We start from the raw sequence: 135,337 nt of genomic DNA, 5'->3' as shown, positions 1-135,337 counted from the left end.
TGGACAAAAAGAAAAAAAATCTTCAAAACAGATAGGCCCAAAATCCCACTAATGAAACTATCGAAGGCCGTAGAACGTGAGGTGAAATGAAAAGAGACTAGCCAAATATTCAATCAATGTGAAGAGCAGCCGATTTTTCCATTGCTTTTTTGTGAATATCGATGCAAAAGGTTTTAGAAAAATTGAAATTTTTGCAAAAAAAGCAAAAAACCTCCAAAGCGTCGCTAAAAAAAACGGAAAACAACAAATCTTGAACATTTTCAAAATGCACCAATGGAAATGTTTGAAAATGTTTAAGATGTGACACTAAAGTTAGAAAAAAATTCTTCGTAGTAGTACACTACGCTTCGATGGTGTAAACACGACTAAGAAAATCAATGTTTCAAATAAAAGAAAAAGACACCGATAAAACACGAAAGTATAATTACAGAAATATCTGGCTATAATTCAGGTATCTAAATTGACGGCAGTCTAAACATCAAAGACCATTTTATTAAGACCATTAGAAATAGTTGAAAAAAGAACAAAATTATCTTTCTAAAACCAGGAAGCTGACTGACATAAAAAGTTTACTGAAACTTAACAAAAGTTATTCAGCCTGTTTGCAAATACGGAATATTTCTATGATTTGTAACAAAAGAATAATTTTAACTTGAGAGACAGCAAATTTATATCCTCCCAATAAAAATTTACAGGCGAGTTTCGTGAAGTGCTTTCGAGAAGAAGAAATTACCTAATTGAATCATATTTGAGCTTCACGTGTATGAAATTTGTGAAGTCATGGCTAAAGATGTCAAAAAAAATGCAATTCGAATACAGCCGAGTAGTTTGAGAAGTTTGCGAGAAGTTTGAGAAATCGATTAAAAGTAAAAGCAACAAATAATTCAAACTCGGATTGGAAAGTAACACAACTGGAAGAATTTCCGATAAGAGACTGAGCACTTGGTCCAACTGAACATTTGAGTCACTGTTTTCAAAAATCTCTTCTCAAACTCTTCAAAGCACTTAAAAGCCCAGTTACCGGGAGCTGAATTCCACGTTAACATCAAAAACATAAAAATGATTTGAAAAAATTCATTATTCTTCGAAAGCATTTTACCCGAAAAAAAACTAACAGGAAATATCTGAAGATAAACAAAATAAACATAGCCATCAGACAACTAGACACAGAACCGACGCTGCACTTAGCAAACATCAGGGACAAAACGCCAAAAATTATCTTTTGAAAGATTTAAAAAAAAAACGAACTAAAATATTAACGCGTTTTGAAGAGAAAATTCAAGAGAATCGATCCACATTCTCGAGCATTCAAGCCGACAGGCCCCCGGGTTGACAAAAATGCTAGTCATACACTTTCCATACAATTCCATACGTACAAAACAATTGCATGAAAGGTCTATGACTAGTATTTTTTCGCATATGGAAATTGCATCACTCGCATTTTGTCATGTATGGTAATAGTAAAATTAGAACATTTTTGTATATGAAAATTTTAATTTTATGATTAGCATTTTTTAACAATTAGAAATCCAGTAAAATGGGGCAAAAACTACTTTAATTCCCCTCCCATACGACGAGCAGTCTCTGGACAGAGAAGAAAAACCAAAGAACATTTGTTTTCTCATAGTTAATTCTCCTCAAACGCTGAGAAAGCAGAGCAGTTCTTAATCTTATCCTAGGGGGACTCCATACCAAGAGGGACTGCCTCGGAAAAATTGAGAAAAAACCTGTTAACTAGCTGAGTAATACAAAACCAGAAACTGTCCACCAGAATTACACAACTATGCTAGTGACGCTTAAAGAAACGAAGCACTCGCTGCTGATAATGCGAAGAGCTCACTCTATAAAACTGGCAGTACTATGCAGCATAAAAGCCACCAAAAATGTATGCGCATCGATTGGAAAAAATTGAATTCTTGATATAAGACAACACTCACAAGCTCGCTGGAGTAAAAAAGCTCAATTAACTTATGAGCAAAAAAAAAAACTTTTTAAAAATATTTACAAATTTCACAGAAAAAAATATATCGCCTTAGGACTCTTTGAATTTCAAGAAAATTTCATGATTGACATTTGTAAAAGATAGCCAAACGACATTTGGAAAAAAGTAATGAATACAAAGAAAGAAAAAACCTGGCTTCTTTAAAAAAAAACTTTTCAACTTTCGAATTTTAAGAAAAAATGTATACCCTTAAAGATCTTTGAATTTCACAAACAATTAATGATAAGTGCATTTTTGACAAAGTTAACCTTTAGGCAAACTAATTTTTGACAAAATTAAGTGCTTTTTAACATTTCGAAATAAGAAGTTGATCACGTTGTTCGTGACCTTTACATTTTTGCTATTCGATAGTTGAGCTTGCCTTCCTTTTAACACAAATAGACCTAAACTTAAAAAAAATCAAAAGTAAAACAGCGGAAAATCAAACAAACAATCAAAGAACAAACGAAAAAACTTCCAAGACCTATATAACAGTACTCACTACGTTCATTTCTCTTCATAAAAGTAACTCATCTTGAGAAAACTAAGTTTTATGCAGTTTCGTTATCGGAGAGCGGAGTTTTTCTTTCTTTTAACTAATCAAGTTGTATTGAACTTCAAAATTAATCAAAAGTCAAACCCAAATGTGAGCGCTAGTCGAAATCAAAAGTCGAAACCAAATGTGAGCGTTAACAACTTCTCAGTTAACGTTCATCATAAACTAACAAGAAAATATACGAAAATCGTTCCAACGCCATATATCAGCAACCTTACTTAAAAAAGAAACAGAAACTAATGCATTTAACTATTTGATGAAAAAGCCGAAATCATATTGTAATTCGAGGCAAAGCTGACCTGCGTGAAGTCAAGCATAACATAGCCAACAAACGGAAAAGTTTCAATGCACTCAAGTAAACCGAAAAACATATATTGATTTTTTTAAAAACTTTTTGAATTCCGAAGAAAATTATGCATCACGTTGAAGCTTTCTAAATTGCATTTTTTTTTTCAAATCAACACTTTTTCCAGCGAAAAGTCAATTAGAGAAAACTGGATCAATAGATAAAATTTCGAATCAACACTTTTTCAAGGAAAAAGCCCAATTAGAGAAAACTGGATCAATAGACAAAATGAACTCTGGATAAATGCGTAAATGCTTTTCCTCCACTGGCAAATCTAATCCGATTTCGTACCTAAAAGTTATTTTTCGCACCTTTTCCGCTTTCGTAACTGGAGAGCGTAATTTTCCTTCTTTTTAGCAAATGCAATTGAATTGAACTTTAAAAAAGACCAAAGTCAAACCACAAACAGAAAAATCATCACGACCTACATAATGATTTTCACTACGTTCATTGACTCTTTAAAAACAGCAAATGGCAGCTTTAAAATGCAAGAAAAAAAAGGTTCAAAAAAAGTTTTTTCCTTTACAGAAATACGACCTACGCCCTTTACAGTTAGAGTATTTTCTTCACAACTGCTTTATAGTCCCTTGATGTCTAATAAAGCTGATTAAGAAGTATATGAAGCAAAAGCGCAAGTTTGCTGAGCACTAATTTATGCGACTCACGTTGGAAAAAAATATATCATATAACTCACGCGTTTGCTTTGAAACTGAATAAATTTAAAATTTTCCTCAAATCGCACTTTTGGGAAAAATTGGAATATTAAAACGATTCAATCAACCAATTGCGTCGGAAAAGGTAGAATATTAAAACAATTTAAGCAAGCTAATTGCGTCTATATGTTGATAAGGGGGTATGTGAAGATGCTAATTTTCCTCTCAATAGAACTCAAATAGGCTGAAAAACCTTGAAAACCCAAAATCTATGGAACCTTGCTATAAATATAACATAACGATTGAACATTGACACTAGTCTTATTCTAATTGCCCTGAATAGATTTTAAAAATTCTAATTGAACTCACAAAATACGTACCCAAATAAGACTTTAAATGGCAACTCAAATTTTCTTTCAGCTACAAGAAATAGACCTTAAAAAGCTCAGTTCGTTGAAGCATATTGGAATAAAGCAGGTGTTTGAATGTTTATTGGAATATTTTCAGCTCAGAGACTAGAGTACTAGCTAACAGAGAGAAGTTGAACTGATTTTCAGAAGACATTTTTACTCTAGACTATATTAAAGCAAATGGATCAAGATCCAACTGCTCGCCCAATAATCCTTGCTTCTGACATATGCCATATGCTCACTAATAATGCCCATATTATTTATGCATACTTTTTGAAGTCAATATTGAAATGAAAGTTAAAACATAGCTCCATACATCTCGCTTCAGCAGCAAACAAAACGTCGATTAATCTAAAACTTAGTAGGATATGCTACGAACTCGAAAACTTACACCCTCCTGAAACGCACAAAAGCTGTTTTTCTCGATGAAACTATCAATATAAGGGGACTAAGCCGATACAACAGTTGCCGAAACCATTTAAACCTTTACAGCAAGAACGTCAGAAAGAAAAGGGGGAAATTATACAAATTCAGAGGTCTCAAAATTAAAAAAAGAAATCAAAAGGGATTTCAATTCCAGTTAGACTTGTATCAACCAAAAAAATTGCATGATTTGGAAGGAAGCTGACAAAAATAAGCAGACAAACAAAGTCCGATAAATAATATTCTCCTCAAAAACCATTTTGTCAAAAAATCTGTCCCTGGCCAGTATCGAACCCATAAATTTTGTCATTTCAAGCTCAGATGATACCTCCAAATTAAATGAGCCAAACTGGTGCCGCAAGCTTGATACACTATTAAAGTAAACAGCGAAAATGGTTTAGTGATTTTATTAAGCAAGTTGTTAACACGAAAAATCTATTTTCCGATTTATTAATGCTAACTAATTGCAAGAGTGATAAATACAGCCAGTAACAGAGCAAAATATTAAAAGTTTCGACTAAAGCTATAAGCAAACTAAAAGCCAAAAATCAGAAAAAAAATCAAATAAAATTGTTATTTTTAATGTTTAATTTTCTTATTTTATAATGGAGGGTTTAAGATAGTGATTTAGATTTTTTCAAAAACTCTCGTTATAGTTCAATCGTCACACATTGCAAAGCGCAGCTCCGCAACACTTGAGATTCAGCACCAAAACAGCATTGCAACTAAGCAGACAGAAAATGAGACGGAAGCAATTAAGTCGAAGAAAATTTTTTTGAAAACTCGAAAAACACTATCTACAAAATTCTATTAACTTGCTAAGAAATATGCTAAGGAACACAATCACTGCCGTTATATACGCATTCAAAACCATTTACCGAGCGGCAACTAAGCCCACAATACTTGGTTATAGTTTAAACTGCTTAAATAAGAAAAATCGCTACTTTGAAGAAAAAGACGAATGCTTTGGAGTGTAGCCGACAACATTAAGCAGAACTTGCGAGAACATCACCAAACAGCTCTATTAAGAGAAATAAGAAAAAGTAGAAATAAGCCTCAAATTAGCAAAAACTCGGCTGCGTTTCGGATTCGAATCTGCGACCTAGCACATTTGAGTCTCACGCACTAACCACTCAGCTACGGATGCTTCAAATCCGCAAAAACTAGCCACCAATAACGCAACTACATATGCTAATAAATTGGCAATTCGATGCAGCAAAAGTAGCACCAAATAAAAAAAGACAATTTTGCATGCAATAAATTGGAAAGCATAAATTATGCATTTAGAGCATAAATTATGCATTTCGAAAAATTGCGAGATACATTAAGATGAAAAATTTCTGAAATCGAGCTATTTATCATTGTACTGCTGTTTGAAACAAATAACTTTTTTCGATTCATTTGATGAATTGAAAATGCATCAGCTGTGTTAACATTTTTACTAATCAATGTCACAGCACATATGATATCATATTGCTACCGCAGCCTACCGATTCAAAAGTGCCACCAAAAGTTGCCTTTTTATTTGCGAAGTAGGTAAAGTTCGTACTCATACATTTTCTTCGCAAGTGTAATGAGCAACTCGTAAAGTGAACACAAGAAACTGATACAACCACCTTAGTAACCATGCTAATAACCATACATCGGTGCACTAACAATGCAGCGGGTATAAAATATACTCATGACCAATTGACCATTCTGTGAACTAAGTTATCTGCAGGGAAAATTAAGAAAAAAATCCATTCAGGTGAAAAAAGCCCGATTGCAAAACCCTTGCTTATGACAACGGTATACATCAAAATCTCATAAAATTGAAAGGATAAGGAGCATTTTTTTCAATTTCGAATTTCCATAAAACAAAAAGATGTCGTTAAAGCACTTTGAAGTTTAAAGAACAGATACTCAACTGCACTTTTTCGAAAAAATTAACCCAACTTAAAAAACTGGATCTAACTAATAAATTTTATTCGCTGGGAAATCTGAAAATTAAATTCCACTTTCGAAAGCAGAAGTCGATCACGTTTATCATGATAATTATACTTTTGCTGTTATGTAGTGGAGTTTGCCTTCCTTTTAACAGAGGAAATGAACAACTTAAAAAAATAAAATTCAAACCGCGAAATATTAAATTTGAGCCTGAACAAAATTTAAAACTTTTCCTGAAAAAGAACCATCACGACCTATATAAAAGTCTGAACCTACATTCATCGACTGTAAAAAAACTATACGATGAAATAACCAGCACCCCCCCGCCCCGAAAAAAAACAGTAGCGCAGTGGATTTCCGAGTAGCATAAAGGAAACAAAAAATGCTTGAAAATTTTCCAAATTAAAAAATACATATCAAGTTAGAGCTCTTTGGATTGAAAGAACAATTTACGATTGACACTTTTTCATAACTAACCCAACTTAAGACAGCAAGAGCATTAGCTGAATCTTTTACTATTTTGCTGGGCAATCTAATATTGAGAATATTTTAGTGCCTATTTTGCTTTTGAAATTGGTGAGCGCAGTATGCTTAACTATTGGTAATTGAGTTTGAATTGAACTCAAGAAATGCATACAGACCTAAGTGCATTCATAAATGGCTGAATATCAAGGATTGCTGATCTTTAATTAGAGCATTTTAAGACTTTTTCGTGAAAAAAAACTCTGCGCAGAGGAGAGGCTGAGCTTCGCACCACCTGCGATACAAAACAAGAAAGCCGCTAAGTCAGAAAAGAAATCGAAAATTTCAAAAATACTAGTTCTATCAAAGCAACTATAATGTAGAAAAAAAAACTTTAAAAAAAACAATTCTATGATATGAAAACTAAGTCGACGAAACATGAGCATACAAATAATGAGCGTACAATATTTTTGTGAAAAGGAAAATTTACCGTTTGAAAAAAACAGGTCCAGTCAGATTCAAAACCAGGACCTTTTTCGTTTCAGGCGTAATCGTTACCTCCAGATCACAAAAATAGTCATATCTCAAAAACTACAAAGAATTGAGCAGTCATACTTGGAGGCAAGATTCGCAATCTTTGAGAGTAATCAGACAGGACCTAACTACAGGGTTGGGAATTTCAGATTTTTAAAAACTAATAATTTAAGTTTTCTGAAAAATTTTGAAAAATCACAAAAAAGTCACATCTCGAAAACTACAAAGAAATGAGCAGTGATATTTGAAGGCAAGATTCGCAATCTTTGAGAGTACTCCGACAGGACCTAACTACAGGGTTGGCAATTTCAGATTTCTAAAAACTAATAATAATTTAAGTTTTCTGAAAAATTTTGAAAAAATCACAAAAAACGTCATATCTCGAAAACTACAAAGAATTGAGCAGCCATACGAGGCAAGTTTCGCAATCTTTGAGAGTACTCTGACAGGACCTAACTACAGGGTTGGGAATTTCACATTTTTAAAAACTAATACTAATTTAAGTTTTCTGAAAAATTTTGAAAAAATCACAAAAAACGTCATATCTCGAAAACTACAAAGTATTGAGCAGTCATATTTGGCGGCAAGATTTGCAATCACTGAGAGTACTCTGACAGAACCTAACTACAGGGTTGGGATTTTCAGATTTTTAAAGAAAAAAATAATTCAAGTTTTCAGAAAATTTTTGAAAAAATAGCAAAAAAAGTCATATCTCGAAAACTACAAAGAAATGAGCAGTGATATTTGAAGGCAAGATTCGCAATCTTTGAGAGTACTCCGACAGGACCTAAATACAGGGTTGGCAATTTCAGATTTTTAAAAACTAATAATTTAAGTTTTCTGAAAAATTTTGAAAAAATCACAAAAAACGTCATATCTCGAAAACTACAAAGAATTGAGCAGTCATACTTGGAGGCAAGATTCGCAATCTTTGAGAGTACTCCGACAGGACCTAACTACAGGGTTGGGAATTTCAGATTTTTAGAAACTGATCAAAGTTTTCTGAAAAATTTTGAAAAGATCACAAAAAACGTCATATCTCGAAAACTACAAAGTATTGAGCAGTCATACGAAGCAAGTTTTGCAATCTTTGAGAGTACTCCGACAGGACCTAACTACAGGGTTGGGAATTTCAGATTTTTAAAAACTAATACTAATTTAAGTTTTCTGAAAAATTTTGAAAAAATCACAAAAAACGTCATATCTCGAAAACTACAAAGAATTGAGCAGTCATATTTGGCGGCAAGATTTGCAATCACTGAGAGTACTCTGACAGGACCTAACTACAGGGTTGGGAATTTCAGATTTTTAACGAAAAAAATAATTTAAGTTTTCTGAAAATTTTTGAAAAAATAGCAAAAAATGTCATATCTCGAAAACTACAAAGAAATGAGCAGTGATATTTGAAGGCAAGATTCGCAATCTTTGAGAGTACTCCGACAGGACCTAACTACAGGGTTGGCAATTTCAGATTTCTAAAAACTAATAATAATTTAAGTTTTCTGAAAAATTTTGAAAAAATCACAAAAAACGTCATATCTCGAAAACTACAAAGAATTGAGCAGCCATACGAGGCAAGTTTCGCAATCTTTGAGAGTACTCTGACAGGACCTAACTACAGGGTTGGGAATTTCCGATTTTTAAAAACTATTAATAATTTAAGTTTTCTGAAAAATTTTGAAAAGATCACAAAAAACGTCATATCTCGAAAACTACAAAGAATTGAGCAGTCATACGAGGCAAGTTTTGCAATCTTTGAGAGTACTCCGACAGGACCTAACTACAGGGTTGGGAATTTCAGATTTTTAAAAACTAATACTAATTTAAGTTTTCTGAAAAATTTTGAAAAAATCACAAAAAACGTCATATCTCGAAAACTACAAAGAATTGAGCAGTCATGTTTGGCGGCAAGATTTGCAATCACTGAGAGTACTCTGACAGGACCTAACTACAGGGTTGGGAATTTCAGATTTTTAAAGAAAAAAATAATTCAAGTTTTCTGAAAATTTTTGAAAAAATAGCAAAAAAAGTCATATCTCGAAAACTACAAAGAAATGAGCAGTGATATTTGAAGGCAAGATTCGCAATCTTTGAGAGTACTCCGACAGAACCTAACTACAGGGTTGGGAATTTCAGACTTTTAAAAACTAATACTAATTTAAGTTTTCTGAAAAATTTTGAAAAAATCACAAAAAACGTCATATCTCGAAAACTACAAAGAATTGAGCAGTCATGTTTGGCGGCAAGATTTGCAATCACTGAGAGTACTCTGACAGGACCTAACTACAGGGTTGAGAATTTCAGATTTTTAGAAACTGATCAAAGTTTTCTGAAAAATTTTGAAAAGATCACAAAAAACGTCATATCTCGAAAACTACAAAGAATTGAGCAGTCATACGAAGCAAGTTTTGCAATCTTTGAGAGTACTCCGACAGGACCTAACTACAGGGTTGGGAATTTCAGATTTTTAAAAACTAATACTAATTTAAGTTTTCTGAAAAATTTTGAAAAAATCACAAAAAACGTCATATCTCGAAAACTACAAAGAATTGAGCAGTCATATTTGGCGGCAAGATTTGCAATCACTGAGAGTACTCTGACAGGACCTAACTACAGGGTTGGGAATTTCAGATTTTTAACGAAAAAAATAATTTAAGTTTTCTGAAAATTTTTGAAAAAATAGCAAAAAATGTCATATCTCGAAAACTACAAAGAAATGAGCAGTGATATTTGAAGGCAAGATTCGCAATCTTTGAGAGTACTCCGACAGGACCTAACTACAGGGTTGGCAATTTCAGATTTCTAAAAACTAATAATAATTTAAGTTTTCTGAAAAATTTTGAAAAAATCACAAAAAACGTCATATCTCGAAAACTACAAAGAATTGAGCAGCCATACGAGGCAAGTTTCGCAATCTTTGAGAGTACTCTGACAGGACCTAACTACAGGGTTGGGAATTTCCGATTTTTAAAAACTATTAATAATTTAAGTTTTCTGAAAAATTTTGAAAAGATCACAAAAAACGTCATATCTCGAAAACTACAAAGAATTGAGCAGTCATACGAGGCAAGTTTTGCAATCTTTGAGAGTACTCCGACAGGACCTAACTACAGGGTTGGGAATTTCAGATTTTTAAAAACTAATACTAATTTAAGTTTTCTGAAAAATTTTGAAAAAATCACAAAAAACGTCATATCTCGAAAACTACAAAGAATTGAGCAGTCATATTTGGCGGCAAGATTTGCAATCACTGAGAGTACTCTGACAGGACCTAACTACAGGGTTGGGAATTTCAGATTTTTAACGAAAAAAATAATTTAAGTTTTCTGAAAATTTTTGAAAAAATAGCAAAAAATGTCATATCTCGAAAACTACAAAGAAATGAGCAGTGATATTTGAAGGCAAGATTCGCAATCTTTGAGAGTACTCCGACAGGACCTAACTACAGGGTTGGCAATTTCAGATTTCTAAAAACTAATAATAATTTAAGTTTTCTGAAAAATTTTGAAAAAATCACAAAAAACGTCATATCTCGAAAACTACAAAGAATTGAGCAGCCATACGAGGCAAGTTTCGCAATCTTTGAGAGTACTCTGACAGGACCTAACTACAGGGTTGGGAATTTCCGATTTTTAAAAACTATTAATAATTTAAGTTTTCTGAAAAATTTTGAAAAGATCACAAAAAACGTCATATCTCGAAAACTACAAAGAATTGAGCAGTCATACGAGGCAAGTTTTGCAATCTTTGAGAGTACTCCGACAGGACCTAACTACAGGGTTGGGAATTTCCGATTTTTAAAAACTATTAATAATTTAAGTTTTCTGAAAAATTTTGAAAAAATCACAAAAAACGTCATATCTCGAAAACTACAAAGAATTGAGCAGTCATGTTTGGCGGCAAGATTTGCAATCACTGAGAGTACTCTGACAGGACCTAACTACAGGGTTGGGAATTTCAGATTTTTAAAGAAAAAAATAATTCAAGTTTTCTGAAAATTTTTGAAAAAATAGCAAAAAAAGTCATATCTCGAAAACTACAAAGAAATGAGCAGTGATATTTGAAGGCAAGATTCGCAATCTTTGAGAGTACTCCGACAGAACCTAACTACAGGGTTGGGAATTTCAGATTTTTAAAAACTAATACTAATTTAAGTTTTCTGAAAAATTTTGAAAAAATCACAAAAAACGTCATATCTCGAAAACTACAAAGAATTGAGCAGTCATATTTGGCGGCAAGATTTGCAATCACTGAGAGTACTCTGACAGGACCTAACTACAGGGTTGGGAATTTCAGATTTTTAACGAAAAAAATAATTTAAGTTTTCTGAAAATTTTTGAAAAAATAGCAAAAAATGTCATATCTCGAAAACTACAAAGAAATGAGCAGTGATATTTGAAGGCAAGATTCGCAATCTTTGAGAGTACTCCGACAGGACCTAACTACAGGGTTGGCAATTTCAGATTTCTAAAAACTAATAATAATTTAAGTTTTCTGAAAAATTTTGAAAAAATCACAAAAAACGTCATATCTCGAAAACTACAAAGAATTGAGCAGCCATACGAGGCAAGTTTCGCAATCTTTGAGAGTACTCTGACAGGACCTAACTACAGGGTTGGGAATTTCCGATTTTTAAAAACTATTAATAATTTAAGTTTTCTGAAAAATTTTGAAAAGATCACAAAAAACGTCATATCTCGAAAACTACAAAGAATTGAGCAGTCATACGAGGCAAGTTTTGCAATCTTTGAGAGTACTCCGACAGGACCTAACTACAGGGTTGGGAATTTCAGATTTTTAAAAACTAATACTAATTTAAGTTTTCTGAAAAATTTTGAAAAAATCACAAAAAACGTCATATCTCGAAAACTACAAAGAATTGAGCAGTCATGTTTGGCGGCAAGATTTGCAATCACTGAGAGTACTCTGACAGGACCTAACTACAGGGTTGGGAATTTCAGATTTTTAAAGAAAAAAATAATTCAAGTTTTCTGAAAATTTTTGAAAAAATAGCAAAAAAAGTCATATCTCGAAAACTACAAAGAAATGAGCAGTGATATTTGAAGGCAAGATTCGCAATCTTTGAGAGTACTCCGACAGAACCTAACTACAGGGTTGGGAATTTCAGATTTTTAAAAACTGGTCATAATTTAAGTTTTCAGAAAAATTTTGAAAAATCACAAAAAACGTCATATCTCGAAAACTACAAAGAATTGAGCAGTCATATTTGGAGGCAAGTTTCGCAATCTTTGAGATTACTCTGACAGGATCCAACTACAGAGTTGGGAATTTCAGATTTTGCGAAAAAAAATTAATATAAGTTTCCAGAAAATTTTTTGAAAAAATCACAAAAAACGTCATATCTCGAAAACTACAAGGATTTGAACAGTCGTATTTGGAGGCAAGATTTGTAACTCCTTAGAGTACTCCGACAGCACCCAACTACAGGGTTGGGAACTTCAAGTTTTGTAAATTATTTTGTTATTTGAAATTTCTGAAAAATTTTGAAAAATTCTCAAAAATCGTCTTATCTCGTTAACTAAAATGATTCGGGCCTTCAAAATTGGAGGCCAAATTCGCAACCCCTAATTCGATATTGGGCTGCTTAACTTAAACTCGGTAAAATAACCACTAAAATTAAATTGGAAAATCAAAAAAAAAAATCTTAACCATTGCAATATACGATATAGCTTAAACATGCAAAAATAATACGTTGAAAAAGCTTAAGCATGGCGAGATAGTGAAGCCCGCATTTAAATATATAATAGATTCAGAACTGAACCTAAATTTTTAATTAAAACCAATCTCTGCCTAAAGTTATTTACGGGAAAAAAGAATAGTACTCGATTGCAATACCCTTGCTATCGCAAGGGTAGTAAAAGACCTATGAAAATGAAAACGACTTTGTTCTTACACTTAAAAATATTTAAAATAAAAAATACTGGAAAACCAGAAAAACAGCGCTTTGAAATAATTAGTGTTGCTAAAAAAAACACTTAATCGAAAAAGTTTAGAATTTTATATTTAAAAAAATGAAAATTTCACATAAGCTCCTAAAATTAGCAAACAGTAACTATAGAAACTGATCTTTAAGACAACTTCAAGTGCAAACGTCAAAACAAAATTTGGTTGTGAAATTTTCCCGTGAAAACAACGCTCATTAACTTAAATTTACATGTATAAGCTGAACTACAGTTAGATTACGGTCGAGCTGCTGAAAGTTTCTATGACTTTTCACACCTGCAAAAATGCACACAAAAGCAAGAAAAAGGGCTACCTCCCACTCAAAACCAGGCTCGAAACATCAAGAGTCAGAAAAACCGTTTGTATAATCCCGTTTGTATTCCATGATTTTTCGCAGACCAGAGAGCTAGGGAAATCAACGTACTAGATAGCATTTTAAAGAATTCAATTGTGAATACATGGAAGACAGTTTAAATGGATTTTTGCGCCACCAGATTTTTTATTCGTCCTCTTTATATCACAAAATATTTTCTGACATATTTTGTTTAGATTTTTTATCCAGATTTTTTATTCGTCCTCTCTATGTCACAAAATATTTTCTGACCGATTTTATTTATTTAACGCTACTTGATTAGCGGCTTACACTAACTAACGTGTACATGTTTCGGGAAAATTATCTGGAGGCAAGAAATACTGTTCAATTTCTTCTACTTTAAGCGGCTGAAAAAATACACTTGGAGCCAGTAGCAGAACAAATTAGAAGCCATAGAAACGGTCCAATTAAACTGTCTAAAAAGTCACATTGTAAACTATCAGTTGACCGTTTTTGTTGTTCTTACAACGCAGGTTTCTTCCTGGCAAGTCTGGGTATAGCAATTGCATTTTCTGGTCTACTGCATTCAATCAATTTTTATATCGATTTTTTAAAAACTTTTGAAGAGCAGTCTCGCGTTAAGTAATTGTATTACTTTTAAGTTGTCCACTTCGGAGCTTTTCTCAAACTTAAGCATAAAAATCGATTCCTGAATAGTTAGCTGAGCAGGTCCAGTATTGTAATAGTAGCAACCTCGGGATTCCAATCGACGACGCTGTCTGTCTTGTGAGCGTTAGAAAAAGTGACATTAACGTGATTTAACTCTTGTCATTTTTATGTCGACCGGAGCACATGAAGTCTGCAAGCAGAAAATCATACGTCAAAGTTGGTTGAATGTTATGTTCTCCATCGACTTTTTAGATGTTCTCAAAATGTTCCCAATATTACAGTGAAAAATTATTCGCACGGTTATGTGAATATAATCACCATATGCGTTCGTTCTGAGCATGCGAAAAAATGTACTATCTTCAGACTATACTTTGCTAATTAATAATGAACAAAACAAATAAAAACATATGCCTCACAGACACAGAGTGGAAAAACACATTCTCAGATAGCCGTTCCCCGTTCCAAATTCTGTTTAATCTCAGCTGTGTATTCGCCGTAGAAGCGTTCGATCTTCTTGTTGAACTTGGCGTTTCTCTCGTTAATGTAGTCCACGTCTCTGTCTTCTATGAAGGTCCTCCGTCTGCTGAACTTGGCTCTCTTCGCCACCTGTTTCTCCAAGTCCCCCACCATTCTTTCCACATTCGCCTCTGAGGGTTTGTGTGTTCCGTGGTACATGGAGTTCACGTTCTGCGATTCTTCTCCCACCTTAAAATTAAATCTCATCATCTCACAATTTTCACTTGATTTTAAAATTGTTTTGATTCGTACGAAAATGTGCATGTAATTGAGTTAAGGAAAATTTAGTTAAAATTAAGAAACATGATAAACAATTTTAAGATGGCCGGTATTTATACTATAGCTTTTCACTTTCTCTGCTGAGTTGACTCATTGATTAGAAAACTTTTCTTTCATGCATAAAATATTGAACACTAATTAGCCAGGCGAACAAGAGCGAATTAAAAGGTTCTATTTCAAATAAAACTAGAATCTTACTAAGTATTAACAGTTTCAAGATTCGAAATCGCCAACACAGCGAGATCAACTGAAAGTTTTAACAACAGCGTGACATCATTATAAACGAGTTTTCTTGAAAAAGCAACCTCATAAATTCCACTTCGTTGCTCAAAATCTCGACAAAGTTTGCCAAGCTCCTGTATTCAAATATTCACTACATTCCGCCGTTGTGAATGTTAATAGCAACTTCAGAAATCATCCATGATCCGCACAAACTATTCATAGAATTTTGTCATCTACTCACGTATTTCATTTGTATTTTCGAAAGGTCTCATTTAGAAAAACTTAATTCGAATAGCATTTTTAAAATTTTCAACGCTCACTTCTTCTTTTATGTGCAGTGTATTCGTTTTAATCTACAATTTTGCACCCTTCTTTTCTCATTTGCAAGTTTAACACAGAGGCGAATTTTAGCTTCGCAACGATTGCGATAGAAAATAAATGACGATAATTAAAAGCAAATGAATCGACTGAACAAAAATTTGCGAACAAATCCTGGAACTGAATTACCTGCAAACTAACTTTTATGTTAAGGCAGAAAAAAACGTAAAAATATCACCTGCGAACTCTCTGAACAAAAATAATTTTCAAAAAAAGTCTAGTGCCCGGTTATCGCAAGGGTAAAAACAGCATTTACGAACACTTAATTCAACTTCCAGATATTTTAAGACCATTTATCCACGAGGGAAAGGACCAACAAACGAGCTGTACAGCTCATCACGGAGAACCGCTGTTGTGCCCCAGCTTAAAAACTACATGCATTTTTCGGTTATTTTTCTGGGCTGGGTATTGTTGCCTCACCTCAAGGAACGAGCAAAAGTAAGTGGTCAAAGTAAAAATGACATTTTGAAAAGTAAGTGGCTGGCACCTCTTGTTTGTGTGCAGTGTACTCGCTCTGATCCACAGTCATCTGTCTGGTCAGTCTGTCGTACTGTCTGTAGGAGGCCTGTTCGAAGGAGGCGAACCCAGTGTCCGGATTCTTGCGCCTCTTGCGACTGTCCAGTCTGGCTGCCTCGTCCGCCTGCATCGACAGCAGCTTCACCCTGTCCCACTCTGTGCCCTCCACCAAACACTCCTGTAACATACATGCATTTTAAACTCCTTTCAATTTATATAAAAACATTAATCACAAGTCACATTAATCAATGGCAAGGTGATATTGCTATATTATTGTTCCCACCTATTTCAGAATGATAAACTATGGCAAGGGCGCATTTATATTACGTAAAATCAGGTACCTAAAAGCACGCTTGTAGTGCAGGAAGTGCTTTAACATAACGAAAGTCTTTCAGTCGTGATTAAAAATCCAAAAGGCTATTTCATCGCTAGATTTCGAGATATTTTTCAGACATATTTCTGCAGGGGATAGACCTTATCATAAAATTGTGATGGAGTAAATCACACAATTTCAGTTAGCATTTTAAATTTTATTGTAGATATTTAAGTCTATCATCAATTAAATCAGAGCTTAATTTCAATTGAACCATATTACCCCGGAAAAACTCTCATAATTTCGAAACAAAATTCGAAAACATATTTAGTAAGTTAACAGCGTTTTTGCTTCAATTACCGTGTTCATAACACTATGCTACTTGCGAAATAACCGTGTTCTTGCGTGTTCATAACACTATGCTTGCGTGTTCATAACACTATGCTACTTGCGAAATGGCGGATGATTGTTTTTGTTGTTCTGAACACAAGATTAAAACTGTACACAGCGGCGACACTGCCAATTTCAAGAAGGATGCACCAAGTAGCTCAAAGAGTAGAAAAAAGGAATAAAAAAGTACAGATAGACCCTGAAAAAATTCTACTATGTGCCGGAATCAACACTAGGACCTTGAAATCAAGATTCACTCGTCCACGCATCTGCGTCACTTGACAATCAACAAACACTAGCAACCAATAAAAAGTTTACAGCTGATGCTATTTAATTGTCAACAATATGCAGCAAAAGTGCCACAAAGGTATTCCTTTTTTGTGAGTTCGGATAGATAAATGCGGATTTGTAATATAACACTACGCTCGCTAGCTCACTTCTGTAAAAGCAGGCAAAGCTGATATTCGAGTCACTCAACAATCTGAAAATTGAAATTGAACAGAAAATCTTGCGAATAAGAAAATTACGAAAAGTTCAAATTGGACTCGAACAAAGGATAACTCACAATTGAACAACAAGAACGCTAAAAAAATGGTAACAAACAAATGGTAAAAGGGGAAACCAAGTGCGCTGAGTTTTGCTGACACAAAGAAACAAAAAAAAAACATGAAAAAGGATCATTCACTTTCGTAATATTTCAACGATTGGATTTAAGACTGGCTAGAAAATCTTACAAATGGTACATGAATGGATTTAAATTGAACGTAAGAAAAAATTAATTACCTAGTCGCTGGAACTTAACTAAAGCCAATAAAAATTGAGTATAGCTGAACATAAAATTAACCATTATTCATATAGATACAACACACAAAACCTAGCAACTGTCTTTGAACTTTCCAGTGACAGCGCGGCGGAGGTGTGCTTCGCAAATACAAGCGACAAAGCGCTGAAAAGTAGCCTTAAAAGAAAAAAAGCAAAAAAGAAGTGATAGAACTATTCATGAATACTGAAAAATAAATGCCCTCCACAGCCCTGGAGCTCCAAATCGATTGCTACGCACAACTACGGAACTACGCTTCAGTACCTAAACACTAGCCACTGATATAGCGGAAACTCGTGCTATTAAACTGCTAACACTATGCAACGAAAGTCCCACCAAAATCAGCCTTTTTATTTGCAACCCACTTGTATTGAAAACGAACAATTGAACATAGCCAACATAGTTGGAAAATATTCAATTAACGCAAAGAAACAGAGAAAAACTGATTTGTTTTTCGTAAACGCTTCCACTTTTGAACTTCAACGTAAAAGGTATATGGCCTTAAAGCTCTTTAAAATTCAACAACAAATTAAGATTTACACTTTTTTGATAAACTTAACTCAATTTGAGAAAACTGCATTGAAAGGTATGGTTTATATTCCGCTGTGAAATCTGGAAATTAAACATAGCCAATCGAAGATTGGAAAAGAGTAATGAACGCATGTAAACCTAAAAAACCACTGACTTTCTTGAAAAACCTCAACTCTCGAAATTCAAAAAAATAGATGCCTTATAAGCTCTTTGAATTTCAAGAAAAATTTATGATTGGTGCTTTTTTGATAACATAAACCAACTTGAGAAAACTGGATCAACAGTTAAAGTTTTTAATCCGCTGGGAAATCTTAAAAATAAATACCACTTTCGAAACTAGAAATCGTTCGCGTTTTTTGCGCCATTTCCGCGTTATCATTTGGAGAGTGCTATTTACGTCATTTTCAGCAGATAAATTTCAATTGAATTCAAAAAGTGCATTATACCTAAGTGCATTAATATTTTAAGACTTTTTCCTGAAAACAAAAACAAAGAAAAAAAATCAGCAAGACCTATATAAGAGTCTTCACTACGTTCATTACCCTTAAACATATGTGACCTTTACACTTTTGCTCTTCGATAGTGGAGTTTGCCTTCCTTTCGAACAAAGGAAATGCACTGAGCTGAACTTAAGAAATCAGAGGTCAAAATCAAGACCTTAACAATTAAAAAATGTTTTATATTTCAAACTCGACTATCAACATTTCAGTGATATGCCTGCTGAAACAACAAAATCTACTGGAACAACAAAACATATACGTTACTGTAATAGACAAAATACAAGTCGACACCTGATTATTCAATGCTCGTAAACGTTTACAACGACGCGTTAACTAATGGTCTTTTCATAGCTTACTTTGAAAGTGACGAGCTGGTTACGCAAATGGAACCTGATCTAAACTACATTTTATGATTGGATAAATTAGATATTTTACCAATGTAAAGTATTTAATATTAACCAATCATGATCCATCTAACTAACAATCCACTTATTTGTAAGTGCTGAAATTACTTGTAATTTCAGCACCAGAGAGATTTGAATTTAACTTAGAAATTAGTTGAACTCTCCCGAGTACTTCAGCAGCCGCAATAAACCAGTATACCCTAGATCTATTGAGCCTAGCAGAGACTAGTTAAACAACCTGAGACTAGATAGTATAAGAGTAAGATTAGGATCGGTATTAGACTAAGAAGTTGCACGAATCTATCCGGCCGAAAATAAGATAGCGTGACGAGCAGACGATGTACCCTATCCGAAATTACTCTATGAGTTATACCCATCGAACATAACTCATCTGGTGCGACCATAAGTCTCGAACAAGACCTTAATAGCTTAGCATTAACCAATAATAGATTAGAATTTAGACAAAACATTTACAAAATGTTATACGACAATAATTTAATCGAAATGTCTCTACGACTCAATAGATCAGAGCCAATATTCCGAACGATAACAGAACTACCCGGAATTGGAAGAAGACCTCGAACCAGAGACGACATACGACAAAGCAGAAACTTACCATATAGTTATATGATAGTTCGGCAAAAGCCAGAACAAACTTTTGTATTTAGAATACTACTAGCAATGAATTTAGATTTTCATTTGCAAACATAAAATTTTGAAGTCAATCTTCAAAATCATTTCAGGCGCTAAACAAAATTATTAATATACAATAACGATTGATAAAAAGATCTCAGATCGTTTTCCAAAATTCTGCAGTAATATACAAAACATGTTTGAAAAATATTTATTGAAAAATCAAAATAAAAATTAGTAGCATGACAATAAATGATTAGTAATTATAAATCATCCTGTTGTTCCAGCTTCATCGCCTAAACATAACAGCAATCATAAGCTCACTAATATCATAAAAATACTAAATCTATTCTTTACACAAATTTAAAACATTTTAAACTTAAATTCATTTAATTTTAAAATCAGATCATCAAGGCTTATCCTTGGATCTTAAATCATTTTCTATTTAATTAAATTTAAAACTTGATCATCAAGGCCTATCCTTGGATCAAAAAGAACAACTTTGTTCTCCCCCACCCACTAAACGAGTGTCTAACGACCTCAAACGTCGATTCACTATCCAACCCTTTCTAAAAACCCAGGACTAATAGAAATTTTTGAACAAAACTAATCATTCAAATTAGGATAAACAGTGAAGAACTTCGGTTATTCATCCTTCACTTGATCCCCCCTCTTACCAGACCCAGGATAAATCTTAGACTTAGTAAGTTTAAAATAGTATCTAACGAACTACTCGCGTTCTAATTATACCTGAACCCTGTGGATCGATTTACTATTCTCCAACCCTGAACACAATCACTACCCTTAAGTAAGATTAAGTAAGTTAACATCTTAGCTTATACTAGCCACGAGAAAGTATAAAACCATTCTTCGGAATCGATATACTTTTCTCCCCAACCCTGAACAAATAGACCCAGGTTAGGCTAACAAAAAAATCGTAAGGACTAACAGTTTAAGCAAATAGAAATCATTTAACAACCTTTTGCATCCGTCATCCTAAACCTTATGTCATTTAAAAACCTAGAAAATAAACAAACAATCGTTTTACACAATTGTGAAATAAATAACAAAAAATACGACCTTGTAATCACACCTCATACACAAACAGTTGGATACATTAGAACAAAACGACAAACATTAAAGAGAAAAATAATAACTAAACAAAGACAAATAACACGAAAAAGATTTTCAAAAAATCGAAACGCATTTTCAGAATCAGAAACCAACAGTTTAGACGAACTTTATAAACTAAAATAATCAATAGATAAAAATTGCCCAATTCACGATCAATTATATTTCTCTGACTCAGAAACAACTTCAAATTCATCAAAAAGAGGAAAAAGAAGAATAAAAAAGCAGTATAAACACAAACCAGTACATTTATACAATTGGAATCAACCAATTAGACACATTGATAATTACATATTAACAGTCATCGAACGAAAAAATGAGCTCAACGCACACCCCAGGTGAAGAAAGTCCAGATGATGATGATATTTTCCCCTTTATCGTAGATGCAACCACTGATAGAGGACAGCATATATTCTGCAAAAATTTACTCTTAAATTTGTTTGAACCCGGAATCAGTCCATGTAAAACAGAGTTCCCAGATGTAAAAATCAAAAGACAAATTATCGATCACTATCTAAAAGATATATGTAACCTAACACAACAATACGGAATCTACTCCATAGAATTCAGCTCACCAAACCAGAATCACAGTAAATATATAATTCAAACAGACGACCTTGATTTAGAATTCTCAAAAGTATTCTCAGAATATATAAAAAGCATCCAATATCATAACTCACAAAGAGCAAACTCCATATTCACCAATGAAGTTTTTGCGATAATATATAGTTATATCTCGATATTAGAAAACGAAATCCAGATACCAAATGTCTCACCGACAGAAACATCTAAACATATAAGAGTACGACATGAAATCACACTACTCTCTAGTTTTCTAAATATAATTAAAGAAAATTTCACGAAAGATGAAGTTTCACAACATACAAAACACGACTTACAAAAAATCTTGGCATGGTTCATAATAGATTATTTCACACATAATATTGATTTAATTTCACAAGCAAGAAAAAATTTTAGACCCCAAAACTCAAACGATGATACTGCCATCACAGAACAATCAGACTATGTTTGGGACCCCGAATGGTCTCATCCCGCATTCATAAACTTCCCACAATCAATCTCAAGTCAAGCAATAAGTACGATATCTTATGTAAGAGATTATGTACGAGTAATACCATTAACCATTGATGCAACACCATTAAACTATAATACATTTTTACCCGATATGCAAAATAATAGTTTAAACTCTACAGTCATACACAATGAAAACCTCAATGGAACTAGGAATCTTACTCAACAAGATATCCAGACACCATCACACTTCATAAATGAAGAAATCGTACACACAACAACTACACAACAAAGTATTTCACCAATACGTCCAAACTTAACAACACCAAGAAATACAAATTCTTCACAAACACAGGTAACATTACAATCAACCGTTAAACCTTCGGTTGCTCCAAAATATTCACACATGGATTACCAAACATACAGACCCATGACAATACCGCCAAAAACACGCAAAACGTTCACTAGAAACAACTTTGCAGACCATAATTATAATTACACACATCCATCAAAAACAAATTATCAACCACGAAAAAATTTTAGTAATTATACAAGATCTCGAAACTGGGATAACCCAATGGCACCACCTAATTCAGTAAATTTCCAAACAAATTTACATCCTCCACAGGATCGTAGTGAAAACTATCCATTTTTTCAACAAAATAAAAATAAAAAACAAACATCTTATCAAATGGATTACTTATCCTCAGATGATGATTTCTTACAACCAGATATATTTACACCCAATAATCAAGAATATCGTGGACAAGGAATACAGAAACCACATACATATCATAGAATTTTTTCTCCACAACCAATAGATACACAAATTCAACAACCAATTCAACAACAAAACCCAATTAATAAATCTTTTCAACCAATTCAGCAACAAAACCCAATGATTGCAAACTCATACCAACCAGCACAAATGCAAAATGAAATACCACTCCCATATTATCTTCAACAACACGAAATAACAAGAAATCAACTTTCAAATTTTTCTCAAATGCCAAATGCAGCAGAATCATTACAAATGACGATGAATCCATACCTTATGGGTGGATCATCAATAACATCAAATAAACCTTTAATGGTATTCACAGGAACAGACCCTGAATATTCTGTAGAAGACTATTTAAATGCAGTCACAGCAAATTTGATTTTAAATATAGGACCTGAACCAATTAATACGCCACTACATCAAAACTGGATACATCGACGCACAGCGTTAATACAAACAACTCTAGATGGCGCAGCCCAAAAATGGTTTTCAGTATTGCCTATAGAAATAAAATCAAATTGGAAAAGATTTACACAAGAATTTTCAAAAATGTTTGACTCCGAAAGAAACAAACAACAACAAAGAGTTTTATGTAATGAAATTCGCAGATTACCAAACGAAACCATCAAGCAATTAGCAGTACGAATCGAAACACTAGTTCGAAAAGCATATTCATTAAATACACATGACTATAAAAACACAAAGATGACAGAAATCTTAATGATGACCTTAACACCACAATTAAGGAAAATAGCAATAAAAAAGAGAGCATCCCATCCTTCGTCAATTCGAGAACCCGATTTAGATTTTCGAAAACTAGTAGACAAACTAGAACAAGCAGAAATCACAATGAAACTCGAAGAAACGGAAAATCTGAAATTACAATACGTTAACAGAATTGAAACAGCTTCCACAAATATAAACAATATACAGGAATCAGATACAGATCTCGTTGAAAAAATCACTGAAATACTCAATATTTACGAAAAACACCCAAACTTTAAAGGCAAACCATCTTTCAAAAAATGGTGTAATTATTGCCGACGATACGGACATAGTATTTCTGAATGTAGACAAAAACAGCAAGACAATCAAAATAAACCTCAAAAATATAAAGAACCAAATAAATCATTCTATCAATACATGAAAAAAGATCAAAATCTACCGAACAAAACAGTCTACAGCAACAACAGTTCAGAAAAACCACTCCCGAACAATACAAATTATACAAGAAATCAATCACCATATAACTCAAGTTATAGAGGAAGATCACCAGAACGAAGAAACACGCATAATTCATCACAAAATCACTACAATAGACCAAATAGTCGAAATAACTACTCCAGATCACATTCAAATACACAACGATTTGTTTCTAGATCTAATTCCCAATCAAGAAATAATTATTATCCAAACAATCAATCACGAAATTCATCATACAATAGGAATAGAAACTACTCAAATAATCGGAATAGAAGTTATTCAAACAACCGAAACCAGAATTACCCGAACAATCAATCAAGGAATAACTCATATAATAGATCGAACTATAACAGACCAAACAATAATTACCAAAACAGATCGCGAAATAATTCACAAAATCGACACTCAAGTTATAATAATCGTTATAAAAATTATTCCCAATCACCACACCGGAATAATAATAACTATAATAATTCTAATAATCGCCACAGAAGTAGTACACCTAAACATCAAAGACATATTAATCAAGTACAATCTAATCCAGAAACAACATCAGACCCTCCAGGTATTGATGACACAGTAACTGATACGTTACAACTCAACCAAATAAACTGTGGATCATCAGATTCAGAAAGCGATGCAGAAAACACTCTCTCCATCAACATGATAAAAGTCGAAAATGACTATGAACCTGTTATATATGAAGAACCTTTTTCATCACACATATATGAGAATCAATCAGAACTCCTTCACAATTATTATATTGAACCCGTCCATTCCACACCGACGACACAAAAAACTAATGAAATTAACACTACAAACCAACCCAATGAGAAAGAAAAAACAAAATGCTTGAATACAAATCACATCTATCAAAACATACAAAAAGAACAACCCAAAGAAAAAATTTGGACAATACCATTTCTTTTGGAAAGTCCAAAAAGCAAAGAATTTCAACCACCAGATCTTGAAATTGATTTTTTAATTGATTCAGGAGCAGAATCAAATATAATAAACATTCCCACATGGAATGAAATGAAAACCTTACACCCAAAGCTAACACCTCTTGAAACCTCCAGCAAACTAGCAACAGCACAAGGATCAACATTAATAAACTACGGAAAAATTCAATTATTTCTTCTCCCCACAAGAACAATGGAGCAAAACAAAATTTTAACCAAACCATTTAAATAAATATTCCATATCACTGATATTAAACATAATATCATTGGAATACCATTTATCTCTAAATATATACCAACAATCAACATCTTGAATAGTAAAATATTAATCAAAGATAAATATACAAAAACAAAAGACACATCTCTAACATTTTTTCAAAGATCAAAGACAACCACCATTTTTTTCAAAATTTTACCCAATATATAACCAACAAAGAAAACACTTGAAACCACTATCAGGACACATCTATAATTTTTCAATCAAACAAGTTCACCAATATGATAAAAAACAAAACAAACAAAAATTTTATATGTCAGATTTTGAATTCAAACCTATTCATAAGTTTTTCAAAATCACAATCTCATCAATAAAATATTTGAAAAACTCGAATTCAGATATTATTTCCTTACATGTATACAACAATACACCTTACCAAGTAACATTACCTTTAGGACTTTTAGGCTATTGCGAAACCAACGCTACAATATTACCAATACACGAAAAAGCATATCGTGTAAAAAATATACTCCAATTACTAGATATTTGCCAATCCACAATCCTTAATGAAGAATTATCTATAAATAATATAATAAGTAACGAAAACAGAAATACGGATTATTTCACAAAAACCCCATATTTCAAACCTACATTCAACATAAGTAACTACACAAAGAATCAACAGAAATTTTTAACAATGTTTAATTTCCAACATTCACAAATAACACAAGACGAATTTGAAAAACTAGCAAAACAGCTAATAAAATATTCATCAGTCTATGCAACATCCAAATTTGATGTTGGCAAAATCAGCTCATCACTACATCTCCCATTAAAACCAGACGCAGTTTTCAAAAAACAAAGAGCAAGTAAAGTACCAATTCACCTACACGATAAAGTGAACAGATTACTCGACATTTTAGAACAATACAACATTATATCACCAGTAAACAAAGAGGAACAACCAAAAGGCAACACATTTATCAACCCTGTTATCATTCTAGCCAAAGGAGAATCATTAAAAATTGTTCTCGATGCTAGATACCTCAACTCACTCATAGATGAATCAAAGTGTAATTGGCCCATTGAACCAATACAAGTTATTTTAACAAAAATAAACGGAAAATACTTTACCACCGCCGATATGAATAGTGCATATAATCAAATGCCATTAGATGAACAATCACGACGCTTAACACAATTTGTTATTGGAAATCAACAATACGAATTCAACCGCTTATTCTATGGAATATCCATAGGACCAGCAGCATTTTCAGCTTTTATGAGCAAAATTTTTCGACCACTAATACTCAAGAAAAACGCAATCACCTATTTAGACGATGTTTTTATGCAATCACAAACAAAAGAGGAAATGTTCAATGTTTTAGAACAATATCACCAAATACTACAGAACGAAAATCTGAAGGCCGCCCCCGATAAATCACACTTCTTTTTGACAAAAGTTAAATTCTTAGGGCATAATATAGAAAGAAAAACAATCACTCCATTGAAATCACGTATAGACGCTATTCAAAAACTCCAACCACCAACAAATAAAAAGAAAATCCAAGAATTCCTTGGAATGTTAAACTTTTTAAGCAAATATGTTTATAAAATGCAATTATATCTACGACCATTCTATAACATACTTAGACAACAAAATAATTTTGAATGGAATATAGAACATCAAGCACGATTTGAAGAAATTAAAAAACTTCTAACTGAACAAATTTCAAACACAATTCCAGATTCAAATCAACCATTTTATGCAATGTGCGATGCTTCGAACTTTGGCATCGGCGCAGCATTATTACAATCACATAATAGTACAAATAAAATGAACCTCATATCAGCAAATTCTCGATTATTCACTCAAGCAGAACTAAGACTCTCAACTCTAATGAGAGAATGTACAGCCATAATATATACACTAACAGAATATGAATTTCTGATACTTGGATCAAAACATCCCACAGTTCTATTCACAGACCATAAACCAATCATCTTTCTTTTTACACAAAAGTCTAATCCAATCCACCGAGTTTATAGATTTCAACTCATTTTAATGAAATTCCCAAACTTACATATAGTTTGGACCGCAGGAAAAAATCTTGCATTACCAGACACCTTAAGTCGAAATACGCCACCTGAATTACTTACACGAAAAACCACAGTTGAAATACCCAAAAACATAAAATTCTACCTTGCAGAAAATGAAACATCACCCCGATTGGAATGCAAATATGCAGTAAAAACTGACGTTGAACAATCACAAATAAATAATTTACAACATTTCCCACTTTATTTAGATTGTCAAAATAATCACTATGAAGTTGATCTACTTGGAACATCAACTTTTAAACCAATCCCATATTCACAATGGATAAAAAACAACACCCAACAAAAAAGAATAAAACAACACCCGCCTAAAAAAGACCATTTTCCACTAATTGAAAAAGAAAATCTGACTGATAAAATAAACTTATCAGGACCACAAACAAACGATTCAGAATACACAATAAATCAAGTTTTTGACCTCCATGACCCACTTGACACAATACCCTTATCTAAATTAGAAATCGAAAACATTTTTCTCCCCCCAACAGAAACAATTACAATTTCAACACTGAAACAATATCAAAACCTTGACCCAGTAATTCGACAATTGAAATCATGGCACAAATATAAAACTAAACCTATCAAAGCAGATTCAACTATTCTAGGAAACAAAACACTCCTCCGATATTTTCGAAAATTCAACAATACAACAATTAACGAAAACACAGACCTTCTAGAATACAAACTAAATGAATCTACAGCTCCCTGTCTCCCTTTAAGTATGATTCTTATAGCTTTTAATATTTCACATACACAAAATATTAAAGGACACTCTGGATCAGAAAAAACATATTCAAATTTTATACAAAACTTTTATTTCCCAAATGCACCAATTTGGATAAAAGTACTATGCAATGACTGTATAGTATGTCAACTAAATAAACCTTACCCAAATCAAAAACAAATAGCACAAAAACAAGATTTTAAAGGACAAAGTTTGTACTTTAATCATCGTATCTCATTTGATACCAAAGGACCAATTTCACCCTCATCCGAAGGAAACTCCTACATTATGGTAATTGTTGACGCATTTACACATTATGTAGCACTTAACCCAGTACCACATTGTAACGCTTATTACGCTTACACAACACTCTATGAACACTGGATAGCAAAATTCGGACTACCAGAAATTTTAGTTACAGACAACGGTACAGAATTCATAAATAATGAAATCATCACACTATGTCATTTATATAACATTAAACACAAACCACGTACATCTCACGCACCTTGGACAAACGGCTTAGTCGAAGGTATGAACCGTTCATTACAAGAATATCTCAGATGTATCATCAATGGAAATGATACAAGATATACCGAATGGTCAGCAGATGTAAAACTATTTCCCTTAGCATATAATTCACAAATCACGACAACTTTAGGAATGTCACCATATGAAATGATTTTTAACCAAAAGCCACGCAAACCAATAATGTTTACAGCAAACTCTCATAAAAACGCACAAGGTTATTGTCAACCAAATAAAGACTCAATTTGTTATAACCTACCATTACATACACACGATGAAGATCATTTTCATCACCCACAAATTCTTAAATTAGCCTCCGGTACACACACCGAAAGGATTTTAAACAGAGATAAAAAACACAATGAAATTTACCAAAAGGTAACAAAAAAGTTGTTACAAAGGCAAAATATTAATGAACAAATAAATTCACGCTTTACACCAGCCTCCGATTTAAAAATTGGAACATTTGTTTTAATACCCAATTTTAATACTCAAAAAGGAATTTCAAAAAAGTTACAACCCCTTCGTAAAGGACCATACCAAATAATTGCAAAACCCACTGATGTCACATATAAAATCACCGACTCAGATAAAAAAGAAATCGTTCAACACCGAAATAACCTATTACCTTATTATCCAAAAGAATACGCACTCCGCGAACTAACTCAATTATATTCTTTTACAGGTTTAAAAGTTATTCAAAATAACCCACATACGGACAACATAACAAAGGAACAAAATGATACTCACCTCGGAAATCAAAATACAAAATCAAACACCACAAAAAACAATACAAAAAATCTCGATCAAAATACATCTCAAAAAGAAAGAAAAAATAGAAAAATGACAGAACAAATAATACCCCAAAAACAAATCGACAAATCAGAACATAGAGAGTCTTCACGACTTAGAAATCAACCACGTAAAAATTATAAAGTATTCATCCCACAATCTAAAATATTAAAGAAAGTTGAATTTCAAAAACAACCTTAAATTCTACATTTAAAAATCTTTGCACCTCTGAAACATTTCACACTTTCATTTTTCAAGATAACATGCTGATAAACACGCAGCGATTCTAGTTCAAAATTAGCCAATAGGATTCATCCAATCCGTCACCTTCTATAACTTTAACACAAACCAACTAGACGAAAAATATTAAACTCCAGGCATATCTATAACTATAACTCTACGACCTCCAGGTCAAAAATAAGCAAACCACTCCAACTTGACAACTAAAATAAATATCACCATAATATCATAACCCTCCCTTATCTAATAAACCAAAGATCAACAATATTTCCCCAACTCAGCCCTCAAATACCCCCCAAACAAATATGTTAAATTAGCCTAAAGTAAAAGAACGACCATTTTATTTAGCCTAAAGTATAAAAATCTCAAAAATACCCCAGATCATTTGACAAATGAAAATAAAGACAAAGAAGACCTCCCGATCACCATAAAAATTGCCCCCAACAATTTTTTACAAAACTCAACCCACTTGTCAAAAAACTAATAAATAATCCGACCACACTTGAAAATTGCCCCAAACAACAAAAAATATTCGATCACGAAGCCATTTCTTAAATGCTCCTCTATCAAACAGTCACTAAAATTATCACAAACCTCAAACAATTTTTTACGATACTTGAAACTTTCATAATATTTCTTTTTGATATCCTTGAATCTTTTCTAATACTCTTAATCATTTTTTGTAATATTTTTTTAATTTTCTACACTATATTCGAACTATTTCTCCAACTTTCAAAAACCCTTGATTATATCCACAGGTACGATTTATAAAATTATCTAAATGATACGAACTATTTTCAGTAGAACTGATATTTTTCTACTATTTGTAATTTTCATAACATTTCTATCATCCCTCATTTTGACTATATGCAAATGTATAAAGAAAGCAATCATCACATTCGCTCTAGCAACAATCCTCCTAATTCTTTTCTTAGAAGAATACTTTAATAAACATTAACTTTTTCACTAAAAGAATAGACCAAAAAGCTATCAAAAATTGCTACCCAAAAGTCACCAAGTCAGTCTTCACCGACATCATCCCAAGATAACCCAACAACACCTTCAACTACCAATAATCCTAAAACATCTACACGAATTTCCTTTCAAGATAACCCATACACTTTTGAAGAACGACACGCTCGTTTATCAGAACCACTAGAACCAGTTCAACGACAAGCACCTCTAAGCGAACCAACATATAACTTATACCCAACACTACCACAAGAATTAAGTAGAATAAGAAATCCTAGTCAAAACCAAAATACAGTCGAAATAAATAGACAAATTATACATCCTCGACGGAACAGGAATTTTCTAACTCCCCGAGTTCATTTTGATATACCTCAATCCCCATCACAAAACACTCCAGAAAACCCCATTGGTATATTACCAGAAACCCCTACGCTTCTTTCACAACGTAGCACCTCAAGCCTACCATCAGATTACTTAGGTTCAACACCAACATCTGAACAAATACGTGAAAATCCCTTTAACCCCCCAAACCAGGCATCACGACTACCATATTGGACAACACATTCATTTACACAAGGTGAATTAAATTTAGTCAATGATCCAATAGATATTTCTACGGATACAACAACATCCTCATCACTACCAGAAACATTATCACTACCATCAACACCATCAATAAGCCAGATTTCACCACCACCTTTTAACTTAAATTTTCCAAATAATCTCGACGCCAGATATCGAGAACAATCATCAACAAATATCCCTTTAAGACTAGATTGGAATACATTTACAGCCCCTCCACCATTATTTGGACAACATCTAGAAAGTAATCGCCTCCACAACTGGGCACTTAATAGATTACAATACCGACAAGACATTCACGACGATATCCGTGATCACAATATCCAAATACTCCAACAAAACAGTTTACAATTAAAGTTTGAAATCACAGTTAAATTAAACAACATTACTCAACATCCCTACCCATTAAACCCACCAAACATAACAGCTCAATCACTACCACCACCATTTATAACCACTGAAGTAATATATAAATACGACAGATATACCAAAAAAACAATTGGTTACATCACATTTTATAACCCATACTCAGGATTATCATACACATGTATATTCTAAAATTATTAATTTTTCTCCAACTCCTTTTTCTAGTAATCTCAAATCAAAACATAAACCCTTCTCCCCGCACAGGACCCCAAGATTTATTAGTAACACATTACGATTGTGAAGAAAACGAACAAAAAACACTACACAAGTATGCAATAAATCAAGTATCACAGTGCGAAACAGAACCCCAAGCCATAGAAACTACAAATGTCATAGCAACACTTTATTCAAAAGCCCGAGCAACTACAGTTATAGGATATAAATTCACAGCAACATTTTCTGAAAAGAAAGTACATTGTTCACAAGTCTCAAACGGAAATAAAAACCGACTTGACCATGAATCATTCTACCAGAGTAATATAGAACGACTTTTACATCTCAATCCCGAAGATTGTAAAAACGAGTTACTCCGACTAAACATCACAAAAAATAAAAACACAGATAGAAATTTAGTATATTTCCAAGTTTTTTCAGATTCTGTACATCAAGCAGAACTTGAAAGATATCAAGGACATATAAAATTAGATGAAAAATACCCATACAACGGCGCACACGGACGATTAACCTATGACATGCACGATAAACACTGGATACCACACATTGGTATAAATGACCCATCAAACTGCAAAGCAGACACAAAAAATAAAGGATACCAAGAAATAATGTTTTTCGATTGGAAAATACAACTCGAAAAAATACAACTCACACGAGATTTATCAGACAACACAATGATTTATCAAGGAATTAGATTACCTTGTAAAAACGACCAAGGTTATTGCGACCCTACAACCAGAACACAAGCAACAATTGTTTGGTTCCCCGAAGACACATGTACAACATTTCAAGTAGCAAAAATACACGCTCGTATGATAAAATTTCACGAAAAATATTTTATACAATCAATACCATATGAACAAGTAAATCCATTACGAAAAACAAGTTCTAATTTTCGAAACATTCATAATATAGAAAATAAATTAACACGTTTTCAAATATATCAAGAAACAGAACTTGCATGTAAATACAGAAACCCACTTCACAAAACACAATACTCTGAAATATTAGTTGAATACGAAAATGGATTCGACATGACCACTGGAAAAATAAAAGTCGACCCATACGCCACAAGTCATCCCCTAAACGAAGGAACATCATATATACCAGTTAATTTTCAAAAGAATACAGGTCAACCTGGTGGACATTTAAGGCCCCAAGACGATCAAAGCACACGTTTACAAGAACTATCACTAATGAATAGTACATATTTTGGTAATATCCACTATGATATTCACTTAGAAACTAGACTACACGATTAGCCGAATTTTTCAAGAAATGTCACTCTCCGAATTAGAAACATTACACCAACTATGCGAATTAGAAAGAACACAAATATTACAATCACTTGCACTAGCAGTATTAAAAATACCCTACGCAGGATATTTACTATCAGGAAATAGATCAAATTTTTTAGACTATGAAGGAAACATCTTATGGTTTTATACTTTTACTAAAAAAGTATCACCACTATACGTTTTTGAAGATAAACGATGCTATAAAAGAATCCCTATCTTTTATAAGAATAAAGTACATTTCGTTGACACACTTTCACGAAGAACCTATTTCTGGGATACCGCAGTTCCATGTGGATCAGAAAATAGCCACAACGTAGTACAACTAAACCCTGATGAAGATAAATATTACCTTCTCACCCCATATCCCACATTAATGCAATCACTCAAAAAATTTTCACCAGAAAGCATTCGCGCTATCGCTCGAAACCCAAATATAGACGTACAATCAATAGGAATATACTCAAAATCAGATATTCAACATCACATTAGAACACAACAATTCCAGGAATTATTAACACAAATGGACACAATACAAAGACAATCAATTGACCAAAACTTACGCAAACTTGCCGAAACCGCAGGATTTGCAGACATCTATACGCAAGACTATAGCGGATATTTTAAAGACATTAAAGATTATATATATCTAAACGGTGAAAAATACCGTCCCCAAGATATATCACCTATCAATATTTTTAGCTTTGTTACACTCAAGAATGAAATTCTTGATTTTCTAGGATGGCCCTACTACATCTTAGAAAAACTAACTATTTTATACGCAATGTTTAACTTTATTGGATTTCTTTTTTCACTCTTAAAAGGAATCTATAACACATGTGCTATACACACACAAGTCAATAGACAAGCAAGTGTAGCACGCATACTATTTGCAGGATTTTTTGGAATATTTTCTACATCTATAAACAAAATTCTTTTAGACGCACAAATAAAAGAATATAACACAAAAATAGCAACAAGACAGAACACATACGACGAAGAACATAACAATGCAGACACAACACCAACAGCACCACAGTTACCACCCCTACCACATAACCATCCATTATCCCTAGTCCCACGTAATTTTCGAAATTTAGCCATAACACATAATAATTTTAGACCAACCATATCACAAAGTCCCATCCAACATATAATGCCACACCACTCACAAGATGAAAATACTTATGAACAAATTATAGAACAACCCCATACCACCGCTTTTCAGTCTCAAAATAATAATTTTTTTAGCCCACGATGAGCCGACAACTTGGATCCCTACACCGATCAAATTCCCACCCAACCAACCTCACCACTCCAATCCCAATAATACCACTTTTTGCTTTTCCGCCACCCGATTTCCCATCCAGTAATGTAACATCCGGCATGAATTCCGATACTAATTCACACATCTCAGTTTTATACTCCATCTCACAACTCAATAACCCGAATATTGAAACCCCCGATGAATTTGCCGACTCTGAACCATCTCCATCAAATAATTTTCACACCAATCCCTTAAATTTTTCCCAACCCCCTTTTCAACCCATACTACCAAATAACCCTGACCCAACCAATTCTACACCCTCTTATGCTTCCCAAGTCACTCCAACCTACTCCTCACTTCACTCAAACCAATCATCTCATTCTTCAGACACCCCCCGAATCTCCCCAGAACTAGATAATTTCATTACCCTACAACAACAATCCTATCACCTTGACACCCCAACCATAAACCAAATCTCATCCACAATAGATTCATCCAACCCTCCTACCCCTACACCCTCTTCAAATTATACTGATTCATTAGCACCATCATCCACAACTACTGTATCTTCACTCAGCACTAATAGAGCTTACCGCACTTTTAAAAGGAAGTTCCCCAACCATCCTTTCCCAGCGAAACCAGGAACAGCCCGTGAATATATCAACCATCCACAACACACTAACACAAAAGAATTTTTAGCTATCACCTTACCCTCATTTCCACAATACACCTTAAACACCCCTCATGACACTAACGAGACACGTAACTTTGTAGACGAATACGTTTTAATGCCTACCCTTCCTTGGACCTCATATTATCATTTTACAAATCCCCTTTGCTTACCTTTATCTAACACTCATATCGATATAGAACGAAATAAGGACATGCTATATCGACTCACTACACCAATAACACCTAGACAATTTACTTACATTGGATACAAAAAGTCACTAAAAACACACACTGCACCCCGAGCTAATGAATATACACTAGAATATTACAATCATAACATCATCAGAACTAACCAAGATCAATTCTTAGACGACGATCGCTTCGCTAACCCACAAATCACCGAGAAATTTTTCATTAAAACACCATATGTATTTACACTGAATATCTTCGATCGCAAGTTTGACCACATTATCTCAGAAGCACTAACAAACACGCAAGCCTACGAAAGTTTTAAAGAACGCTTCCAAATATTTTCACTAACCTTTCGTTTCCTTGCACCACATGAAAGAGATTTGCACTGCTCACACGATATTATGTTGCGCACTAAACAAACACACACATATACTTATTATCGTTTCATCCAAAATCACTTTGACCTACACACTCCCTCCAGACAACCACACCATCGTTTTCAATTCATCAATTCCAAATACACCTCACCATTCTTTCTTAACTTCACATATTGCAATAAAAGATACTAACCTTCATGGTATTCTTCGAAATTATGATCCCATAACCCAAATGTATATCTTTTGTCCCATCACCAAGACCTTCAACGCAGAAGAATCCCGACCCTTCCTCATCCCACACGAGTTTGTACAACCTATAGAAATCCCCATTTTAGAATTCATCCATAACACTAAATTCAACCACAAATTATATAATCTAATCCAAAACACACCTTATGAATTTGCAGTTGGCACTGAAGAACTAACCACCATTAAGGCACTTCAATTGCTTTGGCCACTGCTTCAAACTAAAAATATCATCCGCATATTAGCCAAACTACTAACAACTTCAGATCTCATCCACGACATTTTCCCCCACGGTTTCTTCCCCGACGACTAACTGGTAAGTATGAATTATACATATTACTAATTAATTCAAACATTAGAAACTCACCATTCTTTATCCATGTTTTCTTTAGAATTTTAGCCTTCATCCTAGATCATCTGAAAAATTCACAAAAGAAAAATAAAAAAAAAAAGCAAACTTCTTCAAAACTGTTTAAGACCCTATTAAATTTTTGCACCAACAATTAAATAAATATAATACCAATGCAGTAAATTAATTTATAGATTTTTCCCCCACCAGCAGTAAATCTAATAATGATGGAAATTTGTAACTTAATTTCCCCCAACAACTAGCAGTAAAATTAAAATCCTATGTAGTAAATTCATAAGAAGCAAAAGCAGTACTAACCTTTTGATATTTTCATTCACTCGCATAAAAATTCTATCCAAACTCGCACAGCTCGCCCACGAAGAATTGTTTAAAGTAATGAATTTCAGTTCCAAGCTTTCACACTCGATAACTCTAACACAAGATAACATGTTTCAAACTTTACTTTAACCCGGTTGGAAAGGAATTATATACTAAACAAAACTAACCAATGCAGCTTACTAAACACCACAACACATAGCATAACAGCATGACTAAGAAAAGGAAACCAACGGTACCCAAACCGGATTAACCCAGTTTAAAACTGGATAATTTATTCTTTTGAAGACTATTATAAAGTCTAAGAAAGAAATAATAAAACACAAAAAAGTCGAAAGACAAACCCATACCACAAACAATTTGATTTTTGAAAAAAGGACACAACCAACAAAACATAAGAAAAACCACAACAAACCCAACATAAAACGTTGTCACATAACAGGACCTCTCACAAAAACCGCATGCAATCATACTCCCACTCCTGGCCTAACCCACCAGGAAGGACGTCCTGAGCATGCTATAGCCGGCCTAACCCACCGTGCTACATCCACGCTTTGTGACCACACTCCTATTTTTAATAAGAGCTACTCAAGGGTGAGTAACTCTTCAAAATAACTGAACTAAAACAAAAAGCTTTTGTGAAAACAACTAACTAAAATCATAATTAAAAAATATTAAACTAATAAAAGTTTTATAAAATGTAAATTACATTATGCAATACATAGATCAGAATACAACACCAAGGACGAACATCCAAAGACAAAACGACCCTACTACACTCGAGAAAGAATGGCCAACTACAATCAATACGCCGCCCACAATCACAACTCAAAGGATTTAGAGTACGACTTGACTTCGCAGAAAAGGACTTCATTGAACTAGACCAATGACCACCTCGATGTTCAAGTATACGTACAGATCCGAGTAACCAGGCATCCCCTCCACGCACAATCTCCACGCCATTCCCAGACAAGGTCAAACACAAAGAAGTTCTCACCAATGAAACAGAAAAACCTGACATAGCCAACCATTCTGAAATCAGATTTGAGTTTGTTGCGAAAACCCAGTCGTTGTCTTGAGAAGACACAATGATTGAATCTGGGACTTCTCTAATAAGAAAACCCAGAAGAAATAAGATGTTCGCCAAATACCAACGTCCATCATCCATCTTTCGAATTGCAGAAAAACTATTCTAAAAAACTCTGTAAAACCCGGATGGGTGGAACCTGATCTAAACTACATTTTATGATTGGATAAATTAGATATTTTACCAATGTAAAGTATTTAATATTAACCAATCATGATCCATCTAACTAACAATCCACTTATTTGTAAGTGCTGAAATTACTTGTAATTTCAGCACCAGAGAGATTTGAATTTAACTTAGAAATTAGTTGAACTCTCCCGAGTACTTCAGCAGCCGCAATAAACCAGTATACCCTAGATCTATTGAGCCTAGCAGAGACTAGTTAAACAACCTGAGACTAGATAGTATAAGAGTAAGATTAGGATCGGTATTAGACTAAGAAGTTGCACGAATCTATCCGGCCGAAAATAAGATAGCGTGACGAGCAGACGGTGTACCCTATCCGAAATTACTCTATGAGTTATACCCATCGAACATAACTCACAAAAATCACGTGCTCAAAATACGGGCTTTTTTTCCTCCCATCCCCAATGCGTAGGTGGGGGGGTGGGGGGATTGGGGTGAAAGAAACAGAGCCGAAATATGTTGAAGGAAAGAAACAAAGTTGTTTAGAGATAAAGTCTAACACGTTATAAGACACTTGCTAACACGTTATAAGACAGGTTAAAAAGTATAAAACACAGCAAGATATACCCCCACCAATAATGAGAACCCACTCATTCTTCAATCTGGCCCAAAAAAATGCTGCTGCATATTTATGAACAGTGCAGTGCATTACTTCAACTACTTCGAAAAACTAGCAGTCATATGGAAAGTTGTGTTATGTGGTGTTGTTGTGTCACCTTTTTGCGCTCGTCCTCATAGAGGAGCCAGTCGTTCTTCTTCTGCAGTGCCTGCCAGTTGGCCGGCTGTCTCTTCACTCTGTCCTCCTCCACCACCGCCTCGTGATTCAACTTCCTCGCACTGTTCTTCATCATCTCCAACTGACGCAACTTGTCTCTGATCTCTAGAGAGGAATTGGGAACAGCCGCCACCTGAAATAACGAGCAATCTTAAATCAAATTGGCGGCTCTTTTCCTTTTCCCCCACCTCACATAAGAATCAACTTCAAGTTGTAACGAGGGGTTTTGCAATGTCAAGTATGCAGACCAAATATATTTGTCAGTCTATTTAGTAGTAAGCATGCAAAACTTTGTAAAAATCGGATAACATGAACGAAAAATTAATTGTCAAAAATTGCAGGTCGGGGAAAAAGTTAATTTGGCACTTCAAACATAAATGCCAAAGTTTGTACAAAACCTTTTTCTATGAGAATAAGGCTACCCGGATTAATTTCAAATTGATAGAAAATTGGTGGATTTTAGTAATTAAAGCAGTTGTTAAATTCTTCAGTTGGTCACAGTCACGCCGTTTTTTAGTTAAGCGAACATTTCAGCTGACCCTTTATTCTATATTACGGCGCTATTAATCTACTTAACTCTGAAAAACGTTGAGAATCGAGTTTCATTCGGAATTGTATTACCAGAAATGATATAGCCTGCATTGTTATCAAATACACTCAGTGAAAATTCGATATAAAAAGTGAAACCGAAGGGAAGGGAAGTGGCCAAGTGGGAGCAACCGCGACTGAGTGGATTAGGCACACGTTTCTCAACACGAGGGTCATGCGTTCGAACCCCACTTCGGTCACAGTTGGAGGTGTCCCAGTGTCATCCGCATCCTCAAGGTAGGACCGGACCGACTGTGGTGAAATGGATGAATCACCCTCCGCCACGGCTGATCCTGCATTGAGCAGGACGGGGGTTTAATTAAAAAAGGAAAGTACATTTAGCTTAAACTATCTACTGACCTTAGACGAAGTCTGTATCTCCTTCGCTTTCAGCTGGAAATAAGATTTCTTCGAAAATGAAGCTGAGCCCGATTGCCCTTTTAATTCTGTCTGTTGAGCATTAGAAACATTTTGCAAGCTGTGGGTTCCAGAGTTCTCACATGGTTCTTCTGTGATGTCATCATTATCACTTTGATCATCGTCGCTATCTTCATCTTCTTCTTTATCACTCATCGCTGTCGTGTTATCGTCTTCTTTTTTGCTCACATTTTGTTCAGCTAATGATGCTTCTACATTATCAATTTCTGATACATCATCACTCGATTGCACTGTAGATTGGGTGGTTGATTTTTGTTGTTCTGTGGATTCCTCGTTTTCTGACTCTGAGTCGCTTTCTTCATAGTCACACAGAGGCTCAAAGGGTTTTGGGAGGGAGAAAAAATCAGTCATTTTAAGTTATCATGTCATATTTGATGTCTGAAAAAGTAAACCTATGACAAATTATTTGCTAATTCTGAATAATATATTTATTTTACATGACACTCAAGGGTTTCTAAAAACCACACACTAACCTTCCTAAGTTATTGTCTGTGCTAGGCTCCGTAACACTTTTGTATGATGCGTTGCGAGTACTGTTTCAACGAAAAGAGATCTTTATGAACAATTTTTAAATAACTTTGAGCACGAACTTTTTCCGAACAAATATAAACAAATTAGATATAGCTCCCGTCGTATGATCTTCAGTGGCTGTTTTTCAACGTATTATTCATTAATGCATCAATAATTATTCAAATTTATCAAAAAGTACAAATTCGTGAAAACAGAAAATTAAATATCGGAAATTTCAGTAAATAAATATTAGCAAATACATTGACGGTTGGAAAAGGTGTTAATGAACTCGAGGAATAAGAAATTTCCAAACTTTCAAAATGAGCAAAAACGCCAATTTCCTTATATGCCTTCAAAGTGACCATAATAAATTAAAAGTCAAAACATTAAAATAAAAAATTACGCGTAGACAAATGTTAACAGTGTTTCTTTAAAAAAATCTTTAAGTAATAGCACTACACTTCGTTCATTAACACTTTAAAACGATAAATTTGAAACCACAACTAACTAAAAACTAACTTATCGCCAATAGCTACATGATTATAATGTCGGCAAAAACATCAATATCAGAATGGAATCTTATCCAAAGTGAGGTTATTCAGCTAATAAAGCATCATTTTTGCACACGGAATATGATCTTTGTAAATTCGTCGAAAGACATTTGCTTCTTTTGATAGTTATGTCTAGATGCGAACAATTATGGAGTAAGCACAGCCAATGTTCCGTTGGCAAAGTAATAATGAACTCAACAAAAAAAACGTTTAAAACGGCTGAGTTACCAATCAATTTCAAAATTTATAGCAAAAATGAAAAGAACGCATTTATTCGAACACAACTTGCTGCTTCAAACTATCCGGAAAAGCGGATTGAGCTTGAAATGTAAAACAGAGTGCAATTTAATTGTCAAAATTAGGCCTAAATCTCTACCAGAAAAACGATCACTTTCAACTTTTTCCAGTCAATCAGAAATTACGCAAAGAGTACTGGTTCAATGGCTGCAAAACTATTTCAACACTTTTGTAAAACAAGAGAAGTTTTATTTCGTTTTTACTATTTCCTGCAAAATCTGGTTATCATCGGAATGGGTCAAGTTATATATCATATTAAAGCCCTTTTAGTCATAATTCAAACGACATTAATAAATTTCGAATATTTTTTCTCAGTGTCGAGAAACATGTTTGAAATTTTTGATTTTTGGTCGAACTTCGAACTAATAAGGTCAGCGTGCAGGCTTACAATAGCTTATTTAAGCCCTGAAACCTTTGTTTTACTCGAGCAAAGTTAGTTTTTGGAGTATTTAGCACCATTTTGGTAATCTAAAAATCTGCAAAAAAAATCAGAACAAATTTTTCAAAATTTTTTTTCCTATTTGCCCATTTTACTATGACTCTCAAATATAGCCAACTTCTAATTCTTCGTTCAGATCCTTTTATCACACACAATTTTTTTAGTAGCATATAAATTGACCTTTCAAAAGGTATCAAAAGCCAAACGTCGAAATACCAATTTCAGCATGAACAACTTATCAGACTTTTTCCTTAAAAAAATAAGTGTCTTCACAATTCACTGACACAACACAAACTAAATAAAAAACACACTTCGTTCATTTATACTTTTAAAATGAAAATAAACATTGGATGATGAAGTAATTATGTAAATATATTATTTTCGATTTTAGGATATTTGACATTCAAAATTAGTTGAACACAACACAGACACAATTATATTATGATTTATTATACTTTTCACTTATAGAATGGTTTAGATATGGCTTTTTGGGTATATTGTAAAGCTGGTGTTGTCATGGACTTGAATTTGTGAACAAACTAAACTGTTGTTTGCATTCGTTTCGTTGTCTGCATTTCCAAGTGTGTTTCAGGTCACAATATTAGCAGCCTCTCTCACCCCACTCAAATAAGCACCAGTCACTGTCTGAGGGTATGCCCTGTTCGTACACTGAAACATAAGAGACGCTTGAGATACTTTTAAGGAACACAGATTTAGACGAAGGACGACTTCCGAATACCCTCAATATTACATCTCTTTTTGACATTCTAAAAATTCAGTCACCATTTCAAAATCCGGATCCTAAAGCTAACACTTCAAACAAGCCAGTTTTGAACTACCCAATTAATTTCAAAATGACATACTAAAATGCTGATTATTTGGCTTATAATGTTTAAAGCGGATACATGAATAGATAAATTTTACCTAAGATTACATTAATTTAATCTGAGTATGACATATGAAACTTGCGCTCGCTCGTTTTGCACAAACTACTCGAATAATTTTTGCATCAAGGTAATATTTCTTTAAATAACAAAAAATTCTCTCCATCGAGTAGTATGAGTCATACTAGCTGCATTAAGGGACACAGAAGGACTGACCTCTCCGGCGAAGAATATTCTGTCGTTAAGTGGCTGTGAGAGTCTGTCGTAGTCGACCCCAGAGGAGCCACACTTGACGAAGGAGTAAGACATGTTGATATGTTCAGTGGAGGCCCACCTGGACACAAACCAGTCCTCCGGGTAGGGCACACGCTAACGCAACACAAAACAGTTACAAAACTTGCTCTTCTTAAGTTATTTCATCCCCCCCCCCCGGCCTTACCCACTAGAAAGCATCGGCATCGATAAGAACTGGCCCGAAAAAATGTCATACAGAAAACTTTAAGCTAGGAAGCATTTTTAAAATCAAAATTCTAAGTCCCTCAAACGCACGTACAAGAAACCTTTTTTTGCCATCAAACGACAATATTGGACGAATGAGCCGAATAAATTAGGAGCCGAAACTTTTTACACTGAATTAAGTTTTAAAAATATAAAAGACTGAAAAACCAAATCTGAATTGTTAAATTTGCAACCAACATAACTAGTTATTTCGATAAAAAGAGGCATTTAAAATGCAGAAAAAAGTGATTTTGTAGATAACAGATAAAATGAAGTCTTGTTTCTCAAAAAAAGTCTGTTGTAAACGAAATTGCAGAGTTGCCCAAATGGCTCCAAAGATTTGGTTTAAAAATTTTATAAATCTGAAGTCTATACAATGCTTGCTAATCGAAACCGTAAACAGACATGGTAATGGTTTTTAATTTCACAGTTGAGGTCAATAACCTTATCTAAGTCTTCTAATGGAACCAAAAGAGTGCATGTCGGAAACTGGGATGAAATTTCATATATCCATCATTTAGCAATGAGGTTGCATTTCCCGGAGCAGAATTTCCATATAAAGAACTATATTATTCCAAGATGGGATTTTATTGCAGAAGTTAATCATTTTTAAAAGAAATTCAGCACTGGATAGGATATGTATTTCATAAGTAATTGTCGAGAACAACCGCCCCACCCCCCTCATGCAACACAAGTCAACTTCTTCATAGACCCCAACCACTATTCGAGCACCCAAAATTTTAGAAAAACGACGCTTTGATCACTATTTTCATATCGCAGAAAAATGCTGTTTGCATTAAATTACTCAAACTTCATATCAATGTTCAAGAAAAAATTTGGCTCAATTTCAACATGAATTTAATAAAAATCAACCCAAGTTGTGGAAACCCCTAATACTTTTGAACCCCCCGCAATGAAACTCTTTTTGTCCAAAAACGTATAACGCCCCCAACCAAATGATTTTGGACCTGGCTAATTAAGTACTGCAGAAGAGCAATTTCAATGTCCATTTTGTTTCTAGAAACTGTCATAACATTTGGATACAAACCTGTTCTGGAAATAGTTTCGTGAGAGAGTCATAAGCTTCAGTCACCACTTCTGAATCCCCCATTTGTGCTATCCTGTCCACTGACGAGCCTGTGACTACAGTCAGCAAAACCCCAAACTGCTCGCCCCCTCCTCCCCCCACTGCCTCGACGGACCCAACTGGTCCTACTCGTTCGTGATCTCCCAATCCACTAACTGGTGGAGATATTAATTCATGATTTTGTGCTGGAGATCCCTGAGTTTCTGCGAGGCTGGCTGTACTATTACGTGTGTCAGTCTGTTCACTAGTAGCCGGTGGGTTACCCGATTTGGCAAACTTTTTTTTACTGCTTCGCCTCTTCACAGAAGCCTAAATTCATATTTACAAAATTTTTAACTTCTATTTCTGACTAGAGTAAGTAACTGTTCCTTGAGTAGAACAAGAAAACAAACAAATTGAGAACAAGTCAAAACAAATCAACAAAAAAATAGGAAAAAAGTTTCAAAAACCGATACAAAATTATAAGGTATGTGAAAACTATTCAAGCAATGAAATTTTGAGATACTTCAAGTCATTTCATAGAACGAATCGGTTCATTGAAATTTCAGTTTTTTAAGCAGGCTATTCAATTAATGAAACCTTGCAATGCTTCAAGTTGTTTCATGGAACAAATTGCTTAGCGAAAATTTAAGTTTTTTGAAGTAAGCAGTGCTAGCGATGAAGTATGGAACCGCACTTCTTTCGATATGGAAGATATGGAACTCAAAGCGTTAAAGCGATGTCTCGCAACCACGGACTGTTATGTTCCTGCAACATGATTGATCCCGAGCAAGTAGCACACGACCCGAAAGATGGTGATCTATGCTTGGGCAGGGTGAAGCCACGGGAAACCATGGTGGAAGCCCGAAGCGGTTCTGACGTGCAAATCGATCGTCTGACCCCAGCATAGGGCGAAAGACTAATCGAACCATCTAGTAGCTGGTTTTCTCTAAAGTTTCCTTCAGGATACCAAACGCTTAAACAAGATTGAAAAATCTTCGCCGTGCAATTCCATCGGTTAAAGCGAATGATTAGAGGACTGGGGAAAATTTATCCTTCACCTATTCTCAAACTATAAATCGGTGAGACGTTCTTGTGACTTAATTGCACTTGAACTTAAAATGCGAGCTTTTTGTGGGCCGCTTTTGGTAAGCAGAACAGGCGATGTGGGATTAACCAAAAAAATTGGTTAAGGCGCCTAACTAGTTGCTCATGAGTCACCACAAAATGTGTTGATTGATATTGACAGCAGGACGGTGGTCATGTAAGTTGAAAGCCGCTAAGGAATGTGTATCAACTCACCTTCCGGATCAACAAGCCCTGAAAATTGATGGTAGCAGAGCTCGTGGCCTATACCTGACCATGAACATCAGATTCTGGCTTCGGCTGGATGCTTAGGACTGGTTTACAACTGGTCTTAAAGTATGTTCATATGTAGGAGGACGCATTGGTTGCGCAAAAGGGGTATAAGTGAGTATATGCTCGAAGCGGCCAATGGAGCAGATCTTGGTGGAAGTAGCAAGTACTCAAATGATAACTTTGAGGACTGAAGCGGGAAAAGTTTTCGCGTGAACAGCATTTGCACGTGAGTTAGTCGATTCTAACGGACAGGCTAAGGCCAAACTCTTGAATAGATTTTTTCAAAACTGAAAGAGCATCGGGTTAAAATTCCCGAACTTAATCTCTTAGCATTACGAAGCAAATCAATAATGACTAAACACCGCCGACGAAGATACACCAGAGTCGGTACCACTGGCTGCGAAGCGGGTGGCATGAGCCAGGAGAGCATGAACTACATTGTACAGAAATTTCCTAAGACCTGGAGTGCCTGAACCAAGAGACACGACAAGTTATGTATGTTCCTTGAGAAAACCTTGACCGGAAAATGCCAAAAAACCATACGTGAAGCATCCCTTCGATGTGGAACCTCCAAGCAAAAAGGTCTGAAGCCAGATCCATGCTAGCTCATAAGAAAAAGGCAGCAATCATTGACGTTAAAGTGGCATCAGACAGTGACGAGGAAGGCATGATGGCAGCGTATAGGAAATAGTGAGAAAAAAAAACAGAGAAGACCTCATGAAGGAAGAAATGACGAGTCTGTCAGGGAAAACTGAAGCGAGTGTGATTCCCATAGAAGTCAGCTTCAGAGGAATCGTCTTAACAAAAAATGCTGAGCTCATGACATCAGAGCTGAAACTCAGTATGTCAAACCTAGAGCTGTTGGTGTTGAAGACGTTAAACCTGACTAATGGAATACTAGGACAATTCAAAAGATCTACTGCCAGACTCCATGAAGCAAGACGAAAACGCCAGGACAAACCGGAAACGGCGCCTGGTTTTCGAATGAGACATGAAATAGAGGATCGACCAAACCCAACCGAACAACTTCCCTAAATCGATGTTCAAAACTTATGAAACTCAAAAACTCAGAAAATAGACTTTATCATAGAGTGTAAATATGATACTGATGTTGTATTTCATAAGGATCATCCGACTTAAAGAAGACGGCAGAACATTGAACACTATAGCATATGCAGACAATCTACTAGCGTCAGAAGGTCTACGCTCCCTACAGATAGTTCTCCAAGGAGTCGAGGACGGGGCAGAGAAGTTAGGACTCCCGATAACTGCTAAGAAGTCCAGACTCATTTGTTCGTCGAGTATGCCCAAAGAGAATATCAGTCGCAGAATAAAAGATCAGCTTGTGCCAAAAGTAGGAGTCATGAATCAGCTAGAATTTAAGGAAACAGTGCGCCGCTACCTAGGAGTGGATTTCAACTGACATGGTGTGAAGATTTGCAATACTTTCGGAAAAATGAAGAACACCAGGAAAAAGATCAGTAGTGCGCCGCTAAGGTCGCAGCAAAAAATTTATCTGTTAACTGCTTTTGTCCAACCGAAGATCTACCATCAGAGCACCTTTGCTAACTCGTGCATGAAGGCCCTACGTAAGATGGACATGCTTATCCGCTTCATTGTTAAGAATAGGACCACGCTCCCGAAGGATCTAGCGACAGCTATAACCCATGCTTATGTAAGAGATGGAGGTTCCGGCGTGAAGAGCATGTTAACCATGATACAAAAACTAAGGAAAAAGAGGAATGTTCAGTGTGGGACCCAGGCAGCGCAGAACATTGAAATCGTAGCCAAAAGAGATGAAGACGAATACTGGAGATCTAAGATGCAAAATACTGTAGATGGACAACATCTCAGCATCCAGACTAACAGTGCTAATACAGCCAGATGGATCATTAACTGGACTAAACTGATGTCCGGTGCAGACTACATTAGGGCCCTCAAAACATGATCTAAATCAATAATGACTAAACACCGCCGACGAAGATACACCATATTCGGTAGCACTGGCTGCGAAGCGGGTGGCATGAGCCAGTAGAGCATGAACTACATTGTACAGAAATTTCCTAAGAACTGGAGTGCCTGAACCAAGAGACACGACAAGTTATGTATGTTCCTTGAGAGAACCTTGACCGGAAAATGCCAAAAACCATACGTGAAGCATCTCTTCGATGTGGAACCTCCAAGCAAAAAGGTCTGAAGCCGGATCCATGCTAGCTCATAAGAAAACGGCAGCAATCATTGACGTTGAAGTGGCATCAGACAGTGACGAGGAAGGCATGATGGCAGCGTATAGGAAAAAGCGAGAAAAAAAACACAGAAGACCTCATGAAGGAAGTAATGACGAGTATGCCGGGGAAAACTGAAGCGAGTGTGATTCCCATAGTAGTCAGCTTCAGAGGAATCGTCTTAACAAAAAATGCTGAGCTCATGACATCAGAGCTTAAACTCAGCATGTCAAACCTAGAGCTGTTGAAGTTGAAGACGTTAAACCTGACTAATAGATTACTAGGACAATTCAAAAGATCTACTGCAAGACTCCATGAAGCAAGACGAAACCATCAGGACAAACCGGAAACGGCGCCTGGTGTTCGAGTAAGACATGAAAAAGAGGATCGACCAAACCCAACTGAACAACTTCCCTAAATCGATGTTCAAAACTTATGAAACTCAAAAACTCAGAAAACAGACTTTATCATAGATTGTAATTATAATACTGATGCTGTATTTCATAAGATTCATCTGAATTCAAAGTTAAAAAAAGAATAGCCGAATGCCTCGTAATCTAATAAGTGACGCGCATGAATGGATTAACGAGATTCCTACTGTCCCTATCTACCAACAGCGAAGCCACAGCTTTGGGAACCGGCAAAGCCTAATCAATGGGGAAAGAAGACCCTGTTCCATATCTGGAAGAAATCTAGACCTCGAAGAAGTCGGACAAGTACTGTCTAGCATTGAAGTTGAACCGAGTTCATACTGCTGTTCGAACAGTTGATTGATTTCAAAAAAAAAATCCAACATTTAAAAATAAGAATGTTAGAAAATTCTTTTAAAAAAATGTCATTGCCGTAACGACTCTTCACAAATGTCCTCTGTGGTATTTCTTAACCCTTGTGCCTATTGAGTACGAAAATATGCCATTAAAAAACTATAAAGAGAAGATAGATATAAAGATAAAATTGAAAACACGCAGCAATTTTCATAATTTTATGAAAAATTATTTTGACGACTGACCACAATCAATCTATTCTCTATTACGCTTGGAACCGATGAAAGCTAATTTGCCAACCTCAGAACACATCAATAATCATTTGTTGAAAAAAAAACTCGGATCTTTTCTTTGAACTTTTGTGATCAGATAAAATAATTATTTATTAATCATTATTGTTTCATTGTGGCTCCGAGTTTTTCAGAGTAAAATGAGTACCTCCTTCAGAGTAATAATAAGTTTAGAATCAGACAAAAACTAAAATATAAATAACTAAGGCGAAGCCAAGCTTCCCACCACTTGCGATACGAAGCAAAAAAGCCGCTACATCGATCAGTATCAAAAAAGTACATGTATCAAAATGAACAGAATGAGTTTCGAAAAACATATCAAAACAATAGAAAGTAAAACAAATAACAGACAAAAATTATGCAAGCGGAAACAAAGCTGAAAATACCTGAGCAGAAACCCTTAAGTCCACATTTTTAAAAAAAGACAAAAACTAAACAAAAAAATTTTGTTAAAGACCCATCATTTTCAACACAGGCAAACAAAAATTTTAGCTCATGAAACGACGCAATACGAGGCCAATAAACCGGTGTTACAATCAATCTCAAAAACATTTCGAAAACGACGGATATTTAAAATGCTAACATGCTCTCAATTTGTCTGTTGCAGTATTCAAAAAAAAACAAACATTGCCAGCTGACAAATGGAAAGAGTAATGAAAGCAAGGAAACAGGAAAAAATTAATTGTTTTTTTTTAAATCTCAACCTTCGAACTTCAAGTAAAAAATTAGATGTACCTTAAACTCATTGAACAACAAGAACAATTAATGATTGTTACAATTTTGATAAGAATAAAAATATTAATGGATTTAAAAATATTAATGGATTTAAAAACATAAACGACTTCTACGGGAATCAAACCTGTCCTCAAACATTCAAACTTTTAGGTTTTTTGTCATACACAATTTTTTCACTGACGCTTACAGAATGCAAATAGTAGTCACTGATAAATTGGAGTATACGTGCTTTTAGTACTCAAACTCCAAACATTTGGACAAAACTTGGACAAGTATTGTCGAGTCTTTTAGTTGAACCGAGTAAGAATTTTTGAAAATTAAAAAAAGTTATTGCCTAAACGCCTATTAAAAATTGGAGTAAAAATTGTTTTCTGTGATTCTTCTTAAATAAGAATTTTTGAAAATTAAAAAAAGTTATTGCCTAAACGCCTATTAAAAATTGTTCTCTGTGATTCTTCTTAAATATTGTGCCTCACGAGAATGAAAATATGCCAATGTTTATTTATATAGAAAATTTAGAATATATAGATAGATAAATAGAACTGAAAAAACGCAGCAATTTTCATATTTTTATGAAAATCATTTTCACGACTGACCACAGTCAATCTTTTCTCTATTACGCTTAGAAAACATTGAAAGCTAAATTGCCAATCTAAGAACACATAAAATCAATCTTTTGTTGAAAAAAAGGGAAAACACGGATCTTTTCTCCGAACTTTTGTGACCAGATAAAAAAGTAAAATCTTCATTATGATTGTTATATTGTGACTCAAAGTTTTTCAGAGTAATATGGGTAGTCCTTTAGAGTAAAAATCGTTTTAGAATGAGAAGAAAATGAAAAACAAAAAAAAACAACACTTGCAATACAAAGCAAAAAAGCCGCTATATCAAAAAAAAACATTCAAAAATGTCAAAAACAAGATGTATTAAAATGAACAATACAATTTCCGAAAAAACGTATCAATACAATAGCAGATTAAATAAACATCAGACGAAAACTATGCAAGCGGTAACAAAGCCAAAAATACCTGAGCAGAAACCCTTAAGGCCGCATTTTTTTTTAAAGACAAACTAAAAAAAGTTTTGTTAAAGCCCCAACCTTTTCAATAGACGCACACAAGATTTTTTAAGCTCATCAAACGACGGATATTTAAAATGCTAACATGCGCTCAAAATGTCTGTTGCAGTATTCACAAAAAAAACATTGCCAGGTGACAAATGGAAAGAGTAATGAAAGCAAGTAAACAGGAAAAACTTAATTGTTTTTTTTTGCAAAAAAACTAGATATATTTTAAGCTCTTTGAACATCTTAAACAATTTCTGATTGACGCAATTTTGAAAAGAATGAAAACATTACTGAATTTAGAAACAAAGACAATTTCTACGGGAATCGCACCTGTCCTCAAATTCAAATTTTTAGTTTTTTGTCCTTCACAATTTTTTCACTCACGCTTACAGAATGCAAAAAAAAAATCGTAAAAAAAATCGTGGAACCTTTTTCAACTTTCGAAGAAAACAACTTTAATTTCAAGTTTAAAACCTTGGAACTTCGAGAGTTTCATGATTATCACATTTTTGATTGAATGACAAGGATACGGGTCTACTCAAGGCAGTGAACTTAGTAACAAGAAAAACAAACAAAATGAAGGAGTTTTAGCGAGTAATTAAACGAACTCGGTGGTGTACGATTATCTGCTTCACAACTTGCGTGCCCTTAAATCGAACGAAAAAAGACTCACTGCTGAAATAGAGTGATTCAACACTTGCCAGTTGTTTTTTCAACTGAATGCCTTGCATCTGCTCTGTTTGCTCTATTGTCTCTCTTATTTGCCTAATATATTCATCGTCTGAAAAACCCGTCTTGTAGTCATTCACCATTTTTTTTATGTTATCCCATTTAAAGCAGACTCAAACAATAGCTCATTTTTTACTCCGCTGGAAATTCAGAAAATTAACGTTATTCATGATTTTCGCGACATCAAAATCAATTTTGAGTCACAACCTCTATGAGGAACGATACTTGGTTCTTTTAAACTTAAAAAAAGTCGACTTCGTAATATAACACTACGCTCGCTAGCTGGTTTGTGCAAGATCAAACACTCACTGGATTTAGGATGTAGAAAATGTTGAAAAGGCCTCTTTGTTCCTGAGACTGCGGCACGTGGCCAAAGTAGTCCTGGTTGGGCTTGATCTTCCGCTCCCAGAAGCGAGTGGGAAACCAGAGGGCTACCTTCTCCACCACCCCCGCCCCTAGTCTCCTGATAGACTTCCTTTTGTATGAGGGGAGGGGTGGGACGAAGTGGATTGAGTTTCGCTTCAGCACTGTCAGTGGAACTGCAACTATGACCTTGTCAGCTTCATAGACTGTTTCGTCCTCTGTTGTCACAATGACCTTGTCTGACAATGAGTAGTCTATCGAACGAACCTTAAAAAACACATGTCATCCATGTCTAGAACACTTCATGCGAGAAAAAAAGAACAGTCGACTTTTGAACGACAAGCTCATACAGTCGTAAGTCATCAATATCAAGAAAGATTTCAAAAACAATAAGAAAAATGGAACAAACTTTGGCGAATAAATTTGTCTAAATTGTCTTCAAGGTCTAGAAGAGATGATTTAACCGTTTTATTTGTTCATGTTTGTGTTATGAAACTGGTTAGAGGTGCCTATGACAAAGCGAGTTTTCGAGTTTTTTCTGCATAAATTTTTTTTATACATTATAATTCCATTTTTTACACTAAGGCGAAGCCGAGCTTTGCACCACTTGCGATATAAACTTGAAAGACTATGATTTAAATCAAGCGGAAAATATCCAAAAAAATCAAAAAAAATGTGGCTGTAAAGAAAATTTTGCAACAAAAGCCAAAAAAATCCGGATAATTGCCTTTACAGAGACCTTTCGGAATGCTAGAAAGAAACTAAATATTCAAAAAAAATTAGAACTAAGCCGACAAAAATAAGCAGAACGACAATAATCTAAATAAGCCGAAAATATTCTTTTCGCAAAAAAAAACAGGTCTCGACTGGAATCGATATCGACTGGACTACAGAAACTAAGCCGACAAAATTAAACAGACCGACGATAGGCCGAAAAAGGACAAAAATTCAAGTTTGCGAAAAAACAGGTACCGGCCGGATTCAAACCGCAACCCTTTGCGGTTTGAAGCAGTTGGGTTACCTCATGCACTGGGATGGTTGATTGAATTTGAACTTATACAAGTGCCGAAAAGTTTTGAAAAAACTTGAGTTACCAAGTTTCTCCTGCGTCTGCCTCGAATGATGTTAATTTCGAGAAAAAATATGCCGAGAAAAAAGGAAAAAAATAATCGCGACCTACATAAGAGTCTTAACTACGTTCATCGACTGGCATGGTCACGGATTCGATCATTTGATCCTTCGCGACACAACCCCGCTCTTTACCACCACACTACTGGACCCACAATTTCAGGAAAAATGACCTAATTCATAAAGCAAGCAATCAAATGATCAAGTGATTCTTTTAAACTAGTTGTTAACCCGAAAAAAATATATATTCCAGTTTGATAAGGTTTGCTAATCGCAAGCACTTGACAACCCTTACGGGTTCGTTAACCATCCGCTCTTGGCTCTTTTTCCTTTTCCCCCACCTGCAAATTTTTATATTTGAAGTTACTGTTCACTTTGTCCAATTGTCATGAAAATTGTCATGTAGACTAATTAGGCCATGGCAAACATATTTGGTCTCCATAACTAACCTTGTAAGACCGCTCGTTAGACAATAAAACTCATGTTTGAGTGAGGTGGGGGGAAAAGGAAAAAGAGCCCCGCTCTTTGTTACTGATGTATGTTTTGTTAATTAACCTAAACGAAATATAAATAACCACGAGAAATTACTCATTCTTCTATTTGTTAGATGAATTATGGGTTAATTAGTTTTGCTGTGATTTTTCTGAAAAAATTTGCAATTTAAATGTTGTCTGTTCCATTCAAACAAAGTTCCATTCAACAGCAGTCTGAAATAAAAAACTAACAGATGAAAATCATTTCGTAACTGATTTAAACACAAAAAAAAATTGGTTCAAGTTAAGACAGAAACCCATGCATGTAACTTTTATTGATCCTAAATACAGTCAAAGGGGGAATCCGTCGATCGCGAAGTATCGAAGGCGCGAAAATATTGTCAGCCAATCAAAACTCATCATTCGTAAATTCGAAGGAAGAAATAATCAATAAAATCAGTCCGTTTTTGCAGGGGCTTTGATTGGATGCGAATTTTAGCGCATTCAGTCTTTCCTGCATGTGAACAGCCCCGAAGTCAAAGTAGTCTGTGTTTTTGTTTCTACTCACTGCACATTTGGTGGTGATGTCCAGATCCCTGGCCAGTGCCTCCACAATGGGGTAGTATCCACTGGGAAGCGAGCAGTGTCCACCTGCGAACTGAGGAAACTGGTCATTCTGGTCCCAGTTCACAGCACAAACCTCATCCAGACGGGATCCACACGCGAACTCCAGATTGCCCGCGTGGAAATCCACCACACTCTTCTCAACCTACACCCATAAAAGAAAGCTTTACAGGTGCGCAATTGCCCCGACCCCCCCCCCCTCTCTGCCCTCCCATTCCTTGGGGAAACACTTAAAAAGGTGTACTTAAATCCGTATGCGTGGAAGCTGAGTGAGAACATTTTGTCTATTCGGTTTACGTAGGTGTTATGGAAGGGGATATACCCGGACGTTAATTAGGAAAGCTTCTTCTAATGGCCAGAGGAACGGTTCTTCAGCAGGGGTTTAATGCAAAAATATGTTAATACAGGTTCGTATAATTTTGTATTATGAGTTTCGACTACTAAAAAGATGTTTTTCAAAATATAAGTGTTATTTGTACGCTAGTAGACAAAAATCAAGGCAAATTCGTGTTTTTACCCTCTGAAATGCATATTTTCAATGTAAATTATGGACAAAATTAAATCGAACGTCAGCAAAACTTTTACATAGACCAAGATCAAGTGATCAGAGCTATCCTCTATGAACATACCGATATTTGGTTTTAACGTCTTCACTAAGCTTTGCATCGGACAGAATTCTTTCTAGAGTAAGCGGATATTGCGACGCGAAAAACTGAGTTAATTAGTGTGAAAAATTGATTACACTTGGCTGTATCTAACATTTTTACGCGGTTTGAGAACAATTGCAGGCGGGAAAGTCTTTTTAGACCTGGATTAAATTGGAAACTCTTTCAAAACCAATATTGATAATTTCATAAAGGGAAGCTGTGATAATTTGAAATTGGTCTATGCAAAAATTCCATTTCGCGTGATCCATTTCACATAAAGCTAATCATTACACACGCTAAGCTGCGCTTCGCAAACACGATAAAAAAGAAGAAATAAGCCTCGAATTAGTAAAAAAAATCGGCTACAACCCGTATTCGCTCTGCGACCTAGAGATTATGAGTCTCACTCACAAACCACTCAGCCACGGGCGCTAAAAAAAACACAAACTCAAGCCACAAAAAAAAGCAGAGAACAGATGCTACGAAATTGCCAATGCTACAACAGATCGTGATTATAGCAAAAGTGCCTCCAAATAAGTGAACATTTTTAATGAACACTTTTATTTGCGAGTTAGGTTAGAAAAAAAAGAAGTTCCATACTAATACACTTTGCTCACAAGCTGGCTAGTGTAATCAATTTCAAGTTGCTAAAAGTTTTGATTAAACTAAAAATTTTGTTTAGATAACATTTAACACAAAGGCGAAAATGAGCGTTGCATCACTTGCAATACAAACAAAGCGCAGCCTAAAAGGAGAAAAAGAAAGGAATTTAGTTTTTTTATTCAATGAGGAAAAACAGCCAAGAACCATAACTACCAGCATTAGATCATCGCCAACAGACAGTTGGAAAAGAGTCATGAACGCTAAGAAACAGGAAAAAAAACTGACTTGTTTCGAGAAAAACCTTCAACTTTCGAAATTCAAAAAAAAAAGTTGGCCTTAAAGCTCTTCTAATTTCAAGAACAATTTATGATCGACAAATTTTTTGATTAAAGTTACCCAATTTGAGAAAACTGGATCAAAAGGTAAGTTTTTGTTTCCACTGGGAAATCCTAAATTAAATTCAACTTAGGAAATTAGAAGTCGATCACGTTTTTCGTGACCTTCTTACTTTCGCTGTTCGATAGTTGAGTTTGCCTTCCTTTAAACAAATGAAATGAAGTAAACTTGAAAAGAAACCAAACTCAAGCCTCAAAAACAAAAATTATAGCGTGAACAAATTTTCCTGAATTTGAATTTCAAGAACAATTTATGATTGGCACATTTGCATTACAAAACATTGCATTACAAGATTGCGAATAGAAAAAAGGAATTCTAAAACTTTTCTTGGAATATGTCAAAAAACACTTCATTTAAAAAAAAGGTTCATTTTTCAAACAGCCTCAAAAACAGAGGGAAGCCTTTAAAGAGCGGCAAATAAGACATAATTTGGGTCGACTCCCATTAAGCTTTAAAAAAATTTGAGCTATGAAGTTCTGAATCTAAAATTTTACCACCCACTGAGTTAGGTTCGAGTTGGTTAACTCATAGAGTAATTTCGGATAGGGTACACCGTCTGCTCGTCACGCTATCTTATTTTCGGCCGGATAGATTCGTGCAACTTCTTAGTCTAATACCGATCCTAATCTTACTCTTATACTATCTAGTCTCAGGTTGTTTAACTAGTCTCTGCTAGGCTCAATAGATCTAGGGTATACTGGTTTATTGCGGCTGCTGAAGTGCTCGGTAGAGTCCAACTAATTTCTAAGTTAAATTCAAATCTCTCTGGTGCTGAAATTACAAGTAACTTCAGCACTTACAAATAAGTGGGTTGTTAGTTAGATGGATCGTGATTGGTTAATATTAAATACTTTACATTGGTAAAACATTTAATTTATCCAATCATAAAATATAGTTTAGATCAGGTTCCACCCATCCGGGTTTTACAGAGTTTTTTAGAATAGTTCTTCTGCAATTCGAAGGATGGATGATGGACGTTGGTGTTTGGCGAACATCTTATTTCTTCTGTTTCCTTTTTTGTTAAAGAAGTTCCAGGAAGCTGGAGTTAGAGACATAAGACGTTGTGTCTTCTAGTGACAACGACTAAGTCTTTGCAACAAACTCAAATCTGATTTCAGAATGGTTTGCTATGTCAGGTTTTTCTGTTCTGCGTGGAGAACTTCTTTTGTGTCTGATCTAATTTGGGAATGGCGTGGAGATTGTGCGTGGAGGGGATGCCTGGTTACTCGGATCTGTACGTATACTTGAACATCGAGGTGGTCATTGGTCTAGTTCAATGAAGTCCTTTTCTGCGAAGTCAAGTCGTACTCTAAATCCTTTGAGTTGTGATTGTGAGTGGCATATCGATTGTGGTTGGTCATTCTCTCTCGAGTGTAGTGGGGTCGTTTTGTCTTTGGATGTTCGTTCTTGGTGTTGTATTCTGATCTATGTATTGCATAATGTAATTTACATTTTATAAAACATTTATTAGTTTAATATTTTTTAGTTATGATTTTAGTTAGTTGTTTTCACAAAAGCTTTTTGTTTTAGTTCGGTTATTTTGAAGAGTTACTCACACTTGAGTAGCTCTTATTAAAAATAGAGGTGTGGTCACAAAGCGTGGATGTAGCGCGGTGGGTTAGGCCGGCTATAGAGCATGCTCAGGACGTCCTTCCTGGTGGGTTAGGCCAGGAGTGGGAGTATGATTTCATGCGGTTTTTGTGAGGGGTCCTGTTATGTGACAACGTTTTATGTTGGGTTTGTTGTGGTTTTTCTTATGTCTTGTTGGTTATGTCCTTTTTCCAAAAAGTAAATTGTTCGTGGTATGGGTTTGTCTTTCGACTTTTTTGTGTTTTATTATTTCTTTCTTAGACTTTATAATAGTCTTCAAAAGAATAAATTATCCAGTTTTAAACTGGGTTAATCCGGTTTGGGTACCGTTGGTTTCCTTTTCTTAGTCATGCTGTTATTCTATGATTTGTGGTATTTAGTAAGCTGCGTTGGTTAGTTTTGTTTAATATATGATTCCTTTCCAACCGGGTTAAAGGAAAGTTTGAAACATGTTATTATATGTTAGAGTTGTTGAGTGTGAAAACTTGAAACTGAAATTCATTATTTTAAACAATTCTTCGTGGGCGAGCTGTGCGAGTGTGGATAGAATTTCTGTGCGAATGAATGAAAATATCAAAAGGTTAGTACTGCATTTGCATTTTATTAATCTACTGCATAGAATTTGGAAATTTACTGCTAGTTATGGGGGAATTTTAAGTTACAAATTTTCATCATAATTAGATTTACTGCTTGTGGGGAAAATTTTAGAAATGAATTTACTGCATAGGTATTAAATTTATAAATTTATAAGTGTAAGAGATTAATAGAATTTTTGAAATCTGTTTGATGAAATTTGCGATTTTTATTTGTCTTTTGTGGTCTTTGTAGGTGATTGTCGGATGAAGGCTAAAAATCTAAAGAAAACATGGATAAAGAATGGTGAGTTTTTTAATATTTTAATTAGTTAGTAATATTTATTTAATTCATACTTACCTGTTAGTCGTCGGGGAAAAAACCGTGGGGGAAGATGTCGTGAATTAGTTCTGAAGTTGTTAGTAGTTTAGCTAAGATGCGGATGATATTTTTAGTCTGAAGCAGTGGCCAAAGCAATTGGAGTGCCTTGATAGTGGTTAGTTCTTCAGTGCCAACTGCAAACTCATAAGGTGTGTTTTGGATTAGATTATATAATTTGTGATTGAATTTAGTGTTGTGGATGAATTCTAAAATTGGGATTTCTATAGGTTGTACAAACTCGTGCGGGATAAGGAAGGGTCGGGATTCTTCGGCGTTGAAGGTCTTGGTGATGGGACAGAAGATGTACATTTGGGTTATGGGGTCATAATTACGAAGAATACCATGGAGGTTAGTGTCTTTAATACAATATGTGAAATTTAGGAAAAATGGTGAAGTGTATTTGGAATTAATGAAATGAAAACGATGGTGTGGTTGTCTAGAGGGTGTGTGTAGGTCAAAGTGATTTTGGATGAAGCGATAATAACTGTATGTGTGGGTTTGTTTAGTGCGCAACATAATATCGTGTGAGCAGTGTAAATCTCTTTCGTGTGGTGCAAGGAAATGAAAGGTTAGTGAAAATATTTGGAAGCGTTCTTTAAAACTTTCGTATGCTTGTGTGTCTGTTAGTGCTTCTGAAATAATGTGATCAAACTTTCGGTCGAAGATGTTTAGTGTAAATATATATGGTGTCTTGATGAAAAATTTCTCAGTAATTTGTGGATTAGCGAAGCGATCGTCGTCTAAGAATTGATCTTGGTTAGCTCTGATGATGTTGTGATCATAGTATTCGAGTGTATATTCGTTAGCTCTAGGTGCAGTGTGTGTTTTTAGTGATTTTTTATATCCAACGTAAGTAAATTGTCTAGCGGTTAGTGGTGTAGTGAGTCGATATAGCATGTCCGTATTTCGCTCTATATCGATGTGAGTGTTAGATAAAGGTAAGCAAAGAGGGTTAGTAAAATGATAATATGAGGTCCAAGAGAGAGTGGGCATTAAAACGTATTCATCTACAAAGTTGCGTGTTTCGTTAGTGTCGTGGGGGGTGTTTAAGGTGTATTGTGGAAATGAGGGTAAGGTGATGGCTAAAAATTCTTTTGTGTTAGTATGCTTGGGATGGTTGATGTATTCACGGGCTGTTCCTGGTTTTGCTGGGAAAGGATGGTTGGGGAACTTTCTTTTAAAAGTGCGGTAAGCTCTATTAGTGTTGAGTGAAGATTCAGTTGATGTGGATGATGGTGCTAATGATTCAGTATAATTTGAAGAGGGTGTAGGGGTAGGGGGGTTGGATGAATTTATTGTGGAGGAGATTTGGTTTATGGTTGGGGTATTAAGGTGGTAGGGTTGTTGTTGAAGGGTAATAAAATTATCTAGCTCTGGGGAGATTCGGGGGGTGTCTGGAGAATGAGATGATTGGTCAGAATGGTATGAGGAGTAGGTTGGGGTAACTTGGGAAGCATAAGAGGGTGTGGGAGTGATTTGGTCAGGGTTATTGGGTAATATGGGTTGAAAAGGGGGTTGAGAAAAATTAGAAGAATTATGAAAATTATTGGATGGGGATGGTTCTGAGTCGGCAAATTCATCGGGGGTTTCAATATTCGGGTTATTGAGTTGTGAGATGGAATATAAAACTGAGATGTGTGAATTAGTGTCGGAAGTCATGCCTGATGTTACATTACTAGATGGAAAATCGGGTGGCGGAAAAGCAAAAAGTGGTATTATTGGGATTGTAGATGTAAGATTGGTTGGGTGGGAATTTGATCGGTGTAGTGATCCAAGTTGGCGGCTCATCGTGGGCTAAAAAAATGATTATTTTGAGACTGAAAAGCGGTGGTATGGGGTTGTTCAATAATTTGTTCATAAGTATTATCATCTTGTGACTGGTGTGTCATTATATGTTGGATGGGACTTAATGATGTGGTGAGTCGAAAATTTGGATTATGTGTGATGGCTAAATTTCGAAAATTTCGTGGGACTAGGGATAGTGGATGGTTATTTGGTAGGACTGGTAATTGTGGTGCCGTTGGCGTTATGTCTACATTGTTATGTTCTTCGTCGTATGTATTTTGTCGTGTTGCTATTTTTGTGTTATATTCTTTTATTTGTGCGTCTAAAAGAATTTTGTTTATAGATGTAGAAAAGATTCCAAAAAATCCTGCAAAGAGTATGCGTGCTACGCTTGCTTGTCTGTTTACTTGTGTGTGTATAGCACATGTGTTGTAGATTCCTTTTAAAAGTGAGAAAAGAAATCCAATAAAGTTAAACATTGCGTATAAAATAGTCAATTTTTCTAAGATGTAGTAGGGCCATCCTAGAAAATCGAGGATCTCATTTTTGAGTGTAACAAAGCTAAAAATGTTAATTGGTGATATATCTTGGGGACGGTATTTTTCACCGTTTAGATATATATAATCTTTAATGTCTTTAAAATATCCGCTATAGTCTTGCGTGTAGATATCGGCAAATCCTGCGGTTTCTGCAAGTTTGCGTAAATTTTGGTCTATTGATTGTCTTTGTATAGTGTCCATTTGTGTTAATAATTCTTGGAATTGTTGTGTTCTAATGTGATGTTGAATATCTGATTTTGAATAGATTCCTATTGATTGTAAGTCTATATTTGGGTTTCGAGCAATAGCGCGAATGCTTTCTGGTGAGAATTTTTTGAGTGATTGCATTAATGTGGGATATGGAGTGAGAAGGTAATATTTATTTTCATCAGGGTTTAGTTGTACTACATTGTGGCTGTTTTCTGATCCACATGGGACTGCGGTATCCCAGAAATATGTTCTTCGTGAAAGTGTATCCACGAAATGTACTTTATTCTTATAAAAGATAGGGATTCTTTTATAACATCGTTTATCTTCAAAAACGTATAGTGGTGATACTTTTTTAGTACAAGTATAAAACCATAAGATGTTTCCTTCATAGTCTAAAAAATTTGATCTATTTCCAGATAATAAGTATCCTGCATAGGGTATTTTTAATACTGCTAGTGCAAGTGATTGTAATATTTGTGTTCGTTCTAATTCGCATAGGTGGTGTAGTGTTTCTAATTCGGAGAGTGACATTTCTTGAAAAATTCGGCTAATTGTATAATCTAGTTTCATATCTAAATGAATATCATAGTGGATATTACCGAAATATGTAGTATTCATTAGTGATAATTCTTGTAAGCGTGTGCTTCTGGTGTCATGGGGTTTTAGATGTCCACCAGGTTGTCCGTTGCTTTTTTCAAAATTAACTGGTATATAGGATGTTCCTTCGTTTAGAGGATGACCTGTGGCATATGGGTCGATTTTTACTTTTCCAGTGGTCATGTCGAATCCTTTTTCGTATTCAACTAATATTTCAGAATATTGTGTTCTGTGAAGTGGATTCCTGTATTTACATGCAAGTTCTGTTTCTTGATATATTTGGAAACGTGTCAATTTATTTTCTATATTGTCTATGTTTCTAAAATTAGAACTTAGTTTTCGTGATGGATGGACTTGTTCATATGGAATTGATTGTATAAAATATTTTTCGTGAAATTTTATCATACGAGCGTGTATTTTTGCTACTTGAAATGTTGTACATGTATCTTCGGGGAACCAAACAATTGTTGCTTGTGTTCTCGTTGTAGGGTCGCAATAACCTTGATCATTTTTACAAGGTAATCGGATTCCTTGATAGATCATTGTATTATCTGATAAATCTCGTGTTAGTTGTATTTTTTCGAGTTGTATTTTCCAATCAAAAAACATTATTTCTTGGTATCCTTTATTTTTTGTGTCTGCTTTGCAGTTTGATGGGTCATTAATACCAATGTGTGGTATCCAATGTTTATCGTGTAGGTCATAGGTTAATCGTCCGTGTGCGCCGTTATACGGGTATTTTTCGTCTAGTTTTATATGTCCTTGGTGTCTTTCAAGTTGTGATTGATGTACAGAGTCTGAAAAAACTTGAAAATTAACTAATTTTCTTTGGGAGTTTTTATTTTGTGTGATGTTTAGTCTAAGTAATTCATTTTTACAATCGTCGGGATTGAGATGTAAAAGACGTTCTATATTACTCTGATAGAATGATTCATGGTCAAGTCGGTTTTTGTTTCCGTTCGAGACTTGTGAACAATGTACTTTCTTTTCGGAAAATGTTGCTGTGAATTTATAACCTGTAACTGTTGTTGCTCGGGCTTTTGAATAGAGTGTTGCTATTACATCTGTGGTTTCTATAGCTTGTGGTTCTGTTTCACATTGTGATACTTGATTTATTGCATATTTATGTAGTGTTTTTTGTTCATTTTCTTCACAATCGTAATGTGTTACTAATAAATCTTGTGGTCCTGTACGAGGAGAAGGGTTTATGTTTTGATTTGAGATTACTAGAAAAAGGAGTTGGAGAAAAATTAATAATTTTAGAATATACATGTGTATGATAATCCTGAGTATGGATTATAAAATGTAATGTAGCCAATTGTGTTTTTGGTATATCTGTCGTATTTGTATATTACTTCAGTGGTTATAAACGGTGGTGGTAGTGATTGAGCTGTTATGTTAGGTGGATTTAATGGGTAGGGATGTTGGGTAATATTATTTAACTTAACTGTGATTTCAAACTTTAATTGTAAACTGTTTTGTTGGAGTATTTGAATATTGTGATCACGGATATCGTTGTGAATATCTTGGCGATATTGTAATCTATTAAGTGCCCAGTTATGAAGGCGGTTACTTTCTTGATGTTGTCCAAATAATGGTGGAGGTGCTGTAAATGTATTCCAATCTAGTCTTAAAGGAATATTTGTTGTTGATTGTTCTCGATATCTGGCGTCGAGATTATTTGGAAAATTTAAGTTAAAAGGTGGTGGTGAAATCTGGCTTATTGATGGTGTTGATGGTAGTGATAATGTTTCTGGTAGTGATGAGGATGTTGTTGTATCCGTAGAAATATCTATGGGGTCATTGACTAAATTTGGTTCACCTTGTGTAAATGAATGTGTAGTCCAATATGGGAATCGTGATGTTTGGTTTGTGGGGTTGAAAGGATTTTCACGTATTTGCTCAGATGTTGGTGTTGAACCTAAGTAATCTGATGGTAGGCTTGAGGTGCTACGTTGTGAAAGAAGCGTAGGGGTTTCTGGTAATATACCAATGGGGTTTTCTGGAGTGTTTTGTGATGGGGATTGAGGTATATCAAAATGAACTCGGGGAGTTTGAAAATTTCTGTTTCGTCGAGGATGTATAATTTGTCTATTTATTTCGACTGTATTTTGGTTTTGACTAGAATTTCTTATTCTACTTAGTTCTTGTGGTAGTGTTGGATATAGGTTATATGTTGGTTCGCTTAAAGGTGCTTGTCGTTGAACTGGTTCTAGTGGTTCTGATAAACGAGCATGTCGTTCTTCAAAGGTGTATGGATTGTCTTGAAAAGAAATTCGTGTAGATGTTTGAGGATTTTGAGTAGTTGAAGGTGGTGTTTGGTTATCTTGGGATGATGTCGGTGAAGACTGATTCTGTGACTGTTGGGTAGCAATTTTTGATGGATTTTTGAATTGTTACTTTAGTGGGAAGGTTTATGTTTATTATAATATTCTTCCAAAAAAAGAATTAGAAGGATTGTTGCTAGGGCAAATGTGAGGATTGCTTTCTTTATACATTTACATATTGTCAAAATGAGGGATGATAAGAATGCTATGAAAATTACAAACAATAAAAAAATATCGGTTCTACTGAAAATTGTTCGTATCATTTAGACAAGTTATATGACTCGTACCTGTGGATGTAATCAAGGGTTTTGGAAAGTTGGAGGAATAGTTCGAGTATAGTGTAGAAAATTAAAAAAATGTTACAAAAAATGATTAGGATTATTAGAAAAGATTCAAGTATATCAAAAAGAAATATTATAAAGGTTTCAAGTATTGTAAAAAAATGTTTAAGATTTATGAGTATTTGAGTAACTGATTGAGAGAAGAGCATTTAAGAAATGATCTCTTGGTCGAATATTTTTTGCTGTTTGAGGCGATTTTCTAGTGTGGTCGGATTATTTATTAGTTTTTTGACAAGTGGGTTGAGTTTTGTAAAAAATTGTTGGGGGCAATTTTCATGGTGACTGGGAGGTCGTCTTTTTCTTTATTTTTGTTTGTCAAATGATCCGGGGTATGGTGAGATTTTTATACTTTAGGCTAATTAAAATGTTCATTTTGTTACTTTAGGCTAAGTTAACAAATTTGCTTTGGGGGTATTCGTGGTCTGAGTTGGGGAAATATTGTTGATCTTTGGGTTATTAGATAAGGGAGGGGTACGGTATTATGGTGATATTTATTTTAGTTGTCAAGTTGGAGTGGTTTGCTTATTTTTGACCTGGAGGTCGTAAAGTTATAGTTATAGATGTGCCTGGAGTTCTATATTATTCGTCTAATTGGTCTTAGTTTGAGTTAGAGAAAGTGACGGATTGGATGAATCCTATTGGTTTATTTTGAACTAGAATTATTACGTACTTGTCAGCATGTTATTTTGAAAAATGTAAATGGAAAATGTTTCGGAGGTTTCAAGATTGTGAAGCAAATGTTAAAACTACTTTTGAAATTCCACTTTCTTTAAAATTTTAGATTGGGGGATGAATATTTTATAGTTTTTACGTGGTTGATTTCGGAGTCTTGTTGTTTTTCTATTTTCTGATTTGTCGATTTGTTCTTGGGGTATTATTTGTTCGGTCATTTTTCTATTTTTTCTTTGTTTTGGAGATTCTTTATGGTTTTGTGTATTGTTTTTGGTGGTGGTTGGTTTTGTGTTTTGATTTTCGGTGGGGTTATCATTTTGTTCTGTGTTTTTCAGATGTGGTTCATTTTGAATGATTTTTAATCCTGTGAAAGAATATAATTGAGTTAATTCGCGGAGTGCGTATTCTTTTGGGTAATAAGGTAATAGGTTGTTTCGATGTTGAACGATTTCTTTTTTGTTTGAGTCGGTAATTTTATATGTGACATCAGTGGGTTTTGCAATTATTTGGTATGGTCCTTTTCGAAGGGGTTGTAATTTTTTAGAAATTCCTTTTTGAGTATTAAAATTAGGTATTAAAACAAATGTTCCAATTTTTAATTCGGAGGCTGGTGTAAAACGTGAATTGATTTGTTCATTAATGTTTTGTCTTTGTAATAACTTTTTTGTTATTTTTTGATAAATTTCATTGTGTTTTTTATCTCTATTTAGAATCCATTCGGTGTGTGTACCGGAGGCTAGTTTAAGAATTTGTGGGTGATGAAAATGATCTTCATCGTGTGTATGTAAAGGTAGGTTATAACAAATTGAGTCTTTATTTGGTTGACAATAACCTTGTGCGTTTTTATGAGAATTTGCTGTAAACATTATTGGTTTGCGTGGCTTTTGGTTAAAAACCATTTCGTATGGTGACATTCCTAAAGTTGTCGTAATTTGTGAATTATATGCTAAGGGAAATAATTTTACATCTGCTGACCATTCGGTATATTTTGTATCATTTCCGTTGATGATACATCTAAGATATTCTTGTAATGAACGGTTCATACCTTCGACTAAGCCGTTTGTCCAAGGTGCATGAGGTGTACGTGGTTTGTGTTTAATGTTATATAAATGACATAGTGTGATAATTTCATTATTTATGAATTCTGTACCGTTGTCTGTAACTAAAATTTCTGGTAGTCCGAATTTTGCTATCCAGTGTTCATAGAGTGTTGTGTAAGCGTAATAAGCGTTACAATGTGGTACTGGGTTAATTGCTACATAATGTGTAAATGCGTCAACAATTACCATAATGTAGGAGTTTCCTTCTGATGAGGGTGAAATTGGTCCTTTAGTATCAAATGAGATACGATGATTAAAGTACAAACTTTGTCCTTTGAAATCTTGTTTTTGTGCTATTTGTTTTTGATTTGGGTAAGGTTTATTTAGTTGACATACTATACAGTCATTGCATAGTACTTTTATCCAAATTGGTGCATAAAAGTTTTGTATAAAATTTGAATATGTTTTTTCTGATCCAGAGTGTCCTTTAATATTTTGTGTATGTGAAATATTAAAAGCTATAAGAATCATACTTAAAGGGAGACATGGAACTGTAGATTCATTCAGGTTATACTCTAAAAGGTCTGTATTTTCGTTAATTGTTGTATTATTGAATTTTCGAAAATATCGGAGGAGTGTTTTATTTCCTAAAATAGTTGTATCTGCCTTGACGGGTTTAGTTTTATATTTGTGCCATGATTTTAGTTGTCTAATTATCGGGTCAAGATTTTGATATTGTTTCAGTGTTGAAATTGTAATTGTTTCTGTTGGAGGGAGAAAAATGTTTTCAATTTCGAATTTAGATAAGGGTATTGTATCAAGTGGGTCGTGAAGGTCAAAAACTTGATTTATTGTGTACTTTGAATCATTTGTTTGTGGTCCTGATAAATTTATTTTATCAGTTAAATCTTCTTTTTCAATTAGTGGAAAATGGTCTTTCTTAGGCAGGTGTTGTTTTGTTCGTTTTTGTTGGGTGTTATTTTTTATCCATTGAGAATATGGGATTGGTTTGAAAGTTGATGTTCCAAGTAAATCAACTTCATAATGATTATTTTGACAATCTAAATAAAGTGGGAAATGTTGTAAATTATTTATTTGTGATTGTTCAATATCAGTTTTTACTGCATATTTGCATTCCAATCGGGGTGATGTTTCGTTTTCTGCAAGGTAGAATTTTATGTTTTTGGGTATTTCAACTGTTGTTTTTCGTGTAAGTAATTCAGGTGGTGTATTTCGACTTAAGGTGTCTGGTAATGCAAGATTTTTTCCTGCAGTCCAAACTATATGTAAGTTTGGAAATTTCATTAGAATTAGTTGAAATCTGTAAACTCGGTGGTTTGGGTTAGATTTTTGTGTAAAGAGAAAGATGATTGGTTTATGGTCTGTGAATAGAACTGTTGGATGTTTTGATCCAAGTATCAGAAATTCATATTCTGTCAGTGTATATATTATGGCTGTACATTCTCTCATTAGAGTTGAGAGTCGTAGCTCTGCTTGAGTGAATAATCGAGAATTTGCTGATATGAGGTTCATTTTATTTGTACCATTATGTGATTGTAATAGTGCTGCACCGATGCCAAAGTTCGAAGCATCGCACATTGCATAAAATGGTTGATTTGAATCTGGAATTGTGTTTGAAATTTGTTCAGTTAAAAGTTTCTTTATTTCTTCAAATCGTGTTTGATGTTCTGTGTTCCATTCAAAATTATTTTGTTGTCTAAGGATGTTATAAAATGGTCGTAGATATAATTGCATTTTATAAACATATTTACTTAAAAAGTTTAACATTCCAAGAAATTCTTGGATTTTCTTTTTATTTGTTGGTGGTTGAAGTTTTTGAATAGCGTCAATGCGTGATTTCAATGGAGTGATTGTTTTTCTTTCTATATTATGTCCTAAGAATTTAACTCTTGTCAAAAAGAAGTGTGATTTATCGGGGGCGGCCTTCAGATTTTCGTTCTGAAGTATTTGGTGATATTTTTCTAAAACATTGAACATCTCGTCTTTTGTTTGTGATTGCATAAAAACATCGTCTAAATAGGTGATTGCGTTTTTCTTGAGTATTAGTGGTCTAAAAATTTTGCTCATAAAAGCTGAAAATGCTGCTGGTCCTATGGATATTCCATAGAATAAGCGGTTGAATTCATATTGTTGGTTTCCGATAACAAATTGTGTTAAACGTCGTGATTGTTCATCTAGTGGCATTTGATTGTATGCACTATTCATATCGGCGGTTGTAAAGTATTTGCCGTTTATTTTTGTTAAAATAACTTGTATTGGTTCAATGGGCCAATTACATTTTGATTCATCTATAAGTGAATTGAGGTATCTAGCATCGAGAACGATTTTTAATGATTCTCCTTTAGCTAGAATGATAACGGGGTTGATAAATGTGTTGCCTTTTGGTTGTTCTTCTTTGTTTACTGGTGATATAATGTTGTATTGTTCTAAAATGTCGAGTAATCTGTTCACTTTATCATGTAAGTGAATTGGTACTTTACTTGCTCTCTGTTTTTTGAAAACTGCGTCTGGTTTTAACGGGAGATGTAGTGATGAACTGATTTTTCCAACATCGAATTTTGATGTTGCATAGACTGATGAATATTTAATTAGCTGTTTGGCTAACTTTTCGAATTCGTCTTGTGTTATTTGTGAATGTTGGAAATTAAACATTGTTAAAATTTTTTGTTGGTCCTCTGTGTAGTTACTTATGTTGAATGTAGGTTTGAAATATGGAGTTTTTGTGAATTAATCCGTATTTCTGTTTTCGTTACTTATTATATTATTTATAGATAATTCTTCATTAAGAATTGTAGATTGGCAAATATCTAGTAATTGGAGTATATTATTTACGCGATAGGCTTTTTCGTATATTGGTGATATTGTAGCGTTGGTTTCACAATATCCTAAAAGTCCTAAAGGTAATGTTACTTGGTAAGGTGTGTTATTATAGACATGTAAGGAAATGATATCGGAATTCGAATTTTTCAAATATTTTATGGATGAGATTGTGATTTTGAAAAATTTGTGAATAGGTTTGAATTCAAATTCTGACATATAAAATTTTTGTTTGTTTTGTTCTTTATCATATTGGTGAACTTGTTTGATTGAAAAATTATAGATATTTCCTGATAGTGGTTTTAGGTGTTTTCTTTGTTGGTTAAATATCGGGTAGAATTTTGAAAAGAATGGTGGTTGTTTATTTAATCTTTGAAAAAATGTTAAGGATGTTTCTTTTGTTTTTGTATATTTATCTTTGATTAATATTTTACTATTTAGTATGTTAATTGTTGGTATATACTTCGAAATAAATGGTATTCCAATGATATTATATTTAATGTCAGTGATATGGAATATTTGTTTAAATGGCTTATTTAAAATTTTGCTTTGTTCCATTGTTCTGGTGGGGAGGAGAAATAATTGGATTTTTCCGTAGTTTATCAATGTTGATCCTTGTGCTGTTGCTAGTTTGCTGGAGGTTTCAAGAGGTGTTAGCTTTGGGTGTAAGGTTTTTATTTCATTCCATGTGGGGATGTTTATTATGTTTGATTCTGCTCCTGAATCAATTAAAAAATCTATTTCAAGGTCTGGTGGTTGAAATTCTTTATTTCTTGGGCTTTCTAAGAGAAATGGTATTGTCCAAATTTTTTCTTTGGGTTGTTCTTTTTGTATATTTTGATAAATGTGGTTTGTATTCAAGCATTTTGTTTTGATATTTTTATTGGTTTGATTTGTAGTGTTAATCTCATTTGTTTCTTGCGTCGTTGGTGTGGAATTTATGGGTGTAATGTAATAATTTTGAAGAAATTCTGATTGATTTTCATATATGTGTGATGAAAAAGGTTGTTCATATATGACAGATTCATAGTCATTTTCGACTTTTATCATATTGATAGAAAGAGTGTTTTCTGTATCACTTTCTGAATCTGATGATGTACAGTTTATTTGATTGAGTTGTAACGTATCAGTTACTGTGTCATCAATACCTGGAGGGTCTGATGTTTTTTCTGGATTAGATTGTACTTGATTAATATGTCTTTGATGTTTAGGTGTACTACTTCTGTGGCGATTATTAGAATTATTATAGTTATTATTATTCCGGTGTGGTGATTGGGAATAATTTCTATAACGATTATTATAACTTGAGTGTCGATTTTGTGAATTATTTCGCGATCTGTTTTGGTAATTATTGTTTGGTCTGTTATAGTTCGATCTATTATATGAGTTATTCCTTGATTGACTGTTCGGGTAATTCTGGTTTCGGTTGTTTGAATAACTTCTATTTCGATTATAGGAGTAGTTTCTATTCCTATTGTATGATGAATTTCGTGATTGGTTGTTTGGATAGTAGTTATTTCTTGATTGGGAATTAGATCTAGAAACAAATCGTTGTGTATTTGAATTTGATCTGGAGTAGTTATTTCGACTATTTGGTCTATTGTAGTGATTTTGTGATGAATTGTTCGTGTTTCTTCGTTCTGGTGATCTTCCTCTATAACTTGAGTTATATGGTGATTGATTTCTTGTATAATTTGTATTGTTCGGGAGTGGTTTTCCTGAACTGTTGTTGCTGTGGACTGTTTTGTTCGGTAGATTTTGATCTTTTTTCATGTATTGATAGAATGATTTATTTGGTTCTTTATATTTTTGAGGTTTATTTTGATTGTCTTGCTGTTTTTGTCTACATTCGGAAATACTATGTCCGTATCGTCGGCAATAATTACACCATTTTTTGAAAGATGGTTTGCCTTTGAAGTTTGGGTTCTTTTCATAAATATTGAGTATTTCAGTGATTTTTTCAACGAGGTCTGTCTCTGATTCCTGTATATTATTAATATTAGTGGGAGTCGTTTCAATTCTGTTAACGTATTGTAGTTTCAGATTTTCCGTTTCTTCTAGTTTCATCGTGATTTCTGCTTGTTCTAATTTGTCTACTAGTTTTCGAAAATCTAAATCGGGTTCTCGAATTGAAGAAGGATGGGATGCTCTCTTTTTTATTGCTATTTTCCTTAATTGTGGTGTTAAGGTCATCATTAAGATTTCTGTCATCTTTGTGTTTTTATAGTCATGTGTATTTAATGAATATGCTTTTCGAACTAGTGTTTCGATTCGTACTGCTATTTGCTTGATGGTTTCGTTTGGTAATCTGCGAATTTCATTACATAAAACTCTTTGTTGTTGTTTGTTTCTTTCGGAGTCAAACATTTTTGAAAATTCCTGTGTAAACCTTTTCCAGTTTGATTTTATTTCTAGAGGTAGTACTGAAAACCATTTTTGGGCTGCGCCATCTAAGGTTGTTTGTATTAACGCTGTGCGTCGATGTATCCAGTTTTGATGTAGTGGCGTATTAATTGGTTCAGGTCCAATATTTAAAATCAGGTTTGCTGTTAATGCATTTAAATAATCTTCTACAGAGTATTCAGGGTCTGTTCCTGTGAAAACCATTAAAGGTTTGTTTGATGTTATTGATGATCCACCCATAAGGTATGGATTCATTGTCATTTGTAATGATTCTGCTGCATTTGGCATTTGAGAAAAATTTGAAAGTTGGTTTCTTGTTATTTCATGTTGTTGGAGATAATATGGGAGTGGTATTTCATTTTGCATTTGTGATGCTTGATACGAGTGTGCAGTCATTGGATTTTGTTGTTGAATTGGTTGAAAAGATTGTGTATTAATTAGATTTTGTTGTTGAATTGGTTGTTGATGTTGTGCATCTATTGGTTGTGGAGAAAAATTTCTATGATTTGTACGTGTTCTCTGTATTCCTTGTCTACGATATTCTTGAGTATTTGGTGCAAATATATCTGGTTGTAAGAAATCATCATCTGAGGATAAATAATCCATTTGATAAGATGTCTGTTTTTTATTTCTATTTTGTTGAAAAAATGGGTAATTTTCACTGTGATCCTGTGGAGGATTTGTTTGGAAATTTATTGAATTAGGTTGGGTCATTGGGTTATCCCAATTTCGAGATCTTGTATATTGGTTAAAATTTCTTTGTGGTTGATTATATGTTTTTGATGGATGTGTATAATTATAATTATGGTCTGTAAAGTTGTTTCTAGTGAATGTTTTGCGTGTTTTTGATGGTATTGTCATGGGTCTGTATGTTTGGTAATCCATATGTGAATATTTAGGGGCAACCGAAGGTTTAACGGTTGATTGTAAGGTTACCTGTGTTTGTGAAGGATTTGTATTTCTTGGTGTTGTTAAATTTGGGCGTATTGGTGAAATACTTTGTTGTGTAGTTGTTGTGTGTACAATTTCTTCATTTATGAAGTGTGATGGTGTCTGGATATCTTGTTGAGTAAGATTCCTAGTTCCATTGAGGTTTTCATTGTGTATAACTGTAGAGTTTAAACTATTATTTTGTGTATCGGGCAAAAATGTATTATAGTTTAATGGTGTTGCATCAATGGTTAATGGTATTACTTTTACATAATCTCTTATGTAAGATATCGTACTTATTGCTTGACTTGAGATTGATTGTGGGAAGCTTATAAATGCGGGATGAGACCATTCGGGGTCCCAAACATAATCTGATTGTTCTGTGATAGCTGTATCATCGTTCGAGTTTTGGGGTCTAAAATTTTTTCTTGCTTGTGCAATTAAATCAATATTGTGTGTGAAATAATCTATTATAAACCATGCCAAAATTTTTTGTAGATCGTGTTTTGTATGTTGTGAAACGTCGTCTTTCGTGAAATTTTCTTTAATGATGTTTAAATAACTAGAGAGTAGTGTGATTTCATGTCGTACTCTTAAATGTTTAGATGTTTCTGTCGGTGAGACATTTGTTATAGGGATTTCGTTTTCTAATATCGAAATATAACTATATATTATTGCGAAAACTTCATTGGTGAATATGGAGTTTGCTCTTTGTGAGTTATGATATTGGATGCTTTTTATATATTCTGAAAAAACTTTTGAAAATTCTAAATCAAGATCGTCTGTTTGAATTGTATATTTTCTATTATTATGGTTTGGTGAGGTGAATTCTATGGAGTAGATTCCATACTGTTGTGTTATGTTGCATATATCTTTTAAGTAGTGGTCTATGATTTGTCTTTTGATTTTTACATCTGGGAACTCTGTTTTACATGGACTAATTCCGGGTTCAAATAGATTTACGAGTAAATTTTGACAAAATATGTGTTGTCCTCTATCAGTATCTGCGTCTACTATAAAAGGAAAGATTTCATCATCATCTGGACTTTCTTCACCTGGGGTGTGCGTTGAGCTCATTTTTTCGTTCGATGACTGTTAATATGTAATTATCAATGTGTCTAATTGGTTGATTCCAATTGTATAAATGTACTGGTTTGTGTTTATACTGCTTTTTTATTCTTCTTTTTCCTCTTTTTGATGAATTTGAAGTTGTTTCTGAGTCAGAGAAATATAATTGATCGTGAAGTGGGCAATTTTTATCTATTGATTCTTTTAGTTTGTAAAGTTCGTCTAAACTGTTGGTTTCTGATTCTGAAAATGCGTTTCGATTTTTTGAAAATCTTTTTCGTGTTATTTGTCTTTGTTTCGTTATTATTTTTCTTTTTAGTGTTTGTCGTTTTGTTCGAATGTATCCAACTGTTTGTGTATGAGGTGTGATTACAAGGTCGTATTTTTTGTTATCTATTTCACAATTGTGTAAAACGATTGTTTGTTTATTTCCTAGGTTTTTAAATGACATAAGGTTTAGAATGACGGATGCAAAAGGTTGTTAAATGGTTTCTATTTTCTTAAACTGTTAGTTCTTACGATTTTTTGGTTAGCTTAACCTGGGTCTGTTTGTTCAGGGTTGGAGAGAAAAGTATATCGATTCCGAAGAATGATTTTTTACTTTCTCGTGGCTAGTATAAGTTAAGGTGTTAACTTACTTAATCTTACTTAGGGGTAGTGATTGTGTTCAAGGGTTGGAGAATAGTAAATCGATCCACAAGGTTCAGGTATAATTAGAACGCGAGTAGTTCGTTAGATACTATTTTAAACTTACTAAGTCTAAGATTTATCCTGGGTCTGGTAAGAGGGGGGGTCAAGTGAAGGATGAATAACCGAAGTTCTTCACTGTTTATCCTAATTTGAATGATTAGTTTTGTTTAAAAATTTCTATTAGTCTTGGGTCTTTAGAAAGGGTTGGGTAGTGAATCGACGTTTGAGGTCGTTAGACACTAATTAAGTGGGTGGGGGAGAACAAAGTTGTTCTGTTTGATCCAAGGATAAGCCTTGATGATCAAATTTGAAATTTAATTAAGTAGAAAATGATTTAAGATCCAAGGATAAGCCTTGATGATCTGGTTTTAAAATTAAGTGAATTTAAGTTTTAATAAATTTTTAAATGTGTGTAAAGGAAAGATTTAGTGTTTTGATGATATTAGTGGGTTTATGATTGCTGTTATGTTTTAGATGATGGAGCTGGAACAACAGGATGATTTATGATTACTAACCATTTATTGTCATGCTACTAATTTTTATTTTTTATTTTTCAATAAATATTTTTCAAACATGTTTTGTATATTACTGCAGAGTTTTAGGGAAACGATCTTAGATCTTTTTATCAATCGTTATTGTATATTAATAATTTTGTTTAGCGCCTGAAATGATTTTGAAGATTAACTTCAAGGTTTTATGTTTGCAAATGAAAATCTAAATTCATTGCCAGTAGTATTCTAAATATAAAGGTTTGTTCTGGTTTTTGCCTAACTATCATATAGCTATATGGCAAATTTCTACTTTGTCGTATGTCGTCTCTGGTTCGAGGTCTTCTTCCAATTCCGGGTAGTTCTGTTATGGTTCGGAATATTGGCTCTGATCTATTGAGTCGTAGAGACATTTCGATTAAATTATTGTCGTATAACATTTTTTAAATGTTTTTGTCTAATTTCTAATCTATTTTGGTTAATTCTAAGCTATTAAGGTCTTGTTCGAGACTTATGGTCGCACCAGATGAGTTAGGTTCGAGTTGGTTAACTCATAGAGTAATTTCGGATAGGGTACACCGTCTGCTCGTCACGCTATCTTATTTTCGGCCGGATAGATTCGTGCAACTTCTTAGTCTAATACCGATCCTAATCTTACTCTTATACTATCTAGTCTCAGGTTGTTTAACTAGTCTCTGCTAGGCTCAATAGATCTAGGGTATACTGGTTTATTGCGGCTGCTGAAGTGCTCGGGAGAGTCCAACTAATTTCTAAGTTAAATTCAAATCTCTCTGGTGCTGAAATTACAAGTAACTTCAGCACTTACAAATAAGTGGGTTGTTAGTTAGATGGATCGTGATTGGTTAATATTAAATACTTTACATTGGTAAAACATTTAATTTATCCAATCATAAAATATAGTTTAGATCAGGTTCCACCACCCTCTTTACGAACCATTACAATGTTTTGCGAACCATAAAAAGCAAAACAAGCATTAGAACTTAAATTACTTCCAAAGTACGCAAAAACAGGTGACTTAACCGATGTAACTTAAGCCGAAACAAACTAGTCGAAAAAAAAAAGAAAATTAAATACATTGAAAGTCAGATTTGATAAAATTCCAAATTGCAGAAAAAATTTCAGTTATATTAAAACCCGTTTCAATCAAAATTAAAAAAAAAAACATTTTTTGAGAAGGAGTTCAATGGAAACCCGTACGGGATAACATAAATGCATTTGAAAAATAAAATGGAAATTGAGGCGACAGTAATCAAGATGAAAACAACTAATCCATAAAAAACTTTTTTTTTTCTATAAATTATTTGAAAAAAATAATTACTACCAAATAACGACTCGTTAGTTATAATTGAACTTTGAAGAAATTGAGCATGACAGCAAATGAAAATAAAAGCACGTATTTCTTAATTTCTAATACGATTTGTAAGAAAAGTTGTTTACAGGAAACAAAAGTGTAGTTCCCGATTACACGACACTTGATCTCGCAAATGTAAATACATGGGAATGCTTTAAATCAGAACTAATCAGAAGTTGTGAAACTCCCTGATAATTTTGATAGATGTCTATTTCTTGCTAAGAACTAAATTACGCCCTGCTAAATTACTACCCCCGTGATTTCAGTACTGTCCATCATGTACTGTACAGTTCAGTTTTAAAAGAATATTTGCATGAATCACCTTGTGATATGAAAAAGCATACTTTTTCACGAATTTCGTCTGTATTCACATTCATTAAACAACACGCGTTTTGTCAACGACTGTCGCAAACGACGAAAACACTATCAATGCTTATCAGTTTAATTTTCCTTTTCCTTTTCCTTTTCTTCTTCGTCTGTTCTTTATCTCTCCTTTATCTGTTTATTCAATCCTTTTGTTAGTCTACTTCATTAGTTGATTGATGAATACGACACACTTAACGAAAAGCGCTTTTATTTAGTTCTAAAATTCGGAGGAAACATTTAGTTGACATGGAAAACCTATTAGAATAAACGTGCTCACATCTGAAAAGGGCACTGTGTATTTCTCAGCTAGGTCATTGTGGATCTCCTGCAGCTTCTCTGAAACAACAAAGCGACCATCAAATCCAACATCAAACAGGCATAAAGGGTCATCTAAAAGTATTTAGGGAAGTTGAACTGGGGAAAGTTAAGCGGTCAAAAAGGTATTTATTATGTACGTGGCTCTTAAGGTGCCCAATCGGTCGAAAATCAGACCATTTGTCCTGTAGTTCATATCCGATTAATGACATGCGAGCAAAACGACATCTAGGACACCGGAAGCGATGGGTGAACAATACAAGATTCCACGTCAAAAAATAGATAGCAATTAGGCCTAAATGCAACTTCAGTTCAAATAAACTGCGCTCAACGGGAGAATCTTCACACTCCAGGGCAATTTCCAATCAATATGTGATCCTTTCATCACACAGACTAATGATCATAAAATGTGCTATAAAAAACATTGGATCGGGACGCACGAATATCTCATTAACGGATCAGGTGGCGCTTCAAACATTCTTGCCTTTGAGGTTGGGCCATAAAATCAATCAGGAACCTTGTCTTAATTTGAAAAAGTCTACTAGGACAATTAAAATTGGAAAAACTGGTCGCCAACAGTGATAGGGGAAATGAGCAAGCTAATGGATTCAGTTTCATTGATGTCATATTTTTCGATTTTCAGACTGAGCTCTTGAATAGCTCAAACGCTATGGCACTTGAGACAAGAAGCACAAACGTATTCACAAAAAACATGCGGATTTCTTTAAACCCCCCTTCGGGTTCCTAGTAACAAATATCCCCACTCTATAAAGAAATAAATCAGCGGTTAAGCATATGAGAATTTAATACCTAGTAACGAATCTCCTCTTTTTGCAAAAGGGAGGGATATAGTTAAAGAGATCCAAGAATGCCAGCCAAAAGATTGAATTTTGAAAGAACTTATCCAAAAATCAAAAACTGTAAACCTAAATTGAAGCACAATTCGATCAAGGGTATATTACAAATCAATAACAACAATTCAAAATAGAGACAAGACTGCTCGTATATCAGGGCAAAGCCCTGAATGTTCCGACTGCCCAGTAATCCATGACGAATAGTTTTTTGGTAAAAGAAAAATTGAAAAACTATGAATCTTGGACAACATCAAAGATCAAACGTGAAAGTTTGAATCGTAAAAAAAATAATAAGACCGATTAGCTAGCCTCAATTCAATTTGGAACGATTTCTTTAGGGGGATAATTCGCGACGCATTAGTCATTCGCTTACGCTTTCAAGATTATGGATTAAATCTTTAAAGCGCTCATAAAATAGTCCAGAGCATGCCCAAATTAGCCATTTTCAAACTTCCAAAATTTTGTAAAAAACGATGGGAGGGAAAATATCTATCTAAATTTGATTTCGAGGAGTTGATATCTTCAATGGGGCATAAAACTTTTTGTTAAAAACTATTATTTCGATCACCAAAAAATGACTGAATAAAAAAACCACACCGAGCATAAATATTCCGTTTTCTTCAAAAGTCCGAACAACAAACTGTTGTAACCACTCAACTATCTTAATCTATGCATAAATTTAGATTTAGTGAACAAAAAAAGTAACAAACAAAATCAAGTTTTTCCTTTGAAGGCATGAAACCTTTCGATCTCGCATATACAGGCACAATTTTTTGGTTTCCCTTTTTGCATGACTAAACTGAACCTGCAAAAAAATTAAATCTTATAGCAGCGGCAACCTTTCTTCAAATAAAGAAATTTGGAGTTTTCTAACAAAAAATCTTCTAACAAAAATCGTTTTCGAAGATAAAATGTAAAATCACATTGTATGTTTTGAAATATTGGCGAAATGATCAAAAAATTGAAACACAGATGCGAAGCGGTGCTTGGTATCACTTGCAATATAACGCAAAAATCGATGAATTGAAAAAAAATCAATTCCAGAAAAACAGTCGAAACACAACTACCAGCTTTAAATAAGCTTTTACAATTTACCGAGCGGCCACTAAGCCGACAATACATGGTATAAAATTTAACTTTTACACTGAACCCGAACTGAATTATTTTTCAAAACAATAGTCAATTTTTGACCCCCAAACAACACAAAATAAATTGACCCATTTCGGCCAAATCAAGCTTTTGAACGAACAAAAAAGAGAAAATATACAAAGTCATTAGTTTTTTTAAATTACAGTACTAAATCAACATCAACAAACTTTGTGTAATCAAAGATTTGAAAAAGCATAAGAGTATTGAATCATAAAACTAGCTAGAGGCACAGCGATGCACTACTTGCAAAGCATTACAAAAATAGAATTATAGCGACCTAACAGAAAAACTAGAAGAAAATCTTCAATCAAAACATTCTCAAGAAAAAGTGTCGAAAAAACTTGATTTACCAAACTTCTCCTGCGTTTGCCTCGAATGAAGTTAATTTCGAGAAAAAAACATGCCAAAAAAGATAATTATCAGCAATGAATTAGAATTGAGAATTATTAAATCGGTAACTAATCCGAAAAAATCTTTGCCAAAAATTGAGCTTAACAAATTTCCAAAACAAAAGTTTTCAAAAATCACATACCCTCAGCATATACACAATTGAAAATTTCTCATCAAAATTCAAACCACGCAATATGAGGCGACTAAGACGATACAAGATGAATTGAAACGTTCTGAGCCGAATGAAAAAACAAGGAAAACAAAAAGATTACAACCAACATGAACATTAACTTCGGATAAGACACTAGATTGAAACTCAGACAAGCTCAAACATCTGTTGAAAAAATATAGCTGTTGACGAATTGATTCGGTGATTTTATTAAGTTAGTCGATGATCTGAACAAAAACCTATGACCCCAATTTGATAGAGCTTGCAAATCGCAAGCGTAACTAAAATGTTATCAAGTTTTTAAAGACATTTGTACTTTTTGGAAGGCATAATTTACCTTCCCTTTGGCAACTTACCTTTTAAAAATTGAAAAAACTGAAACTTTAAAAGTTGAAAAAACTGAAACGTCCAACAGCAAAAAAAAACAAATATGAGCGTAAACAACAATCAAGAAATTATTCTGGAATGAAAAATGAACAAACACGCCACCTTAAGAAGTGTTTTCATTTCGTTCATTGACTTTTAATCATTATTGAGAATTAATGTGACGAGCAAATTATAGTGACAATTCAACTTTATTTCGTACCAAAAAAAGAAAATGTGTTGGTTCAATTAAATTACAAAAAATACAAGAAAAGTTCAAAATTTCTTTGTCAAATAGACAGCTGGAAAAGCTAGAATCAACTCACGGAAGTAAAAAAAAAAACGTCCGATTTTATTGAACATTTTTCATCGTCGGAATTTTAAAAAACATATCACATTGAAGTGCAAAAATCTGAGAATCAATCATTTGAGTTATAGATTGAAACTTTTACAACATAACTCACCCTTAGAGAAAATTGGTTCGATAGATTATTATTTTTTAATCCTCCGAGAATTCCAACTTTCGCATTTCCATAAAATAACCTTAACACTTTTGCTTTTCGATAGTAGAATCTGCCATCATTTTAGCAAAGAAAACGTACTGAACTTAAAAAATCAAAAGACAAACCGCGAAAAAAGTGAAATTGAGACTGAAAAATTTTAAGACTTGTTAAAAAACCATCATACAAAAATCCTCGCGACCTGAGAGGCTGAACAACGTTCGTCAACTCTTCAAAATTAAAAGCCATTCTAATCAAATTCACATTGACACCTAACAAAAAATAGCCAGTTTCTTAGCAAGTAGCACAGAACGTTCCCGACAGGTATTCGCGTCAAGCTTGGGTGTTAGAGCAACTGTGAAGAAAGCCGAACCATCAAAAAAATCAGGCTACAGAAATTAAGCCAACACAAATAAACAAACGGACGATAGTCCGAAAAGCACCAAGTTTGCAAAAAATACGTCCCGGCCGGATTCGAACCACAAGCCTTTGCAATCTCAAGCAGATGTGTTACCTCTAAGCCAGATGAGTCAGGTGGTTGATTAGATTTGAATTTTAAACACAGATGCGAAGCTTCACTTCGCAAAACCTAGCGAGAACACGACAAAAAGCAGCTTTAGAAAGTGCAATAAGAAAAAATAGAAAGCCTCGAATAAGCAAAAACTCGGCTAGGTCTAGATTCAATCTGCAACCTAATGCAATCAAGAGAATTTGAGTCTCACGCACTAACCACTGACAAACACTAATCAATAATAAATCAGCTACAAATGCGCATAAATTGTCAATGCTATTCAGCAAAAGTGGCTCCAAATACAAATAGACCCAATTTTGCAGGTAATAATTTGGAATATGACAAACTGAAGGCATCTACACAAACTTTTCATGTAACAAATCGCAAAGCATGCAGTCACCTTATGTATAAATTATGCGTTTCAAAATTGCGAGATGATTTCAGAAATTTTCAATATCTCGCAATTTCTGAAATCGACCTTTATTACTCTGATGTTGTTTGAAACAAATAGCTTTTTTCGGTTCATTTGATGAATTAAAAATACATCAACTGTGTTAATTTATTACTAATCGAAAGTCAAAGCACATGCTATCAAAAAGCTGTAAAGGTGCTCCGCAAGTGGCACCAATATTTACGGCTTAGGTTAGATAAAAACGGAAGGTTCTTAATATACTGAGCTGACGCTAGTTTGAAAACTGTTTCTCGCCAAGATAGCGCTAAATGAAGCATCCAAAACTGGTTTTCCTGAGTTTGTTGTCTTCAATAAGAAAAGAATTACTCGCTCGAAATTAGAACAAACCTCATAAATTCCAAACGTGTTTTTCTCGACAAAAAAAAATTTTTTGAAAATTTTTAAATAATCAATCACGGCTACAAGGCAAAAAATTGACTTCAATCTCATGATTATCACTCGATCCATGCCGATGATTTTTTGTGGAAATTTATTTTACTTGGAAAAAAAATGGACAACCGAAGTCTAAGTTGCTCCAGATTTTCAAAAGTCGTAACAATTAGCATTTATGCAAAAGAAATTTTTGCACTATCTTTGGTTCTCCGATGAGCAAAAAAGACTTATTTTGACTACTTTTAATTTTCTTAGTCCTTTCTTAAGAATTCAATGCAGAAACTATTTCAATTTAGAAGCTGATAAAAAAACCCAGTGGGTTGAGCTTGCATTCGATTTTGACGGTCAAACTACAAAAATTGAGAAAGTAAAGACAGCACAAGTAGTTCCAGTTCAAAAAGCACTGAATACTGCTGGCTTTACCGTATCAGTTCAGAACCGTCACGCAATAACAAATTACCTTTGGCTGTATGCGCCAGAGCGAGTCTTTCTTCTTATCATCCGCGGAAACAGCCCATATTTGTTCCCTCAAGATACATTCTTTTTCCATTTCCTAGAAGTCTTGAGAGTCTAATCTCATGCAGAAACCGAATTGCAGAAAATTTTTAGCCAATCAACAGATTTTAGACTCTGACTGAATTGTCACTTTTTTTTAAAAATCAGAATCTTACTACTAATTTCTGATTGTCTAATACAACTTTCTGCCATTTGGTCTTTCTGCCATCTGAAACTTTAACTTAAAATCATAATGTGCTAGGAAAAAAGTGAATGGAAAATAACTATAGAGCAAAAAAATAGTGGATAACTGGGGCCAAAAGACACTTGTCTGTGCGCTTACACCATTCAGTTTTTCCTCTGCTCAGTTATATATGCATATTTTATCTCTTTTCCTTACACTTCATTCCTGCGGAGAAAATATTTTCTTCTGCCATTGCGACTTTCTTTCCTTTTAAGGTAGCAAGAGAGACATAATTTTCTACTAGTTTTTTTCCTTCTTTTTTCCATTCATATATTTTCCCTTTCCATTCAGGCGTTTATAACATCCACTTCTTTTCTTTCGATGGCGGCGCCGTGCAAAAAGTTACAGCCTACCTACTTGTACCAGCGTGAACGAACTAGCATCTAACTGCAGTTACCTTCAGATCTCCATTGCTACAGGTACAGGATACAGATACCTCTCTTCTAAATCCAACCCTACCTCCCTCTCTAAGCCAACTCTTTCTATTGGCACACAAATGCAGTTCCAATTTCTTTCACGCACAAATTCAGGCAAAAAGGATAAAAACAGCAAAAAGCAGAAAACAGCAGGAAATTCATCACCATTTCCTACCGCCACCAACATGCACCCAATTTACAATAATCCTGCGCTTTTCCCGTTCTAACACAGACTTAGACTGAGAAAAAACTGCCACTTTCATTCTCAACACGACTACTATTATCAACAGAAATACCATTTTGTTGCAACCGCAAAAATATTCATTAAGAAAAAAAGACGCCAGCCTCAACTTCACAAGTTAGTTGAAAAACTGCTTAAATATTTCAACGGCACCAAAACAAAACAACCATATCGACTGAAACAAAATTTTTTTGCAACTGCAAAACTTTTATTGAAGAAGCAAAAGCAAAAAAGAGGAAGCGTTTTGGTAGCTTATAACTTAAGTTGTAAGAAGAGCAACTACGATAGAATAGAAATTGGAGTGAAAATCGACGGCGCTTTAAGGGGGAGCCACTTGCCGCCAACCGGTGCAGCGTACCATCATTAACAACCACAACTGCAATTTAGAGGGAAAGCAAAGAAAACGAAGTAACACATTCGACTAAACAAGAGTTCAAATCAACTAGTTACTATCAGAATTGTTATCTACTCCAAATATTCACAATTTACTAACCATTAAAGATAGCTTCATACCAGGAGACAGGTCAAAACCTGAACTTCGAAAACAAACAGGAAATAAGGAAGTGTCACGAGGAAAACAAAACATTTCAAAAAGCAACAGAAAACTTTTGAACTCTTCATTCAATTATAAAGTCAGAAGTAAACATTATTGTTAAGCTGCGACAGAACAGAAATTGGTTTAAAAATTTAGCAGTATAAAAAAATCGATAGCGCTACCCAAACAAAGAGATGGAATCCAATTTGCAGTCAGAATCCAGAAGTGACCAATCACAACCGAGTCCTGTGAGGAGTCCCTCTTCAGGGAGTGGATGGCCCCTGAAGAACATCACAAAGAGATTCGCATCTCGCAAAAACCACGAGCACAGCAGCGAAGAATCCACCAAGAGACAAGAACCAGTCTCTAATCAAAGCAAGACTTCGGTAGTCTTGAAGAAACACGGGGCCAGCAGACTGGGATCCAAATCATCATCGGGGAGGAAACACAGCGACACTGACGTTACTCCCAGGACCAGGTCAGTAGTTCCTTACTTTTTGATTACCTTCCACTTAAGGTCTTATTTCAGATTAATATTTTGTAATTGCTCCAAAATTTCGTAATCCGAAAAATATAAGGCAAAATGAATAAAATGGATAGTTTGAAATAGACTGTCTTGTTTTCTCTGACTACTTATTTTTTGTAGACTAAGTAGCCGAGAACAGGGCGGAACAAACGGAGGCAAAAGCGACAAAGTCATCAGCAAGAGCAGACTGACTTCGGCCAGCACAAAACTCTCATTCTGTTTCACTGCGCATTGTATCACCTCTGCAGTCGACTCCCCCTCTAGCACTATTCAATCTATAAAGGGGGGCAACAATAACCACTCCTATCCACACGACTACTGGCAAGAAACACCTGACGTGTTTGTTCACGATGAGGACATCGCCTCGTGGTACGAGCACTCTTCCGAACACGAGGACAGCAGTGTCCGAGGCGATAACCTCTCCCGGTCCCCGTACGAATGCCCCATCTGTTTCGAACAGTACCAGTTTGACTTCGAAGACCACGTGACTTCAACATCCGGAGCTCAAATGGGTGCTTCTGGTGGCACTACATTCCAGGAACAGCTGACGTCATTCCGAGACCATTTGCCCAGATTGATGCAATGCGGACATACACTGTGCTCCAAATGTCTGGGTAATTCAAATGAAAATTTCTAAAAAAAACTACCTTTTTTGACTTCCATTCAAAACAAATAAAGTTAGCCAGGCACACTTAAAGCAGAAAGAGACGTTATGTCAGGCTGAAAACTAGAAACTATTAATGAATTTTCTGTTTGCAGGTAAGTTAGGCGAAGACATGAGCGCCAAAGTGCTTGGTTTTGTCAAGTGTCCCATCTGTCGAGAGATGCACTACACAGAGCCAGTGGAATCCGGCATGCAAATGACTGTCCCTGATTTCGACACCAGTCGGGATCCAAATTCAGACGGGATCGCGGGGAACGAGGGGGGCGCTGGTGGCTCAGGTGGAGTTCAGACAGGGGCAAATCAGTTCGTGTTCCGAGTGAATTATGCCCTTCTGAGTGCAATTGAGCACAACTTGATGCATATTTCAGCTGAAGAACTCGCCCACCCACATATTGGTCAGTACCGACCTTTAGGCCATCTCCTCAAACATAGGAAAAACCCATGCAACTTCAGCACTTCGTTTTATCAACGAAACCATAGCACTAAATAGGTGTTAAGTTTAACCCTTTATTTTCTGATATCCAATCCAAGGAATAAATAATCTGTTCGCAAAATCTAAACTCATGTCATTTTGTTAGATCCCGAGATGGATATTGATGACAAACCACAGATGTCCAAAACTCTGGAGCGAGGAGCAAGACATCGCAAAACTTACAGCATGTACGAGCCAGTGGCCAACAAAATCAACACCTGCTCCACGGCCAAAGTTGGAGGGGCAGGCAACAAACGGGAGGCCACTCATGTCACATTCGAGGATATCCAGAAGATGCTGAGACCAGAGCTGATCATTTCTCAGCAGCATTTAAGTGCTATCAACATGACTTCGTCTCCTATGAGCAGCCGAGCTGATTCCGAACGCACAATCACTGCGGGAGACAATTGAGAAACAAACACGACCCACGAATATTCATCATAAAAGAAGACAAGGCAAGCGACAATAAAATATTGCTAAATAATTATCGATGGCATACTTTGAACAGTCTGACAAATATTCATACATTCGTGCTCAGTTTATTTTTAGTAGTATATTTTGATACTAAAAATTTTGTAATTATTTTTTGCATGATTGAAATAATACCAATACATATGTAAATGTTGCTTGATCATTATCATTAGAAATAGAAACTTTAAAAAATACTACCAGTGAGTAAATTCGAAGAAAACCTTACTGAAAGCGAGGAAGCTAAACGAGTATGAAAAACACCAAAAACTCTTGTTTTTATTGGAATGAAAAATTCGAAGGCTCAGTGTACTCATGTAAAAAGAAAACAAAAAGTCGGAGAAATGTAATTGAGTTTAAAAAACCGAACAAAACATCACATTTAATCTCATGAATTTCATGTGAAAGACGCTTTTTTCATAAAACTAACCAAATAGATAAAAAATGGTTCAAACAAAACGTATCATTTTTCATTCCACGGGGAAATCTAAAAACTAAAATCCACTCTCGAAAGTAGAAGTCATTCACGGTTTTTCGTTCCATTTGTATTTTCGTTAGCTCGGCAAACAAGCTTGAATTGAGCTGTGAGAAAACCGAAATCCTAGGTGATAAAAAATGCTATTCATACAATTCAGTGAGCATTTTTAACGCTATAAAAATTTAATAACAAGTATTTTTTCAAACTTCTTGTCTCGGACAAATAATATCAAAAAAAGATAGCAAAAACACGACCTAAAGAAGTGTCTTCAATTTATTCTTTGATAAAATTCACTCAATTTGATAACGGGATAAAAAACGAAATGGTAAAACTAAAAATCTGATATTTGCGAAAATATCAGCACTTGTTCTTTCGATTGAGCCTTTCATTTCAGATGGGGCAGAACTTTTACGCATGCTTAGAATTTTTATAAATGTTTTTTTTTCTAGTTCAAATTTAGGTTTCTACTAAAAAAATAGGCATATCTGCTTCTTCAGAGAAAATTCCAATTGCCAAGTCTTTCCGATTAAAAACTTAATCTCAGATTTGGAAGTTCAATTTTTGATGAAACCAATAAACTTCAAAAAAATCATAAAATGGTTTGTTGTCGATTTTTACAGTGCGTTTTACAGCAATTAGGGCGTAGTCCTGAAAAACTATACGAGAAAACCCAACCTCAAAAAGTTTTATTATACCTGATTTCTATTAAAGAGGAACTGGCCACCAATAACTTAGATAAAGAACAATGACATGCAGCAAAGATCAACAAAATATTAATATACGAAAGTGCCACTTTTATCAGTATTATATTTGCGACTTGGGTTGGAAAAAAATGGCTACCGTAATCAGACACTAAGCTTTGCTTGTGTAAAAAAAAAGTCAAACAAAATTGGTCGGAACAAGTTTTGATTTTTTCTTTTATGATAAGAACCAAACCATATAAGCATCTTCACTACATTACTTGACATTGCGAAAATATCAGCACTTGTTCTTTCGATTGAGCCTTTCATTTCAGATGGGGCAGAACTTTTACGCATGCTTAGAATTTTTATAAATGTTTTTTTTTTCTAGTTCAAATTTAGGTTTCTACTAAAAAAATAGGCATATCTGCTTCTTCAGAGAAAATTCCAATTGCCAAGTCTTTCCGATTAAAAACTTAATCTCAGATTTGGAAGTTCAATTTTTGATGAAACCAATAAACTTCAAAAAAATCATAAAATGGTTTGTTGTCGATTTTTACAGTGCGTTTTACAGCAATTAGGGCGTAGTCCTGAAAAACTATACGAGAAAACCCAACCTCAAATAGTTTTATTATACCTGATTTCTATTAAAGAGGAACTGGCCACCAATAACTTAGATAAAGAACAATGACATGCAGCAAAGATCAACAAAATATTAATATACGAAAGTGCCACTTTTATCAGCATTATATTTGCGACTTGGGTTGGAAAAAAATGGCTACCGTAATCAGACACTAAGCTTTGCTTGTGTAAAAAAAAAGTCAAACAAAATTGGTCGGAACAAGTTTTGATTTTTTCTTTTATGATAAGAACCAAACCATATAAGCATCTTCACTACATTACTTGACATTATCAGGTCGCGCTTTTATGTTATTTGTGGGTGGTAATAAATACAATAATTAAGATAACACTCTTATACAGGTTATCTTTGAGATTATAGCCACATATCCAGTGCGTTTTCTTAGCTATTGTCTTTGCTTAGCTGTTGTCTTAGCTTTCTATTGTCTTAGCTTAGCTACTGTCTTAGCTTTCTTAGCTACAACCCTTAGCTATTAATTTTTCGAAAGCTACGTTTTTTGCTGATGGAAAAACTTTAGTCATATAGCTTTCATGTTTAGACTATGTTTACCACAGAGATTTTAAACACAGAGACGATGCAGAGCTTCCCGTCAATTTCGATACAGTGCAAACGTAGCATCTGAAGCTAGTTTATAGAAAAAAAATATATTGACCAGAAAAACACAACAATCAGTATCAAATTAACTTTTAGTATTTAGCGAGAGGCCACTAAGCCAACAAAACGTGGGTAGACGCCCACTGGGTCGAAAACGTGCATTGAAGAATTAAATTTTAAATTTCTTCAACCTATCTTTGAAAAAGTGATAAACCGATATGCGCCAATCAAGAAAATAAACACTAGCAAGAAACCACAACCACCATGGTTCAACAACGCGTTAAAAATCTCAGAACAAAGAGGAACAAATCCCACACAAACTGAAAAAAAAACATTGAAAATAGTACTTTATTGAATACTTATACTAATTTGAGAAAGAAATTCGAACAAGCGGTCAAAATGAATGAACTAAAATTTTATTGGATAACTTTAAGAATTGAATTGATGACTCAAGTAATTACTTAATGAGCTAAATGGCAAATCTATATCTCGCTCTAAAGTGCCAATTCTTGAATCATGCCAAAAACTAAATGATAATCCAACTGAAGATGTTGCGACTAGATTTAATGATTTTTTTCACCAATATTGGTGAAAACCTGAAAACAGATATTCCAAATGTATCTCCACCTCCAGTACCTAAATTAAATTGGTCAATGTTTCTATACAGAACAACGCCATCAGAGATCGACGATATTATCTGTCAATTAGACGACAAATCAACATCTGGTGATGACTATATCAGCAATCAAATAGTGAAAGCATCTTAAAACGTTACTGCCCCATTTATATCGTTTCTAGTCAGCCTTACTTTTGAAAAAGGCATATTTCCCTCTGCTTTGCGTAAAGCAAAAATACTTCCTGTTCATAAAGATAATTCCAAATTAGATGAAAATATTTACCGGCCAATCTGTTTACTTATTGTATGGAGCAAGGTATACGAAAGAACAATGTATAACCGAATCTAGGCATACAAGGAAAAATTCGCTTTGTTGTATAGCAAGCAATTTGGGTTCAGATCAAAACATAGTACAATAGAAGCAGTTGTTGGGCTAACTGAAAAAAAATATATTACTGAAAAACTCGTTTAAGGAGGCTTAGTTTTTTTCCTTGATTTAAGGAAAGATTTTGATACTCTTGATCATGAAATACTTCGGATAAAACCTGATGCAAATGGCATTAGAGGCAATTGCTTAAAACGGTTTAGGTCCTACTTCAACGATCGTCAACAACGAATTGAAGTAAATGGTGTTTGTTCAGATTGGAAAAAAATAAAATGCGGCGTCCCACAAGGATCGATTTTAGGTCCGTTGCTTTTCCTTATATACATTAAGGATTTGCCGGTGACATGTAAAACAGCAGAAGTAATCTTATTTACAGATGACACCAACATAACTGTTATAGGCTGCCAGATTTTAAATATTGAAGATGATCTCGTCATCTTGACCATTGGTTTCATGGAAATAAGCTAATTATAAATTATGATAAGACAATACAAACGAACATAAAAAGTGCGTCCAATTCAAAATCCACCTTTAATTTCTCAAAGGTGATTAATAAACCTGCTTGTAAAAATCTAGGTTTATACAGTGACTCTGAACTATCATTTCGAAGTCACACCGATTCGGTGAAAATGGGACTCGAAAACAATGCGTGATTATATCGAAACTAAGACATTATGCGCCACGATGCCAATTGCTTGAAAACTATAGAAGTATTGTTTACCAACTACTCAAGTTCATACTTCGTGCTATCACAAAGTCTCTTTCTCGAAGTTTTTTAAACGATCTATTCTCCTTTGAAAAGAAAATAAGGGCCACGAGACTGTCAAAACAAAACTATTAGCAGAACCCATATGTAAGAAAAAAATCAATCGGTTTTCCGTTCGATATCGTGCTACCAAGCTTTTCAACCTCCTGTCAGCGCAAAAGTTGATGCCTGAGGAAAATTGAAAGATATTCGAAAACAGAATTAGAAACATTTTATCATACATTTAAAGCTGTGTTTTTAGTGCAAAATGAAGAGTTAATCGATTACATATTCAAATTATAAGAAGAAAAAATTTATTGAACCCGTGATTGCATGCTGACGGGGGTGTATTTTAGGGCTGAGGTTCTAACGCTAAAACTTGACCTTCCAGAAACTCTTAGTTTAGGAGATATGGACGATTTTTTTAAAAAAATCAAAAACTTAGAAAAAAATCTAATTCGATTACATTTTCAAATTATAAGTAGAAAAATTTATTGAACCCGTAATTGCATGCTAAAGGTATAAATTTTAAGTGTTGAGATTCTAACGCTAAAATTTCACCTTCCAGAAACTCTTAGTTTAGGAGATATTAAAAAAAAATTCAATAACTTAGAAAAAAAATCTAATTCGATTACATATTCAAATTATAAGAAGAAAAAATTTATTGAACCCGTGATTGCATGCTGACGGGGGTGTATTTTAGGGCTGAGGTTCTAACGCTAAAACTTGACCTTCCGAAAACTCTTAGTTTAGGAGATATGGATGAATTTACGAATTTTCAACAAATTCTAAAAACATTTTAAAAAATCTTTTCCAGATAGTGAAAGAAGCATGCATAGCTAGGGTAGGTTTTTGTGGGCCATATGGCCCCGTTGTCTATCCTCTCCGAGTCTCATTTTAATAATTACAAATAACGATGAATTGCTAAATTTATGTAATGATTGACCGGAGAAATTTATTCTTTCTGTAAAGAATTAAGTTTTACAAGATAACCGACCTGAATTATTTTTTCACTCAGACATTAGGTTGAAAAGGCAACCGCGTTACGTCTAGACAAAGTGGTACGGCGTCTGAATGTCTTTAAAGTTCAATAACAAAGCACTTTTAATTTCTTTCAAATTTTTACGAAGGGATGTTTACGGGAAAAAGTCTACTTCCCGATTATAAGACACTTGATCTCGCTAAAATTATGACTTTCTCTAGTTATTCTATGATGAAGCTTTTCATTTATGGAATTTATGATTTGGAAAGCTGCAGAGGATCAGAACTCGCAATAACATAGCCTCACAGAAAAAACATTGACCAGCTCCCTGTCGATTCAATAATATTATCCACAAAAAAAGGACAACTATACTAGATTTTCAGCTCATTACGGCGGAACGCTGTGGTGTCGCAGCGTTATAACAGTATATTTACCTCCAAGTGAGACTCTAGTGGCAGCCTTGTCTTTTCCACGCAGAACAGATGAGGACGAGGACGGAGACTGCAAATCGGCCACTCCCTCGTCCACCTCCCCTTCCCTTCTTCCTCCCCTTCTGCCGGTGGAGTTGCGAGAGTTCCTCGTGAATGTTGGCAACTTCAGACTCCCACCGCCTTCCTCTGATTTCCCAGATAGATTATTCTCTCGCTTCTTCTCAGACTTGATCTCATCTGAAGCAGCTTGATATTTTTGCTTTGACGAACAAAATTTGGGTAAATTCCCAGCATGATAGTTTCTGAATGTGATAAAATTTATCATGGCTTCAGCTAGTTTGTTAACATGAGGTTTGCATATTATCAGTATAAAATTTGGTTTTCGCAAATTTGTTATCAGCTTTGTTTCTTTGAACGAATGTACACGTCAGTCAATGGAAAAACTCTCTTTTGCCAGCTGTATCCAAACTTTTACGCACTTAGACACAACAAGAGACAACAACTAATGAACTTATAAAACTATTTATTTTATCAGAATGTCTTAAGTAAAAATATTATCAAAAGATTTGCTATCACAACATTTTCAATTAACATATGTGCAAGATTATGGTCAAGAAAACTATATCAAAACGAAGTGGTTGACAATTTTAAACTAAATTTGACGTCCTAACTTTACCGAAACTTAACTTGAAGAAGACAACTGAAAATTCGGCCATTTACCACAGAAGTCTTACTTTGAGTTGGGTTGAGTTGTTGGAACCAAACAGGAACCGCTTCCTTTCCCTTTCCGAACAGATAGGAAGAGGCGTCGTACTCCAAACCGGCAGTGTGGCTGTTATTCCACTTGGACACTCCCTCCAGCATACTGTTGAAGTGCATCTCTACTTTCCTGTCCATTGAGTGCGGAATCAGTTCTCCTCTCTCTGTGTACAGGTTGCAGTGGGCTCGAAGACGCTTCAGCTTCAAGTTCAGCTAAATATTTAAAAAATGAAACATAGTTGACCCAATTTCCTGAAACAGTTTTTGTCTCATCAAATAGACATAGCAACTTGTGAAAATAGTAGAATATAATTTCTCCAGACTCTCTATCGACATACCAAGTCTTCGGATCATAAAACTTATTTGTCGTTTCTTCAGATGATTAATCATGAAAACAACTTCGTTTCAGTCTTAACAACTTAATTACTTCACATAAAAACAATTCGATATGAAAGTGTGGTCTATTCAATGGACTAGTTTAAACATGAAGTGTCTACCATTGTTTCTGCACATACCTGATGACACATTAAGGACACTGGATTGTTCATTGGACCATGCACAAAACAGGCTCCTATGCCAACAGTGATCGCACTGTTGTCTTTAGACTTCGTCACCTCCGATTCCTCCAGGAGGTACTTCTCATCATCAGTGGCAGTATCATTGTTCGAACTCTCGTCCTCTTGTCGCATAACATCGGCGGAGGGAATGAGTTGTGAATCAAATAAAGCGGCAGTCACACTTGATAGTTGGTCAATATCTGAGTCAGTTCCTGAGGAGAATCCAGACGACGCTTCGCTCTGATCCCGCTCTCGAGGAGACGACACATCGTCTGCAGTTTTCCATAGCACCTTTTTTGGATTGTGGGAACTTGAAAACACATGGTCGCATATTCTGCCACCTGAAAACAAAGCTAGAACTTTCCAAAAAACAATAAATTATATCGCTCCGTTTTTTCTGAATTTTTTGCTAAATTATATCCGTCAGATATTAGTATCGAATAGAAGGAAATCATTTCTACCTATTTTGTCCGATGCTTCCAGGACTTGCACTCGGACTCCGAAGTTGTACAACTGACTGGCGGCTGCAAGTCCAGCTATTCCAGCACCAATCACCAACACTTTCACCTAAAACTCAAAGTGAATAAGGAAACGAAGGTGAAAGGTCCAGCCGAGGCGAAGTGGATTTATCAAGAGTTAACTGGTTCCAGGCTAAAGCAACAATTCTCTGATAAAGATGCGACAATTTAGCTTCGCACCACTTGCGATATGAAAAGCTAAGTGAAATAATATATGAAAAAAAAATGAAAATGACTATTTGAAAAACCTCAACATATTTCCTATTTTTCAACAAATTTCAGGTTTTCGAGACCACTCTATTGCAATCTATTCCCTATACTTTGAGCCTCAAAACATTGACAGCAGACAATTGGAAAAGAGTCAATGAACGCAATTGAACAGAAAAAAAACTGACTTTGCTTGAAAATTTTAATGACTTTTACTGAAAAAAAAAACGAAAGAAAATCATCGCGACCTATATAAGAGTCTGAACTACGTTCATCGACACTTAAACACAGGCGAAGAAAAACATTCGTTGAAAAACGGAAAAATTTTATTTCTTTCTCATAATTTCAAACATTAATATCTAAGGCTCCATTCAATGATTTCTGGAGTCCAAAAGAAAATGAGGAGAAAATATATATTTTAAAAATCGTAGATGAAAATTCACAACAAAATTGGGCCAAGCTTCTTAAAAATCAATTTTAAACGAAACCAATACAGGACTACATCTAGAGTTTTTTCATTTAAATTAAAAATTGCCGATATTCAAGTCAAAAGTTCCTGATAGCTGGCCGGAATCGAAACCAAGATCTTTGCCGTACAAAAGCATGTTCGTTACCTCTATGCTAAACGGACAAAAGCAGTAGCCGGTACTTGATAAGCTAATGAAAAAAACTAATGAGTTCTCTGAACTAAGATTTTAACGCTAATCGCAGGTTACAAAAAGGTGAAGCGGAGCTTCACAGCAGATGCGATACAAAGCAAGCTTAGCATTTAGAGTTCAAAAAATAAAAAAAATATGTGAAAAAATCTGCAACTTTTGTCTCGACTGGTGTTTAATTCAGGGAAATGAAGTCGTAAAACACAATTAACAGCGCTAAATAAGCATTTCGTTAAGTAATCTAGACACTACTTGAGTAGACAACCGAAAACCAAAAAAAAAACAATAGAAATTTGAGTTTCAAGTTTCAAATTCCCTAGCCCGTTTTTACACCCTATCTCTCCTTAAACACATGAAACTTTGTTTTTCCATTTCAAAAAGACATAAAATGAGGTATAAAACTCGTTATTACATAAGATAAAACAATTTAAGCCAAAAAAAGGATTATATAGAGAGTCAGATTTCGTAAATTTAAACGCAGACGAAGCTGCAACTTCGCAAAATTGAGCGAGAAAGCGGCAAAGATTCAGTGTTTAAAATGCGCAAAAAATCGAGTTTTAGAAGTATAATCTTTAAATGTAACAAACTCATAGTAACCATACTAACTTTGCACGTAAAAATTTAGAGAGTATTAAAGCAAATTACGTATATATGATGCATTTCAAGGAAAATTTCTGAAATGGGATTTTAATTATTATACTGTTGTTTAAAAAAATAGTTAATTTATTATTAATCAACTGTCAAATCCCATGTTATTAAAATGCTAATGAAGTCTTCTGATTGAAAAATGCCATCAAAATTTTGCAACTTAGGTTGGAAAAAAGTTGCATCGAACTATCACACTACGCTACACTCGTGTAAATATAGAGCGATAATAAAAACTGATTAAATTAGAAGAAAAATTCATGCTTGCAAATTAATCCAACAAAAAATCCGCCCCAAGTATCTTTTATATAGCCCTAAGAAAATTAAGTATAGTTAACAAAGTTTATTATATATTTAGACACAGAGGCAAACGCAAACACGATCAAAAATTTATTAATAAAAAAACAGCATTGTGACCTTCGCAATGCAGGCAGCTCGTTGCTTGTTGGCGAGACAGCATTGCCCAGTCCAAAAAAATGCAAAAATACGAGCAGGTAGGTCGTACTCAGAGTCAAAAGGAAAAACAACATTCTCCGCGTAGAATTGAACAGATCCTAAGTTGGTCCTTTTCCTCTTAACTAACTATTACGGAAAAATTTTATCAGTTGAGTTAGGACCGTCTTGGTTAACTCATAGAGTAATTTCGGATAGGGTACACCGTCTGCTCGTCACGCTATCTTATTTTCGGCCGGATAGATTCGTGCAACTTCTTAGTCTAATACCGATCCTAATCTTACTCTTATACTATCTAGTCTCAGGTTGTTTAACTAGTCTCTGCTAGGCTCAATAGATCTAGGGTATACTGGTTTATTGCGGCTGCTGAAGTGCTCGGGAGAGTCCAACTAATTTCTAAGTTAAATTCAAATCTCTCTGGTGCTGAAATTACAAGTAACTTCAGCACTTACAAATAAGTGGGTTGTTAGTTAGATGGATCATGATTGGTTAATATTAAATACTTTACATTGGTAAAATATCTAAATTATCCAATCATAAAATGTAGTTTAGATCAGGTTCCACCCATCCGGGTTTTACAGAGTTTTTTAGAATAGTTCTTCTGCAATTCGAAGGATGGATGATGGAAGTTGGTGTTTGGCGAACATCTTATTTCTTCTGTTTCCTTTTTGTTAAAGAAGTTCCAGGAAGCTGGAGTTAGAGACATAAGACGTTGTGTCTTCTAGTGACAACGACTTAGTCTTCGCAACAAACTCAAATCTGATTTCAGAATGGTTGGCTATGTCAGGTTTTTCTGTTCTGCGTGGAGAACTTCTTTTGTGTCTGGTCTAGTTTGGGAATGGCGTGGAGATTGTGCGTGGAGGGGATGCCTGGTTACTCGGATCTGTACGTATACTTGAACATCGAGGTGGTCATTGGTCTAGTTCAATGAAGTCCTTTTCTGCGAAGTCAAGTCGTACTCTAAATCCTTTGAGTTGTGATTGTGAGCGGCATATTGATTGTAGTTGGTCATTCTCTCTCGAGTGTGGTGGGGTCGTTTTGTCTTTTGATGTTCGTCCTTGGTGTTGTATTCTGATCTATGTATTGCATCATGTGATTTTACATTTTATAAAACTTTTATTAGTTTAATATTTTTTAATAATGATTTTAGTTAGTTGTTTTCACAAAAGCTTTTTGTTTTAGTTCGGTTATTTTGAAGAGTTACTCACACTTGAGTAGCTCTTATTAAAAATAGTGGTGTGGTCACAAAGCGTGGATGTAGCGCGGTGGGTTAGGCCGGCTATAGAGCATGCTCAGGACGTCCTTCCTGGTGGGTTAGGCCAGGAATGGGAGTATGATTTCATGCGGTTTTTTGTGAGGGGTCCTGTTATGTGACAACGTTTTATGTTGGGTTTGTTGTGGTTTTTCTTATGTCTTGTTGGTTATGTCCTTTTTCCAAAAATCAAATTGTTTGTGGTATGGGTTTGTCTTTCGACTTTTTTGTGTTTTATTATTTCTTTCTTAGACTTTATAATAGTCTTCAAAAGAATAAATTATCCAGTTTTAAACTGGGTTAATCCGGTTTGGGTACCGTTGGTTTCCTTTTCTTAGTCATGCTGTTATTCTATGATTTGTGGTATTTAGTAAGCTGCGTTGGTTAGTTTTGTTTAGTATATGATTCCTTTCCAACCGGGTTAAAGGAAAGTTTGAAACATGTTATTATATGTTAGAGTTGTTGAGTGTGAAAACTTGAAACTGAAATTCATTATTTTAAACAATTCTTCGTGGGCGAGCTGTGCGAGTGTGGATAGAATTTCTGTGCGATTGAATGAGAATATCAAAAGGTTAGTACTGCAATTGCATTTTATTAATTTACTGCATAGAATTTGGAAATTTACTGCTAGTTATGGGGGAATTTTAAGTTACAAATTTTCATCATAATTAAATTTACTGCTTGTGGGGAAAATTTTAGAAATGAATTTACTGCATTGGTATTAAATTTATAAATTTATAAGTGTAAGAGATTAATAGAATTGTTGAAGTCTGTTTGATGAAATTTGTGATCTTTATTTGTTTTTTGTGGTTTTTGTAGGTGATCGTCGGATGAAGGCTAAAAATCTAAGGAAAACATGGATAAAGTATGGTGAGTTTTTTAATATTTCAATTAGTTAGTTATATTCATTTAATTCATACTTACCTGTTAGTCGTCGGGGAAAAAACCGTGGGGGAAGATGTCGTGAATTAGTTCTGAAGTTGTTAGTAGTTTAGCTAAGATGCGGATGATATTTTTAGTCTGAAGCAGTGGCCAAAGCAATTGAAGTGCCTTAATAGTGGTTAGTTCTTCAGTGCCAACTGCAAACTCATAAGGTGTGTTTTGGATTAGATTATATAATTTGTGATTGAATTTAGTGTTGTGGATGAATTCTAAAATTGGGATTTCTATAGGTTGTACAAACTCGTGCGGGATAAGGAAGGGTCGGGATTCTTCGGCGTTGAAGGTCTTGGTGATGGGACAGAAGATGTACATTTGGGTTATGGGGTCATAATTACGAAGAATACCATGGAGGTTAGTGTCTTTAATACAATATGTGAAATTTAGGAAAAATGGTGAAGTGTATTTGGAATTAATGAATTGAAAACGATGGTGTGGTTGTCTAGAGGGTGTGTGTAGGTCAAAGTGATTTTGGATGAAGCGATAATAACTATATGTGTGGGTTTGTTTAGTGCGCAACATAATATCGTGTGAGCAGTGTAAATCTCTTTCGTGTGGTACAAGGAAATGAAAGGTTAGTGAAAATATTTGGAAGCGTTCTTTAAAACTTTCGTATGCTTGTGTGTCTGTTAGTGCTTCTGAAATAATGTGATCAAACTTTCGGTCGAAGATGTTTAGTGTAAATATATATGGTGTCTTGATGAAAAATTTCTCGGTAATTTGTGGATTAGCGAAGCGATCGTCGTCTAAGAATTGATCTTGGTTAGCTCTGATGATGTTGTGATCATAGTATTCGAGTGTATATTCGTTAGCTCTAGGTGCAGTGTGTGTTTTTAGTGATTTTTTATATCCAACGTAAGTAAATTGTCTAGCGGTTAGTGGTGTAGTGAGTCGATATAGCATGTCCGTATTTCGCTCTATATCGATGTGAGTGTTACATAATGGTAAGCAAAGAGGGTTAGTAAAATGATAATATGAGGTCCAAGAGAGAGTGGGCATTAAAACGTATTCATCTACGAAGTTGCGTGTTTCGTTAGTGTCGTGGGGGGTGTTTAAGGTGTATTGTGGGAATGAGGGTAAGGTGATGGCTAAAAATTCTTTTGTGTTAGTATGCTTGGGGTGGTTGATGTATTCACGGGCTGTTCCTGGTTTTGCTGGGAAAGGATGGTTGGGGAACTTTCTTTTAAAAGTGCGGTAAGCTCTATTAGTGTTGAGTGAAGATTCAGTTGATGTGGATGATGGTGCTAATGATTCAGTATAATTTGAAGAGGGTGTAGGGGTAGGGGGGTTGGATGAATTTATTGTGGAGGAGATTTGGTTTATGGTTGGGGTATTAAGGTGGTAGGGTTGTTGTTGAAGGGTAATAAAATTATCTAGCTCTGGGGAGATTCGGGGGGTGTCTGGAGAATGAGATGATTGGTCAGAATGGTATGAGGAGTAGGTTGGGGTAACTTGGGAAGCATAAGAGGGTGTGGGGGTGATTGGGTCAGGGTTATTGGATAATATGGGTTGAAAAGGGGGTTGAGAAAAATTAGAAGAGTTATGAAAATTATTGGATGGGGATGGTTCTGAGTCGGCAAATTCATCGGGGGTTTCAATATTCGGGTTATTGAGTTGTGAGATGGAATATAAAACTGAGATGTGTGAATTAGTATCGGAATTCATGCCTGATGTTACATTACTAGATGGAAAATCGGGTGGCGGAAAAGCAAAAAGTGGTATTATTGGGATTGGGGAGGTAAGGTTGGTTGGGTGGGAATTTGATCGGTGTAGTGATCCAAGTTGGCGGCTCATCGTGGGCTAAAAAAAATGATTATTTTGAGACTGAAAAGCGGTGGTATGGGGTTGTTCAATAATTTGTTCATAAGTATTATCATCTTGTGACTGGTGTGTCATTATATGTTGAATGGGACTTTGTGATGTGGTGAGTCGAAAATTTGGATTATGTGTGATGGCTAAATTTCGAAAATTTCGTGGGACTAGGGATAGTGGATGGTTATTTGGTAGGGGTGGTAATTGTGGTGCCGTTGGCGTTATGTCTACATTGTTATGTTCTTCGTCGTATGTATTTTGTCGTGTTGCTATTTTTGTGTTATATTCTTTTATTTGTGCGTCTAAAAGAATTTTGTTTATAGATGTAGAAAAGATTCCAAAAAATCCTGCAAAGAGTATGCGTGCTACGCTTGCTTGTCTGTTTACTTGTGTGTGTATAGCACATGTGTTGTAGATTCCTTTTAAAAGTGAGAAAAGAAATCCAATAAAGTTAAACATTGCGTATAAAATAGTCAATTTTTCTAAGATGTAGTAGGGCCATCCTAGAAAATCGAGGATCTCATTTTTGAGTGTAACAAAGCTAAAAATGTTAATTGGTGATATATCTTGGGGACGGTATTTTTCACCGTTTAGATATATATAATCTTTAATGTCTTTAAAATATCCGCTATAGTCTTGCGTGTAGATATCGGCAAATCCTGCGGTTTCTGCAAGTTTGCGTAAATTTTGGTCTATTGATTGTCTTTGTATAGTGTCCATTTGTGTTAATAATTCTTGGAATTGTTGTGTTCTAATGTGATGTTGAATATCTGATTTTGAATAGATTCCTATTGATTGTAAGTCTATATTTGGGTTTCGAGCAATAGCGCGAATGCTTTCTGGTGAAAATTTTTTGAGTGATTGCATTAATGTGGGATATGGAGTGAGAAGATAATATTTATTTTCATCAGGGTTTAGTTGTACTACATTGTGGCTGTTTTCTGATCCACATGGGACTGCGGTATCCCAGAAATAGGTTCTTCGTGAAAGTGTATCCACGAAATGTACTTTATTCTTATAAAAGATAGGGATTCTTTTATAACATCGTTTATCTTCAAAAACGTATAGTGGTGATACTTTTTTAGTACAAGTATAAAACCATAAGATGTTTCCTTCATAGTCTAAAAAATTTGATCTATTTCCAGATAATAAGTATCCTGCATAGGGTATTTTTAATACTGCTAGTGCAAGTGATTGTAATATTTGTGTTCGTTCTAATTCGCATAGGTGGTGTAGTGTTTCTAATTCGGAGAGTGACATTTCTTGAAAAATTCGGCTAATTGTATAATCTAGTTTCATATCTAAATGAATATCATAGTGGATATTACCGAAATATGTAGTATTCATTAGTGATAATTCTTGTAAGCGTGTGCTTCTGGTGTCATGGGGTTTTAGATGTCCACCAGGTTGTCCGTTGCTTTTTTCAAAATTAACTGGTATATAGGATGTTCCTTCGTTTAGAGGATGACCTGTGGCATATGGGTCGATTTTTACTTTTCCAGTGGTCATGTCGAATCCTTTTTCGTATTCAACTAATATTTCGGAGTATTGTGTTCTGTGAAGTGGATTCCTGTATTTACATGCAAGTTCTGTTTCTTGATATATTTGAAAACGTGTCAATTTATTTTCTATATTGTCTATGTTTCTAAAATTAGAACTTAGTTTTCGTGATGGATGGACTTGTTCATATGGAATTGATTGTATAAAATATTTTTCGTGAAATTTTATCATACGAGCGTGTATTTTTGCTACTTGAAATGTTGTACATGTATCTTCGGGGAACCAAACAATTGTTGCTTGTGTTCTCGTTGTAGGGTCGCAATAACCTTGATCATTTTTACAAGGTAATCGGATTCCTTGATAGATCATTGTATTATCTGATAAATCTCGTGTTAATTGTATTTTTTCGAGTTGTATTTTCCAATCGAAAAACATTATTTCTTGGTATCCTTTATTTTTTGTGTCTGCTTTGCAGTTTGATGGGTCATTTATACCAATGTGTGGTATCCAATGTTTATCGTGTAGGTCATAGGTTAATCGTCCGTGTGCGCCGTTATACGGGTATTTTTCGTCTAGTTTTATATGTCCTTGGTGTCTTTCAAGTTGTGATTGATGTACAGAGTCTGGAAAAACTTGAAAATTAACTAACTTTCTTTGGGAGTTTTTATTTCGTGTGATGTTTAGTCTAAGTAATTCATTTTTACAATCGTCGGGATTGAGATGTAAAAGACGTTCTATATTACTCTGATAGAATGATTCATGGTCAAGTCGGTTTTTGTTTCCGTTTGAGACTTGTGAACAATGTACTTTCTTTTCGGAAAATGTTGCTGTGAAATTATAACCTGTAACTGTTGTTGCTCGGGCTTTTGAATAGAGTGTTGCTATTACATCTGTGGTTTCTATAGCTTGTGGTTCTGTTTCACATTGTGATACTTGATTTATTGCATATTTATGTAGTGTTTTTTGTTCATTTTCTTCACAATCGTAATGTGTTACTAATAAATCTTGTGGTCCTGTACGAGGGGAAGGGTTTATGTTTTGATTTGAGATTACTAGAAAAAGGAGTTGGAGAAAAATTAATAATTTTAGAATATACATGTGTATGATAATCCTGAGTATGGATTATAAAATGTAATGTAGCCAATTGTGTTTTTGGTATATCTGTCGTATTTGTATATTACTTCAGTAGTTATAAACGGTGGTGGTAGTGATTGAGCTGTTATGTTAGGTGGATTTAATGGGTAGGGATGTTGGGTAATATTATTTAACTTAACTGTGATTTCAAACTTTAATTGTAAACTGTTTTGTTGGAGTATTTGAATATTGTGATCACGGATATCGTTGTGAATATCTTGGCGATATTGTAATCTATTAAGTGCCCAGTTATGAAGGCGGTTACTTTCTTGATGTTGTCCAAATAGTGGTGGAGGTGCTGTAAATGTATTCCAATCTAGTCTTAAAGGAATATTTATTGATGATTGTTCTCGATATCTGGCGTCGAGATTATTTGGAAAATTTAAGTTAAAGGGTGGTGGTGAAAACTGGCTTAATGATGGTGTTGATGGTAGTGATAATGTTTCTGGTAGTGATGAGGATGTTGTTGTATCCGTAGAAATATCTATGGGGTCATTGACTAAATTTGGTTCACCTTGTGTAAATGAATGTGTAGTCCAATATGGGAATCGTGATGTTTGGTTTGTGGGGTTGAAAGGATTTTCACGTATTTGCTCAGATGTTGGTGTTGAACCTAAGTAATCTGATGGTAGGCTTGAGGTGCTACGTTGTGAAAGAAGCGTAGGGGTTTCTGGTAATATACCAATGGGGTTTTCTGGAGTGCTTTGTGATGGGGATTGAGGTATATCAAAATGAACTCGGGGAGTTTGAAAATTTCTGTTTCGTCGAGGATGTATAATTTGTCTATTTATTTCGACTGTATTTTGGTTTTGACTAGAATTTTTTATTCTACTTAGTTCTTGTGGTAGTGTTGGATATAGGTTATATGTTGGTTCGCTTAAAGGTGCTTGTCGTTGAACTGGTTCTAGTGGTTCTGATAAACGAGCATGTCGTTCTTCAAAAGTGTATGGATTGTCTTGAAAAGAAATTCGTGTAGATGTTTGAGGATTTTGAGTAGTTGAAGGTGGTGTTTGGTTATCTTGGGATGATGTCGGTGAAGACTGATTCTGTGGCTGTTGGGTAGCAATTTTTGATGGTTTTTTGAATTATTACTTTAGTGAGAAATTTTGTGTTTATTATAATATTCTTCCAAAAAAAGAATTAGAAGGACTGTTGCTAGGGCAAATGTGAGGATTGCTTTCTTTATACATTTACAGATGGTCAAAATGAGGGATGATAAGAATGCTATGAAAATTACAAACAATAAAAAAATATCGGTTCTACTGAAAATTGTTCGTATCATTTAGACAAGTTGTATAAATCGTACCTGTGGATATAATCAAGGGTTTTGGAAAGTTGGAGGAATAGTTCGAGAATAGTGTAGAAAATTTAAAAAATGTTACAAAAAATGATTAGGATTATTAGAAAAGATTCAAGTATATCAAAAAGAAATATTATAAAGGTTTCAAGTATTGTAAAAAAATGTTTAAGATTTATGAGTATTTGAGTAACTGATTGAGAGAAGAGCATTTAAGAAATGATCTCTTGGTCGAATATTTTTTGCTGTTTGAGGCGATTTTCTAGTGTGGTCGGATTATTTATTAGTTTTTTGACAAGTGGGTTGAGTTCTGTAAAAAATTGTTGGGGGCAATTTTCATGGTGACTGGGAGGTCGTCTTTTTCTTTATTTTTGTTTGTCAAATGATCCGGGGTATGGTGAGATTTTTATACTTTAGGCTAATTAAAATGTTCATTTTGTTACTTTAGGCTAAGTTAACAAATTTGCTTTGGGGGTATTCGTGGTCTGAGTTGGGGAAATATTGTTGATCTTTGGGTTATTAGATAAGGGAGGGGTACGGTATTATGGTGATATTTATTTTAGTTGTCAAGTTGGAGTGGTTTGCTTATTTTTGACCTGGAGGTCGTAAAGTTATAGTTATAGATGTGCCTGGAGTTCTATATGATTCGTCTAATTGGTCTTAGTTTGAGTTAGAGAAAGTGACGGATTGGATGAATCCTATTGGTCTATTTTGAACTAGAATTATTGCGTACTTGTCAGCATGTTATTTTGAAAAATGTAAATGGAAAATGTTTCGGAGGTTTCAAGATTGTGAAGTATAATGTTAAAATTACTTTTGAAATTCCACTTTCTTTAAAATTTTAGATTGGGGGATGAATATTTTATAGTTTTTACGTGGTTGATTTCGGAGTCTTGTTGTTTTTCTATTTTCTGATTTGTCGATTTGTTCTTGGGGTATTATTTGTTCGGTCATTTTTCTATTTTTTCTTTGTTTTGGAGATTCTTTATGGTTTTGTGTATTGTTTTTGGTGGCGATTGGTTTTGTGTTTTGATTTTCGGTGGGGTTATCATTTTGTTCTGTGTTTTTCAGATGTGGTTCATTTTGAATGATTTTTAATCCTGTGAAAGAATATAATTGAGTTAATTCGCGGAGTGCGTATTCTTTTGGGTAATAAGGTAATAGGTTGTTTCGATGTTGAACGATTTCTTTTTTGTTTGAGTCGGTAATTTTATATGTGACATCAGTGGGTTTTGCAATTATTTGGTATGGTCCTTTTCGAAGGGGTTGTAATTTTTTAGAAATTCCTTTTTGAGTATTAAAATTAGGTATCAAAACAAATGTTCCAATTTTTAATTCGGAGGCTGGTGTAAAACGTGAATTGATTTGTTCATTAATGTTTTGTCTTTGTAATAACTTTTTTGTTATTTTTTGATAAATTTCATTGTGTTTTTTATCTCTATTTAGAATCCATTCGGTGTGTGTACCGGAGGCTAGTTTAAGAATTTGTGGGTGATGAAAATGATCTTCATCGTTTGTATGTAAAGGTAGGTTATAACAAATTGAGTCTTTATTTGGTTGACAATAACCTTGTGCGTTTTTATGAGAATTTGCTGTAAACATTATTGGTTTGCGTGGCTTTTGGTTAAAAACCATTTCGTATGGTGACATTCCTAAAGTTGTCGTAATTTGTGAATTATATGCTAAGGGAAATAATTTTACATCTGCTGACCATTCGGTATATTTTGTATCATTTCCGTTGATGATACATCTAAGATATTCTTGTAATGAACGGTTCATACCTTCGACTAAGCCGTTTGTCCAAGGTGCATGAGATGTACGTGGTTTGTGTTTAATGTTATATAAATGACATAGTGTGATAATTTCATTATTTATGAATTCTGTACCGTTGTCTGTAACTAAAATTTCTGGTAGTCCGAATTTTGCTATCCAGTGTTCATAGAGTGTTGTGTAAGCGTAATAAGCGTTACAATGTGGTACTGGGTTTAGTGCTACATAATGTGTAAATGCGTCAACAATTACCATAATGTAGGAGTTTCCTTCTGATAAATGTGTTCCCTTTTGGTTGTTCTTCTTTATTAACTGGTGATATAATGTTGTATTGTTCTAAAATATCGAGTAATCTGTTCACTTTATCATGTAAGTGAATTGGTACTTTACTTGCTCTCTGTTTTTTGAAAACTGCGTCTGGTTTTAACGGGAGATGTAGTGATGAACTGATTTTTCCAACATCGAATTTTGATGTTGCATAGACTGATGAATATTTAATTAGCTGTTTGGCTAATTTTTCGAATTCGTCTTGTGTTATTTGTGAATGTTGGAAATTAAACATTGTTAAAAATTTCTGTTGGTCCTCTGTGTAGTTACTTATGTTGAATGTAGGTTTGAAATATGGAGTTTTTGTGAAATAATCCGTATTTCTGTTTTCGTTACTTATTATATTATTTATAGATAATTCTTCATTAAGAATTGTAGATTGGCAAATATCTAGTAATTGGAGTATATTATTTACGCGATAGGCTTTTTCGTATATTGGTGATATTGTAGCGTTGGTTTTACAATATCCTAAAAGTCCTAAAGGTAATGTTACTTGGTAAGGTGTGTTATTATAGACATGTAAGGAAATGATATCGGAATTCGAATTTTTCAAATATTTTATGGATGAGATTGTGATTTTGAAAAATTTGTGAATAGGTTTGAATTCAAATTCTGACATATAAAATTTTTGTTTGTTTTGTTCTTTATCATATTGGTGAACTTGTTTGATTGAAAAATTATAGATATTTCCTGATAGTGGTTTTAGGTGTTTTCTTTGTTGGTTAAATATCGGGTAGAATTTTGAAAAGAATGGTGGTTGTTTATTTAATCTTTGAAAAAATGTTAAGGATGTTTCTTTTGTTTTTGTATATTTATCTTTGATTAATATTTTACTATTTAGTATGTTAATTGTTGGTATATACTTCGAAATAAATGGTATTCCAATGATATTATATTTAATGTCAGTGATATGGAATATTTGTTTAAATGGCTTATTTAAAATTTTGCTTTGTTCCATTGTTCTGGTGGGGAGGAGAAATAATTGGATTTTTCCGTAGTTTATCAATGTTGATCCTTGTGCTGTTGCTAACTTACTGGAGGTTTCAAGAGGTGTTAGCTTTGGGTGTAAAGTTTTTATTTCATTCCATGTGGGGATGTTTATTATGTTTGATTCTGCTCCTGAATCAATTAAAAAATCTATTTCAAGGTCTGGTGGTTGAAATTCTTTATTTCTTGGGCTTTCTAAGAGAAATGGTATTGTCCAAATTTTTTCTTTGGGTTGTTCTTTTTGTATATTTTGATAAATATGGTTTGTATTCAAGCATTTTGTTTTGGTATTTTTATTGGTTTGATCTGTAGTGTAAATCTCATTTGTTTCTTGCGTCGTTGGTGTGGAATTTATGGGTGTAGTGTAATAATTTTGAAGAAATTCTGATTGATTTTCATATATGTGTGATGAAAAGGGTTGTTCATATATGACAGATTCATAGTCATTTTCGACTTTTATCATATTGATAGAAAGAGTGTTTTCAGTATCACTTTCTGAATCTGATGATGTACAGTTTATTTGATTGAGTTGTAACGTATCAGTTACTGTGTCATCAATACCTGGAGGGTCTGATGTTGTTTCTGGGTTAGATTGTACTTGATTGATTTGTCTTTGATGTTTAGGTGTACTACTTCTGTGGCGATTATTAGAATTATTATAGTTATTATTATTCCGGTGTGGTGATTGGGAATAATTTCTATAACGATTATTATAACTTGAGTGTCGATTTTGTGAATTATTTCGCGATCTGTTTTGGTAATTTTTGTTTGGTCTGTTATAGTTCGATCTATTATATGAGTTATTCCTTGATTGACTGTTCGGGTAATTCTGGTTTCGGTTGTTTGAATAACTTCTATTTCGATTATAGGAGTAGTTTCTATTCCTATTGTATGATGAATTTCGTGATTGGTTGTTTGGATAGTAGTTATTTCTTGATTGGGAATTAGATCTAGAAACAAATCGTTGTGTATTTGAATTTGATCTGGAGTAGTTATTTCGACTATTTGGTCTATTGTAGTGATTTTGTGATGAATTGTTCGTGTTTCTTCGTTCTGGTGATCTTCCTCTATAACTTGAGTTATATGGTGATTGATTTCTTGTATAATTTGTGTTGTTCGGGAGTGGTTTTCCTGAACTGTTGTTGCTGTGGACTGTTTTGTTCGGTAGATTTTGATCTTTTTTCATGTATTGATAGAATGATTTATTTGGTTCTTTATATTTTTGAGGTTTATTTTGATTGTCTTGCTGTTTTTGTCTACATTCGGAAATACTATGTCCGTATCGTCGGCAATAATTACACCATTTTTTGAAAGATGGTTTGCCTTTAAAGTTTGGGTTCTTTTCATAAATATTGAGTATTTCAGTGATTTTTTCAACGAGGTCTGTCTCTGATTCCTGTATATTATTAATATTAGTGGGAGTCGTTTCAATTCTGTTAACGTATTGTAGTTTCAGATTTTCCGTTTCTTCTAGTTTCATCGTGATTTCTGCTTGTTCTAATTTGTCTACTAGTTTTCGAAAATCTAAATCGGGTTCTCGAATTGAAGAAGGATGGGATGCTCTCTTTTTTATTGCTATTTTCCTTAATTGTGGTGTTAAGGTCATCATTAAGATTTCTGTCATCTTTGTGTTTTTATAGTCATGTGTATTTAATGAATATGCTTTTCGAACTAGTGTTTCGATTCGTACTGCTATTTGCTTGATGGTTTCGTTTGGTAATCTGCGAATTTCATTACATAAAACTCTTTGTTGTTGTTTGTTTCTTTCGGAGTCAAACATTTTTGAAAATTCCTGTGTAAACCTTTTCCAGTTTGATTTTATTTCTAGAGGTAGTACTGAAAACCATTTTTGGGCTGCGCCATCTAAGGTTGTTTGTATTAACGCTGTGCGTCGATGTATCCAGTTTTGATGTAGTGGCGTATTAATGGGTTCAGGTCCAATATTTAAAATCAGGTTTGCTGTTACTGCATTTAAATAATCTTCTACAGAGTATTCAGGGTCTGTTCCTGTGAAAACCATTAAAGGTTTGTTTGATGTTATTGATGATCCACCCATAAGGTATGGATTCATTGTCATTTGTAATGATTCTGCTGCATTTGGCATTTGAGAAAAATTTGAAAGTTGGTTTCTTGTTATTTCATGTTGTTGGAGATAATATGGGAGTGGTATTTCATTTTGCATTTGTGATGCTTGATACGAGTGTGCAGTCATTGGATTTTGTTGTTGAATTGGTTGAAAAGATTGTGTATTAATTAAATTTTGTTGTTGAATTGGTTGTTGATGTTGTGCATCTATTGGTTGTGGAGAAAAATTTCTATGATTTGTACGTGTTCTCTGTATTCTTTGTCTACGATATTCTTGAGTATTTGGTGCAAATATATCTGGTTGTAAGAAATCATCATCTGAGGATAAATAATCCATTTGATAAGATGTCTGTTTTTTATTTTTATTTTGTTGAAAAAATGGGTAATTTTCACTGTGATCCTGTGGAGGATTTGTTTGGAAATTTATTGAATTAGGTTGGGTCATTGGGTTATCCCAATTTCGAGATCTTGTATATTGGTTAAAATTCCTTTGTGGTTGATTATATGTTTTTGATGGATGTGTATAATTATAATTATGGTCTGTAAAGTTGTTTCTAGTGAATGTTTTGCGTGTTTTTGATGGTATTGTCATGGGTCTGTATGTTTGGTAATCCATATGTGAATATTTAGGGGCAACCGAAGGTTTAACGGTTGATTGTAAGGTTACCTGTGTTTGTGAAGGATTTGTATTTCTTGGTGTTGTTAAATTTGGGCGTATTGGTGAAATACTTTGTTGTGTAGTTGTTGTGTGTACAATTTCTTCATTTATGAAGTGTGATGGTGTCTGGATATCTTGTTGAGTAAGATTCCTAGTTCCATTGAGGTTTTCATTGTGTATAACTGTAGAGTTTAAACTATTATTTTGTGTATCGGGCAAAAATGTATTATAGTTTAATGGTGTTGCATCAATGGTTAATGGTATTACTTTTACATAATCTCTTATGTAAGATATCGTACTTATTGCTTGACTTGAGATTGATTGTGGGAAGCTTATAAATGCTGGATGAGACCATTCGGGGTCCCAAACATAATCTGATTGTTCTGTGATAGCGGTATCATCGTTCGAGTTTTGGGGTCTAAAATTTTTTCTTGCTTGTGCAATTAAATCAATATTGTGTGTGAAATAATCTATTATGAACCATGCCAAAATTTTTTGTAGATCGTGTTTTGTATGTTGTGAAACGTCGTCTTTCGTGAAATTTTCTTTAATGATGTTTAAATAACTAGATAGTAGTGTGATTTCATGTCGTACTCTTAAATGTTTAGATGTTTCTGTCGGTGAGACATTTGTTATTGGGATTTCGTTTTCTAATATCGAAATATAACTATATATTATTGCGAAAACTTCATTGGTGAATATGGAGTTTGCTCTTTGTGAGTTTTGATATTGGATGCTTTTTATATATTCTGAAAAAACTTTTGAAAATTCTAAATCAAGATCGTCTGTTTGAATTGTATATTTTCTATTATTATGGTTTGGTGAGGTGAATTCTATGGAGTAGATTCCATACTGTTGTGTTATGTTGCATATATCTTTTAAGTAGTGGTCTATGATTTGTCTTTTGATTTTTACATCTGGGAACTCTGTTTTACATGGACTATTTCCGGGTTCAAATAAATTTACGAGTAAATTTTGACAAAATATGTGTTGTCCTCTATCAGTATCTGCGTCTACTATAAAAGGAAAGATTTCATCATCATCTGGAGTTTCTTCACCTGGAGTGTGCGTTGAGCTCATTTTTTCGTTCGATTACTGTTAATATGTAATTATTAATGTGTCGAATTGGTTGATTCCAATTGTATAAATGTACTGGTTTGTGTTTGTACTGCTTTTTTATTCTTCTTTTTCCTCTTTGTGATGAATTTGAAGTTGTTTCTGAGTCAGAGAAATATAATTGATCGTGAATTGGGCAATTTTTATCTATTGATTCTTTTAGTTTGTAAAGTTCGTCTAAACTGTTGGTTTCTGATTCTGAAAATGCGTTTCGATTTTTTGAAAATCTTTTTCGTGTTATTTGTCTTTGTTTCGTTATTATTTTTCTTTTTAGTGTTTGTCGTTTTGTTCGAATGTATCCAACTGTTTGTGTATGAGGTGTGATTACAAGGTCGTATTTTTTGTTATCTATTTCACAATTGTGTAAAACGATTGTTTGTTTATTTCCTAGGTTTTTAAATGACATAAGGTTTAGAATGACGGATGCAAAGGGTTGTTAAATGATTTCTATTTTCCTAAACTGTTAGTTCTTACGATTTTTTGGTTAGCTTAACCTGGGTCTATTTGTTCAGGGTTGGAGAGAAAAGTATATCGATTCCGAAGAATGATTTTTTACTTTCTCGTGGCTAGTATAAGTTAAGGTGTTAACTTACTTAATCTTACTTAGGGGTAGTGATTGTGTTCAAGGGTTGGAGAATAGTAAATCGATCCACAAGGTTCAGGTATAATTAGAACGCGAGTAGTTCGTTAGATACTATTTTAAACTTACTAAGTCTAAGATTTATCCTGGGTCTGGTAAGAGGGGGGGTCAAGTGAAGGATGAATAACCGAAATTCTTCACTGTTTATCCTAATTTGAATGATTAGTTTTGTTTAAAAATTTCTATTAGTCTTGGGTCTTTAGAAAGGGTTGGGTAGTGAATCGACGTTTGAGGTCGTTAGACACTAATTAAGTGGGTGGGGGAGAACAAAGTTGTTCTGTTTGATCCAAGGATAAGCCTTGATGATCAAATTTGAAATTTAATTAAGTAGAAAATGATTTAAGATCCAAGGATAAGCCTTGATGATCTGGTTTTAAAATTTAGTGAATTTAAATTTTAATAAATTTTTAAATGTGTGTAAAGGAAAGATTTAGTGTTTTGATGATATTAGTGGGTTTATGATTGCTGTTATGTTTTAGATGATGGAGCTGGAACAACAGGATGATTTATGATTACTAACCATTTATTGTCATGCTACTAATTTTTATTTTTATTTTTTTTTCAATAAATATTTTTCAAACATGTTTTGTATATTACTGCAGAGTTTTAGGAAAACGATCTTAGATCTTTTTATCAATCGTTATTGTATATTAATAATTTTGTTTAGCGCCTGAAATGATTTTGAACATTGACTTCAAAATTTTATGTTTGCAAATGAAAATCTAAATTCATTGCTAGTAGTATTCTAAATACAAAAGTTTGTGTTGGCTTTTGCCGAACTATCATATAACTATATGGTAAGTTTCTACTTTGTCGTATGTCGTCTCTGGTTCGAGGTCTTCTTCCAATTCCGGGTAGTTCTGTTATCGTTCGGAATATTGGCTCTGATCTATTGAGTCGTAGAGACATTTCGATTAAATTATTGTCGTATAACATTTTGTAAATGTTTTTGTCTAATTTCTAATCTATTTTGGTTAATTCTAAGCTATTAAGGTCTTGTTCGAGACTTATGGTCGCACCAGATGAGTTAGGACCGTCTTGGTTAACTCATAGAGTAATTTCGGATAGGGTACACCGTCTGCTCGTCACGCTATCTTATTTTCGGCCGGATAGATTCGTGCAACTTCTTAGTCTAATACCGATCCTAATCTTACTCTTATACTATCTAGTCTCAGGTTGTTTAACTAGTCTCTGCTAGGCTCAATAGATCTAGGGTATACTGGTTTATTGCGGCTGCTGAAGTGCTCGGGAGAGTCCAACTAATTTCTAAGTTAAATTCAAATCTCTCTGGTGCTGAAATTACAAGTAACTTCAGCACTTACAAATAAGTGGGTTGTTAGTTAGATGGATCATGATTGGTTAATATTAAATACTTTACATTGGTAAAATATCTAAATTATCCAATCATAAAATGTAGTTTAGATCAGGTTCCACAGTGTAGAAACTTACTTTTGTGGCATAGGGTGGCAGGAGAGGTCTCTCGCATATCTGTCTGCGCAACACTCCATTATTGATTGTGCCTTTGCGAGTGAGGAAGTCTATTATCCGCTCCAGTTCTTGAAGACATCGAACCCTGAGTAGACCACGTACAAACAGTTTCGGACCACAGAGCTCTGGCGTTACGAACTCCTGAAACCATTGCAGTCCAATAATTTAATTCGAACTTCTCAGAATTAAAAACACCAATCAAAACTCAGCCTACCATTGGGTTTAGATTCCAGATGGCAATCACGAGATTCCTTAGCCCCAAGTACATAGACTGCTTACTAAATCAAAACAACATTGAACAGCTCGGATATAAAGATTACCTTTCAATGAAAATCAATACTAACCCATTTTTAACTTCAGCGAATTCGGGGAATTCCAAAATTTCGTCTGCTTCCATAATATCTGGTCGAACACTAAGTGCCTTCCCAGCTTCATATGGTTGATAGAAAGGGTGGAGAAATGAATTCAGTCCAGGAACTGTAAAATTAAATGCTTTTTAAGCGATCACGCCACTCGTGTTGTGGTAATACTTGTCAGATCTTCGATTTAAAAAAAACACTTTCCGCAATAGATTTAAACCGACCGACAATCATCAGTTTTGAAAGCTTATAATTTGAGGTCTTGGTTTCAGCCACCCGCAATCTACCTTCTTCGAAATTAATTCCCTAGAGTCGACAACGGCGGTAAAATGTACTAAATAAGGGCCTTTTTATTTGATTATACCTGTCACAAAACAGCTCCTAATCGCAGTTCCAATACGGCTTTTCGGGATTATATATGAAAATACTGGATTTGGAGCCCCTCGAGCTCTGCGACAACGCTTCATACTTCGAAAAGGAACACTTCGCTAGCAGCTTGTATTAAACATGATTTTTGTTACCTGACAGAACAACGTCCCCGTTTGTATACAGCGGCCGATTAGCATCGTGGCGTTTCTTCTCTGAAAAAGAAAAGATTTCATAAATTTCAAATTCAAAGCATGAAAAATTCATAAATTGGACCCGATTATTAAAGCGACTCACTTAATTTGGAAGGCGATTTGTGATACTTAATTGGTCGGTAATTTGTGGAGCTCGGAGAAATTCCGACCGATTCTGGGAAGTAAGCTCCCAAAAATGGAGCAGCAGGTGAGTCACGAAGAAGACACGGAATCGACAGTTGGTTCAACCATGAGAACTCTAACGCCTTCGCCACGCACTGCAACAAACAATAAAACTGTCAAATTTACAAAATTAATGAGCAATTATGGTAAACTGAACAACATACTTTGCACTGTGGCACAGAGCAGGGTGAACACTTCTTAAGGTTTGAAAGGACCTAAAATATATCATTGTCAAGTCAATTCGAAAAGAAAGAGAGAAGTTTAAAATAGCATCAGGCTTTCATCTCACTCTATTTTTATTTCCTTGAACATTTGAGCACTTGAAAGACCTAATGAAAGATTCTGTAACTTTTAGGTCTTTCGGGACACATCTCCATTTTTTGCAACCGGTGCACTCTATCCAGAAAGGGAGCTCACATTCAGCCAAATAATGAGACACTGATGGAGGGAACTTTGCTCCGTTGTTGATCCACTTCTGCTTCCATATTTTGTAGCTCTTGTTGTTTCTAAAGATAAAATAATAGCATTGCATCGTAACTTGTGATTGAAAGAAAAATCTCGGCAGCTAACTTCATTTGGGTTTAAATAATTTTTTTTACCACATAATATAAATGTTTACCACATATAAATTATTTAAATTATTAAAAATCAATGAATCAGTTTAAGGTTGCAAAATTTTAGCCATTTATTTTGGCCACTAATTTAGCTTTCTGCTCTGAGTATTTCACTTTTAGACCCAGTTTGTGACAAACAAAATTCGCCGTTCCTCCAACCAGCAGTGTCCGCGTTACATTGTCTTGCACCATGGATGTGTCCGTTTATTGGCGAAATGCTTGATAGCGAGCTTAATGTTGAAGATGTATTGGTAATGTCTATGGGGTTAAGCTGATGGGCCGCAAATCGATAATTCCAATCGTCCTGCCGTTATTTATCCCGCGGCCTCTCGACAGCATTGCCTGCTCGTTCGACTGAATTATTAGGCAGCTGAGTCAAGTGTAGATGGCGTTCTTTATCTCCGACGTGCTGGTGGCTGTTTACATGGCCAAGTGAGATGCCAGGCGGTCTAGAAATGCCATGGCCTTGTTACCCTACTCACCGTAGCATGTGACCACCATAGTAATACACTTTCAGCTACGTTCCTGGCACTTCATGTCGTTATTCCAGTGCTTTCTTGATCCCGCGGCCGCTGCTGCTGAACCCCAAATTGTGACCGCTTCGTCAATGTTGGTGTCCAGGGCTGCGTCCTTTCCCAGATTCCACATTGCCACGAGCACGTCTGCTGGGCGCGTTCGGTCGCTAAGCCCTGATCCCGCCTCTAGAATGGGATTCAGTTGTGCTATTCGACAGTAATCGCGAATAGAGTTGCGCAGTCCATTGTGCCGTCTGCAAACATCTGGGCCCTGTTTGCATGCCAAGGCTTGCTAGGCGAGTGCCTCGTTTGGGCAAAGGGGGTACGATGAATTGGAGGGGAAAATTTCCAGACCGAGACGCCATTGGTGAGAACTATCAACTCGTTGGGTGATAAGGCTAAGCGCAGCGCGTCTGAGGGCTGCGAGCGGATCCAGTCACCAATTTGGCAACATCACTTTTTCAGCAAGAGTGCAAGTTTCTTCTAATTCGTGGAAACTGTGCTCGTAAATCAAGTCGGATAATGGTTTCTAGTGAACGAGCTCAGAAGTTGAACTGAGGGAGTCATGGTCCCCTATTCTGCTATCGAAAAACTCAAGTGCGCCTTCCATTTTCTGAACGTCCGATGCGGCACCTATTGAGAATGTGCGTGAGGCTATGAATGCCGGGCTGCAGTGGTGTTCCAACGAACGCAGGACGAATCCCCCTAATCGTATCGGTAGTTGTGGTAGTGTCCATGCTCGATCTGTTGTGTTACGACCACGCTCTCTTCAAAGCACTTCCTGACATGAAGAGACGTTTGGAGGGACAGATCTTGCGAGCTGGCTAAAACTGCAGAATGAAGCGCAAGTACGAGCAATGTGGTGGAGGCGGGTTTCCTAACTCACGCAACTTCGACAACAGTTCGTTGGCTTCCTTCGCCTTCTCCGCGATGGCATTCTGGCAGAACTGCAGGCTGTCTATCGGTGCCCCTAACAGCTCATGGTACTTTTTCTCGATTATTTCTGGGATCTCTAAGGCTTCCTCTATTTCTGATCTTTTGCCAGAGAAAACGCCATCGTCGAGATACGAAACAAGGTAGGAGCAGATCGCATGCTGCGTCTCAGCCGTTGACCACTGAGTGTAGTGCAAGAGCGAATATGAGGGGCCCAAGTGGGTCACCCTGTTGGACCCCGAGCTCTGAAAAGAGAATGCCCAGCATGTGCCAGAGCTTTGGATGCTCGCCATATCAGAAATTTGCGGGAAGTGACGTTTGCATTCGCTCATGACCAGTTGCCTGTCTATGGTGTTGAAAGCGTTTTGTATATGTCAACTTTGAAAACAACGAAGCCTTCGTCCAGCCAGTGCTCTTCCATCGCTTTTCGCAGCCGGTGTGTAATCTCTGCTCCTCCTCGAAAAAGCTGCTAGCTTTGATTTTCATTTTGGTGCATGCGCATTTGCTCGTTAACCGTCTGAGAATTTCACCCGATGCGATGGGGCGGATGTCGTCGTTCGGTTTCTTCAGTGCCGTCATAGACGCTCCGGCGATGAACGGAGATACTTGTCTTGGAGCTGCCCCTCGAATGAGGATGTTCACGACATATCATAACTGAGTAGCATTACTGACCGGGACTGGCGCTTCGTGAGCTTAAATAAGATGTTGGGCCCTCAGTCCCGATGGGCACACGCCGTATCTTTAGGAAAGCTCTTGATTGCTTCAGTTAAAACCCGACTCCAATTGAACCGCTTCAGTACCTTTGTCGATTTCAGGATTTGGCGCTTGAGGATGTTTGGACTTTTTCAGCAAGAGTGCAAGTTTCTTCTAATTCGTGGAAACTGTGCTCGTAAATCAAGTCGGATAATGATTTCTAGCGAACGAGTTCAGAAGTTGAACTGAGGTGTTCATGGTCCCCTATTCTGCTATTGAAAAATTCAAGTGCGCCTTCCATTTTCTGAACGTCCGATGCGGCACCCATTGAGAATGCGCGTCAGGCTATGAATGCAGGGCTGCAGTGGTGTTCCAACGACCGCAGGACGAATCCCCCGAATCGTATCGGTAGTTGTGGTAGTGTCCATGCTCGATCTGTTGTGTTACGACCACGCTCTCTTCAAAGCACTTCCTGACATGAAGAGACGTTTGGAGGGACAGATCTTGCGAGCTGGCTAAAACTGCAAAATGAAGCGCAAATACGAGCAATGTGGTGGAGGCGGGTTTCCTAACTCAAGCAACTTCGACAACAGTTCGTAGGCTTCCTTCGCCTTCTCCGCGATGGCATTCTGGCAGAACTGCAGGCGGTCTATCGGTGCCCCTAACAGCTCATGGTACTTTTTCTCGATTATTTCTAGGATCTCTGAGACTTCCTCTATTTCTGATCTTTTGACAGAGAAAACGCCATCGTCGAGATACGAAACAAGGTAGGAGCAGATCGCATGCTGCGTCTCAGTCGTTGACCACTGAGTGTAGTGCAAGAGCGAATATGAGGGGCCCAAGTGGGTCACCCTGTTGGACCCCGAGCTCTGAAAAGAGGCTGCCCAGCATGTGCCAGAGCTTTGGATGCTCGCCATATCAGAAATTTGCGGGAAGTGACGTTTGCATTCGCTCATGACCAGTTGCCTGTCTATGGTGTTGAAAGCGTTGTATATGTCAACTTTGAAAACAACGAAGCCTTCGTCCAGCCAGTGCTCTTCCATCGCTTTTCGCAGCCGGTGTGTAATCTCTGCTCCTCCTCGAAAAAGCTGCTAGCTTTGATTTTCATTTTGGTGCATGCGCATTTGCTCGTTAACCGTCTGAGAATTTCACCCGATGCGATGGGGCGGATGTCGTCGTTCGGTTTCTTCAGTGCCGTCATAGACGCTCCGGCGATGAACGGAGATACTTGTCTTGGAGCTGCCCCTCGAATGAGGATGTTCACGACATATCATAACTGAGTAGCATTACTGACCGGGACTAGAGCTTCTTGAGCTTAAATAAGATGTTGGGCCCTCAGTCTCGATGGGCACACGCCGTATCTTTAGGAAAGCTATTGATTGCTTCAGTCAAACCCCGACTCCAATTGAACCGCTTCAGTACCTTTGTCGATTTCAGGATTTGGCGCTTGAGGATGTTTGGACTTGAACAAATTTCAGGTGTGTTCTGTGTTGGTGGCAATTCCTGAGAATGTCAGAATTCGACCAGCTCTGCCGTATTGACCTCCTGCCGCATGGCGAGAGTGGCGTCTAGCTGAGCATCTCGCTGCTGCTGGTCATTGGTTTGCTTTGGTTTTAAGAGTTTGGCCTACTCCGCTGTTTCTTTAGCGCCTGCCCATAATGCAAGTTGGTCTCCTTTTTTTCCACATTTCACAAAACTTTTCGATGGATGGTAGATTTTGCTTTTCCCCGCTCTTTTGTTTGACGGTAGCACGCACTTGGAAGCATCATCAGTTTTGTCCATGCGTCTTCGACTTTCACAGATATGACCTGAGCACTTTCTGAAATTCTGAAGAGCTCGTTTCGGGATGTGCTTCAATGTCGCCCGCTTTAAGGTCAAGACTTCATCTGAAGATGACTTTTCTGTTGTGATGGTGGCTCGCCCTGTTTCGAGACTGTTCGTGGCACTGCAGCTCCCACGATGTGATTCGCGGTCTACACACGATACATATAAACCTGCGCTGTGACGTCAACCAGGCTTCCGGTACTTCGCCAGGTAATATGCCTCTGCTGTGCTTTTCCATGTGTGCCAATTCGCATGTTGGAGCGATGACAGTTTTGCATGATAATATCGGGCAGTTGATGCCACTGCATTATTCGGCAGATCTGTCCATGCTGTAACTGTTAGCTATAAAAATTTTAAACCAACTCTTATAAGCCTACTACAAGCCTGCTCGCTCGCTTTACTCTCATAAAATTAGACGAAAAAAAATCACACCGGTTGTTCTCTACACAAGAAAAAAATTTTGAAACTTTTAAATGCCGGTCAAATGCCGGTTCAATAACATGCTTGAGATATTCACAACCAATTTAATTTTCTAGTGAACAGTCGGTTATTTCAATGCTTTATTTTAAATTTCTTCTTTTGATCGCCAACATGACTGACCTCGAAACTTACGGAAATTTTAAGGACGAGCTAAAATATGAGATTTAAAAAACGCCATGGAAGACATTATTTATTTCAAAAAAATTATCCAAAAACTTTCGACGTCAACCAAGGAAGAGAAAAAGGTAAAAATATTTTCGATCTGGAAAAATTTAAAAATACGGGTAATTCGAAAAATCAGAGAACAAAGTCGAAAATAAAAAAGAATGGAACAAAGAAAACGTGACAAATAACAGAAAAAATCAATTTGACCCACCAGACGAAACCAATGAACTCAACCAAGAAATAAATAACCACGATCACGAAAAAGTCGAACAAAGAAAACACATATTTTACCAAGAGATGGCGAATACTGCAGATTATTGCTGGGGGACTCAATAGTGAACAGAATAAATGGAGAACAAATATCAGAAAATGTATTAGCGAGAAGATTTGAGGGCCACAACATTTTTGGACAAGTGGAAGGGGTGAAAAACAGTAAATCTCGCCATTTTAAACACGTAACTACTTTGATTGGAATAAATGACTGTGTTTCAAATGAATTCGATGCAAAAGAATCTGTGAAGAGTTAAGAGAGAATAATTTATTTTTTAGTTTTTTAAATCATAAGTTTAACCCCCAAACAATCGCAATCTGTACAGTAACTCCTCTAGGGGCTTTTAGATAGAAATTTAATGCAAATGTACAGAAACTTAACAAGCAGTTTTGAAACTTAATTAGATTTTGAAGGATTTGGGCGATGAGTCTTTTGAATATTTGAAACCAATTTGTGATGCTAAATATTAAATTCTGGTTGTTTTGTGCGGCGCTTTTAACCGCTATATCTCAAATAGAAAAATTGGAGAAAACGAAAAAATTTCTGGGATACTTCAGCTCAATAGAAGCTGTCCACAAAATTTGTTCCACGAAAGCAAAAAATCTGATATTTGTGCATTTGAATTTTCAAAGTGTAATTAGAAAACGCATGCAGGTTTAAAAAAACTGTTCAGGATTTGGGTGCAAATACGGTTTTAGGATTTTCGGAAACAGGGCTAACAAAAAAAGATGATTTGAAGTTATGGGATTCAGAACCAAAAACACACGTGATGTTTAGATTTGATAGACAACCTTCAATAAAAATATAAGGTGATGGTGTTTTGTTGTTTAGACCGATAAAATTAGCTCCGAAACTAAAAGAAGATTTAAACTTGTTTGAAAAATAAAAAAAGTGATTCAGTATGGGTATTTTACATGGCCAAGTGAGATGCCAGGCGGTCTAGAAATGCCATGGCCTTGTTACCCTACTCACCGTAGCATGTGACCACCATAGTAATACACTTTCAGCTACGTTCCTGGCACTTCATGTCGTTATTCCAGTGCTTTCTTGATCCCGCGGCCGCTGCTGCTGAACCCCAAATTGTGACCGCTTCGTCAATGTTGGTGTCCAGGGCTGCGTCCTTTCCCAGATTCCACATTGCCACGAGCACGTCTGCTGGGCGCGTTCGGTCGCTAAGCCCTGATCCCGCCTCTAGAATGGGATTCAGTTGTGCTATTCGACAGTAATCGCGAATAGAGTTGCGCAGTCCATTGTGCCGTCTGCAAACATCTGGGCCCTGTTTGCATGCCAAGGCTTGCTAGGCGAGTGCCTCGTTTGGGCAAAGGGGGTACGATGAATTGGAGGGGAAAATTTCCAGACCGAGACGCCATTGGTGAGAACTATCAACTCGTTGGGTGATAAGGCTAAGCGCAGCGCGTCTGAGGGCTGCGAGCGGATCCAGTCACCAATTTGGCAACATCACTTTTTCAGCAAGAGTGCAAGTTTCTTCTAATTCGTGGAAACTGTGCTCGTAAATCAAGTCGGATAATGGTTTCTAGTGAACGAGCTCAGAAGTTGAACTGAGGGAGTCATGGTCCCCTATTCTGCTATTGAAAAACTCAAGTGCGCCTTCCATTTTCTGAACGTCCGATGCGGCACCTATTGAGAATGTGCGTGAGGCTATGAATGCCGGGCTGCAGTGGTGTTCCAACGAACGCAGGACGAATCCCCCTAATCGTATCGGTAGTTGTGGTAGTGTCCATGCTCGATCTGTTGTGTTACGACCACGCTCTCTTCAAAGCACTTCCTGACATGAAGAGACGTTTGGAGGGACAGATCTTGCGAGCTGGCTAAAACTGCAGAATGAAGCGCAAGTACGAGCAATGTGGTGGAGGCGGGTTTCCTAACTCACGCAACTTCGACAACAGTTCGTTGGCTTCCTTCGCCTTCTCCGCGATGGCATTCTGGCAGAACTGCAGGCTGTCTATCGGTGCCCCTAACAGCTCATGGTACTTTTTCTCGATTATTTCTGGGATCTCTAAGGCTTCCTCTATTTCTGATCTTTTGCCAGAGAAAACGCCATCGTCGAGATACGAAACAAGGTAGGAGCAGATCGCATGCTGCGTCTCAGCCGTTGACCACTGAGTGTAGTGCAAGAGCGAATATGAGGGGCCCAAGTGGGTCACCCTGTTGGACCCCGAGCTCTGAAAAGAGAATGCCCAGCATGTGCCAGAGCTTTGGATGCTCGCCATATCAGAAATTTGCGGGAAGTGACGTTTGCATTCGCTCATGACCAGTTGCCTGTCTATGGTGTTGAAAGCGTTTTGTATATGTCAACTTTGAAAACAACGAAGCCTTCGTCCAGCCAGTGCTCTTCCATCGCTTTTCGCAGCCGGTGTGTAATCTCTGCTCCTCCTCGAAAAAGCTGCTAGCTTTGATTTTCATTTTGGTGCATGCGCATTTGCTCGTTAACCGTCTGAGAATTTCACCCGATGCGATGGGGCGGATGTCGTCGTTCGGTTTCTTCAGTGCCGTCATAGACGCTCCGGCGATGAACGGAGATACTTGTCTTGGAGCTGCCCCTCGAATGAGGATGTTCACGACATATCATAACTGAGTAGCATTACTGACCGGGACTGGCGCTTCGTGAGCTTAAATAAGATGTTGGGCCCTCAGTCCCGATGGGCACACGCCGTATCTTTAGGAAAGCTCTTGATTGCTTCAGTTAAAACCCGACTCCAATTGAACCGCTTCAGTACCTTTGTCGATTTCAGGATTTGGCGCTTGAGGATGTTTGGACTTTTTCAGCAAGAGTGCAAGTTTCTTCTAATTCGTGGAAACTGTGCTCGTAAATCAAGTCGGATAATGATTTCTAGCGAACGAGTTCAGAAGTTGAACTGAGGTGTTCATGGTCCCCTATTCTGCTATTGAAAAATTCAAGTGCGCCTTCCATTTTCTGAACGTCCGATGCGGCACCCATTGAGAATGCGCGTCAGGCTATGAATGCAGGGCTGCAGTGGTGTTCCAACGACCGCAGGACGAATCCCCCGAATCGTATCGGTAGTTGTGGTAGTGTCCATGCTCGATCTGTTGTGTTACGACCACGCTCTCTTCAAAGCACTTCCTGACATGAAGAGACGTTTGGAGGGACAGATCTTGCGAGCTGGCTAAAACTGCAGAATGAAGCGCAAATACGAGCAATGTGGTGGAGGCGGGTTTCCTAACTCAAGCAACTTCGACAACAGTTCGTAGGCTTCCTTCGCCTTCTCCGCGATGGCATTCTGGCAGAACTGCAGGCGGTCTATCGGTGCCCCTAACAGCTCATGGTACTTTTTCTCGATTATTTCTAGGATCTCTGAGACTTCCTCTATTTCTGATCTTTTGACAGAGAAAACGCCATCGTCGAGATACGAAACAAGGTAGGAGCAGATCGCATGCTGCGTCTCAGTCGTTGACCACTGAGTGTAGTGCAAGAGCGAATATGAGGGGCCCAAGTGGGTCACCCTGTTGGACCCCGAGCTCTGAAAAGAGGCTGCCCAGCATGTGCCAGAGCTTTGGATGCTCGCCATATCAGAAATTTGCGGGAAGTGACGTTTGCATTCGCTCATGACCAGTTGCCTGTCTATGGTGTTGAAAGCGTTGTATATGTCAACTTTGAAAACAACGAAGCCTTCGTCCAGCCAGTGCTCTTCCATCGCTTTTCGCAGCCGGTGTGTAATCTCTGCTCCTCCTCGAAAAAGCTGCTAGCTTTGATTTTCATTTTGGTGCATGCGCATTTGCTCGTTAACCGTCTGAGAATTTCACCCGATGCGATGGGGCGGATGTCGTCGTTCGGTTTCTTCAGTGCCGTCATAGACGCTCCGGCGATGAACGGAGATACTTGTCTTGGAGCTGCCCCTCGAATGAGGATGTTCACGACATATCATAACTGAGTAGCATTACTGACCGGGACTGGCGCTTCGTGAGCTTAAATAAGATGTTGGGCCCTCAGTCCCGATGGGCACACGCCGTATCTTTAGGAAAGCTCTTGATTGCTTCAGTTAAAACCCGACTCCAATTGAACCGCTTCAGTACCTTTGTCGATTTCAGGATTTGGCGCTTGAGGATGTTTGGACTTGAACAAATTTCAGGTGTGTTCTGTGTTGGTGGCAATTCCTGAGAATGTCAGAATTCGACCAGCTCTGCCGTATTGACCTCCTGCCGCATGGCGAGAGTGGCGTCTAGCTGAGCATCTCGCTGCTGCTGGTCATTGGTTTGCTTTGGTTTTAAGAGTTTGGCCTACTCCGCTGTTTCTTTAGCGCCTGCCCATAATGCAAGTTGGTCTCCTTTTTTTCCACATTTCACAAAACTTTTCGATGGATGGTAGATTTTGCTTTTCCCCGCTCTTTTGTTTGACGGTAGCACGCACTTGGAAGCATCATCAGTTTTGTCCATGCGTCTTCGACTTTCACAGATATGACCTGAGCACTTTCTGAAATTCTGAAGAGCTCGTTTCGGGATGTGCTTCAATGTCGCCCGCTTTAAGGTCAAGACTTCATCTGAAGATGACTTTTCTGTTGTGATGGTGGCTCGCCCTGTTTCGAGACTGTTCGTGGCACTGCAGCTCCCACGATGTGATTCGCGGTCTACACACGATACATATAAACCTGCGCTGTGACGTCAACCAGGCTTCCGGTACTTCGCCAGGTAATATGCCTCTGCTGTGCTTTTCCATGTGTGCCAATTCGCATGTTGGAGCGATGACAGTTTTGCATGATAATATCGGGCAGTTGATGCCACTGCATTATTCGGCAGATCTGTCCATGCTGTAATTGTTAGCTATAAAAATTTTAAACCAACTCTTATAAGCCTACTACAAGCCTGCTCGCTCGCTTTATTCTCATAAAATTAGACGAAAAAAAATCACACCGGTTGTTCTCTACACAAGAAAAAAATTTTGAAACTTTTAAATGCCGGTCAAATGCCGGTTCAATAACATGCTTGAGATATTCACAACCAATTTAATTTTCTAGTGAACAGTCGGTTATTTCAATGCTTTATTTTAAATTTCTTCTTTTGATCGCCAACATGACTGACCTCGAAACTTACGGAAATTTTAAGGACGAGCTAAAATATGAGATTTAAAAAACGCCATGGAAGACATTATTTATTTCAAAAAAATTATCCAAAAACTTTCGACGTCAACCAAGGAAGAGAAAAAGGTAAAAATATTTTCGATCTGGAAAAATTTAAAAATCCGGGTAATTCGAAAAATCAGAGAACAAAGTCGAAAATAAAAAAGAATGGAACAAAGAAAACGTGACAAATAACAGAAAAAATCAATTTGACCCACCAGACGAAACCAATGAACTCAACCAAGAAATAAATAACCACGATCACGAAAAAGTCGAACAAAGAAAACACATATTTTACCAAGAGATGGCGAATACTGCAGATTATTGCTGGGGGACTCAATAGTGAACAGAATAAATGGAGAACAAATATCAGAAAATGTATTAGCGAGAAGATTTGAGGGCCACAACATTTTTGGACAAGTGGAAGGGGTGAAAAACAGTAAATCTCGCCATTTTAAACACGTAACTACTTTGATTGGAATAAATGACTGTGTTTCAAATGAATTCGATGCAAAAGAATCTGTGAAGAGTTAAGAGAGAATAATTTATTTTTTAGTTTTTTAAATCATAAGTTTAACCCCCAAACAATCGCAATCTGTACAGTAACTCCTCTAGGGGCTTTTAGATAGAAATTTAATGCAAATGTACAGAAACTTAACAAGCAGTTTTGAAACTTAATTAGATTTTGAAGGATTTGGGCGATGAGTCTTTTGAATATTTGAAACCAATTTGTGATGCTAAATATTAAATTCTGGTTGTTTTGTGCGGCGCTTTTAACCGCTATATCTCAAATAGAAAAATTGGAGAAAACGAAAAAATTTCTGGGATACTTCAGCTCAATAGAAGCTGTCCACAAAATTTGTTCCACGAAAGCAAAAAATCTGATATTTGTGCATTTGAATTTTCAAAGTGTAATTAGAAAACGCATGCAGGTTTAAAAAAACTGTTCAGGATTTGGGTGCAAATACGGTTTTAGGATTTTCGGAAACAGGGCTAACAAAAAAAGATGATTTGAAGTTATGGGATTCAGAACCAAAAACACACGTGATGTTTAGATTTGATAGACAACCTTCAATAAAAATATAAGGTGATGGTGTTTTGTTGTTTAGACCGATAAAATTAGCTCCGAAACTAAAAGAAGATTTAAACTTGTTTGAAAAATAAAAAAAGTGATTCAGTATGGGTGGAATGCAAATCGAACTTTAACTTTGCGAGTAAAAAAAAACGTTGATTAATTAGTGTTATAATCCAACCAATACTAATTTCATTGATTTTTCAGAACAATTAACACTCAACGTTTACAACACATTTACTGTTTCTAACAAGATAACTCTCATGGGTCATAATAACATAAATTACTTGAACAGATCAGATAAAGACAATATGGAATCGATCATTACTCCATATGGATTAAAATTTTCTATCCCAATGATGAGACTCGAGTCAATGCTTCGGCAAAAACTCAAATCGATTAAATTAATAGTGACTATGAAACAAACGGAAACGCATTTTGTTTTGATACACCTTATAAAAACGGAACATTTTGCTTCACTTGTTGTGACAAATATTAAATGTGGAAAGACCTAGCCAAAAATTATTTATACTTTCAACAAAGACAATTACAGTAAATAGGATTTTTGTTAAACTCTTTCCGCTCTTCCCTAGTTTCAGTTATACCAATGCAAAGCACAAACATGTTTTCATTGATGATAACTTTAATTTTTAATGCTTTTCACCAACATGCGTTGATCAAAACAATGTATTCGCACTTTTTAAGCTAAAAATGAGCTGAAAACGGAATGGTTTGATTCAGAAAGCAAAGAAGAGTTGAAAAGTCAGCAAGGATCGCTTTAATCTTGTCAAATTCAAAATACCGAAGATAATTGGCAGTTGTCCAGCTTAATTAAAGATAAACGAGAAAAGCATTCGCTAAGTGTCTACTCACTTCTGAAAACAGTTCAGCAAAAATGGAAAAATATCAAACAGGTTCGTGGTTGCTGTTCAAGCAGCAGCATAATTACGGCGATACGTAACTCATTTCATGAAATGATAACTCAGGATACAAAAATTGCAAATCATTTTAACTATGTATTTTTCGAACTTAGGCGATTTTTTTTTGGCTCTGTTAAGTCTCAACCTTATATTCTAGTTAAGTCTGAACTTCCACCCTTCCATTTTCTACCGTACCTGCTTGGGCAATAATTGTGACCAACCCTACTTTTGTTATTAATGCCTGCATAGATGGGAAAATTTTTTCTAGCTGAGCTAAAGAAAGCAAATGTCACACCCTTCTTCAAAAAAGATAATCCGTTGGATCCAAAAACTATCGCACTACTTCAAAAACATGTGCATTTTCCAAAATCTTTGAAAAAGCTCTTTATGCTCAAATAACAGAACATTCGAACAAACATCAAATAATAACTCCAATTCAGTTGGATTTCGCAGAAAGTTCTCAACACACGTTACAAAAACTATCCGAAAAGAAATAGATTCTATAAAAAATTGTTCATGCAGCTTTATTGGATCTTTCAAAGGCTTTTGACTCTATTTCACATATTTTAGAAATAACTTACACTCTATTTCAATGGAAGCAAATGCATTATTAAAAATTTTCTCAATGAACGCCTTCAAAGTGTAAATGTGAATGGAATTTTTTCTGACTGGGTTGAAGTTAAAAGGTGTACCACAAGCTACGGTACTAGGTCCATTGTTATTCAATTTATATATCAATGATATACCAAACGAAAACCCCATGAATGTACTTTGAAGCAATATCCAGACAACTGTGCGATATTTTCATCATCCCTAACTTCAAATGATGCATTGAATGAGTTACAAAGTTCATTGCTCGAACAAACTAAGTTTTTAGCCAAAAATCAGTGGAACTTGAATGCATCAACATCAATTTATAATTTTTGGTCAAAAAATGATAAACAGATTCTGGAAACTTACCGACTTATTATAACTGACCAATACGTAGCGAAACTGAATACAAATATTTAACCTGATTCTTGATTATAATCTTTCATTTCATTCTCAAACAAAAAAAATGCAAAAAATGGCCCAAGGAATTAAAACGATAGATACTATTGGACAACAACTTCCAACATTGTCTTTGGTTGCATTGCGTCATTTAGATTATGCAGCAATATATTTGGAGCAAATTAATGCAACTTCAATGATGTCCTAGAAAAAGCAGTTGAACTGGGCTTTGAAACGCACATTTTTCAGATCAAAATGCGAGCTACCTTGAGTTCGAAAATTTGTGATATCGAAAATTTATTTTTGTTGTTTGAAACAAATAGCTTTCTTCGGTTCACTTGATGAATTAAAAATACATCAGCTCTATAAGCTTATAACTTTTCGAATGTCAAAGCACATGATATCAATAAGCTGTAAAGGTGCAGCTATAAGCCGAAAATCAGTGGAATTTGAATGCATCAAAATCTGAAAATAAAATTTTTTGTCAAAAAAATGATCAACAGAATCTAGAAACTTACTGACTTATTATAAATGACGAATACGTAGCGAAGAAAACTGAATGCAAATACTTAGGTCTGATTCTTGATTTTAAATTTTCATTTCAGTCTCAAACAAAAAGATGTCCACAGAGAAGCAGTTGAACTGGGCTTTGAAACGCACATTTTTCAGATCAAAATTTCAATCTCATGCCGCACTACGAAAAAGTAAATAATTTATCGGGATTGCAAAAAGAATTGAGTTGAAATGTGTTATATATCTATATCAGTATCTTACTAACAAAAGGCAAGCTTTTACAAAGGCATTGAGGCTACCGGCAGCGATTTATAGAAAAAATCAACAAACAAAGCAAATAATATTTGATAAACAATGTTCAACTACTTGTCTACATCTCTACCTGACGTCAAAAAAAAAGGAATTCGTTGCCCAGTAAATTACGAAATTTTGGTATTACCACATCAACATCAAGAAAAAATTAAAAGAGTTCTAATCTAATGAGTTCTAATGAAATCTAATCCTATATGTACGCATACAAATACATGGCGTGAATTCCGTTTTCATTAGTTGATTTGCAATTATATGTTCATTTTGACAATGTTTTAATAATTTTACCTTGTTACAATTTTTACGGGTGTACAAATATATTTTTTTCATTCCTAAATTGATGATTTAATTGATGTGATAATTTCATCTCATTTTATTCAAACATGAGTCACTAATCTAAATTTACAACTAATATTAATTTTACACTGTTACTATACTGTGCAGTATCTATTCTGTATAGTAATTATAGTGTTTCTTCTTCTTCGGGTTATTATAAAGTGAAATACCCAAAAGGTCAAATAGTTCACAATAACTTACCCGCTATTGATTTCGGCAACGCATTTAGCACAGCAATGCTCCGATGGGCTAACATGAAGGCATCCATCTTCGTTGTCAGCTCCACATTCATCAGAGATACAGAAGCAACAGTTGAAATTGACTGAGCAACTTTTGACACCACAAACTAGTTTTCGAACTTTCGGAGACAATGGGCATGACAAGCATTCCTCCTTTTCAGTAGTCTTCCGTTTTCTAGGATTATCCATAACCACTAACAGTTTAGCCACCCATTCATCTGAAAACATTCCGTAACTTTATAAATGTAACTGGCAATGACCAAAACTGTTTGCAAATATTTACACAAAGGCGAAGCTGGGCTTCGCAAACACTTGCGAGAACACGACCAAAAAGCAGCTCTATCAAGTGACACAATTAAAGTAGAAATGAGCCTCGAATTAGCAAACTCGAGGCTTAGCGAAAACTCCAATTAGTAAAAATCTACGTTCTAGCAAATTTGAGTCTCACGCACGAACCATTTAGCCACGGATGCTTACAATCCCCAAAAACTAGACGTCAATAACGCAGCCACATATGCTAATAAATTGCCAATTCGATGCAGCAAAAAAGCACCAATTTTCGTATAGAGTCCTACCCTCTGTTGGCAAGCTCGCAACACGTTGGCGCCACTGCGGCGATCACTATTCTGCTGCTAAGTTTTCTTCTGTTTGAACAGTAGAAAATTAATGTAATTAAAGTTGATAATTTGTGCCAGTCGTTCATATCTGGAAGTTTGACCTTGAGGGACACGAATATACGTGATTTTGGAGTGAAGTTTTATTTTTCAAAATTTCGAATGGAGTCTGTCATGCTCAGTTTTCTCGCGACAACTGAAAACATAAAATGAGAAATCAGAACGACCGAATTAACAATTGCGGGAAAGTTGTCAAATATATACAGTGGGAAATCGCTATTCGCAATTTCCATCGTAGAAAACTAGAGTAGAGCTGTCCTATCTGACATAGAAGACCAAACGACCACGAGAGCAGAGCTAAAATCAACTGGACCAGTGTGAACCTTCAACGGAAAGGCTGCCAAGTAAAGTCTCCCAATGGTCCAGAGTCAAAACTATATTCTTGAGTTAAAACTTACTTCCCTTGATTGGGACTCATCGTTAGAAAACTTCTTGAGTTATACTTGATTATATTTATGCCAGAGTCGTTAATTAGTTTAGTTACTCTGTGTCTCAAGCGTGCTGCTATGTAAGTACCAAATTTAGTTTTCTCGAGTGTGTTTTTATGATTGTTATGTTGAGATAAGGCGAGATTTAGGTTGATCCATCTGAAATGGATCAAAGTTCCACCGTCTAAAAAAAATAACTTAACGGATTGTTCCGACTCTGTTTATAATGGCGTTCGTTTATTTTGGGTATTTCGAGACCTAAGTATGGGGACGTTCTTATTTTCTAGAGTGGAAGGATATTTTTAACATTCATCCGGAAGATACATATCGACGGAAAATAAAACTAAGTCCTAAGACGACTGGCTAACGTCTAAACAGAGCTTTATATGCTATTCACCGTCTCTACCAAGCCAGTACTTTCGGTGGTCTTTTCTAACATCGGGTCGACGAAAAACGTTACTGCTTTCGGCTTCGGTCAAAACACTCAAATTAACTTAATTACATGCAAGAATAGTGAGCTCATGGCTGGGTCTCAGTATCCCCAGACCACGAGGTCACTCCTAAAAACAGGGCTACTACTATTTATTATATTACTATTGTTTTTGTTCAGTAGATAAAAATCATCATCTCCATCGAAGATGGATCAACCCTTTCCCCCAACTCCTAGCTTCTCATCCTTATCAAAATGAATCTAGTTGTTAATTAAATTCAATTCAGTACATGACAAGAAGCTAAAAGTTTATATGAAAGGATAAAAGTTTCAGTTCCGAAACCCTTCCGGATTCTTGAACCCACTGAATCAAGCTCGTTAATCTTGAATTCTTCGTAATCCGGAAGGCTGTCTTCCACCTTTCACCGTTGTCTGCAACGGCCTTGCAACTATTGTAGCGACACAATAGTTGCAACTCGGAACGTTCCTCTGTTTTTCTCTATTGTTTTTTTCTCACAATCTTAGTTGTTTTAGTCAGTGCGACTATCGTTCTTCTGTTGTTTTTTTTAGCTTTTCTGCCAAAATGGCCGTTTCTGATGTTTCTCAGAAATGTTACGTAATCACTTCGAAAATTTAAAAATTAGCAATTTCCGAATCCTTCAACCTTCACGTTTTGTTCAATCGTTCGAATAACGTTCTTAATCCTTAAAAATCACTAATCCGGAAGGCTCGCTGCTAAAATTTCGAATTCTGCAGAGATTGCATTTTGGCCATTCTGGTCGAATGTCACATACTCCCCGGACAGCCCGGTCAATGTCCTCATTGAATCACGCAATGTTTGTAAAATAGATACAGTGTCATCGAACAGAATTTACAAAATGCACGAAATTACCTTTATCCACGTCACATCGACTCACTGCAGAATATAAATGGCATCATAGTACATCATTATAGCCTTCAAATTCTTTCATGAATCTGCACATTGAGGATATGACTTAAGATAAAACATATTTTCTGACTTCCAATGTCAATGTCCCGATTACAACTTTTTCTCTTAGGTTTAAAAGGTGTTGGCTTGCAGGACAGTCCTGCAATCCAACAAGCTAAAATTATCCAACTATGCTTCTCCCTTCGGAAATCTTGCTTGTTATTGTCCTGAATACTAAAACTAAGAAACTCTGTGGTTAGAAAGAACAATGAAACAATCTCCCTCTTCGAGAGATTACCCAAGCCTTCCATGTCACCACAAAGTGATCAGTTCTCCTAGCTGATTAAAAACAGTCATGCAGGCTGGAATATTTAAATATACTCCTTCACTTAAGCCTTCCTAAATAAATAGTAAGTGAGTGTTTCTAAAGCCACCCAACTAAAATCAAAATGCAAATTTATAAATGCAACAATTTCAAAACTCAACTAAATGTTTCAGTTTTCAATTACAACTTGGTTGCTTGGTTTCTCACTTGAGTTTTTTTCACACACATAAAACAATTCTGAGTTGTAACTTTTTCTTCATTACTCCTTTGTTTTCTTCTTTTTTCGTCGTTTAGAAGTTCTAAAACTTCTAAATTCTTCTAATTTAATCTCTTTTTGCATCTTGTTTTTCGGCCATTCGTCAATGTTCCATTTCTTCCTCCTGTGATACTGACTCTGCACTCTCAGTTTCCGTATCTTGCAACACGTCATTAGCTATCCTGACGCTGCTGGAAGCCGTCCTGCAACACTTCTGCTCTTCTACCTTCTGTTTGCAGCAAGGTAGGGGATCCACGTTAGATTCTCTGTTCCTGCAGAAGCTGTTGTGGAGACACAACGTCACGTTTCTCTCCAAATCTTCCTTTAACATCTCTGCCTTCTCCTTTCCACTACGTTCACTCGTCCTGGAAATTCTTTTCACAGCGGTGGTCACTGCATTCCGATGAGTCACGAGAGCTCGCTTGAAAGCTCCTGCTCCAATCCAGCTGATATTCACTGTACACCCTGCCATGCTTCGACATATGCTTCTTCGCATACTCGCACAACCATGTAGTCATGTTAGCTCTGAACCATGGCATCAATCGTTTCCTTGCCCATATCTTCTTCACTTCCATCGGAATGTTTAGAATTTTGCACATTGTCTCAAAAAGATCTAATTCTTTTAGACTATCTAATTTCCGCAACTGTTCTCTCGTCGGTGCCTCCTGTCTGTTATTTTCTCTCACATGAGCTTCCAGCCATCGTATCGCCATCATAACTCCCAATATCACTATTGTTACGGGCTGTGATGAATCTGGTAAACCCATGGAGAGCAGTTCTCCAGAGTCCCAGATCAACATCAGATTACTACGCTTGGGATACCACCAGGTCTGCAGCAAGCAGTGGCAAGGAAACTCGTCATGTGTCAACATGATGCTCCTACAATTACGTTTTCCCGAAGCTTCCAGTAATGTTTCCACTTCCATCATCACTCGGTGGACCTCATCATTCTCATCTACTGCATTGTAATCTGTGACAGTTGATCCTCTCTGTTTCTGTCTCTCAAAGTCACTGAAGTTCCCGCTCACATATCCCATGAACTTCTTTCCTAGTATTGACTCCAATTCTTACTTAGTTCTCTCTGGAACTGCTGATAACATCTTACATAGTAATTCGTATGACTTCTCGGACATTCTCGCCAGTCTCACACACTTCGGCACTGAGAAGGCTTGATCCACAATCGTTCTTGTACTCTTCAAGTCCACAGCCACGAAATGTACAGGGTATCTGCTCTTGCACATTGGAGCCAATGTTGAACCCAGCAAATATCGTGCTCCTGATGGTCTACAATAAGTCTCACTGTGTCTAATGTTCATTTCCGTCTCGATTGCTTCCCTCCATTTTCCTATGTATTTCTGCTCAGTCTGCAGAACTCCTGGGAATACTTCTACACTGATGGCTGTAACCATCTCATGTTTCTGTTCTAGATTCAATAGTGACTCTAAGGAACCAAACATGCTGTAGAATCCTAGTGCAGTCAAAGATTCACATCGGTTCCTCCATGGCAATCTGCTATCAGTTCCGTTTCTGTTATTTCTTTCATCACTACGTTTCCAAACAATACCGTCAATTGCTTGTGTTGTTTTTCCAGGGTCTTCACGCAGTCCAGACTTCCACAAACGTGACCCTCCAGTCCACAGACTTCCGCCAGACAGCTACCAGGTTTGACCCAGTCTTCTGGTCCCCAGCCAGGCAACTCCACTTTATCTTCTCCGTTGCTCTTAGAGGCCGTTATCATCACATTATATATGATGTTGAGGTCACGCAGGTTACAGTCTGCATTCAGTTCCCTCTGTACGTCTTGTGTCGCCCGTAATATCGAGTCAGCGTTGGGACTAGGACACCATGATGGCCTCATCAATTCCCACACTGCCATCAAGCTCGTTCTCAGTAATTCATCTGAGAATCCCAACCCAAACTCCACTCTTTTGTCGGATTTTGGTACTGAAGGTGCAGTCACCTCTTCTTCCAAGACCAGTCCCAATTTGGCCTGTGGATTGTTGACGCTCTTAATCGTTACAATTCTGGACGTCCAGAATCTAAGCAACACCGCCTGCTCATAATCGAAGAAGCAATCGCGTATGTCTTCACTCAGGAAAGGATTGTACGCTATCCCTATGATCCCGGATACGTAGCTATACGATTTCTTCTTGATCGGTCCACAGTATTCACTGGATTTCGGCAATGCTCCCATAGATTCTTTAGTGAGTCTCTGCTCCTTGTTTGAGAATCTCCTGATTTCGTCTATCTTTCTCATGGATTCTAATTCTTCGGGTTCTTTCATGTTCACCCTCATTGGTTTACTTTGCTGCATATCCAGCAGTGCTAGCAAGAATAAGGCTTTCCCTCATCGCCTTCCCTCAACACCTTAACACAAGTGTTTAATGCAGGTACTGAAATCTGCTCTATCAGGAATCGAATGAAACAGAGAGCGTCTCTCCGCTTCGCACACGCTACTGCTGCTCCCTCCTGGACCATCAGATCCCTCAGGTTCGTCATAAGGATAACCTTCTCCTCTTTTGATCTCTTCCTTTCTTCTGAATCATATTCTTCGCGAGTCAGTTCCATCATGCACCAGGCGAACCTGAGTTGTAACTCTGTTCTTACGTAAGGCACTGCCACGAGAGCATGTATTCTTGGCGTAGTCCTCATTTCTTCATCGAAATACCTCAATACTACTGCTTTCCATGGAAGGCTCACTAACTGCTCCATTGTTTCCGCCTGTATGTCAGACGACGCCAAAGTTCCATACGCCTTCTGCTTGAGGGTGGTGCCTTGCAACATCATTTCCAGATAACCCTCCATGGCTTTTTCGTCTTCCAGGGCTATCACATACCCTCTAGCCGAGTTTCGGTATTCCAACATCTCCATGTATCCACCGGTGGGTTCATCTATCGACACAGTCTCCGACACTGTCAGTCGATTGTATTCCACTGGTGTTAGTTGTCCTGCGACACTTCCCTTTCCGTGATTCATGGGAGATGGCTTAAAGTCTTTCATTGTGCTCTCTCCACATTGGCTGAGTATTTCCATTTCCAAGGTTGCTCCAGTCAGAGTGCGGTCACTCCTTTTGGATTTATAATCTGTTGACTTTATCCCCGCCATGAGAATGGGTGGCACCATCGTTAACATTTTATCTGTGCCAGGCAGTTGATAATCACCTTGCCCCAAATCCATGACCTCCTCTACTCGTTTCCTTTTCGCTGAGTTAACAGATTTCATCGATATTTCTGAATCCACCTTCGTCTTTCCAACTCTCCTCGGCATCACTCTGCTGCCTAACTTCATTTTCATCGCATTGATTTTATCAATCACTAATTATGATCGCATCGTCCCTCTCCTGGTTCTTGACAGATACACCACCTCTCCTTTATCATCCTGCGGTGTCATCTTGATGGGAGAATTCGCTTCACTTTCATCAGTGGCCGAGTCGATCAACAACTCACTCAGTCTCCCTTCACAATCATCAAGCATGTCTCGATAAGAGTGTGTCTCAGGTCTCTTATCTTGTTCCACGAGTCCGTGGATTTCTTCATATCCAAGTTCCTCACTCTCTCTCTCTCTCATCTGCTCTGGACAACGTGCCAGTTTCATCAGTCCTCCCAAGTTTCCATGGGTAATTGCAATCAATGTCAGAAGTCCGTCTAGCCGCAGGTTCTGGATTCCATCGGTGAGCAGTATCGCCGGTCCTTTCAAGAAACTCTCCGCTCCGAATGTTACGAACAAGGCTATTAGTTCCACTATCGACACTTCCACTACTGCTTGGAGGAATTTTTTTTATCAAGTAGTGCGAGACTTTCGGGTAAACTTTTGCCAAGAAGGACGCGGTCCATCCGGCTCCCAACCCTTCTAGCATTCTGTCTGTTCTCTCAAAGCCCTCCTGTCCTTTCACTTCCTGGGTCCAGAAGGTTTCCAGAGTAATCTGACACATCCTGTTCACAAATTCAGCGGTCTTTTCTCCGGCATTTTCCGCCAGGTTCACCTCCTTCAACAAGTAGGCATGTATCTTTGTGATCATCGCGGGGCCTTGCTCAAAAGCATCTGCACCCAATGCCGCTACTCTAGGGTTCAGGTGTAGCCACTGGTTGGCTTCCGGCTTGGTTCTCAGAACCATCGCCTCCAAGTGAACTCTCGTCTCTAGTGAATTTTTCCTTCTTGTGTCTTCACCTGCCACTTCCATTGCTCGGAACCATAAGTCGTTGGACATTGCTGCGATCACTCGATGGTCGTCGTCTATTCCCGGTTTCAGTTTGAGTTGTCGACTGAAATTGGACAGTTCCAACCCCAGCATCTCGTCCAATACTAACATGTGTAGCGCATGGTCCTTGAATCCTCTCATCGCGTTTGAGATATCTGACCATACTGCAGGCAGTTCAGCCTTAAGTGGCCTCAGGTTCTCCATCTCTATCATGCGATTCGGGGCTGATATGATCACATCATATTTTCCTTCCGAAAGTAAGGCCACAATCGCATACACAAATTTCAGTCCATCCGGGAGATGTGCATATCCCGGAGACAACGCGAATACTACTCTCAGTGTCACTTTATTGAATGACTCCTCCTTCGTCGCATCCACCACTTCACCCATCGACTCAAGGATATCTTTTATCGCTGGCCATACAGCGTTCTCTGCTGTTGTAGGATCTCTGAGTCTGCTCAGAAAACCTCTACTGTGTAGATGGTCATTGATGCCAGCAAACACGATCGTAATTGGGTTCATATCCGTCTGCTTTTGCACCCCTATAGCCAAAAATATCGATTGCAGCAGGTCCAGGTCGAACGCTGCCAACATTATGACGTCCGGCCAAAACAAAGACTTGGAGGTGTACACGAACTCTGAATTCGCTACTACCATAATCTTGGCCTTCCTCATCTCTGCTTTGTCATAGGCGGCGAAGATGGTCTCATCTTTCTTTATCGCTATCAATCCGCCATATCTTTGGGCATCACCATCTTGATTCACTAGTTTTGGGTATACTCTTTCCTTCACATGACCAGGGGGTGTCGTCAGCTGCCTGAATATCTTCAAGTGTTGTCCAATCGGTGCTCTCGTCGTCAGGAACCTTCCTGGTCTCTCTTCACGATTCCCCTCATCATGATTCAGCCTCACATCTTGCAATGGTCTCGCATTCACTGGTCCCATCGTGTTGTTAGAGAGCAGTCCCTCTAAGTCAGCAAATCTCAAGGCCGTCGTGGAGCAGAAATTTAAGCTAGCGGCTATCAACCAGTCTACGCCGGTTATCGAGTACAATCTGCTGACGGATAGCGTCGCTCCATTCAGCATCCTCCTTGCATCTTCGATGAAGCTTACCCTCTGGAGATCCAGCTTCATTAGCTCGTCTTTGTATATATGCCAGGGAGACGGTATGGGTCTTGACCACATCAACGAGCCTCTGCTCGGACGTCTCTCCTCTCGACTGGTTTTTGTCATGTC

The 135,337-nt window shown here is 35.8% G+C and overlaps 3 protein-coding genes across 3 annotated transcripts; 1 reads left to right on the top strand and 2 right to left on the bottom strand.

The window, feature by feature from the left end:
* Positions 1 to 14,588: 14,588 nt before the first annotated feature.
* LOC134847838 (pre-mRNA-splicing factor syf2-like) lies at positions 14,589 to 39,819 on the bottom strand. The gene is made up of 4 exons (XM_063865064.1): positions 39,352 to 39,819; positions 38,345 to 38,536; positions 16,120 to 16,326; positions 14,589 to 14,942 (listed from the first exon to the last, which is right to left on the bottom strand). The coding sequence occupies exons 1-4, from the start codon at positions 39,778 to 39,780 to the stop codon at positions 14,679 to 14,681; spliced, it is 1,092 nt and encodes a 363-aa protein (XP_063721134.1). The 5' UTR covers positions 39,781 to 39,819; the 3' UTR covers positions 14,589 to 14,678.
* A 1,497-nt stretch (positions 39,820 to 41,316) lies between these two features.
* Positions 41,317 to 127,076, bottom strand: LOC134847546 (lysine-specific histone demethylase 2-like). Its single transcript, XM_063864608.1, has 18 exons — positions 126,825 to 127,076; positions 112,185 to 112,401; positions 112,060 to 112,110; positions 111,816 to 111,990; positions 111,674 to 111,733; positions 111,138 to 111,270; positions 111,008 to 111,071; positions 110,755 to 110,934; positions 91,771 to 91,876; positions 91,268 to 91,650; positions 90,728 to 90,965; positions 89,997 to 90,230; positions 75,564 to 75,622; positions 53,375 to 53,575; positions 51,152 to 51,472; positions 43,657 to 44,004; positions 42,327 to 42,479; positions 41,317 to 41,895 (listed from the first exon to the last, which is right to left on the bottom strand). The coding sequence occupies exons 1-18, from the start codon at positions 127,049 to 127,051 to the stop codon at positions 41,815 to 41,817; spliced, it is 3,231 nt and encodes a 1,076-aa protein (XP_063720678.1). The 5' UTR covers positions 127,052 to 127,076; the 3' UTR covers positions 41,317 to 41,814.
* Positions 81,305 to 84,595, top strand: LOC134847547 (uncharacterized). The gene is made up of 4 exons (XM_063864609.1): positions 81,305 to 82,790; positions 82,959 to 83,452; positions 83,598 to 83,897; positions 84,081 to 84,595. Exons 1-4 carry the CDS (start codon positions 82,507 to 82,509, stop codon positions 84,383 to 84,385), a joined length of 1,383 nt encoding a protein of 460 aa, XP_063720679.1. The 5' UTR covers positions 81,305 to 82,506; the 3' UTR covers positions 84,386 to 84,595.
* Positions 127,077 to 135,337: the final 8,261 nt, after the last annotated feature.

The sequence above is a fragment of the Symsagittifera roscoffensis genome, chromosome 6, assembly GCF_963678635.1.
Source record: "Symsagittifera roscoffensis chromosome 6, txSymRosc1.1, whole genome shotgun sequence".
NCBI classification, from domain to species: Eukaryota; Metazoa; Xenacoelomorpha; order Acoela; family Convolutidae; genus Symsagittifera; species Symsagittifera roscoffensis.
This window is presented reverse-complemented; position numbering and strand designations above follow the sequence as displayed.

Excerpts from the sequence above, each read along its gene's own strand:
- LOC134847838 (XM_063865064.1), bottom strand. The coding sequence starts at position 39,780 with ATGACTGATTTTTTCTCCCTCCCAAAACCCTTTGAGCCTCTGTGTGAC. Across the intron at positions 38,537-39,351 it reads AGATACAGACTTCGTCTAAG|GTGGCGGCTGTTCCCAATTC; the intron begins GTCAGTAGATAG and ends TCGTTATTTCAG. Across the intron at positions 14,943-16,119 it reads ACACTGCACACAAACAAGAG|GTGGGAGAAGAATCGCAGAA; the intron begins GTGCCAGCCACT and ends TTTAATTTTAAG.
- LOC134847547 (XM_063864609.1), top strand. The coding sequence starts at position 82,507 with ATGGAATCCAATTTGCAGTCAGAATCCAGAAGTGACCAATCACAACCG. Across the intron at positions 83,453-83,597 it reads ACTGTGCTCCAAATGTCTGG|GTAAGTTAGGCGAAGACATG; the intron begins GTAATTCAAATG and ends TTCTGTTTGCAG. Across the intron at positions 83,898-84,080 it reads ACTCGCCCACCCACATATTG|ATCCCGAGATGGATATTGAT; the intron begins GTCAGTACCGAC and ends TCATTTTGTTAG.
- LOC134847546 (XM_063864608.1), bottom strand. The coding sequence starts at position 127,051 with ATGGATAATCCTAGAAAACGGAAGACTACTGAAAAGGAGGAATGCTTG. Across the intron at positions 111,072-111,137 it reads TTCGCTGAAGTTAAAAATGG|TAAGCAGTCTATGTACTTGG; the intron begins GTTAGTATTGAT and ends GTTTTGATTTAG. Across the intron at positions 53,576-75,563 it reads ACACAGTGCCCTTTTCAGAT|GTTGAGAAGAGTGTGGTGGA; the intron begins GTGAGCACGTTT and ends TTATGGGTGTAG.